We start from the raw sequence: 137,500 nt of genomic DNA on the forward strand, positions 1-137,500 counted from the left end.
AAGCTAGGCTGAGAAACAAACTACTTATACGTCTATAGGATAGTGGGAAGTATACAAGGTGAGGTGTGAAAAAAACTAAAGTGGGAGAGAAGACGAAAGAAAGAAGGAGAAAAGATGTGAGAGTTTCCAACGGTGTGCGCTACTACAAAAGGTGAGTGAAATGAAGGCGTGGAAGCAGGTGAATGTGATAGGGTGAGGAACTACGAGGTGTAGGTGTATGTGAATGAATAGGTGCGTGAATGCTAGGTGAAGAGTCTCAGTTTTGTGACATTTTCTTTCTGAATGCATAGATTAGGATTGTGTTTACGGATGAAAACAGCTTCTAATACCTTAAGTTAAAAAAATCGTCTCACAATACTGGTAGAAGCTAGGCTGAGAAACAAACTACTTATACGTCTATAGGATAGTGGGAAGTATACAAGGTGAGGTGTGAAAAAAACTAAAGTGGGAGAGAAGACGAAAGAAAGAAGGAGAAAAGATGTGAGAGTTTCCAATGGTGTGCGATACTACAAAAGGTGAGTGAAATGAAAGCATGGAAGCAGGTGAATGTGATAGGGTGAGGAACTATGAGGTGTAGGTGTATGCGAATGAATAGGTGCGTGAATGCTAGGTGAAGAGTCTCAGTTTTGTGACATTTTCTTTCTGAAAATGGTACAACTTACTAGCCTGTTTGACCTTTTTTGGGTGCACTCCTGTCACTCGAGTTGAACTCGAGTTGAACCTTGGTGTGAAAGTTGTCGCCTGCTGGCGTGGTGACCAGGTGATTTGGGCACCCAGGAGCACGTGACCACTTGTTCAACCATGTTCGATTGGGAATAAAGGAGGAACGCTGCATCGCAGCCTTTTCGGACCAAAACCAGTCGACTCAGCGTCCAAAAGACTACAACATATGGGCCAATCGCGGTCATCCGTGCTTTTATAAGAACGAAATGGCGCTTTTAGTGACATTTTGCATACAAATCCCTATCTAGTAGGGCGCAGTCACCCAGTTTCGGTGGAAGTGCGCGAGTTCGATTGGGATTCAAGTAGGAAGGGAGCGTCTCAGCTTTCTCGGACCAAGACCATTCGACTCAGCAGTCAGCACCCCGAAGACTACAACTGGTGAAATTTTAATGTTTGCCTTAACTTTTAAAGGGGAAGTTAAGGCAAAAATTAAAATTTCACCAGTTGTAGTCTTCGGGGTGCTGAGTCGAATGGTCGTGGTCCGAGGAAGCTGAGACGCTCCCTTCCTACTTGAATCCCAATCGAACTCGCGCACTTCCACCGAAACTGGGTGACTGCGCCCTACTAGATGGGGATTTGTATGCAAAATGTCACTAAAAGCGCCGTTTCGTTCTTATAAAAGCATGGATGACCGCGATTGGCCCATATGTTGTAGTCTTTTGGACGCTGAGTCGACTGGTTTTGGTCCGAAAAGGCTGCGATGCAGCGTTCCTCCTTTATTCCCAATCGAACATGGTTGAACAAGTGGTCACGTGCTCCTGGGTGACCAAATCAACTGGTCACCACGCCAGCAGGTGACAACTTTCACACCAAGGTTCAACTCGAGTTCAACTCGAGTGACAGGACTGCACCCAAAAAAGGTCAAAACAGGCTGTAAGTTGTACCCTGCAGGCACGGTGACCAGGTGACTGGTGTACGCAGGAGCACGTGACCGCTTGTTCGACCATGTTCGATTGGGAATTAGGGGCGAACGCTGCATCGCAGCCTTTTCGGACCAAAACCAGTCGACTCAGCGACCAAAAGACTATAACATATGGGCCAATCGCGGTCATCCGTGCTTTTATAAGAACGAAATGGCCCTTTTAGTGACATTTTGCATACAAATCCCCATCTAGTAGGGCGCAGTCACCCAGTTTCGGTGGAAGTGCGCGAGTTCGATTGGGATTCAAGTAGGAAGGGAGCGTCTCAGCTTTCTCGGACCAAGACCATTCGACTCAGCACCCCGAAGACTACAACTGGTGAAATTTTGATTTTTGCCTTAACTTCCCCTTTAAGCACATGATAATTTTCAAAGGTAACTCAAACTACAGGCGGCGAGGTGACAACAATTTTAAAATGGCAATGAACAGAATCAGCTGATCTTCGGGAGTCCACTCTAGCCCCAGACCGTGACAAGCTTGTGGCATCCACGTTCTTACGTGGTCTACCCCGCCTAGGTCGCTTTGCCGCTTTGCTTTGGCTGCTTCAGAAAGAATTTCAGTCGGCTTCAGTTTAAAATTGTACTCAGTTGCTTTCCGTTGCGTCCTAGGCCAGACCAGTTCCCTTCTTCGAGACCTCTTTGTACTTCGCTCTTCAGCAGCTAACACTTTGCAATGTGGGACCCGCCTTCACTCCTCCAATGGTCTTGTTTTACCCCGAGTTAATTCACGCTACAGTCTGTTGTCTCTCTCTTATTTGGCTGCAGACAGATGGAATAGTAAAAAAAAAGTAAATTATCGTATCCGTTCCCGAAGGGAACTCACGATGGCCGCTAACACCCGATAAACCCTCGATGGAATAGTGCTCCATCTGATATCCGCACTGCTGCATCGCCATCCCTATTTCGCCATGCATTACTTTCATGCATTACTTTCATTCTTAAGGTACCCCGTAAGAAGACCTTGAGTCTGTGGGGATTGCCCTATTAAAATATGAATAAATAATAATAATACAGAGTCAATATGCTTTGGTTCTGCAAGAGTGCTCAATGCCTGATTCAGGCAGAGCGGCGTACACAAAGGCACACAATGAAAACCTTGGCAAATTAATTCCGTTGTGACTCAGAGTTTCATGCATGAGTTTTACATGAAACTCTGAGTCACAACGGAATTAATTTGCCAAGGTTTTCATTGTGTGCCTTTGTGTAAATAATAATAATAATAATAATTCATAGGAAGTGTGAGTTACGAAGTCTGAAGAAAATGTTGAACGGCCTCTGCTGGGATGACGACTACACCATAGCTCAGTGGTTAGAGCATCGCTGGCTACAAGCGAAGGTCCCTGGTTCGAGTCCTGGTGGTGACAGTCAATTTTTTCTTCAGACTTTTCCCGTTTGTCTCTTTCCCTCAAACCAGTTAATAATAATAATAATAATAATTTTAGAATTGCGATCAACAGAACGAGCTGAACCGGCATTTTCACAAAGGCTTTTATTGTATTCAAAAAACGGGTGTATACGAAGTTCGTGCGATCATTAAACAAACCTACTATGCGGTACACTTCATACCCGTCTACACAACGATGCGTTCGTTCACGGTGTTGAAGGACGTCCTACCAACCCATCATTTAAGTCATGTAATCTACAACTTTGAATGCCGGAATTGTGCTAGCCGGTATGTTGGTAGGACTGTTCAGCACCTGAGCGAACGCATCAAGCAACACACTCCTTTACACATTATCCCACGTAGCGCACAACTGGAGCGTCCCACGCGGGGAAGACCCCGTAAACAACCACTACCTCCGCCAACACAGGACCTAGCGTCTCACTCGACAAGTCCACCATTGGCTCCCGTGGCCATGACCAAGTCACTCCCTCCACCAGCGGAGGTGGATGTGGCTTTGGCGACGCCACGTGTGTTGCATGCAGACACGTTTGCATCAGCATCGCTTGCTGCATCACCGGCAGAGACGACAACAATACCTACCTCAATATCAACGAGACCCAGAAGAACAACTGCTAATTACACCATGACCTATTTCAGTACGGAAGTACCGAACCAACGGAATACACAACAGGAACGTGAGACGAGGGATGGGAGGAGACGGGACCTGATTGCTCCGAGGCAGGAAGTCGTTGAGGAGGATTCGGCCAGTGAGTCCAGTGATTCCGGTGAGTGTGAGAGCGAGAATGATTGTGTGAGTAAGAGTGGGTGCGAGCGTGTGTTTTCTAGTAGGAAGTCATCAGTGTATAAGCATCTTGCATCTCGTCCTGATTGTTGTAAGGTTTATTCTGATTCTTCTTTTTCTGTTTTGTGCCGTGCTCGTCATGGTTATAAGTTGCAGTTGAGTGTGTTAGAAGCCGTTTGTCAACGTATTCATAAGCCTAATCTGTGTGTCCAGAAGGACAGCATTATTCGTTTGAAATTGTTTTAGTAGCAACTTGTTCTGTCGGTTTGGCTCTGGTTGGCCATGGTGTCATATCTTGTGTCACAGTATACTAGTAGTCCTTACAAGTTCGTTAAGTGCTTTCGCAGTTTTTCCTGTTATTACCTTAGTGCTAGGATTATCATTTTCATAGGTGTTGTTTCTTCTCACTCCATTTCTCTTTATTAGTATCTTTCTGGATTGTTTTTCATTAGTACAACGTAGCTTCCTGAGGAGTGTTGTGCGAAAACTAGTTCGAAGTACAATTTTTTGTTCATCATTTCTTCCACATCACATTTTTTCTTTCTTCCATGTTCTTCACTGCCTTCGTATACACCCGTTTTTTGAATACAATAAAAGCCTTTGTGAAAATGCCGGTTCAGCTCGTTCTGTTGATCGCAATTCTAAAACTATTGTCGCCTCGACGCCTATTTAAATAATAATAATAATAATAATAATAATAATAATAATAATAATAATAATAATAATAATAATAATAATAATAATAATAATAATAATAATAATAATAATAATAATAATAATAATAATAATAATAATAATAATAATAATAATAATAATAATAATAATAATAATAATAATAATAATAATAATAATAATAATAATAATAATAATAATAATAATAATAATAATAATAATAATAATAATAATAATAATAATAATAATATTTCCTGTTTCAGATCCCAGACAATGCGTCCTGAAACGGAAGGCTTTCTCATTGCTTGCCAGGATCAGGTGATTGCCACGAGAAACAATATGCGCCATATCCACAAGAGGCATGATGTCGTGGACCTCTGTCGTGTATGTGGTGCGCCCGGAGAAAATATGGACCACATCATCGCCTGCTGTCCAGCCCTGGCACGGACTGCATACATTGCCCGGCATAACTTTGTGGTCCAGGCCCTGCATCGTGCGCTGTGTAAGCAGCATGGGTTACCCAGCAGTAAGCAGCTGGTGCAGGTCACAAGTTCTGCCAGTTGCAAGCTGATGTGGGAGATTTCCATTCCCACAGATCGAGTAATAAAAGCGAACAGACCAGACCTGGTGCTGGTTCTGGATGATCGGGCACTGCTCTTGGACGTCAGTGTCCCATTGGACCACAGGGTCAATGAGAAGGTGCAGGAGAAGATCAGCAAATACCTGCCCTTGGCAGCAGAGCTGAGGAGGATCTGGAACAAAAAGATAACTATTGTTCCAGTTATCATTGGTGCTCTGGGTGGTGTGTCAGGAACGAGCCGCAGCCACATCTTAAGCCTTGGGCTCCACGCGTCCGTGATCCAGCGGCTGCAGCAATGTGCTATTCTGGGCACCCTGAGAATTGTGCGGTCGGTGACTGGTCATGGATGGGAGAGTGGCATGGTCGGAACGGTCGGTTGACCTTATGTTAGCCTGCCCGTAATGTCTCGTTGTGTCTCAGTCTGTGTGTTTTATGATTGTGGTGCATCATGTGCTGTGTGACGAGCCGAGAGGCGTGAATTTCTGCCATATGCCCCCAGTCATGTATTGTCTTTCTCTGCATATGCCGTTTTATCTCGTCTGAGTTTGTCTTGCTTGGAGTGTCCCATGTGCAGCATGCTTGGTGTTTACTACTTGAGTAGTTCTGTTATACATGACTGTGATTTTATGTGAGTATCGAAGTTGGTATACTTGAATTTTCTCTCATGAAGTTTATCAAAATTTGGTTCAGGATTTTCTTTTATCTTCATTGATTGGTGCTTCACCCTTGGGTCATATGGATCCCGGTGCTGTGCTTCATGCCTCCTTTCAAGCTTTCTTTTTCTGCTTTGGGAGTGAATAAAGTCGTCATAATAATAATAATAATAATAATAATAATAATAATAATAATAATAATAATAATAATACGAAGTAGTGGTTGCGACTTCGGCGATGATTTGTAAGAAAGGTTTGCTCCCCACACCGTGAGTCGTGAGTCAGTCAAGTGTAAGTAAAGTCGGCGGAATAGCGCGAGCTCCGGTGTGGGGAGCAAACCTTTCTTACAAATAATAATAATAATAATAATAATAAAAATAATGTGGAGGGGTACGAGGCGATTTGGCTTTTTTAACATGGTTGTAAAATGGCGTTTTGTCAGTCCCTTCTAGGCAAGCTACGTCCAAATAAATTATTGCAAGTGGGAGTGCTATCCTTCATGCCCGTTGTGTCCAAAAATGGGAATGATCCCATTTTAGAAAGTGTCTTGAATCATGTCCTACTTTCATAGTATTCTCAGGATTCAAATAATTGGTGTGTCATTCTTTTAACAAATTTGTAAAATGGCATCACAAACTGGGATATTTGGTCATCAATGTTCTGAAGTTGATAGATATCACTTCAAGGATTGCTAGTGGATGAAAATTAATCTGTCAACAGAGGAGTGAACTGCATTGTATGCTGCGAAAGCCGTGTTTTTGTATTTGTAACTAGTGGTTGTGTTATACGGTGGAATTGGGTAGATAGCATAGCATCACAGCCATGTTTTCGTTCTCACAGAGTGTATTCCGTGACCTACTGTTCTTCATTACTGTCTCTAGTGATGGCAAGACGGCCTGACGTCGTCCGAAGGCCCTGCGGAAGCAATTCACTGCCCTCCTCGTCCATTCAGGGGCTCATTTTACACATTTTACACAAAATGGCAAAGCACCCACCACTAGTTATACCGACGTGGCAGGGAGAATTAAATTATAATTATGCACCAATTTTCTGGTCAATGTTGATCTACGGTAAACTGGCTCTCATTTGCCACCACCCATGTTTCGATACAGCCATCCGGAGCAGAGAAACAGCCAGAAGAAAAGCAAATTTTACACATTTGTTAAAAATGCCAAATGTTTAAAAAAGCCAAATCACCTCGTACCTGTTGGTTGGTCAGGCTGGTGGTCCTACCAACGTACATGTACTACCCAAGCCCTTTATTTGAAAGAACCCGAAGTTAAACAGCAAAGGGATGCAAAGCAAAGCAATGGAGAAGGCGATTCCAAATCCATAATCAAAGAAACTAGTGAAATAACAAGAAAACACAATTGCAATAGGTACCTCCTCGAGCAAACTGCTGGTCGACGTGTACACCATCGACTAGCATACTAGCTGATGGCCTAACTCTTTCTTCTTTCTTTCTTTTTAACCCCCGGTGCGCGTTGTGTGCAAGGATACCGAGACCTTTGGTCGGAAGAGTTCACAACGCCCCACACACACAGCTACACTAGTGAGTACTACATGTACTAGTAGTAGTCAGCCCCGATCAATAGTTGTTTGTTCTGTCAAACCCTCAACTTCTGTGTTCTAGACGTTTCTTCGCTCTCCCCGCAACTTTGTTATCTTTCTTGCTATTGATTCTTGTCTCGAGCCGGGTTTGTGTTCTTTGTGAAAAATAAAAAAAAATAAAAAAAACTCCAAGCAACAATCCTCGAAGCAAGGATTACACAGAAGGTATTCGTGAACCGACGTAGTGTACTGGGCCAGCACAGTTACGGCACTCAAACCGATACTAGGGCCTTGCATGATTGACCGGCGGGTTCTTTACCTTTCCAAGGCAGGCAGAGGTAGTCTTTGTCTTTAAAGTTTAAGTTCTTCGTTTTTCGTTCTTCGTTTTTCAATTTGTTTACATGGTCGGCTGGGTAACCCCCCCCCCCCCTTTTTTTTAGGAAGATCGACCCAAGAAGGGCCAAGATCGACCCCTCAAGAAATCCAACTCCCCGCTCAGTTTTTGTCGCTGAGCAGATTCGCTTTGCTCTGTCCACCGAATCAGGTTCACCCTGTACCCTGTGAACAAGTTGCCTTGCCACCACCGGCACCACCAGCTCGAGCCCATCAGTATAGGATTTTGAATGCCTTATGATGAAAATGGAATGTAAAGGAATGATCATTGGCCTTTGAGCCACAGAATCACAGTCATTACATTTGTATTGCCAAAACACAAGGCCCCCAAACAAAACAAGCCATCCCTAGGAGTGTGCAAACTGCAGCACTTCCGCCGATACACACTCACGACGCTGCCGGCATAACAAATCCTTTACTTTCGAAATTATTATGGCTGCTTCCTTTCTTCCTTTCTTTTATAATTTCGGCCAATCGGCTACTATCACGTCGGCGTCTTAGGGGGGGGGGGGGGGGGGGTAGACAAGGGGAAGTAGCCATGTAGGGGCGTGAGCCAGCTTTTCGGCACAGGGAGTTGCAGCTCGCTCGACTTGACTCTACTGCCTGCCGCAGAGGACCCACACCTTGATCTGGTGAGCTGCGTCGTGGGGATTTTGCAGTCAGATGTGCGACTGCGGGGCCTCGAAAGCGCGACCTCTCGGGTCTCAGGCAAGTGCAGTACCCAATCATTGAATGTACTACATGTACCAAGGAGCCCTTCCTTTCTTTATGAAACGTTCTTCAGGATATCCATTCGTGAGAAAAACTGACTTTAGGAACTCCAGTTTCACAGCTACCTTAGGTGTGGACTCGGATACGAACAATAGGAGTGAAACATTACGTAGATCTACTGGCCGGTAAACTAGTGTTAGTTTTCTGTTACGGTAACCTGACTAGACCTTTCCGCAAGAACATCTACAAATTGTAGGAAGGATAGCGTGTTCTCTTGTTCATTCTCGCAAGTAAAATGGATGAGTTTTACTGCTCCATGGGCCTGATGGCATGCATGTGTAGACGAGGCTGGTGAATTTCCGGTGCGGCCATGGATCATGGGAATGGAGGCCTTCACCACACCGGATAACTCGCCTGCACGCTGGTGGCAATGTTGATTCAGTTGTGTGTATTTTCGCGAGTAAGTATCTAATATTGACTTCGTACTTGGTCAATATAGGAAATAAAATCCGAGTAAAAGACCGAGGCGAAGCCGAGGTCTTTTACGAGGTTTTTATTTCCTATACTGACCAAGTACGAAGTCAATATTAGAGAGGTTAGGATGCACGTTATTTCTGACGTGACGCGAAAGTTCAGCTCGCGTTATTTGGCTCGCACGTCGAAAAATCAACGCGAGTGACCAGCTGCTCACATCGAAATTTGGAGTTTTACGCCAAATTTGACGTGAAATTGCGCGTCACGTCGGAAATAACGTGCATCTTTTAAAACCTCTCTATTAGATTTATCACGACTAACCAATAGCCCTTTCCCAAATATGCCATAATTTTTCGCAACTTATTCTTTTCGCAACATTGTCAAAACAAGTGCTAGTTGCTGAAATCGTGTCCATATTTTCAGAAAAAGCTCAAAAGTTGCTAATATCACGACCTAGATTTGGAGAGTTGTTGTGCAAAAACCACCAAAATGGGAGCGGAAATAGCAGAAGTGCAGTGACAGCAAACTCGTACACCCCTTCATGCTGTGAACCACCACTTTCCACAGTGCCAGTAGCCTGTTGCATGTACATGTATCCTACATCATTCCAGTGCACGGAAAAGGGAATGCACATAATGTCATTATCGACTACCGTTGATCTACTGTTTCTCTCAAACGAGTCCGAAGGCAGGCGAGAAATGACCGAGTATGCATTTGTCTGACATGTAGTCGGTGACTTGACATTTTGACCCCATGCCATTCGCCATGCATGGGGCCAAGGTTGGGGAAAAGTTGCGAAATAGTTCGCGAAAATGAAGAAAGTTGCGAAAGTTGCGATATCTTCCTAAACAACGAAAAGTTGCGAAAAAAGTGGCGAGCGTCTTTGGGAAAGGCCTACTAACCAAAGCATGTGTTCAATCGCTAAAAAGGAGTCAAGTATAAGCAGTCAATACAGCCCTAAGGAGTGAAATATGCAGGAATATTTGACTGCTTGGGTACGAGGTGAGTTGCTATTTCTGGACATTGTACATTTCTGGACATTTCGAGTAAAATAATTTTTCGTCGCGTGTAGAGTCAAGTCAGTCAAGTTGATGAAGTTTTTTCTTGTTGTAGTTGACAGCTGGGCTGTTGTAGTTTCTCCTCATATCAGTGCCTTGTAGATAGCCTTTTCTTGGGAGGCATTTCAACGAGTTTTGTGGTACTATGTCGCATGAGAATTTTGAATTTTGAGTAAAATAAGAAATATTGTACGAATAGTTGGCTTCCCCATGTGCACTCCACTTCAGACGCTGTATAGTCTTGGACATGTTGGCTGGAAGTGTTTAAAATATTTTACTTTCATGTCCAGAATTCCATACACTTTAGGCCAACAAATTGGCCTGTCGAAAACATCCTGCTATAAAGTCTCTGGGATCACAGCATGAGCAATTGTCACATATTTGGAAAGATGAAAGATTAGGCCATACAATAGATACAAAAAGATATGAAAAATGTAAAACACACAGCCAGTGGGCCTCTAATATATTTTCATGTTCAGAAATTGCTATTCATCTCGTATAGCAAAAATCTAAGGGAGTCAATACTAAGGGAGTGATAACACTAACAGTTAGTACTCAAGCCGCTTCTGGATGTTGAGCACTGATCCGAGCAACCACTTCATTGCCGCGTAGGTCTACTACTAGTAGTACACTTTGCCACAGCCTTTGGCCTTGATTAGGCATGGGTGAGTAATGCTACTTGAAGTAGTTACATGTATTTGCTGCGATAATGCTAAAGGCAATGCTCATAATATGAGGATACAATGCCACTTATAATGCTCACACTACTCCATAATGCCAGTTTGAAAGTTGGAAAAGTCGATTTAAGAAGGTCGTCTTGGATCAAGGCCAAAGCGTAGAAGAAAAAAAAGCTTAAACAGCAGTGAGCATGTTGTCTGAAACAATCCACTGAGAAGGTTGATTTGCAACGTCAAGTCTCGGACGAAGCCGGACGGGTTCAGATGCACGATTTTTGGAACTGGACCTAGCCAGCTTCATGCATGACACCGTTGTCGACCGGCAATTATGCTTGTAATGCCAATTTTGCCTGCGAAATGGTGTTATAATGCCAGCATGATGCCACCTGGAAAAAAGGGGCTATAATGCCAGCCATAATGCTAGCATTACCCGCCCATGCCTAGCCTTGATCTCGATGCTGTTGTTGTTGTTGTTGTTGTTGTTGTTGTTGTTGTTGTTGTTGTTGTTGTTGTTGTTGTTGTTGTTGTTGTTGTTGTTGTTGTTGTTGTTGTTGTTGTTGTTGTTGTTGTTGTTGTTGTTGTTGTTGTTGTTGTTGTTGTTGTTGTTGTTGTTGTTGTTGTTGTTGTTGTTGTTGTTGTTGTTGTTGTTGTTGTTGTTGTTGTTGTTGTTGTTGTTGTTGTTGTTGTTGTTGTTCCAGGCACTCTTGTGTAATTTGGGGTGGCAATATTGTGTGTATTCTTTGGCTGTTGGCTTTCGATAAGGGTCAGTGCACGCTCTTGCAAGTGGCCGACTCAGGCAGTAATTGCACCAACGACGGCAGTGGTCGAGGGTCCTTGTGCTGAGCCTGCCACGCTGCTGCATTTGCTCTAGGCCTTGGCGGATAATGCTCGAAAAGGTGGCAGATTCTGCTTTTTTTGCACCGAAATTGGCAGAACCATACAAACCTTATGGCGGGCAATTCCTCGAATTCTGCTCCATTTCTTTATCCACATACCAAACCAGGGAGTAGTACAATACAGTATTGTACTACTCCCTGTACCAAACATGCATGAAACTTACCAGAAAAAGTACCGAATTCTGCCAATTTTTCTGCCGGCATTATCCGCCAAGGCCTAATTTGCTCCCACCTAGTTCCGGCCACCCCTCGGACATGTATCTGTTCACAAACGTCCTGTTCGAAGAGAGTCTCAATATTTGCCTTGATGTGTATTGGCTAGGCATTGGCGGATAATGCTCGAAAAGGTGGCAGATTCTGCTCGAAAAGCAGTGAAATTGGCAGAACCATACAAACCTTATGGCGGGCAATTCCTCGAATTCTGCTCCATTTCTTTTATCCACATACCAAACATGCATGAAACTTACCAGAAAAAGTACCGAATTCTGCCAATTTTTCTGCCGGCATTATCCGCAAAGGCCTAGTTTTGACGATGAAATTGAAACTCCGTGGATATCCGAGACTGCGGGAACTTTACGTATGTAGCTCATGACGACGGACTATTGGCATCGCAGTGTGGAATTTCCTTCAATGATACAGTCATGTCATGTCGTAGGCCATGGGGTTTCGGTTTGTTGACGATTCTTTCGCTCATTCGATTCTGCTAAAGTCAAGGTGAGGCCTCACCTTGACAATGTAAAAATTACATTATCATTAGCATGGTAGGTCTACATGTATCACTCACTGCTTTTGTTTTTTTAGGAATGAACTCCTTGAGCCTCTGTACGGGCAAATAACACATGTGAAGAAACAACACAATTACATAAAAGGAATCCGGCATCAGTAATGATTATACAGACTCCGAGTAGGATCACAGCAGTGCAGGTTCACTGGATGCGTGCCTCCACCACCACTACACTAGTACCTGACTATACCATTTGTATACAGTAGGGGACTCAGGCACGGCAGGAGCAAACCATGCTCCTTGAGCCACATCATGCAGATGTATCACCATGATCACTAGTCCATCGGCCAAATCTCAGAAAGGGCCTCTTTCGACGAAGGTGATGCACTGAAGCTCCAACTAAACGCCCTTTGGCACACTAGCTCATGAGACCCCATAGAATACGAATCCGATTGTTGGACGTTGCCAATCCAGTCCAGGATAGTCGAACTGGGTCGAATACCTTCTTCCGATTTTTGTAATTTCGTCCACCATTACATCTTTCTCATCGACTTTTTTTCGCTTGGCGAATGTTCTTGAGCCGCTGAGCAGAATCTACGCACGCTCGAACACTTGAAATGCCTGCATGTTGACGGTTCGCAAGATTCTAGCGAGCTTGGTGGAAATCTATTATTTATTTTGACATTTTTGGGGGAATCTGAATTAGAACGGTAGAAGCTCATTCGGAGAAGACGGCGTGTCGCCGCTGTCGGATTGTCGCTACTGTGTTTCAGACGTATTTGCTTGAACGTGCTATTGAGGATGGACAGAAGATGAAGTGACGGCTTTCTTGAACACGGACGTTGTGTCTACATTGTAGCTGAAACATCTTATATCTCATCTGGCGTCTAGAACGCAATTATTATGAGTTGTGAGTGCCAGCTGAGCTGAACACAAGCTGGACACCATTCGTCAGCTGGGAATTTGCATCGAAGCTCTTGATAGCCACGATAAGCATAATTATACAGAGGTAACCTTGTTTGACTCAATACGCATGCAGGTGTCCGTGACACCACTTGTGGCACTACAATGTAAATGGTGCAAAATTGATGCAACAGCGAATATGTACTTCGTACAATCACGAACAATTGTAAGGCAAGTGTTCATGCCTGTCCTAGAAGAATTTCAGCCTGGAAGTCTTGTTGTCATGGTCATAAATAATACAGGACTTGAGTTGGCTCTGGACATAAACACACTTGTGGTGAATACGGTCATTATTGCGAGAAAAATATTTGCCACTCTATGTTAACACCTGATGCCGCACTACACGCAATATTTCATGTACATGTATGTGAGACTCAATTGCATCCACAAGGCCGTAGATGCATGTAAGCACACAATGCTGTACAGTATAAGTAGTAGTCGACATGTGGTGCCTTCCTGCTGCACATGCACATGCGGCAAGTTGGCAACGACAAATGACCTATCTGCACCGCACAGCGTGAGCTTAGAAAGGAATATTGCACACATAGTGCTATTTGTGTTCCGATATCGTTAAGCCGGTATACATGTACTAGTATCCTTATACATGTACCTGGTCACTCGATAGGCGATGCCGACTGTACTAATCTTATCCATATTACCCGACAGGCTATAGCACACTGCGTCAGATCACTATGCAACAAAACAAGAGCTTTGGAGCGAATATACACTGAAGCAAAGTAGGTTTCAACGGTACAGCACTAGTCACGACGAGGGGAGTTACGAGGATGGTTAGGCCGTGACACATAGATGATGATTGTTAATGATTCATGCACGGTGGAAAATTACCACCAATGGCGATGATATTGCTTTCACAACAATGACATCAGTAGGAGCAGTGACACAACCTTACTGCTCCAAGTGGGATTTACAAGCGAGTGAAGGGAGAGCAGACTGGTCTAATAGCAGACCGGGTCTAAGCAAGGAAGTAATCGGCATCAGAGGTGAGCTTGCACACCAGAAAACAGATGATGATCACCAAACACAGAGAATTTGGCTATGTGTATGTTTGTGCCACTGTGTGTGCATGTGTGTATGCGCGCACATCTGTGTGTGAGAGAGAGGCAGACAGACAGATAGCATATGGTGGGAGGGATCAAGGTTTGACCTCAGAGTTAAATGCTGACGGTGTGGAATAGCAACAGTGCGAAATCGGGCAGGGTGGTTAATGGCCCACACTGGAGCCGAGTAGGAGCGCCAGTGGTTGAGGGCTAGCACAGGAGTAGCAGCAGCTCCAGCCTAGGAAGATCAGCTTCTGGATGAAAATCTCCCGGACTCAGTAGGTACCAAGCTTCACTAGCAGATTGCCGGCAGGGGTGCACGGCGAGCACCCGTACGTCCCTCAAGCCAACAGAGCCGCAGTACTTGGACACGATCCAGGTGCTTACCCGCCAACAATGCTGAGAAGGCACTGGAGCCATACAGGATCTTATGATCGAGCATGACCACAGACTTGAAATACAGGGTCCGGCGTTGAATACTGAGACAGCGACGTCTCCTCCACAGAACACCACTCAGCCCCACCATTGCATTATTTTCGCTTTTTCATGATTTTTACAATTGTGTTAGAGCACACAGCACTCGATGCAACATTTACCAGTGACTAAATAACTCCGCGTCTCCGACCATAACTGCAGCGTTCCCGTGAGCCTGTTGGATTTCCGTCAGCCTGTTGAGATTATCTTCATCTCGTCACATGTGAGCCTGTGTGTTTCATCCGTATCGTGGCACAATTACACAGACACGATTTCCAACTCAGGCCGGTTCCGTTGCTCGAAGGGTTGGCGGTAAGAATTGCTACGCCGTCTGTGGCTGCATGGGAACTTGGCGAGTCGTCGTCTTTCTCCATAAATCCTGATCGTCACGCGAACAACAGCCACTATTGCCTAAAAACTACGACACAACAGTATCAAGCTCGCCCCAGCAGAAGGACACGAATGACGAGCGCTAAGACGGAGAAAGAGAGACAGGGTTAGCGAGAGCTGACTAGTGCAGGTACGCTGTCATCTCCTGAGGTAGTGGGCGAAGCAGCGAAGTGAAACGAAGGAAGATAGAACTTATTAGAAGGCATACGGAGGCACCAAAACCTATTGCCTGTCACATACTAAGTGCCATTTAGGGTTGACAGCTGTCAGCTGACAGCCTCAAAAATTTGAAAATCTGCTCAAAAAACTCTCGATCAGAACTCTGCGCACTCTCAAATGGAGCGCACAGTAAAAAACTCGGCGACGAAGAACGCTTCGTATCGACGCCCTGGACTGAATTCGGCACGTCCAACAAACGGAATAGTGTTCTCTGATATATTCTCTACGTGCTGGGTATGGTCGCGTTTAGTTGGAAGCTCAGTGCATCACCACTTTCGATTTTGAGACTTGGCCGATGGACTACACTGTCATTGAGTGTCAAGTAAAATTTTAGTTTAGTGTCAGATCAGGGGAGTCGTAAATATACCAATACTTTCACGAATCTCTGGTACTACTACTACTACTAGCACTGGTAGATCTAGAGCCATATCCCATGGCTTTCATTCAATGCAGGATTTTGCTCTGCTTGTTTGCGTGGCTCTCGTGTTTAGGCATCGTGGAATGACCACACGCACAATCTTGCCACTTGAATATTATTAGCAAGAGTACATAGTTATCATGGTTATGTACTCTTGATATTAGTCATGAGGTATCCGGGGATTCCCACACTCTGTCTTATCTCTGGCAGTGTCGGAAGCCCACATCTAGCGCGCGAGATTAGTTGCCATTTCTCGCTACCCTCCTGTATCCATGGTATCTGTGGCTGTGCATGTGCGTTTGAGGCGTGTAGATCATAGCAAGAGTTTATGGTCTCTTGCCGTCAGTCTTGGTAATCATGGGTGTGTACCATCATGCCATTCAAGACCTACTACTACTACTAGTAGTACCTGTCCTTGGTGTACAGACATTACAACAACAATACAAGTATTTTGTCTTGTCTACTGCATGCATGATCCATGCAGCATGCTGATGACACTCGGTCGGTGACATCTGATCTGAGCTCCATACTGGACCATATGCATAGTAGCAAGAGTACATGAAAACCGTTTTCATGTACTCTTGATAGTAGACCTGTACGGTCTTCCGACCCGTGGTCTACACTGCTACACTACATTTTGAGCCTCGACATGTGACAGATATCTACTTGATCCACTGTGTGAGTTTCCATGGCCACTCGCGCCAGGGAAGTAAAAAAATCCGCGAGGAACGGAGTGTTTGAGAAATTTATCGCCGACGTCCACGCTGTGTGTCTTGTTCGCATCTGAAACTGTGCTTGCTGCTGGTGGCGGCACAGAAGTGCGAAGTAAAGTACACTTTCATTTCTTGTTTCGTACATCTAGCAGTTCAGTTCAGCTCATACCTTCGCTCTGCCGGTTCTTATTTTCTTCTTCTCGGACGACTGTGAACCACCGTCAATAATGCAGTCCGTACAGAGTCAGCTCGAAGGAGTATCTCTCTCCTCGCCCTCTGCTTCAACTAATGGATTATCAAATGGAGACCACAAGCCAGGGGTTCTCCAAGAGCCAGTGAAGCTCTTTGTCGGCCAGATACCGCGGTCCTACTTTGAGAAAGAACTTCAACCGATATTCTCCGAGTTTGGAACTATCGTGGACTTGAAAGTCCTCAAGGACCGGGTTACAGACCATCATAAAGGTGAGTAATTTTCAAATAATTGTAGAAATGGGAATTGGTTTCTTCACGGTGACTTTCTGCCTTGCCTTGAGTTGCATTGTTCTTTACATGCGACACAATTCGCCTTGTACCTTCCCTGTATGTGAGGTGTTGCTTGAAATAAATTTGAAAACCGTTCTTGAAATGTATTGGTTGTATGTTCTTGAAATGGACTGGTAGTACTTTTCATGTTTTCACTTGCCACGCAGGATGTTGCTTCCTAACATATGAGAACAAGGACAGCGCGGACAAGGCCATAAAGGCTCTCCATGACGTTCGCCAACTCCCTGGTGTAAGTTAGTCTACTTTTGGTCCTCTTTCGGAGTGTGTACCCAACCGGCCCAATGCATGCAGTACGAAGTCCGAGTCGGTGAAAAATGTTCCACGTGTGCTGTATTTTTTGATGTTATGTATAAGTGTACGGTGTTTAGTCAAAGCATTTTTCTCTGTACCTTTTCGTCATTCTTTGTCCTGTTTTGTTCTGTGTTCGGGTGCAGATGGCGCGCCCTTTGCAGGTGAAGCCAGCGGATAACAATGAAACAAAACCAGGTAAGGATTATTCTAATTTTTTGTTCCCTTCCTTCCAGGTGGGCCGTGCATGTGTTTTTTTACGGATTATGCCATAGACACACAGGTGCACGCCGTGCGTACTTTCGTGTATTGTAAGTCTTGCTGTGTTTTGCCGATTGCGAAACTGCTCCACTTCAGTCTTATGTCTGTCATAATGGACGCTTCAAGTGTCCGGTTTGGTCCGTGGCGTTGTCTTGTCCACTTTATTTCTACTCGTGAGATATGTGGGAAGAAGTTTTTTTCTTGTGTTGCGTGCGTACGCGACTTTCACTCCCCGTAGTACCTATACTTGATGTCCATACGCTGTTTGACTTGGTGACACGTGGTACTGCTTTCCACTTGTCATGTCCAAAGACATGTGCTCGTGATCAGTTGTAATAGTACAGTACTAGTGCACGTGGACTTGCTCCCCTGCCTTGGTCAGAGCCTATCCAAAAAAGACAATTGCGGTGTTGCTTTGCTGAATATTCATGGTGTCAATGTAATGCTGTTGCGTGCGATTCATAATAATATTAATATGGTTTTTGGTGTTTGTGTGTTCGTGTTGTACATTTTTCAGAGGAGCGAAAGCTTTTTATTGGCATGCTCTCTAAGAACAGCGTTGAGAAAGACGTGCGCGAGATACTTTGCCCGTATGGAACGGTCGAAGAGTGCAATGTGCTACGTGACGACAAGGGTGTCAGCAAGTCGTGTGCATTTGCACGCATGGGGTCCAAGGAGGAGTGCCTGTCTGCCATCAAGGGACTGCACAATGCCAGGACAATGGTGGTGAGGAATGATACCACACATCGTTGTGCCAGACTAGAATAGGCCCTCTGCGTACTGCATGGGCATGCATTAGTAGCCTTTGTTTTTCCTAACGTGTACAGGTGGAATCCGGACGAACGTCAAATGATTCTTGAGGAAAACTGTTACTTTTATATTCCCCGGACATCTTAATTATTCAAACATAAACCCACAACATAAAACGCACGTCAAAAACGCTTTCATTCTTACATGGAGTTGTGACATGCACCTTGGGTACCAATACCGGTATATGCATACTGAAAGTTGAGCAAAGGACCGTTCCCACGGTGTATGGGTCAAACCCAAGTTATATTGGAGCTCGCGCTTCCTGCTGACTGACTCGCAGCTGTTGTCTGGAGCACACAAGAAGCACCTTCCACGCGGCAAGCCTGCAAGAAAAGTGGCACTCCCTGCGCGCTACACATTGAAAGTATCTGCAGTCTTTCTCCACACACAAGTGTCACAGAAATGCTATGAAAGTATGCATGTCTTCACTTTACAGCCGCATTGATTGGGATTCCAGCCGCGTATCCTATTCGCTCATGCACATAAGAGCATGTGCCTGTGCAGCCATACAATGTAGCCTTGCATGTTCAATTTTCTTTCCAGAAATTTCCCCCAACAGCAGTGTATGTTTGTACATGTATGCCTGTTCCTCCAGGGTGCCTCCTCACCTATAGTCATCAAGTTTGCCGACTCTGAGCGCGAGCGTACCGCAAGAAGGCTGCACCGCAACATGATCAGCTTTGGCATGATGAACCCCTTGGCCCTAGCAGCCGTCAACGGCGGACATGGAGCTATGGCGGCCTATGCACATGTAAATTGGTTGCGTATGGATATCAGTGTTCTGTGTGTGTGTGTGTTCTGTGTGTGTGTGTGTGTGTGTGTGTGTGTGTGTGTGTGTGTGTGTGTGTGTGTGTGCGTGTGTGTGTGTGTGCGCGCGCGCATGCGTGTGCGTGTATGAGGGAGGTGCGTACCGCCACATTGCCAACTATGGCAGTGGGAGAAGGAAAGGAAAGCTAGGAGTTGAGTGTCCGTATGTCATCAAGTATAGACTTGCAATTGAGTGATCATACACTGCCTACGATATGGAGTGAACAAGAACCCATTGGCCAGTAATGTAGTTTGCTTCATACAGCATGTTTGCTAGAAGCAGTAGTTGGGACATGTGAGTTTAGAGATGAGGATTGTTTATTTTACTGGTTGATTTGCGTGATCACATTAGTAATGTTTGATCACTTACCTGCTTGACTTGTGTGTGTGTGTGTGTTTATTTGTGTGTGTGCCTGTGTGTGCCTGTGCCTGTGTGTGTGTGTGTGCCTGTGTGTGTGCGTGTGCCTGTGTGTGTGTTTGTGTGGGCTTGTGTGTCTTTCTTCCTGTGTTTTGTGTGTCTCTCCTTGTGCTTTTCTGGTTTTGTGCGTGGACGAACCTATTGTCTTGCTACGTTGTGTGCTTGGTGCTTTTGGTTCGGAGTAGCAGATTGCACAGTCGATGTTATTCCAACCCAACCCATTTTCAGGCGGACATGCGCAAGGTAATGCTAGAGTTTCTTGCAGGCCAGTGCCAGATGAGAGGAAAAGAGAGAGTTGTTATTGTTATTGCTATTTGGCTTTCCACTCTCGCTCCACGGAAACATCGTATGTGTGTGTGTGTGTGTCCTTGTGTGTGTGTGTGTGTGTGTGTGTCCTTGTGTGTGTGTCTCCACGTAAACATTGTGTGCCTGTGTGTATCTTTCTGGGTAACCGTGTGTGTTTGTGTCCGTGCATGTGTGTGGGTGGGTGTGTCCTTGTGTGTGGGTGTGTGTGCATGTGTGGGGCGTGTGTATCATGTGTGGTTTGTAGCACTTGGTGGACCGAGTAATGACCAGCTACTAGCGCAGTATTCTGGTGAGTCTCTCTATAAGGTGAAAATAGATAGGGTGAAATATTGCATCTCCGCCCTTTCAGACTTCCAATTAATGTTGCCTTTCTTCTTTGTTCAGAAATTAAGTAAAATCCTGATCCACATTTTCGCTTTTACCGGTCATCATGCGTGTTTCCACAGGTCTCTTCTAAGGGACCGTCCAAGGTTACCAATAATATTTCAAAACGAAAAATTGTCCAAGGTTACCAATAATATTTCAAAACGAAAAATTTTCGTTTGGGGTTGGGTGGGTTTGGAGTTTCATTTTGAATTTAATTATTGAATGCAAACGGAGACGCATATGGCCGATTGGTTTGCAGGCCTGCCTGCGAACATGAGGTCCCGAGTTAAGACCCGCGCTGGTAGCAGGGAGCGTGTAAAAAGACTGTTTACGCGTGTTGAACTGTGCCGACACCCACAGTCACCTGGGTACTCACAGCTTGGAGTGAGAATAACAAGGATGCAGTTTAAAGGGTTATGGTCTGTTACACGCCCGATTGGTTGAGAGACTAACCTCCTCTCCCCCGACTCACTAAATCTTTTCGTTTTGTTTCGGCCCCTAAGATCCTACGCGGAATCATTATTCTGTCTGAGGGAAAAACCGGAAAAATCTTTTTTTTTTATCCTACTGATATTTGACCAAAATGATGTGCCAATGCTGATTGTGTCTACCTGTGCGCCTGTGTACGGATGCCTGGGTGTGTGTGTGTGTGTGCGTGTGTGTGTGCACGTGTGTTGTGCAATTGCAGCACCAGGAGCAGGCGCTGGCGTAGTTCCTAACTTAGCACTGTACCAGAACTTACTGGCCCGACAGGGTATTCCCAACCCAACTGCCTTCCAACATCAGCAGGAAGGTGAGCAACATTCTCACACGCGCGCGCACACGCACACACATGCACATACACACACATACACACACAAAACACATGCACATACACACACATACACACACATACACACACACATACACACACAAAACACACACATACACACACAAAACACACACAAAAACACACAAACAGTTACCATGCTTGCACATGTAGCAGGTTTGGTATGGCCTGGTGTGTTGACTACACCCAGTATTAAGAGTAGTGATTGTTTGGTGCCTGGTACCTATAACGTCCCATGAGTATATAAGCCCCCAAGAGTGTGCAACTCCTGATACCCTTTCTATGGGGTTCGCCGACGGCAATTGGTGTAGCGTTGCAGTTGTACGTTTCCAGCCGGCTTTTAGCGAGCAGCAGAGTAATAATAAAAACACTCCCTGGCAGAAACTAACTGTGCGTTGCAGCATGATCATGGCAGGTTTTCGGATTGCGCGCACACTATCCTAGTTGTACGTAGTACAAAACGTACCTGAGACACGTGATGTGAGTTTTCGCCGTCGGAGGCCCCATATGTAGAGTTGCGCACTCTTGGTGGCTTATATACTCTTGGTCCCATGTATATACCATAGCCAGCACAGCTGCCGTAACTCTGGAGCAGCTGTTGTGAAGTTTCAAAGTGCAGGTCGTTGATAGGACGAAGGTGAAAGAAAGGGAGCAACAAGCTGCTGCACGTTTTAAACAAAAGAGTACGCAAGTGGAGGTCATCAGAAAAGTAAATACTGTTCGAAGAGGCTCTACATGAGGAGTACAATTTGCCTCGCAATGAGGAGGAAGAAAAATGAAGCACTCGTGGTTGGCACTCCTGCCAAACAACTTCAGAGGGAACTGTATCCTGGACCATTAGTTCTGCCGCTTTTCACTGCGGCACAGCAACAGCTACAGGGCTGAAGTTCACGTTCTCCGGACACCATCTCTTGCCTCTACTACTGCATGGCTTCACAGCGAGCTACATGGAGGTAGTGAGGTGCGTAGAAAACACCTCTACCGTTTGTTTTGAACGACCACAAAGCGCACGCTGACACCGGAAGCGTACGCCGTATGCGGCCACTGGATCAACTGAGGCGTGGGTTGTGCCAGTGTGTCCTGCGGCTGACAAGCTTCAGTGTAGTAGTGCTGTTCAACTACCAGTTTCTCGTAGCTTCTCGTTGGTGCGATACATCCTGTGCTGCAGTTACGCTGTTTCCTACGGTAACGTGATTCGGCCTAGTTCCCTGGACATGGACGTCTCTGTTGCTGTACAGGTGTACGAGTATGCATGCAAAATGGTTTACTTGCTTATAGAAACGCAAGCGCTGAATTCTGCAACTTGTGTAGCCCCCTCTTGGAGAAATTCACATGGCCAAGAATGCGCCTGCTTTGTGCAGTATACATGTACAAGTACGCCTGGGTCCTATTTACGGACCGGTGTTATTTGCGAATCGTAATCCGCACTTCATTTCTTGCTTTCTTCTTTTTGCTGCAGGACCTGACGGCTGTAACTTATTTATTTACCATATTCCCGCTGAATATCGCGACGCGGACCTCATGCAGCTGTTCTCCAATTTTGGTGTAATTCTCAGTGCCAAGGTCTTCATCGATAAGCAGACGAATCAGAGTAAATGCTTCGGTGAGCCCTGTGGTGTGTGTGTGTTGTACGTACCGTAGACTGACAAATGTACTGCGAGCCATGGTTGCGTGCATGTCATCTTGCATGTTGGCCGGTTGCGTGCTGTGTGGCGTATGCCTGAGCTCGGCGTGCAAGTGTGATTTTTACCGCGCATGCACTAGTACGCTGTCGTCAGCACATCTACCCAGTGTACATTGTACATGGCGTTCGCATGCGCACCTTAAGTCTGGGCCGTTGCTGTTGTTGCAAATTGCGCTGAACTTCATTCATTAGTCAAAGTTTGCTTCGAATTTCGATACACCAGTGATGGATTCCCTTGATGAGTTTGGCCTCGTTGTGATCCTCTCTACTAGAACTTTCCAGGGAGCTTACGAAGGTCACAACTGGTCAAGTAGAATCATTGTTATGATGGAAATCGAATGTGGAATCTCCATTTTTAAGTCATCATATCTGGGCCAATTTAGTCCTGGCCTTCAGGAAAACTTTTTCATTGAGCTCGGTACGAGCAAGCTGAGTCGAATGGCCGCTGAAAGCGAACTTTCTTGGATTTGCACAACTGCGCTACGACTTGGGGACAAATCGACTTGGCTCTTAAACTGGGTTCCAACCTTCTGAAAACTGTTGGTGCTTCAGCTGATCGTTTTCCTCGTTCTCGTTCTAGTAGCCAAAGACCATAGGAGGTATGCATCTATAATAAATATGGCCTTCACCTTTTTTTGCAGGGCAAGTTACCCCATACTTGTCAGGTACAACCTGTCATAGCACATTTATGAGTATGACCTCACAAAGTTCCTGACCTTTTATGTATCATGGTGTGTATGGTTGTAGTGGACTTGCTCCGCAAAACCTAATGGCGGGAAATTGATGCATACGTCCCGTTTGGAGAATGTATGCCAGAGTTACGGACTTTTATATGTGGTGTGTTCTCAGTACTTGCAGACGTCCATGCCAGAGTTACGGACGTTTATGTGTGTGTGTTCTCAGTACTTGCAGACGTCCATGCCAGAGTTACGGACGTTTATGTGTGTGTGTTCTCAGTACTTGAGTAAAAATGATCTGTTTTCGCTGGTCCTTAGTGCTTAGTGCTCTGGTGGCACTACCCTGCAGAAAGGGTTGACGGGTTTTAACTATTATTATTAAAATAATAATTATAGTCTCTGTAGTTTATACCAGGCCTTTTTTCTTTCTGGTTGCTTCCTTTCTACCATTTCTTGTTTTCTTTCTTGTAGGTTTTGTGAGTTTTGACAACCGTCAGTCTGCAACACTAGCTATTTCGTCAATGAACGGCTTCCCAATTGGCACCAAGCGCCTGAAAGTGTCCTTGAAGCAAGCAAGAGAGCGCAGATACTAGCTCCCGTCCTACGTGAGTGGCTATGGGTCTCGCTTGTATGCGTGTGTGCATTTGTCCTTTCCCGTTAGAGACGGGGCATGTTGGCAGGCGCCTGCGGTATCTGCGGACTCGGTGTTCTGCCACGGTTTTGTGTTTAGCCTTTAATTGTTATTTTCTCTTTTGGTTTGGCTAGGTAGTATACCTGGCATGTCAGTTGTGTTTAGCTCTCTCTTCATTTTACAACGGTTTTTTATTGCACATGATATCGGATTTGTCATTCTGTCATGCTGGATTTCTTCCCGTTCCCGTTGTGTTGTACCTTTTGGGGTGAGATGTTCGTCCTTATGATACTGTTACCCCTCCCCTCCCCATGGTTTCTTGAAGCTGTCGGTTTGTTTTAGTCTCCGCATGCCCCAAGTTTGTGTCGTTTTCGTTGTAAACTTGCCTCTCAGTACCTTTACTGTCCTGCTGTGAAAAGTCAGTGTGCGTTGTATTTGTGTACTTGCCTCATAGTCTTAGTACCTTTTCTGTCCTGCTGTGCAAAGTCAGTTGTCTTGTTTTCTCTGTGCGTAGTTTACGTGTACTTGTGTCTTAGTTTTAGTAGTACCTTTTCTGTCCTGCTGTGCAAAGTCAATTTGTTTATTTTCTCTGCGCGCGTGGTATACTTGTCTCTTAGTACCTTTACTTTCCTGCCGTGCAACTTCGGTTTGCTTTTCTTGAGTGATTTCACCCCCCCCCCCCCCCCCCCCCCACACACACACACACGCACACACACATATGTGTACCATTGTATCTTTGGGTGACTCCCCCTCTTCGCATGCTTTTGCCTAGTAGGCGCCTGTTCTACGCTTTCTTGCTAATCTGTTGTTGCAAGTCAATGCTTGAACCGGCTTCCCAGCAGTTTGTGTCCTGTTGTTATGCACAGCTGTGTGCTATTTAGCAAGACACACAGCTGTGCAAAATCCAGCACACTACAGTGTAGTGCTGCTCTTCAGGCACTCGTCAATGAGGACTTGTACAAGTGCCAATCTTGCATTGGCTTCATGGTTGTTGGTGTTGCCTGAGATATACATTCACACCTGTTGGAACTAGACCTGGCAAAGTCCAAGCATAGATCGTATGGAATGTAGCGCTTCTGATAGGCATTTGATTTACCAATGGATGTTTGTGTGTGTTGTGTTTTTGTATGTTCATCTGTAGTGTCGCCGAAGATTGCGCTGCGTAGTCCGGTAGTTCTCGCTTGGTCTGCGTCCTGTGACTCGGCGACAAAACGTGTAGTAGGTGTTGTGGTTGTGTTTTTTCTAGAGCGGGACCAAGGGCCCCCTCTCCTACCTTATAACCACCCCGCCATCCTATCCGATCGAGGTCTCTTAAAATCCAGTTTAAACGTATCCGCTACCTTATGATTTGCGCTGTGAGCCAAATTCGCTGGGCTCCTGAACGGTATCCAATTTTAAAATCTATATCCAAACTATTTATGAGAAGAAACAGATTGAGGAACCTAGGTGTGCTGAATGAATTATTTCATCGCTCCGTACTCCTTTTCACCTTTCTAGCCCCTTTTTAGCCTCCATCCCAACACATGGCAACTCAGCCGCCCCTAACGGGTTGTTCAGTAGTAGATGCTACTTGTTTGCAGTTGCAAGCAATGTCCACGTCTCATCGTCCCAATGGTGAATTAGCTACAGGCCTATGATGCTACAGTGACTACCTATCTTCCTCCTATTAGCACTCAATTGCTCACTGGCACACAACAAGCGCTTGGCTGGTGTGTTGGCAGCCAACACCGCCCGCCACTATGTTTACGGTTTCCAGGCTCAGGCATGGCCCCAAACATTGCCACCTCCTGTATCTCTCAGTGTGTTGTCCAACAAACCCGGGTAAGAGCCAGTCCCTTGCCAGACCCTCCCCTGATTTGTTTTACCTCTCTCTGTCCTTCTTCTCACTGTAGTTTGCTGTGCTACTTTTTTTACGTTTTCACCTATTCTCACCATATTCTTTTTAGTGAGTCGCTTCATATTTGCGTTGGATGGTTTTAGTCGGGCACCTTGAAACGTTAGTTACGTTCTTAGTGTGTTTTTAATCCGAAGTGGTAGTGTGATAGTGGTAGTGGTAAGTCATATTTTAGTTACTCTGCTTGTTTACTCTCCTGCACCATGCTCTGCACTATTTGCTCTTAGCTGTTTATTACTGGTCGCTCTCGTCGTTGTCGCTCTCATGCGCATGTGGTTTGTCCACCGTGTTTTAGAACCCCCTCCCCTCTCTCTCTTCTGTGTGTTCATGTCGTTGTTTCCGTGGCAATCACAATATCTTGGTGTGTGACGGAGTATTATCATTACAATTATTATCACCACTTTTCTACTACTCCGTTGTTATCCCAAGCTCCCTTTTCGACGGGGCTAACCCCCTCAAGCTGGTGCAGGTGAGGTGTGGCTTTTTTTGGATGTTCGCTTTATTTTTCCCTAGTGATGACGACTGTTGTGTTCTCTCGTGTTTGCCTTTATTTGCGCCTTGTTCATTCCTTTGCTGTAAGTTGGCCAGAGCTTTCTGGACCTTACTTTTTTTACTATCATCCCTGTGTTCTTTCACGTGTTGGTGTTTTGCCAGTGTTCCTCTTTTTTGCACAACATTGTGCCCTAGGTTCCTCTCCACACAACTAACCTTGTTTTCGGCCATCACAAAACTGCACACACCGTTATCTACTCTCAGCTATCAAGACTGTTTGATACTATATATATTTTCCCGTCTTGTGACAACTGAAATCGCTACAGAGAAGTCTGATCACCTTTGATTCAACATTCATTCAAAAAGACGATCACCTTTGAATAAGTATTCATCCGAAAAAATCTACTATCGTCTGCTTGTTGTTGTGTGGACTGCCTGTGCCCACTGGTGAAATTTGACCTCTTGAATGAAAAAGCATCTAAAATTAATATTAATAGTGTCCAAACACATCCGGCAGAAATGTATATAAGGGGCCGTCCAAGGTTACCAATAATATTTTCGGAACGAAGAGTTTTCGTTTGGGGTGTGGAGTTTCGTTTTGAAAATAATTATTGAATGCAGATGGAGAATGCCCAGTTACTTCTGGGTGTCGAAAATTGACATCAATATTTTACTGGAATTCGATGTACCTGCAGAAAAGGTCGGTGGGTGGGTGTGGGCTGAAAAATACTACACTTTTCGTTTCGTAAAAACAATCTGTAACCTCTAACTGCTGTCTACAATTGCTGAATGATTGTGTTCCAACAAATCCAACCTGCTCTTGGACACCCATGCTTGGTTGCTCGGGCTGTTTACAACAAAATTAATGCTACTGCCACAGTATCTGAATATCATTTCCAATTTACCAGGTGGTTGTCACTCGGCTAACACTGCTTGTCCATTAAAATTATATATGGTTGTGGAAAAATACTTTAATGATTCTGAATATTAATGTAGGCATATATTCTAGCCTCGATTAACCTTGCTGAAGAATATTAAATTTGGCATTGAAAATATCAAGAGTGGCTCTCAAGTAGAATAAGAATAATTCGTATCACTCAGTCCCGTGCATGAACGGTAGATAACCTGGTCGTGAATGTTACTCCGCTTGATCGTATTGCTTCTCTGTCAGTCTCTACCGCTGTCTCAGTGCTTATGATATGCATGGAGAGAAGTTTTAAAAAGTAATTATAATTACAAGCTGAGTCATAAACACATTATGGTGGATGGTGGGGCTGTGTCAGGCAGCTAAAAATGTACTCCAACAGCCCTTCTCAACTGAAAATAATTGGTATAATAAGAGCAGCGTGCAGCAATCAGTTTCAAAGAAGTGGCTGGCCAATATAGGACGGTTCGTCAACGTTCGTGCTCATAAAGTATGGAGGTGGAGAGAATCTATTCCACGGGCGCCAATGTATGTGCACATACACCCGGATACATTACCGCACACTCAAAACAATAATCAAGCGCGCGTGCACACACGACGCACGCACACACACAAAACACACACACAGACACACACGCATTCACTCAGTCACGCTCAGAAAGAGCATGAGCCACAGAAGCAGCTGGTCGCAGCCAATAGTGTGATATTCGTGTAGCGGGTGAGGCGCGTTTTCTTCCTCTTGATGCGTTGCTGGATGCACTCATCATCATTCATGTCGATCACAACTGGTTTAGACGTGCGTGGCTGACAACATTTCGGCAAATATTGTACGAACGGCGGTCGTCGTTCCGCTTTCACTTTGCTGTTGCACGTTCCCTGGCAGACATTGGTGTGCACATACTTCCTACAGCCGCCACGTCGAACAATGACGCTCATACGACTCAGTCTACAGCTTTCGCCGTCAAGATTACTCCGGTTTGTACTTTGGCTATGATGATGCTGCGATTGGACAACGGGCTCCCTGCCTCTCATGTTTACTGGCTGCTCGTCTTCTCGGCTCACCGCAATCTCGATGGGGTTCTCGGCGGCCTGTTCAGTCGACGGAGCGCTGGTCTCCGTGTTAGCAAGAGGTACGTGTACGTCGTGCTCTGCTAGTCGGCGTTGCTGTCTCTCGGGCACGACAGGCACGGGTGCCATGGCTGGTATTGAGCTAAGGACGGTGCTGGAAATGATGCGGTCGTGCAGCTGCGTCAGCACCGGTCTCACTCCCGTCTTCTTTGATCTGCGGGATTCCACCATGGCACCGTGCACCCGAGGCTGCTGCAGAGGAAACCCGCCAGCAATGCTGCTGTCGTCGGCGTTACGACTACTCCGGCTACCGTCACTGGACTGTGCTAGGTGTCCGCGTGTCGCCCCTGGCTCGGTCCGCTGGTTGAGATGTTGACGGAGGGGCGATGCGGTTGCAGTAGGGTGGAGCAACGCCACTATGCAGCATACTATGACACGCATGGTTACTGTGCTAGTAGTGGTACTGGTAGTAGTGCCACTGGCCCTGGCGCAGCACACACGGCGAGGGAGAGGAGCTTGAGCACGGCCACATGCTAACGCTGCCAAGCCGTCGCAGCTGTCCATCCTTATCACGGATAACTGTTACTTAGTGCCTGCAGAGAAACATGGACAAAGTTTCAATGACAACACCGATCAGCTAGCAGGTATATGGGTAGGACCAAACTTGGATCAATTCAGGTATTTTAGCTCAGATACTATAAGTAGTAGTCATAGTGCAAAGAAGCACAATTTTACAATGATTGGTGCAGAGTCGAGGGAGTGACCTCTTTATCAGTGTCCACATGTCAGGCATGATTATCCCAGGGTCTATTATCACACGGTCTTGCCAACTACATCATGATCGGCTGACATACATCTATGGACATGCATGAAGTGTGCTATGACCACCATTTTGGTTGCCACAACATCCATTTACTGGACCAGCAGCGGGGGGCAAGTTCCCGCCAGGGATGTACATTTACTGATCTTCTCACCCCATAAACAACACAGTTGGGTGTCGCTCGCAGGCAAACAACACCAGGGAAACACGTGTTGCGCTGCACGTGCCCTGGGCAGACGCAGATTCGCCTGGGCCTAGTAGCCACCCACACGCACACTGCCCCTGTGCTTATCACGTGCCCATTCTCCACCCATCAAAACCTGCAGTGCCCAAATAGGAGCAGGTCGACAGGCTCCGGACAGCTCAACACCACATCCTGTCAGCTGACCCAGTTCTGGAGCACTTTGACTGAACATACACTGTAATGGCCAGTGCAGATCTAGCAGCCTACAAAGACAGTCAGTGAGCAAGAGAGCCTGATGAATCGCTGAATCAGCAGCCTAAACTCGGCTAGCTTCTATAAGTATAATCATATGCTGTGGAAGGCATCACTGCTGTACACCTGACAGATTACATCCCCTATGGAGTGAGTAAATCCATGAGGACAACCACACTCCATCTGGCTGTTGACAGTGTAAGCACAGTCAGCACAGCATTGCCAGAACCGTTCACTGCCCAGTGCAATGCGAGGGGAGCTGCACCAAGCAGAGAGAAAGCCACCGACCATCTTGGCGTCGCAACGCGTAGAAAACGCAGCGCCAACTGGCCGGTAGCCCGCAGCAGTGTGGAGTGGTGTTGTGAGCCCTGGCCGGTGTTCGCGCCTAGGCTGGCGAGAGGTCGTGAAAATGAGACGACCACCCAGTGACGTTTACAGCAACCTGGTGGGTCTGGTGGGTCTGTGCATATCAGAACATTAGTAGCATTGTGCATGCTGTTTGATTGAGCAGTCCCTGACTACCTGATACCCTTCTTCACTCCCTCCGGGAGGTCAGAGCAGTAATTACTAGCTAAACTGATCATCCCAGGGTAGATACACTGGAGTAAGCATGTGGAGAATGTTGTCGGAAATACGGGCACTCCAGGAGGGCATCTTGGCAGCGAAGCACCAAGATGTATGCCACGGAATACGATTCACCCCGCCCAGGAGGCCCCATCGCAATGAATGGCCAGATGCACCACTTCCACGTGCATAGCTCAAACACGTACTCTATGAATGTACGCTTGTGTGAACAGAATCAGAATCAGACAATGTGGATGCCAGCTTGCCAACCAATGAGCTTTCAAAGCTCAAACGACCTCCACTGAACAACCATTGCTCCTGAATCTGCTCCTTACGACCCTGTTCACAGCATTCTATTCCTGGGTTGCTACGAAAGGGCTCTAGGGAATTCTTTCGAAAGCCAACACAACCAATTAAGTTAGTTTTCCCATAGTTCTGTCCCTGCTCTATCACAATGGTCATCTTGTCTCACCCACAGAACTCCTGCTGTCGGTACCGCAAAGTTCATGCACCATACTGCCAAGACCCAAAGCAAAAGTATCCCCCACAGCTCGCATCACCCCACAACATCTTTGTTGTCTCTCCCCCACAACATCTTTGTTGTCTCTCCCCCACAACTACCTGAATTCTAACCAGTTACTGTTTACGTTCCTCGAACAGTTGCGTTATAATGACTTTCACAACAACACGACTACAATGTCAGATACGGATCTTGAGTGCACACCGGCCAAGTATAGCTAACCAAGCTAAATTGTTACACATTTGTTTAACGCTCCACACAGCACCTTTTTTTTTACATACAACACTGTGTAGTATTGCATAGCGCCACACTGACTACACACAGGAAACCAGGGTAGACGCTGAGGGTCGCCAATCACCCCAATCACCCCAAGCAACACCCAACACCGAAGAGAGTCCGAGTTATTGTCGCGATTTCTTAGTTTTCGCGGACACATGACAAAACACAGGAAGGTCCCAGGAGTCTCTAGCCGTGCTGCTTTGGCCAATTACAGGCCATGCAACTGTTATCGGACGGTGTCAAGTCTGCTTAACGTGCGCCAGTCTAGTCTAGCCACAGGCATCGTACTTACCTAGTTTTACTTGAGCGATGTGCAGTGCTGCTGCCTCTGCCTCATCCAGCTAGGCTCAGAATCACTGTAGGATAGGCTGCAGTGGGAGTCTGCCTGATCTAGGTTCAAAGATGATAACAAACACCACAGTCTTACTCTCTTCAGTACAACGTTTGGAATGACCTCCAGATGAGAGTGGAAGTGTAGTTTTGTAGCCACTGGACCACACGACTAGCATGTCCATGCTCCAGCAAGCATAGCTGTAAGGGCTAGCTGAAGCCATGTTGCATGCACACCGACAGATACTCTGGCTGGCATCGTGGACAAGTGCATGCATGAGCAGGTAGAGTGTGCAGAGACCCCAAGAGAGAAGCAATGTGTCAAGCGTGGTCTCGCGCCTGACAGGTCAGCGCCGACCACACGTCAAGCGAGGAAGAGTCCGGCCGAGCGGAGCCCACTGCCAACAGCGCTGGAGTCTAGGCACCACACAGCGCACGCGAGCCAGGGGCTGCACAATACCACCAAGCTGGTCATGGCTACACTCTCCTGGATACTCGCAGCCCGTCCCTTCCAGCTCCTGAAAAGCCCCGTGGCACAGCGCATGGATAAATCTTCCCAGTATACTATTCTAATGCCTAGCCTTCCAAGTTTTCACTACTCGAATACTTTACTATGCCTTCTGGCACAAACCAAAGGGTTTCTTCTCGGAGATAGACCATCATCAAACACACGATAAGCAGAACACATTCCTCTATCTCTACAATGCCAATCCTGGGAGACCCCAGGTAGAGAATCCTCGGACCGGCACTCACTTGCTTGCATGGTTGCCGCGTCACCGAGATACCCGCCGCGGAAAGGCTCCTGCAGGGGCACAATCTTCTGGTGCGTAGCTATAGTAATCAACGTGGTTGCCGTGGCCGCAAGCAAGGTGGTGAAATACATGCAGAAGACGGCATGCCCATCTGTGCAAAACACAGAGAAGAGTGAATATAGTGAATGGTTAAAGAAGGGTCCACTGTCCAGTCTCGTGTACATGCAGGGGTAAAGGTGAACTGCTAGTGTAAGTGCATATCATTCTTTATATCCACTACTGTAGACAGTACTGCCTGGTACACATATCCATCTGTGTATGAACATATGTGTGTGTGTGTGTACGTATGTGTGTGTGTGTGTACGTGTGTACGTGTGTGTGTGTGTATATGTGTGTGTGTGGGGGGGGGGGGGCACACCATCGGCCAAAAATCCTGTCAACTAAGTCGACCATCATAAGTTACATGTTCGGGATGAAATCAACTAGCCAGAATCGACACAGTCGTGGAATAGTGGTTGCATCCAAGTGGAATGACACACACACACACACCCACACAGACACAGAGACACACACACACACACACTCGCACCGGTTCCGTCAGCATTACCCCGGAAAGCAGCTTCGCATTCAACTGAGCATCTGCGCAACCGCAATATTGACTTAGGAACACCAAATCTCCAAAATCTCCACGGGGGTCCGTTACGGAGATAGGACAATACATGACTAAGTCAAGCATGCACACCATATTACAACACCATCACCAGCATGACTGCATGTCTGTTTTGGTTCAACACTGAATCAGACAAGCATGGGAATGCGTCCGCGGGGAGAGAGCCGGAGGGACTGTGTGTGTATGAGCAGGCCTAATGTACCACTCACTGTACACACATGATCATGATCAGGTCACCTCGTCAGTCTGGCCTGTACTGATTGTGGCATATTGCAGTGCCTGTTACAGTGGAATACCGTCGTGTATACACTGCTCGCGTGACACCAGTGCATCGGTATGTCAGCTAGCGTGATCGGGCCTGTCAACACGTTCATCGAGCGCGTATTGAGCGTGGGAAAGACTGCAGGCATTTGCCCACCAGTCCGAAGTGGCTTGTCTAGGACAAGCCGACCACCCACCCGTCCACATACATGCAGCTTAACAAACACGGACGGTTTGGGACGGTTCTGTTACCAATGACGAAACCCTTTCTCAGCATGAGGCGCGTCGTGGTCGCAAAACGACACGATCTTGGCAGTGTAATAGCTTGCGGCTTGGCCCCCAGCGATACCCTGGGCGTCATGCGGGATGCACTCTCATGTCATCGGCGACAACTGAGAGGTGGCGAGCAGTGTGAATGGGCCTCCATGGAAAATACACTCTTGTTGCTGACAGGGTGGCGTGTATTGATTCAAGCAAGGTGCTCATCACAAGATGTTGCTGATTCATGCCATAACAACACTCAAACACTCCAATTGGTGGCCGCATGGCCTATTGACACAGGCCATAGGGTATCACAAGAAAACCAGCACAAGATTGTAGTATCAATCAACAGGTGAAACGACAGATGCTACACCCCTACCGCAATCAACACCGTGCCAATTCCAACCCCTTCCCGACTGAGATGTCATCCCAATACACCAGCCACACACACCAATACTGTTCCAAGCTCCAGCCCCTTATAACCACCGCCGCTGTCACTCCCTCAAAACAGACACACATCAACAACACAGTGTTGTGACGTCTAAACAAACACGCTGCCACGCGTGCACGGCCGTACACCTATCGCCCACCATCACTATACTCGGGAACACACGGTCATCCTGAACCTGTCTGCTAGGATCTTTTCTTCGCGTGAGCCCCACCGCAGTCACCACCTGTTTCCAGAAGTAGACCAAGCAGACGCAAAGTTTCTCTTCGCCACAACTCTCCTGACTCTGACACACCTACACATCACAAGCACATCCTACTGTATGATACTTGCACAAACCACTACAGCCCAAAACAGGGGAGCCACATCAGGTCTCCGACTTCTACAATGGGTCGCAGCAAGCTCACAGTCCAGCAAGCTTCGCAATATTGTTACCAGCGTCTTGCGCACCTCTTTGTCCTGGGCAATTTGGAGTATATACTTCGAAGTATAAGGTGAGGGTTTTTACCATTTAGAAATTCTGCTAATACTCTTCGTCAAGTATTTAATCCATATACAACACAGCATCAATGTACATACATTAGACACACGGGGGGGGATTTGAACACATACACAGAGACACACACACACACACACACACACACACACACACACATACACACACACAACGGTGCGCACATACATACTACATACACACGGGACATGCACGACCACACACACACACACATTCAGAGACACATATGTGCCAACAAACCTACAATCAAGCACACACACACACACACACACACACACACACACACACACACAGTCAAATCACCTCAAGGATGCAGAAATGAAGTAAAGACAAACGAATCGACTTTTGGAGATGTTCCACGTTCCTGCCATGATCTACTTCAACACCAGTACACTCAAATGTACACGCCTCCCTTCTCTTCTCCCACTACTGTCATCTCTGCTTTACGGAAGAACCAGAACTGTGGTTCCACACACGGATCACAGTCAAATGCAGCATGTCGCTTATCATCATCACCAGGTCCTCCAGTAGCTTTGACACTATTTTCCATGTCAATTGGGCATACAGTTGGCTGACAGTGAGCGGCTGCATAGTGATACTGAACTGCATAGCGACTGCAGCAGCGACAGAAATAGCAAAGAATGCAATGTAAGATAATGAGCCAGTTTAATGTAAGAACAGCAAAATTAATTGCAAGTCACGGTTACCTTCAAGAGCCCCATGTGAACAAGGGTGAGTGAGGTCGCAGTTCAATCCAAATCTTCCCCCGGACAACTACACTACCTGCATCAGGTCATCAAAAATAATGACGCTTATCACGACTGTGGCTGCACGATGCTCCCACTTCAACTGCAGAGGTCTCGGTGAGCACAGCAACAATTCTCAGTTTTGTTTGTTTGTATTCTTTATTTAGAGTGGGAAGTCCAAAACCGGCCCTAGCCTGATAACAATGGTCCCACTAGTGAGGGAATGCTGTATATCTGTGCATAAGTGAGGACAGAATGGTGTAAACACTGCAGCATATGCGCACTGAAGGACCTATTCCGGCAAACAGCATACGTTTGTGTATTGAGCCGGCACAGGCACGTGATCTACTACAGGCTTGCATACGTAGCATAATAGCAAAACGACGATCATTGTATCTCAATAATGAGTGGTTACTTGAAATTACATGGCCAGGCCATACAACATTGGAAAAACAGTCAGCAATTACCAAGAGATACAGAATCGGACTTTTTCAAATAGTGCACATGATCTAGAGTAATCAAGCTAACAGTACAGAGCACAATCACGTTAGTCACCTTACCCGGCTTCGCTCTTCATTATATCAGCAATTACAGAAGCGGCCATTGAAGAAGTACAGAATCCCCCTCAGGTGCAGCACCAACACTTTTCATGAGACTTAGCCACATAAGGATGAGAGGGGGGGCAACAGTTTGGGTGCTGTACCTGAGTGGATGTCCTGATTAACTGTCCACTGCTGTCGTAACTTGCACAGGTCCAGAAGGGAGAATGTCTTCCAACACCAAGGGACAGGCTAATGCTAGCAGCAATGCTCCAATGAACACAGCAGTCAAATGACGGAAAACAGTCAATGGTCAGCACAGATAACTGCCGGTGTTTCGCACGCGTATCTTCTCACTTACTCAACGTTAGATCTATTGGGAGGTGTGAAGTGTTTGAGGGCACCGTGGAACAGCAGTGCATCCCCTGGTTCCATTGGCAATGGTGTTACCTACGGCAGTACAGCATGACAAAAACACATCACACACGTAAGTTGCGCATGAGCACGGGTGCTAGTTATAGAAACAGTGAGGATAGCACATTCACCATAGATCAGTAAAACTGCACAGCATGACAAAACATCGCACATGCACTTATGTTGCGCATGAGCACTGGTGCTAGTTTTAGAACAGTGAGGATAGCACATTCACCATTGGTCATTAAAGTGCACAGCATGCAACTACATGTGAACTAAGACGTTGAAATATAAATTGTGAACTTTGTGGCACTATCACCTTCACCTTCCCAGTCGTCATGGTGCCATGGTTCCATGGTGCTTTTTAAAGTACAGGTATGCATGCAACTGCATGTGAACTAAGACTGTAAGAGGTGATAAACTGTGAACTTCGCGACATTTTCACATCCCCATGATGTAATGGTGACATGATGACATTTATTATTGTGATGTTTTACACTTATAGCCTCTTTTACAGTGTAATGATGTCATAATGGCATGATGTCATAGTGTCATGATGTCATGTTGCCGTGGTGTCTTCCCACTACATGGCTACTCTTACCTGCGTCTCATCGGGTATGTCGGCCAAGCTGTACAGGACGGCACCCTGCTCGGTCATGCCCTCCGACCCTTCCGGCATCCTGTGCAGTGCTATGCCATTGCCATGGGACTGACTCAGTACATGCATGCTGTGCAGATAGAGCAGGGACAATCAAGCCAGGCACGACACACTACGAAATCATTTCGCAATTACCGTGCAAGATCATGAGGATAAACATGCTATAGTTGTGTCAAACCTTGGAAAGGCCTGAGGAACATTAGTCTCTGGCGTCCTTGCAACACATTCGCATACACTTAGCAAGCCAGCCATGCTCCTATCTTCTCCAGGCGCGATACAAATTGAAATAGATGTACTTTCCGCATTGCATGCAGTTTCAACTATAAGGCCTCAAGTTCAGCGACGACAACTTGAATGACAAAATATACTTCACAGCTAACAGCAATGGGTACATGTAATCTGATTTTGGTTTCTGTGCCTGCTACCTAGTCAGTGAGCCAGTTGACATCAAACCAAGGATACTGCTATGCCAATGTCTATGCGTATGTCACTAACTGTATGGAGTGGTTCACGTCTATCCCATGACCATACAGACAGCCATGTCGGTTCCACCTCCACTCAACCCCTGCATCTATGGGTCACATGATATTGGCCATGTTGGTTCCACTGTCCACATGACATGATGACGTTCTGCACAAATTTAGTCACATGACCAAGATGTGAAACCATTCTATACCGTAACTTATATCACCATCATGTACTAAATAGTGAGAGTTCCCAGATTACCTAGAGTGCTCACCACCACAAGGATGAAGCATTACCACAAAGGCAGAAGAGAACTGACAGAGACAACCGGCTAGGTCATTGTTGTAACGCTGCGTTTCATGCACATAGCACAGCTAAGGCAATCCTCAGACAGCTGACCGCCACGCAGCGTTACAACAATTACCTAGCCGGTTGTCTCTGTTCTCTTCTGCCTTTGTGTCACCATCCTGTACTACATGCATGTGCACGACATGAATATTTCCCTTTCGTCTGCCAACTACAGTAAAACCTGGTTTTAGCGACCACCTGCTCTTAACGACCGTTTTTCCATGCACGGACAGCTCTACACTGAACCTGTTGGACCTGGTTCTAAAGACCACCTGGCTTTAACGACCGCTTTTGCTTGCACCGTGGGGTGGTCACTTAAACCAGGTTTTACCGTAGATAATAACCGCCACTGAAGCCGTCTCCTTCTGAATTGTATTTTCAAGGCACTAGTTTCGGGAGGGTATATCACCATGTTGTCAGTTCGAATCCCATGAACTCTGCTACCTTTTTTCCCTCCAAGTGCTCATATACCACACACTACATGCACACACACCTACCATCCATTCTGCACAAACGCCGGGTCTATTGCTATCCAGCAGCCCTGCGTAAAGCAACAAAAAGGATACCCGCACGCCCGGATCAATTTCATACACTTGTGCAGCGCCGTGTTGGAATTACAGTCGGGCGAATGCTTCCCCGAATTCTGAGAAAGAATAGTATGTGGTGCATGGATCAGTAAACAGAACATATTGAAGTGTCTGCTTGGATGACGACTAGTCCATAACTTAGTGGTAGAGCATCGGGTAGCGAGGGTCCCTGGTTCGAGTCCGACGGTCAGGTTTCCCCAGAAATTCCCCTTTGCATCATCTCAACTGACAAATGCGAGTAATGGATCAGTAACATGATGAGCATTATGTACATGGTGTACGGGTGAAACACAACTCAGTGATGCATCAATCCACAGAAGGCAGGGTACGTGCACATACCATGACGTCGATCGGTGTTAGGCGAAAATAGGCATTGTCCTGGTGCCAGCGCTTCTGAGCAGTTCCTACATATACCGTACAGTAAAATACACATGCACACACACACACATATATACACATACACACACACACACACACACACACACACACACACACACACACACACACACACACACACATACATACACATACACACACACACTTACACAGGAGTTAGCATTGACTCCTATTCCATGCAGAAATGTGCTCAGAGCTTGACAAAAGTTCCTAGGCATACCGTACAGTGAAACAAATACAGACACAGGATTTTGGCTCAACTCCTGTTCCATGCGCAAGTGTTCTTTTGGAAACGGAAATACGGCTGTGCCTGCCTGAGTCATAGTGCTCAATGTGGAGAACAGTGGCAAATTCGAATGGATATGCTGCATCTGAACCTACCAAGCAGCCCGGCTAGCTCAGTCGGTAGAGCATGAGACTCTTAATCTCAGGGTCGTGGGTTCGAGCCCCACGTTGGGCGCTAGTTTTTTTTATAAAAATATATTTTGGGGAATTGTGTGTTGCATCGCCGAAGTCACACTAACCTCTTCTTCACGAAAATATATTATTCTACATTATATGACTGCATTTGAAATACATTTTTCATGGAACATGCAAACTTCACCGCTAAATAATAATTGGCCGTGCCCTTCTTTCAGTTTTGAGACCCCATACCTGGCGGTTTGAGGAGAGCCATTGACTGAAGTAGTCGGATGTCCTTTCCAACGAGTTGCTGACATGCCTCGACAAGCTGCAGTAAACACAATTGATACAATCATGAAACAGAGGGAGTCAGGCCGGTATACATGGTATATGCACCTACCAGCCACCCTGTAATGCACTGGACACTTGCCTCTAAAGACAGGCGGTGGTCTTTGCATGCCGGGTCTACATGTATCGCATTTCCCTGAATATGAGTCGCACGTTTTCACACTAAACTTCAAGGGCAGAGAATGGAGAGCAACTTACAATCGAGTGTGGCATCCTGCCCACGTGACTATATTGAAACAGCATGGCTCAAACCTGAAAAGGGAGTGCGACTCATAATCAAGTGTGACTTATAATCGGGGAAATACGTTTACAGTCAACTTCGCTAATAACGACTGCGGATATAACGACAATTCGCGAATAACGACAGAATGTTCATGCCCAGAGCAAAGTCCCATCCAGCTGTGACACATATAATGAGACTTTGGGTATAACGACACTTCGCGAATAAGGACACTTTTCTGATGCCCTGCCGAGTGTCGTTATAAGCGAAGTTGACTGTAGTTGAAACATGGTCAGGGCCTTGAGATGACCGGTCTCTAAAGACTACAAGGATTACAGTGGTTGTTTCTAACAGGTGTTACTGTGATTGAATAAACATACCAGCATTACTAGTATACAGCCGCATATCAACCACTCAATAGCTGGCTTGAAAATACAAAGCAGTCTTCTTTGACCCAAATCTGTTCTGTAAATGTGGCATGCCAGTATCACCACAACTACCAGTACAATGCGGCACCACTGATAAATACGGAGCCATCCTTGGATTGGGTACGCCGGCACTGCTACGATCGTTTCAGGCAATGACAACCCACTATGTAAGATGCGGTGTGCTGGGCACTTCACCCGACCAGGAATGGATATGCAGTCAGACCTCGCACATCCGTTTTCCACTAAAATATCCGGATAGGCGAGGGAACCGGATAATCGAACACGCATACTGTATGCATGACATATGCTGTAAATCGGTAACCAACAATTTTCTTCCGGATGGTGAGGGATCCGGATAAAGAGGACCGAATAAGAGAGGTCTGACTGAACCCGTGTAAGAGAGGGCCTCAGGAGTTACCAGTATGCTAAAATGTAACTAAATGAGTCGACAACCCTGTACTCCCTCCAGCACAAAGTGATGTCACGCTGAGTAAGTACAGATATGACATCAAACCTTTTTGTGGCGCGCTTGTCTCTCAAAGAAGCTACTTGTAGTGGTCATGCGGTACAGCTTGCGCACTGCTCGGTAGCGCGACTCCGGGACAAGATCACCTCTCTGCACTGCAGGGTCTCGCTGCACCACTTCCTTCCATGCCGGACCCTCCTTGCCGCTCGACTCGAAGTCGTCGTACCAATCATCAATCATACGCCGCATTTCTTCTCGTGTTTCCGCCACCTACGGGTACACATTATGAAATACATAATAGCAACAGCGGGTTAATTCATTGAATTATTTCTAACTTCAGTCCATTCAGACAAAGGTGGAGATTGAAGATTTGAAAATCTAGCCAAGCTGAATTTAAGATGATAAACGTGGTTTCTATTCATGTGGGCTTTGGATGTGCTGCTCAGTACAGTAAAGTTAGTTGTAATGCATAAACCCTCTTCTTGTACAAGTACATATTATGCGAACACTGGGCTGCGAAGTGGTGCCAGGCACAAACTTGAGTGACACGACTGGATTTCACTCTAGTTGAGCAGCACCGTATTTTCTGACCTCTACGTTATAAACTCGTGTGAGCGAGGAGAACTGCATGCCCTTTTTGAAAAGTTTGCCAAGAATATTGGAAAATTATTCCAGGATTTCATGAGTGAAGAAAGATAACCCGATCTCTATAAGGAGTCTGCTGTAAAGGAGTAGTGGTAGCGACAGACTCCGCTACAAATTAACTACCACATGATGTCATCATCACCATTATAGTGAGCAGAGGAATACCCTTCAAGGTTTCATTCATTCACTCATTCATTCATTTCCAGGAATAATTCTCAAAGAACTGAAGATCACTCTACTGCAAGTCACCTTACTTCGTTCGGCGTTAGCAAACCACGCACGACAATGTACCCATTGTCCTTGTACTCAGCAAGCTGGGCGTCCGTTAGTAGCAGCGACATCTTTACCGCTCTCCTGTAAACGTTGCCTAATTCTGATCATGAGGAGCAGCTGCAAGCAGGTTTACCTCAGGACAGGCTCTGGCCGGTTTGAGCTCTTACCATGCTTACTGGTCTTAGTCGTACTGCAATGCTGAAGCTAGTTTCTGGCTTGCCGCTTGTATTTCCTTGACGGGACACCAACGCCGGACCAAGTGGAGTCTGGACTAGCCATGCATGCGAACTGCAGGAAGTATGATCATTATCATACTCATAGAACCCACAAAACTGTGGCACATGTGTGGCTCTGGTCTGGCCAGATGCAGTACACCTGGCTCCTGCTGATCTGAAATGCATGCAGCATCACTCAAGTGAGTTTGCGCCTTGAACCATTTTCGCAGCCCAGTGTTCGCAGGTCTAGGGCTGCGCAACGCCCGGCGCGCACCTGAGTGACGCGACTGGACTATTTCATTGAGGGCAGTGCACTAGGCCTATTACTATTAGTAATGAGTATTAGTAATACTGAGTACGAGTATTACTATTAGCCAATCTATGTGAGTCAATACTACTAGTAGTACTACTACGCCCTGTTTACAAAAAACAAAATGCAGCACTGCTGGTTTGCCAGTAGTCTTGGCAAAAAAAGGTATGTGAATTGTGACACGCTCATGCAAACACTTCCTTTTGAATATGCCATTGTCTCTTAGCATAACCAGGTACATTGTAGCAGGGGGGAATGAAAACTCTTTCACGACTCCATGCATGCATACTAGCGAAGTGTCTCTCACAACTGTCGTCGATATGATGTAGACAATCATAGAGTTCTGGCAGGACTTTATGGTTCAAGGCGCAAACTCACTTGAGTGATGTAGACAATCATAGAGTTCTGGCAGGACTTTATCATAAGTTTATGGCTGAATCAAGGCCGAGTGCATACGGCCAAGGGCGCAGGCCAAGGCGCGTAGCGCCGAGGCCTGCGCCCGCGGCCGTGCGCACGAGGCCTTGATGAAGGCGGAAAGTCCTGCCAGAAACTCTATGATCGTGTTTCAGGTTTCCACTTACATCCTTTGAGCCGCGTAGACGGTATAACTATAAGTTAATAAGCGCGATACCACATAGCCGGGTGGAGGTTGGGGACGTGGTGGCTAGACCTGTTTCCTTTTTTCTTTGCTCAATGCTCAAGAACAAGTAGGTTGGTCGGGGACGTGGTGGCTACACTATCAGTATCACTCCTTTGGTGACACGCGATGATCTTATCAATTTTCGCTTACATCAGTACATGAAGGCTTCGTGCGTAGATCTACTGACTACTGTGCTACGCGCCTTGGCCAGCGCCCGGGCCTTGGGCCTGCCTGGCCGTACGCTCATCGGAGTCATGGTCATGTTTTCACTGGCATTCTTTGAAACTGTATATAAGCGCGATACCACCTAGGGGTGGAGGTCGGGGACGTGGTGGACGGATCTCTTGCCATTTTTTTTAGAAGAAGTAGTTGCAGCCAAAGCTCATGCGTACGGCCGCGGGCGCAGGCCTCGGCGCTACGCGCCTTGGCCTGCGCCCTTGGCCTTGATTCATGGTCAGGTTTCACTTGCGAACTGTATATGCGCGACACCACCTAGCTGTCCTAGGGCCCAGTAGGGGTGGAGGTCGGGGACTGATGACTAGCACTGATGACTACAGTCCATTCAGAAATAAATGAACTTCTAGCTTTTGGCCATAAATGGGTCAAACGTTGAGTTTTTTTAGAATTTTTTTCTGCAATCCCATATGGAATCCTCTTCCAATTATGTTTCTGAAGTTTTTTTGTCCAAAAAGCAAGCCATAGCAAGAATAGGATTTCGGCCAGGTTTTGCCCCAAAAGCACTGAATTGGGAAAAACCATCAAAATCCAGGCCGTTTGACCCCGCCTGCAACAGTGCATTCTGCGGTTCGAACCCCAGTTCAGGCACCCTTTTTGGACCCTTTTTCAAATTTCAAAGTTCGCAGCACTGCACTGTGTACGATGAAATCACGAAAAATCGCCAAATACGGGAGCTCGCCAGAGCCAGGACCCATCTTTTTATGAATGGACTGTACAGTCCATTCATAAAAAGATGGGCTCTGGCTCTGGCGAGCTCCCGTATTTGGCGATTTTTCGTGATTTCATCGTACACAGTGCAGTGCTGCGAAATTTGAAATTTGAAAAAGGGTCCAAAAAGGGTACCTGAACTGGGGTTCGAACCGCACAATGCACTGTTGCAGACGGGGTCAAACGGCCTGGATTTTTATGGTTTTTCCCAATTCAATGCTTTGGGGGCAAAACCTGGCCGAAATCCTATTCTTGTTATGGCTTGCTTTTTGGAGAAAAAAACTTCAGAAACATAATTGGAAGAGGATTCCATAGAGGATTGCAGAAAAAAATTCTAAAAAAACTCAACGTTTGACCCATTTATGGCCAAAAGCTAGAAGTTCATTTTTTTCTGAATGGACTGTAGCACTGATGACTAGCACTGATGACTATACGTGCATGATGCTATCGTCACATTGTCACCATGATTGCAGGAGAATGATACTGATTGCCTGCCTTCCGTTCAAGCTTGCCCGAAGCAGAAATGACTATGTAGCCAAATCTTGTCCGAATCTAAATTTTCGCCCAGATCACCATTATCAAGAAGCGGCACCGTGGAATGCACGGAAGGCCGTTTATCAAGAAATTCAACAACATTGTGTCATAAATTGAGCTACAACAGGTCTTCAGATCTAGAATTTCGTTACAGAAAACTGATCACATAATAATAATTATCATGAAGTATACAAGTATGTATCAGCTGTGTGAACACACTTCAAGTATGCCCTGGCAAATGATTTGCAATAAAGCAATAAAGATCTGGATGGGTCAAGTAATGATGCAGTAACCACAGTTGCAAGGAATTGTTTCTCAAGTAATAAAAAGGTATTTACTATTGGACTTGTGCAGACAGAAGGATAAAGAGACAGACAGACAGACAGACACACATACACAAACAGATACACACGCACACACACACACACACACACACACACACACACACACACACACACACACACACACACACAGATACACACACACACACATACACACACACACAGATACACACACACACACACACAGATACACACACACACACACACACACACACACACACACACACACACACACACACACACACAGTGACCCATGCACACATGCAATAACACATACTTGTGCACTAAGGCATCATTGTGTACCGTGCCTTACTGCCTTTTCCAAATCGCGAACGAGCGAGGTTCAAAATGTCAGTAACAACACCAGCGGCGGATCCAGCGATCTCTACAGTGGTGTTCCAGTCAAAAAAGAAGCGCTGATACATGTACATGGACACGCATATGGTGGCAGTAGTTCCTTTACGAAATTTAGGGGGTTCAGCGGAACCCTGGAACCCCTCCTAGTAAAGTCTAATACTGAATACCTACACAATGAATGTATGATGTCATGCAGTATCAGCAGTGGTGTAAGTACATTTCATACATACACTCCTCCCTGCTCTTCTCCCACTACTGTCATCTCCGCTTTACGGAAGAACCAGAACTGTGGTTCCACACACGGATCACAGTCAAATGCAGCATGTCGCTTATCATCATCACCAGATCCTCCAGTAGCTTGGACGCTATTTTCCATGTCAATTGGGCACACAGTTGGCTGACAATGAGCAGCTGCATAGTGATACTGAACTGCATAGCGACTACAGCAACGACAGAAATAGCAAAGACCCAAACGCACGCATCCACACACACGCATGCACGTACCCACATATGCAAACACACCCTGCTCACTTCAAAGGCTTGTGGAGGAGACTGGCTCTACATTTGCTCCAGCCAACTAAAGCTAGGGAAACACCTGACAACTGGAACTGTGGAAGTTTGGATTAGTACGGGCAGTAAAAATATGTAGCGTCCCACAGACACAATAAATCCTCCCTTTACGTCCAGACTCATACACGAGACGTATATACCGAATGTCTGAGGTAATGAGATACTACTTCGAAGTATCTCATACATGCTGTACGTCTCGTGTATGAATCTATGCACATCATACTATCAGGTGCATACGTGTTGCTGTGAATACACGTGAAGTGCTCAGGCTTGAGAGCGTAAGGTGGTCGGTCGGCTTTGGTGTGGCGGAACAAAATCCATCGAATAGCATTACCGAGTACATCAAAAACACTTGTTCTTACTGTGTGTGTGTGCATAGAGTCACCATTGCGAATATAACGACCCTTGATTGTGCATGAGCAATGTGCCGTTTTCCCAAGTAGGTGATATTCATGAGGCTGGACGTATGCAGCCAAATGGCCACTAGGTTTGAAGATTATGTCGGTGTTTGTGAGTTGGTATCATAGCCAGGGTAGTTATAGCCAGGGTTGCTATAGCCAGGGTTGTTATCCACGAGGTTAGTATTGATGAGGTTGGTGAGTTGGTATCATAGCCAGGGTTGCTATCCACGAGGTTAGTATTGATGAGGTGGACTGCAACTTACTCGCAGTTGGATTTGTTTGGCGGTGTGAAGTGCTTCAATGCTCCGTGGAATAGCAGAGCATCTCCAGGCTCCATGGGCAATGCTGTCACCTATTACACCATCAAGACAAGGAGAAGAACCAAATCATGTATGGTTTCGAAACCAGTTACACACTCTGTATAATCCGTCACAGTCCAGCCGTGAAAGACTATTGAAAGCCATATATAGTGAAAACATGATTGCAGCAGAGAACCACACCACGATCGGCGCTCCGACACAATGTGTCGGAGCGCCGAAAATGTATGTCATACATTTTTAAGCAGGCTAATATAATGAAGTTGAGATGTTCGGTTGTCTTGGTAACCACCTATTCAAATTGCTATTATAATCATTTGTATTACTACGAAGTAGCAATATTATTAAGTGTTTCCTTACTCAAGAAAGACTCTTCACATTCATTCATTTCTTTCATCTAATTTTATTGATTTTCCAAAGGCAAATAGATGCCTATCACGGGAATCTCAACATGCAGCCACAGCGCCTGGCACCCGCTCATACCTCAGCACTTTCAGGAGCATCTGCAAGGCTGTACAGCATACCACCTTGATCTTCACGTGCCCACTCGGGAACCTTGTGCTGCGCAACACCAGCGTGATGAGACTTGCTGACAACATGCATGCTGCAGAGACATTGACACAGCAACAATGGCCGCACGGCTCAAGGCAACGCAACGAGACATAGAGATGTGACAAAGAAGGTCTACTTTTATTCGTAGAATGTTCACCCAGTAAAATTCAGACGCACCGGTGTTTTGCCCAGCCATCGAACATGTTGCTACATATACGTTCACAGTGTTTGCTCTGTGCCAATCATGCTTGCGATCGATATGAGGCAAGGTCTAGGGTACATGACATGTACATTGAGGTGGTTTGTGAGTTAAAAGTCTCGAATCACTTCCCACCATAGTCTTTCTGTCCAAAACAGGTAATGCATGTAGGAACGCTTTGGCACCTTACCATCCATTTTCCAGAAAAGTCCGATCAATGGCAATCCAGCAACCCTGCAAAGGAAATTGAAACACAAAGTAAGTCCCCAAGTCACCTGCACCACATCACGTGCACCGCGGCAGAGGGTGAGCAGATGCATCACAGGGCAGTGGCGTGTGGTACAACCGGGTCCGGGGGTGTCCCGGGGAAACAATCCCACAGCAGGCACATTGTAGCTCTCTTTTATTGCTTTTTCGGATGAAGTGTTTGGCGGACCATCCTGGACGAGAAATGGTACGAACATGGTCGTACCGTGTGCGACGCCCCTGGTAAGTAACAGAAACTTACCATGATGTCGAGCGGAGTCAGGCGGAAGTACGCGTTGTCCTGGTGCCAGCGCTTCTCCGCCGTGCCTGAGCAGTTGCACAAGATGGCAATGGGAAAAGAAAGTTCTGCATAGACCCACAGGACATGGCTGCAGCTGCTCCCCTTTCCTTAGGTCTGTTCAGTGAAATCCAACAACAGGTTATCTGTTTAATGCAGGGTCTCGGTCAGTGTTAAAGGGTACCGTTCACGATTTTTATAGAAATGTGAATGGTACTATTCGACTGTTCAATAATGCAACAATCTCTTATCCTCTTCTCCTCCATGCGCTCACAGCTGACACATTGCAACCCTCCATAGCCATTACACACACCGAAATATCCAAACAACACACATGTATTGATGAGGGGTGCACAGAAAAACGCACAGTATCTTGAATACCTAAGGCTGGGCTAGTATTTACATTCTTCAGAGCAGCAATGGCTGGAAGGTCTTACCAGGTGGTTTGAGCAAAGCCATTGATTGAAGTAGTCGGATATCATTGCCAATGAGCTTCTGGCATGCATCAACAAGCTACAGGAAAGGAGACATCAAATTCAATACACAGTGTAGCTGACTGTTTTTTAATAACTTCATTGTAGCCTTGTCATACTTTCAGTACAGACAACTCGCAACACACGAATAGTCCTTGGCTACGCCACGTACAGTAAACTGTCCAATTTTTTCACCCAGGAGAGCATCATCAGGGATATAGGATGACGATGTCCTCCTGGGTGAACATTTGGACAATTTACAGTACGTGGTGTAGACAAGGACTGTTCGTGTGTTGCGAGTTGGGTGTACTGAATAAAGGTGTAGCTGGCATTCACAAAAACAGCACACACAACACACAACGCCAGTGTCAGCCTTCCCGCAAGTTCACTATGCAGACGTCTATCATAAAATTAATGAGGGCTGTCTTTGATTGATTTGATGCCCGGACAACTATAGAACTTGCTGAATTTTGTCCTACAATATAAATGCAGATTCACTCTCTGGAATTTGTAGATGCAACTTTCCCAGGTTAAACGTCACACGTTTTGCTTCATAACAAGGCCCACATCCCACATTGGACCGTAGAAGCTCTAGTTGGCTATGCGTGTTGTGCCGAGTATGCATCCAGGGGCTTCCCAATCGTGCAGTTATCGTATTGCATATAGCAGAGCATACAAATACTTGTGTGCATCCGTCTTTGAAGTTGCTATATTGTCACTAGTAACGCATACAGTTTGTTGCAGTTTGTTGCTACATGTATTTATTATCTTTCTATAGGAATCCCCCAAGATTTACGGTCCTAACTGATATCTTCATGGGCTACATGAAGTTATTAGTACACCTTTGCATGGTATTATAATTTATATAAATCTAGAAAGTCAGGCGTTGGTTCAAAGGTCGCCCACCGTATAAGGGATACTGTAGTGCTAGCTTGCCAGGTGTAGATTTCTTCTTACCTTCTCATGTTTGGCTTGCCGGACGAAGAATTCCTCCTTCCGCGCTGCCATTCGATACAGTCTTCTTACAGCTCGATATCGACTGCCTGGTGTTAGCTCTCCCCTCTTCACCGCTGGGTCTCGGTTGACGATCTCCTCCCATGCTGAGCCCTCCTCACCCGTCTGCTCAAAATTGTCATACCACTTGTCGATAATTCTCTTCATTTCATCCCTGGTTTGGCAAACCTTGGACAGCACAAAAGTCACCGCACGTCATGGGTGACGCAGAATGGAAGGCGCTCACATAAACACCAACGACAGTCCTGCAAAGTGTAAGGGCAACGATCGTTCAGTGCGACGGTAACATGGTAACCATGGATCGATTCTTATCTTGCCCAGGATGCCGCGCGCTCGATGACTACTAATAATACTAGTACTATGACTATGTCCAGCCCGGGCCGGCTGGGGACTGGGGCCCACGTAATGGTGTTTCAACCCCCGTCTCCGTCATCTGAAACTGCGCATTTCAGAACTGACTTACCTCCTCCGCTGTGAGCAATCCGCGTATGACGATGTAGCCATTTTCGTTGTACTCCTTTACTTGCGCTTCAGTGAAAAACGACATTATTTTTTGCTCTCTCCTATTTTGACTTTCCAACTCTTCTCCCAAGTACACGCCAGGACGTGGAGCTGGCGGCAGCAGGTCAGACTAATGTACTCAGGACAAGACGAGATGGTCACGTTCTGGCTAAGTGAAAACTCTTTCATCTCGGAAAAAACTGTACGATGGAAGTAGCTTTACCTGCAGCTGGTTGGAATGTGCGTTTGAAATGAAAATGTATGGCAGCTCTTTCACTTGTCTTTTCAGGAGAAGAAAGCTAGAGCGATGGAATGCTGTCAGTTAGTGGAGTCACGAAGGCCGCAATCCAATCAACGCACTCAGTGGCCACGCATCAGGGAGTCGAACTAGCTCCTCAGACCTGTCCACGCATCAGCCAAGACCAAAACGGCACTGTCGCTAGAGCAACGAAGGACAACACGAAAAAATGCATTTAGTGGACAGGAGATGTGACGAGATGCTGTCAACATGGTTACTCTACTTCTCTCTGTCTCTTTATTTTTATTTTGTGGGTGACCGTGAAGACGACTCACTCGCGCTGCTACTTCTGTAGTAAACGTAAACATGGTAAAGTCTAGCTCGCAATCTTTAGGAACTACCGTCTGATGGCATAGTGTTTTCAATGTTTTAGCGCTCTTCAGTCCAGATGTGAGGTCAAGATGCCGGGGAAAAAGTCGAGCAAGGGCAAGGGAAAGAAGTCGTCGAAAGGGAAGGGCAAGAAAGGAAAGAAGGGGAAAGGAAAGAGCGATGCTACGCCCGTGAAGCGGACACCTGAAGGCTTTCTCGCACCGGCTCCTGGCACTGCTGGTGCGGAGTCGCTGGGACTCTATCGAGCCTACATCAGCAGTTGTAAAGAAGTGCACAGTGAGGCTATGGATAGCGTTCTGGCGCCGCTCAGAGAGGCTGTCGAAGGAGGCAAAACCATAAATCGAGTAAGTGAAACGTGAACATGCTATGCTTGTTCTCGCATTTGTGGTCTGCTGCTGAGTGAGGACGAACATTCGCAATTGAAATATTTATTGGGAATTCTCATGTTGAGCAGAAACTCGGACATTTCCAGCAAGCCATGCCTACTTCTTTCTACAGGATTTAGAGAAGAGGTGAAATAATTCTGTAGGCCGCAATGTTGGCAATGGTCAACGAATGGGTTTTTGTTGTAGTTTAGCAGTGTTGTGTTTGATTGGAATGTATCCCTGAGTGGTCTACATTATCTTTGCTGTGCGTACAGAATGTCGTACAGTCATGGCGCACTAGAGTGCTCTTTACGCTTTGGCACACTGACTGATTCACCCATTCATTGTGCATGTGCAGTTTGTTTTCCAAGATGAGAGTGTGGCTGGCAGTATGACACTGCCGGGAAACACCACCGGAGGAGACAGCGATGACGAAGACAATTCGCCGGGTACAGCGCGCAAGTCGGCAGCAACACCATCCAGGGCAGCTGCACTAGGTAGCGACAGTGAGGATGGCAGCAGTGAGGACGATGACGACGATGAAGACGACGATCCCGGATTCGAGTCGGCAATACCGAGGCGCGAGAAGGCGCTGTGGCCGTTTTTGCTGGCTCTGGAGCGTTCCGGCTGCAAGGATATCGAGCATATTCATGCATGGTTCTGTGACCTTACTGACCAAGCTATTGCCATACTGGTAAGCCATTGTCATAACTGCTCAATCAATTCTTTCCTTGTGAGACTGGGAATATTTGCCTACTGGTAACCATACGACTTGGCTGATAATAGAGAAATTGTGTGTTGCTCCCCATGTGGGAGCTCACACGTTTCTGCCGACTTGACACTTAACTGACAGATGACTGCCATCCGGAGCAGATGCAAAGTTCATTCCATCTTCCACTCGTCAAACCTGTAACAAAGTACCACTCCCCCATCAATACGGAATGTTTCGGATGATTCACCCCTCTTCAGGTGAGCTTCAGTAGGCTACTGGTATTTGTGCTGTGGGAGCAATACAATCTATAGCGCTCCAGCAGCCCAAATATCACTTGGAATACAAGCTTGCCATAACGCTTGATTTCCAGTGCAACAAACACCTCGCGGACTCCAGAAAGCAGCACAAGTCGGTGTGATCCATGGAGGTGAATAGTAGGCGTTGAGGATTGTTGGCCATTCAGATTGTTATTGCCTCCAAACACACTCATTGCGATGTACAGTGGATGGCCAATAGTCATCAGCGCATGCTGTGGACCTCAATAGGTGACACTGACTCACCCTGCTGTTGGGAGTTTGTTAGTTGTTTTTATCGCGCTGCAAATAAAGCGTCACTGTAAGTTTGTGTCTCTAGTGATGTTCGAATGACTGGAGTGCGATAAGATGTAGTGCTCCTGGAGCGCAAATCTCATCAACCTACTGAAGATTAAGGGTGAATTCCTCGAAACACTGTGTATTGAGTGCTTTCTCGCAGGCTTGTGGAGTCGAAGGTTTGACGGGTGTCTTATGCACTCTGCATGGTAGTCGTGAGTCGGTCAAGTGCCAAGTCAACAGGAAAAGTGTAAGGTCCAACCTTAATAGCAACGCGCAATTCCTCAATTGACGCCGAAGTTGCTACCTCTATTTCGTACTATTTGTTACATGAAAAGTCAAATGTTCCGTTGATTCAATTACGGTTATTCCTGTTCTTTGAGTCAGGTTGGTCTGTATAAATTTCTGGAGGTGAGCAAGCAAGTTACAGCAGAACTTCCTCTCATCCCAATTTTTAGCTTCCTGTACATTCATGTTCGCCTTTGAGTGTGAAAGTTTCCGTTTTTGCACCCTGTGGTACGCATCCCGCCCCTTTGGTGTTTTGCCACAGGGAAGACACGTCAACAAGTTTCTTGACCACCCAGAGCCGCTGAACAAACTGAAGACTCTGGACTTGGCGCACTGCACCATAAGCGCATGGTCTGCAAGCTTTCTCAGTCGGTAAGTCGCTGCATCCAGCATGTCCAATGACCAGGGGCGTCGGACCCGGTACGGTCACTACAGTATGGACCGTACCACTTTTTGCCCAAGTCACGCCGCGAGTCAATAAAATACACTGATCTGGGCTCTAATTTTCCAAAAATGTCGGTTTACTAACCCCTCCCCCACGAGCAAATTGTACTTCAGATGGCTGACCGTACCACACTGAAATACCTTCCGCCGCCCCTGCGGCAATGGCCAATGGGGAAAGATTATTATGCCAATAGCAAGCCTCGTTACCATTGCGAGTATGCTACCCAATCCTAACCCACATACTAGGAAGCCATTCCAGGCTAACCCTCTGATACAATGACCTCCTGTCTTTAGAGGGGACCCCACAAACCAGAATCAAAGGGTATCATTTCATGTCATCTGACCCTGGACAAGGGTAGTATGTGTACGCACGACTACGCAGTGACCACGTTTCAAGGGTCCCCATGGCTTAAGGATTTCAGAATCTAGTGAATGAAGGTCAAACTCATCATGGGAATGAGTGAATTCTCCAGGTTCCGGACATCAACGAGAAAGTTTTCACGCGTGTAATACTTTTTTTCTTTTCTTTTTTCTTTCGTATCAGGTCAATTCCTTTGACACACTTGAAGGCACTATGCTTGGACTATGTACCGTGAGTACTTGTAGCATGAATATACCAGCACTGGCCAAACCCGTGTCTGGTGATATTTACTGTGCATGTTAGTGGGGCAAGGTCCGGACGGGATTCTGGACTTGTGTGTCCTGTAAACTGGCCGTACAAGTCGATATCAAAATCAACCTACCTGCTGCTCAAGTGCTGTACTTACTAGTATCTATTCTTGGAAAGGTATTCAACCTTTTATTTTGAGAAAAGAAATACAGGCTAGTTCACTGTTTAGGCACTACATACTCTAGGCCAAAGATAAAATGAACACCCATCAGGAGGTTTTCGTGCAAACCCTACCTGTGAATCTCAGTTAGTACACGTGCACACATGTCTGTCCTATCCGGACTCCAAGTTTCAAGCACCTCAATCTAACGGGCACACTATGGGTGAGTTTTATGGAAATATTACCACGAGCACTTTTGCCAATTGTTATGGACATGGCGATGTGCTATGCCAGGTCTCTGGCCTTTCCGCATTGAAACATGTGAATCGTATTTACGGACATAGCAATGTTGTGGGCAGTGCTCGGTTCTGGACCTCCTGGAAAGGGGAGAGATGACTGTTTTGTTGTTGATATGCACTTGTTTTGCATGTTAGTACCGACTACTACATGATGTCATAGTATGATTTGGTTGGAGGCATACGTATGCACACGTGTAAACAAGAAACCATTACTATAGTGGTGCTGCGGCCTTTGGGAAAGCTGTATTCACCAATGTGTGTCATACTTGGTCACATTGTTCGCCACCGTCCGTTACCTCGTACTGACTTGAAAAGTTATGGCACCAAAGGCATCTTCAGTTAGAAGTGTATTTTGTAGCATCTGGAGCTTGTCGCGTGTCTATAGTAAAGGTTGAGACCGTAGATTAATGTCCAATAAAGACTTAAATGAAAAGTTGAAAACCAATCCAAGGCCAGGATTTGTATTTCAGGTCTTTATAAGCCATATATCCAAAGGCAAGGCCTATTTTACTTTCTAATTAAAAAATTTACGGTTCGAGTGAGACTTGGCCAAAGGCCCAGTTTTCCGCATCCGCAGGAATGCCACCACCCTCTTGGATCAAGGCGCAGATGCAGCTCCTAAGCGGTGGGAGGTGAGTAGATCAGACCCACTACAAAGTGGTCAAGGACCGAAAATCCCATTCACTGCATCCATGTTTCCCTCGTGCCAGGCCACGAATTCCCAATTAACTGTGGGTCGCAGCACGGCTGGAAAAAATCTTTCCGCTTCGCAGGCAGGCATAGTGGGTTTGGTGTAAGACCATGATTGAGAAACAGAGAGTACCAGATTCAAGTCCTGCTTGGAAGCGGAAGGATGTTTTCTAATTTCCACCTAATAGAGACCCTTTTCTGAATAGAGCATGGTTAAAGCGCCTCCTGATACTTGCTACCGGACACGGTGATATTGGTGTTGGTCTGATTGCAATACTGTGTCCATCGTATTTTAGATTTGGACTGGAAGGCTGTGGGGCTCTTAGCGCTAGCCTTCGCGGTAACTTTACTCTGGAGAGCTTGAGCATGGACAGCTGTGGACTGAGAGCAAATTGCGGACGGCTTCTCGGACAAATGCTACCATACTCGGCACTCAAGTAAGGCTCAGAGTATTACAGTTTATTCAGTAAGGTGCTCACAGTTTTCCCAATTTTCAGCCAGATCTTTGAGTAGCGACCAGTAAAGCGGGTGTATAATGGTTCCGTATTGAGTACAACTCCCGGATGAGCTCTTCAACACGTCCGAATCCCCAGTCATGTTGAGCCTGGCTTGGGATGCCTACACGAGTTGGCGTGTTGTGGCCGGTTCGTCATTACTTAGCCAGGCCATCAAACAATTTCTTGCACATATCAAGCTAGGTTGCACGAGTCACAGAGTACCACGCGTCTGGATTGTTGCAACTAAAAGTTTCATGCCAGATGGCATGCCAAATGTAAATCTTCAGACAATCTGGCATGAAACTTTTAGTTACAACAATCCAGACGTGTGGTACTCTGTGACTCGTGTGTTACTGCTCTGCTTCTGCATTGAGCACTCTATCGAACCGGAGGACTCCGCTCTCTCAAGCTAGGTTGTATTGACTATTGCTCACCTTGTTTGTTCAAGGGATACTTGAAGTCATTCTGGCACGCTTGTCTGATTACCAACTCGGACTTTAATGTGTCGGTACTTTCGTGTCTGCAGAGACCTATCATTGGAAGGCAACAGTTTGGAGTGCGAAGGTATTCTCTTCTTGTTACAGCCGTTCATGTGTCGCGTAAACGAGTACCTGGCCTACACAAAGGCGAAGAGAGAGTTGGAAGATGCCGTTTCCGCACACCGCTTGGAGCAAGAAACTCGGCGGCAGGGAGTGTTCCGGTCCCCATCACACGGCCAACCTGAGCAGAGCGAAGAGCCACCGGCTGAGTGTGAGCTTGCGTTGCAGCGCTTCTCGTTCAAGGTGAGACGTGTAGTCTGCTATTGATGGTCAATGCGCACTATTTGTGAGAAAATCTGTGTGTGGGCTAGAGAGGTATCTGCTGGTACAAGTTCATTTCTATGTATGCCACTATTATAAGGGGCCGTCCAAGGTTACCAATTGTTTCTTTCAAAAAGAAAATACCAAAACCGTTTTCGAAAAAAAAAACAATTGGTAACCCTGGACAGCCAGTCGCTTTGAACAAAAGTATCTAAATATTTCATTGGCTAACCTGACTAGAGTCATTATGGATGTGTACGACCAGCGATTGGTTTCCGACAACTAGTAGCCTGTGGATTGCTCTTCCTCAGGGGTATCTTGGGAGAATGAAGTTGAAGACACCACTGCAGCTGTACTTATGGTTGATAAATATGCGCCAGGCGCGAACTGATGGTGGTGGTGGTGGTGAGAAGGAGAGCTCTATGCCAGAACTTTGCAGCCTAGAAAGCGTGTGTGGGCAGGCGTGTGTTTACCGCCATATTGCCAGGTGTGTCTTTACCACCATATGTATCAACCATCAGGGGTATCTTGATTGAATAATACGGAATTGTGGAGACATGCCGCTTCATGGACGTTTCAATTCATGTTTTGCCAATTTTACTTGCATTGTAGGTACCACCGCCCCCAATGCCTATGCTCAGTCGTATCGTGATTTCCGGCAACTCGGCAGACTGCTACGGCAAAGCTGGCAAACAGGGACCCGCTATCATGATGGAAGTCGTAACAATGTTAGTGAGATGGATTGGATGTGTTACTGTGTTGTGTTTTGTATGGGTTCAACAGCCAGAGCGGGCTGCACGTGGCCAAGTCAGAATTATAGGCGCTTCATTGGATATGATTTGTCAGGGGTTTCCATGCTGTGTTGCTGCCCTTATGGAGCACCTCTACGCATGCTTCAGCTCTGCCTGACAGTATCAGGCATGTCTGCATGTCAGTGCTCCGGTTGCAAATGCTCTTCTTCTGATGCATTGGAAGCACCCTGGACACCGTATGCACGCTATGAGCGTATGTAACCAACCTACACACTCACCAATTACGACTTGAATGGAATTAAAAAATCAGGTAGGTTGATTTCCCGAATGTTAATCAACATGAACTGTTGTTACAGTAAGCCTTGGGTTTACCCCCCCCCCCCCCCTCTGTTAGTCTCTTAGGCAAGCTGACCTTTTTTTGCCATGTGCTCTTACAGGATGGTGGAAGGCTGGGAGCCTCTTGCGGAGCTTCATTTCCACAACAATCGCTTTGGCGACTATCCCGCCTTTCAACTCCTGGAAGGTCTGGAGAGGCGCAAGCAAGGTTAGCAGAACAATACACACTGGTAACGAGTTTAATGATTGAGCCTCTTCATGCTCACGTGTGATTGTAACTGGCACGTATTCTTGCCGAAATGTGGTGTTGCAATAATGAATAGAGGGTTCTTGTCAGAAAAGTGGAAAACCAGATGCAGTAAGTAAATATTTTGCTTTCTCTTCCTGTTAAGTGGCCGAACGAAAGAAATTGGATGTAGATATTCATCACAGTGGAAACAGGTGTGCGAACCACATATGGACTACAGTGGAGATCGGATATAACGACCTTGCATATAACGACAGATTGAGTTTAGCGACACAGTTCTGTTGCCCAAGTCGTTTAGTAAGTCCTTTGTGAAGATCGGGTTTAGTGACAGATCGAATATGGTGACATTTTGTTCTCTCCCGAAGGAGCGTGTCGTTATATCCAATCTCCACTGTAGTACCTTTAACACCCCCACGGAGAGCCACAATCCAGCCCTGTAGAGACTTCCCGTGTTACACTTCCGCAACCGCATCCCTTTGTCTTGCTTCGAACTGCAGCTGGTCACAAGGACATTTACGTGACAGTGACTCCGTACATCCAGATTGACACCTTGAAAGCCATCAAGAGGTTGTCAGCCAAGCCACCGGGCGGCAAGAAGAAGAAAAAGAAGGGCAGAGGCAAGGCCAAAGGCAAAGCCAAAGGCAAGAAAAAGAAGAAGAAGGTAGGGACATGTTCTGTACTGGACCCTCTATGGTGCCCCATAGCGAGGGGGGGGGGGGGGGAGCGTCGGAAGGTATTCGACATAGGTGCGGCGATGAAAAGGCGGGGTAGATTTGGAAAACTGGCACCTGCTGCACCCGTTCCGACGCCCCTGTTCTTAGCAAAGGTGATGACTGTTGTCTTGCTTCAACACCCTTTATATATACGCCTGATATTTTGCTCCTTGCTCATGTTATGAAGCTCTGAATAGTGCAGAAGCATGGTTGTCTTTAGGATTATACTCTGGGGTGTGTTGCACATTTCTAACTTTTCTATCTACCAAGTGGTCTTTATACTGCAAGAAAATTGACTTTTCTCTCCATAGTAAAGACTGTAGAGACCAATGTTTGTATTTGAAGTTGGAGCATTTCTCTTTACGCAACTGGCTGTGTTGGAGTTTATAGACATTTCAAAGAGTATCTCGCACTTCAATTACAACGAGTTCTTCACATGCCGTTAAGAGTTAGTTTTAAATTTCCCTGCAGGTGAAGCTATTTCCCTGCAGGAATGGATGGTGTGTGCAACTGTGAAATAAGACTACTGTGAAGTGACTAATGCTGTGAATGTTAGAGTGGGAAATCCAGCGTGTGCAGTGATTGGTCCAATGTATCAATGTATCTGTGCACTATTTTAAAAAGAAGCGTTGGGAAGTTTTCCATCTGGTAAAACCTTTGCTTGGGATTTCCAGAAGATGTGGGGATCCCCCCCCCCCCCCCCCCCACACACACACTCTTTGTGTACCCACACACATCTGCAGATTGACGAAATAGACAGTTCGAGTAGCTTTGCCATGTGTCTTACCGGTATCTTGGCAGTTAATGCCGGTGTACACAATTGTGATTGTTGTCCATACCTTAACTGTTTGGTCCATGATTTTGCTGTGCCTTTGTATTCGCTGCACAGAAATAGTCTTGAGCACATCCTGGCAGAGTGGCAACTCCATAATAGCGAGCGGTAGTAGCATGAAGCACAAGTTGTTCTACTGGCATCTCATCATGGCGGCTTTCTGAAACCATGTGAGCGGCTTGATAACTTGGTAAACTGAGCTTGACACTGATCCATCCATATGGCGTCATCCAACACCCCCAAGCGAGGCGTTAACGTTCCTGTCATATGGATAAGTAGAAAGCGGATTCTGCAATGAAGTAAGGTGTTGGCTTTCCAGGTGTGTGTGTGTGTGGAGACTGTGGACATGTACCAGAATAAGACCATGGAGGCCCTATCAGTGGGCAAACTGGAAGGCTAAAGTGACCTGATTCTACCTCTCACCCTGAGATTGATTGCGATTGCATTGCGATATTCGTACAGCAATGACCAGCCAAGTATACCTGTCTATTTTTATTTTTTTAAGTGTGGTACGCAGACAGCAATGACACAGCCAAGTTGACCTGTCCATGATTGCATGGCGTACAAACACGTTCCTGTAGTGACCCTTTGTTTTATTCCTTTTTGAGTTGACCTTGAGCTGAGCCTTGAACAGACATACGCACGCCAGGGTCACATACCATTGGGCGACTTGAATGATGATAATATGCTGGGCTAGAAGATGATTAAATTCCATACCCAAGAATGCAAGAAACTGAATTGCTTCTAATACTGCATCACTATATAGTCCATTTCACAGTAATCATAAATCATAAATCAATTATTACCCACTTTCTAGACAATAAAATAGTTATTGTATATGTACGCTGCCGTGCTATGAACAATTCAAGTTTTTACCGGAATGGTTAATCCACCCCATTGCGAACACCTCTTTCTTGTACACTCCGTTACCAGCACTCAGCTGCATGACGTACAAAAAAGGCATTCTTATCCACCCAGTCCCTGGGAAATCGTGAACTCCTGCTCCTGGGCCAGGGGGCTATATGCGAGTGAAGTATCTGTAGTGAATCTGGAAGCATATGTGTAAGATAGTACTGGGCACATGGCAACGCGACCGACTTAGATTTTGATACTGGCATAGAGTGCTTTCGCACCGTCATTTGACTAGTGTTATGTACTTGAAGTAGAAAGTGATCATGGCCTGTGGACAATAGAGCCTACATGGCTGATATCATGTGACCGAGAGATGCACTGCTCGGCTGCTTGGTGTTGGAACCAACATGGCTGCTCTGTATTGCAATGTGGCAGATGTGAAACACTCTATCCTGGAAACTGCATTGGAGGTCTAAATTGGCACTTTAAGAACAAGTCTATACTGACCTTGAACGAAACACTATACCGTGCAGGTGGTCAGCATGGAACTTTTTCCCCGTGTGTTTCGGTTGATTGCCCCGGGGCTTACTTCATGCTAAATATGCATACGTGGGGTGTTGTTTTTCTTCCTGCCTTATGGTCAGCTGTTGACCAGGTGTGTATGCAGCATGCATTTCATGACTGAGAGACATTCTCATGGTCTAGTGCACGGAAAGCAGCGTTACCGGCGTGTCAGCTTTTATCAGTGACGACCACTATGTAGCTGCTAGCCAGATGTGCAAAGCCTTGTGCATTCGTGCCGTGGGGATCAAACCTGTCAGATTGGTGTGTGTGTGTGTGTGTGTGTGTGTGTGTGTGTGTGTGTATGTGTGTGTGTGTGTGTGCGTGTGTGTATGTGTGTGTGTGTGTGTATGTGTGTGTGTTTGGGGTAGATGCACATGTGTGTATTATATGAATACATGTAGACTTGTTTTCTTTCTTCTGCCTGACAAGTGCTGACATTGTTCTGAGACACCATGTGATTTGGAGCACCCTGTTTGTTATGATTTACTGAAGTGTTCCTGCATGTTGGCAAAAGCCCCGCTGCAAACACTGTGTGCTAAAGTGATATCCTTCAGGTAGCCACATTGCAAGTTTGTGTGACTGGTGCTTTCCGAAGATACAGACTGTTCATGCAATGGCTGCTTTTACAATTGCTGTGTTGGGTCTTGCCCTGATCGGAGAGATGGTGTCTTGTCAGGGTCCCGGTCATGAGGATCACGTCTGTCAGACCAACGCCACAACAAAAGTGAGTATATACGTATGTCACGGTTTGCGAGCATGTAACGGCCGCTGAAAACGCACGCGCGCACACACAAAAAATAACACACTCACAATCACACACTCACACATTCTTGCCTTCACTCACGCACGCACACACACACACACACACACACACACACACACACACACACACACACATACCCTTCACACAGACGCAAACACAACCACACAAACTCTCACACACGCGCGCGCACACACGCGCGCGCACACACACACACACAAACACACAAAATACCCCCCCCCCCCCACACACACATGTACTGCGGCCACACACTGTCCAGCTATCTTGCCTATGAACAGTGAACCAGTGCCTGACGGTGATGCATCGTTATATAAGTCAAGTCATTAGTTTGGACTAACTGAAGCTTCGTCACCATGGCATTATTAAAGAGTGGACTGGCAGATCCTAATTTTTCATCATGTGGTCAACATGTGCTAGCCTAGTAAAGTAACAAGGTTAGTTAGTGGCGGTCAATTCATCAGCCTTGCAAGCTGTTGAATGGTATAATCCCAGCACAAGTTGCTATGTCTAACATAGCTGTTCGCTATCATCGCTTCCGCGATGGGCATGTCTGAGGTCTGAGGTGTGTGTGTGTGAGCCCGCACCCGCGTTTGTGTACGTGTGTGTGTATGTGTGCATGTGTGCACATCCATGCCTATGTGATTGTGTACATATGCTTGTGATGATGCTCAACTCTTTCAGGTGCGCCTGTCAGATGCTATGCCGCGTACACCAGGCAATTTTTCATTGCACATCGAGTACCCCGGTGTTCCAATCCTTGACCTCTGCACTCATTCGAACTGCACGCTGCTGCTGAGGGTATGCCTAGGACCATCGCTGGGGAACATTAGTCTACATAGAGCCAAGGGCTTCATGAGGTGGTGCAGAGTTGGAGCAACACCCCTGGTGAGACAGCTGGAGATCAATGTCACGAAATCAGAAATGATCAACCTCGACCACATCAGGATTGACCTTCCTGTCATATTCCAGGGCCGAAAGAAAAAAGTCCGGGTAAGAGAAAAGTCCATGTTCCTGAGGGGGGGGGGGGGGTGGTGCTGTACTCAGTTGGGCTATGTATGCTGCTGGGGGAGATGGTGCAGTCTTGTGCAATATGATGCAGTACTGCACCGGGGAACCGTACACATACAAGCATCAGGTATATTACACATACCAGGTATGTATAGGGCTCCCTGGTCCTGCACACTATGATGCTGTCTTGCGCAATATGATGCTGCAGTGTTGTGATAGGTATCAGCTAGGTGGCTGATTATGTTTGTGCTGCTTTGTTAAGAGTTTCTTACCACATGGGTCGTGACATGTTGGCCAATTGTTCCCATTCCGGGTGCTGTCTTACAGTTTTTCTTGGCAGTGTTTGATATCAGCGAGTACAAGGCACAGCAGAGCTTGCAGCCCAGAACCGGCGATGGAACCTCCGGGAAGCTGCTGCGCCTGCAAATCATGTCCCCGCCCATCTCCCCCGTACTCGGTGGCGGGAGCGGCTTTGCAGGTGTTGGAGAGGGACACGACCATAGCTGTCTGAGGGCATGCTGCACTGCGGGTGCCACCGTCAACGACAAGGAGTGCCGCTGTTTTGTGTATGGACGTGGCAAGCTGTCACATTGTCTGCATTACCGCTGGAAATACAGTGGACAAGCACTGAACACTGCACCGTCGCAAAACAGCAACAGCAGTCCAATGCCGACGGGCAAAAATAGTGAGTATTTAACTTATAACGCGGTCAGGCCAGTCGGAAATCATGTTCTGTGATTGCCCGCATAAGAGGCTTTAATAAAATAGAGACTACACTCTACAAACAAATTTAACTTATAACCAGTGTACAGTTTATACCGTTTCAGTGAGATTGACTTTTTTTTAAACTGAGGTGCTCCCAAGGTCATATGAGCATCCTGAAAAAGTACTAGACTTATTTTTAAGTTTTCACAGGCTTGAGCGAAAGATAATACATCTCACTGAAACATTCTCATCATGCATGCTGTGATTATAAAAAAATATAGCTAGGCTCGTGTATGTTGTGCTTTGAAAGTATAGCTCGGCTCAATATGAAATCTGATCTCATGCCGAGAATAGGCTCAAGGGGTAAGCACCTTGCAGCAGTGTGCGACGCAGTGTTGGCAGGTCTGGGACTGCACTGCGGCTTACCGGCACAATCGGATGTCATTGAGCAGCTAGCTCGGTGACTGCACATACTCTGAATGGCCAAAGAAGTGCCATACATTGCACTGTCCCCACAGAAACTCATGGGAAATATTATTGAACTACTCAAATATTGCGTAATCAACGAGAGAGCTTGGAAGTTCAGGGCCCTACGCTATGCTTTTTTGCCTTGATGACCTAGACAAAAAAAGCATAGGGATGTTATAAATTCTTGTAAACTTTTACGAGTTAAGAGTAACTCTCCATCACTGTAACTGGATACTATAAACAGTCAGAAAGTGCAACTACGAACTAGGCACAAAACTGACAAGAGTACTGAGACATTCGACGTCCTGACACCTAGCTTCAACACATCTTTATTTATGGCTCAACATCCGAGTTATAAATTTTTCCTTTTTTTTAAGACATAACCTGGGATTCGAACCCGCACTATCGCCCTGCATGCATCCCCCGATACACTTCGCATACATACTAATTCTTCCAAGTAATAATAGTTGCTTCACGTTATGATCTTGCATTTGAAAGCCCTATTTCAAGTATTTGAATATGCATTGTGGCCAGCCGTCTTTGATGGTACGGTACGGTACGGGACAGGTACGGTCGAGGGTAATACGACATCGTCTACCGCCTTGATGACCTAGGCAAAAAAAGCATAGAGATGTTATAAATTTTTCAATTCTCCTATTTTTATCAGGCATAACCTGGGATTCGAACCCACACTATCGCCCTACATACATTCCCCCATACACTTCGCATTCATACTCATTCTTCCAAGTTGCTTCACGTTATGATCTTGCGTTTGAAAGCCCTATTTGAATATTGCGGCCAGCTGTATGTGGCCAGCTGTGTTTGATGGTACGGTACGGTACGGGACAGATACGGGATAGCGCCAGGCGTGACACAAACAAACAAATACCAAATTAAAGCTGTGTGGACCCTGGCTAGCGCCAGACGTTACTGAAGTAACGTCTTCTGCATAGCTACGGCAATACTGTAAAAGCCATTATTCTAACGAGGCGCATATATAACGATTTCCCAAGATTGACTAGCTTACGTGTACCAAAGGTAACGATTCTCACTCATTCTCAACGCTCAATAGGACAGTATATGTATCGATTTCTGTATAACGATTTCTATTTTAACGACAGATTTCTCAGGCCTCGTTAACTCGTTAGAGTTAGCACTTCGTTATATATATATGGCTTTTACAGTAATGTATATTTATGGGGAAATGCGGCACGGGCAGTTGAAGTGCACAAGCAATTTCACCCCCAGAAGTCATAGCAGTCCCCACCTTGGCCTAAATATTGAAACATGTTGCTGTCTGTAGCGACCAGGGAGTAGTGGTGAAACAAATGTCAAAACCTAGTAGCCGAATATTCTTTGGCTTTTAACGAACGAACGAGCGAATTTTCTTTTGGTAACACAGATGACATCGCATGCCCTCTTCTCAGTCATTTGATAGTATGACAAACGGTAGTGCCACGTAAAATGCACTGCCACATAAGGCTACTTCGAAGTTCATACATGTCATGTGCAACATTGGCAGTCCAGTATGCACATACATGTGCAAACATGCAGTACAAAGTTACAGGCAGGCTGTACGCACTGCACTGCATGTTTGACGTTCATGTATGTAAATGCACTGCATTCCAATTTCCAAGTGACTTCACGAATACTCGAATGTGAGAATATTGCGAATGTGACAAACCGAACAAATGTTTGAATATTCGAATATTTGTTTGACCACTACCAGGGAGTATTACAATTAGTAGGTAAAACGTTTACTACGTAGAACTATGGTCTGATATAAAGGGGAAGTATACCCTAAAATCAAATTTTCACTAGTTGTAGTCTTCGGGGTGCTGAGTCGAATGGTCTTGGTCCGAGGAAGCTGAGACGCTTCCTTCCTCCTTTATTCCCAATCGAACTTGCGCACTGCCACCGAAACTGGGTGACTGCGCCCTACTAGATGGGGATTTGTATGCAAAATGTCACTAAAGGCGCTGTTTCCTTCTTATAAAAGCACGGATGACTGCGATTGGTCCATATGTTGTAGTCTTGTGGACGCTGAGTCGACCAGTTTTGGTCCGAAAAGGCTGCAATGCAGCATTCGGCCCCTATTCCCATTCGAACACGGGTGTGTAAGCGGACACATGCTCGTGCGTACACCAGTCGCCTGGTCACCGTGCCTGCAGGCTACAATTTTCACACCAAGGTTCAACTCAAAGGTTCAAGGGTTCAACTCGAGTGACAGGAACGCTGTCACGACCGAGTGCAAGCTGTGCCTTTTGACAACTGCGGTCTATTTGGCAAACGCTATTCCGGAAAGCTGCATGGAAACAAGTACACTAGGCTCCTAGGGTTGTGGATGGACGGCAGTCTCTGGTGTTTATTCCCATGTTCTTGCTGCTACTGTTCCTTAGACCCACTTGCATATTGCATGGTTTTGAGAACAACGTCAGGGAAGAATTGCATCAAGTAATTAGTTATAAAAGACATTGGATGATGTGCTGGTTGTTCACCAGAGCATTGCACATGCACTACACGTACACATGCTTTCTTTCCTTTTCTTTATGAATCATCCCGTACTTGAAGTAGACACATGCACTGACACTACTATTCAGGAATCAACCAAGTGAAGTTTGTTATTGGTATCCCCGATCGATGATTTTGTGTTTGTTCTGCTTCCATGACACGATTTGTCAACGTGCATTAGTCGTGTCGCGCCCTGGTCACGGATGTGGTCAATTACATGTATGTGTGCGTGTGTGCGTGCGCGTGCACGTGTGTGTGTGTGTGTGTGCGTGTGCGTGTGCATGCGTGTTTCTCCCTCTGCAGCTATTGCAAGTCAGTCATGCTTGTTCACAAACTTTGCTCAGAAAATTGCGCGGCCTATAAATCTGCGCAACATGAAGCCGCAGTTCGAACAGAGACTCAACTGCACCATCTACTGTGGTCAGTCACTACAAGTTGTTGCCTTGTGATTTATGAGGGTGGCGCACCAGCAGCTCTCATTGTATTATTTTGTGTCTTGCTTTCACCACATTCTTTAGGTGTTGATCAGCTTACTTCAAAGCAGCTATTTAGACCTGCTAACTTCAATTTTCAAGTGGTATCGAGATCTCATTGCAGGTTGGGTTGCCAATAGGGAGGTAGCCTGCCCTTGACATGTCATGCTAAGCTGGGCAGGCTATGTAAGCACGGTTGACTGTGCATACTACCAGCACAGGAATGATAGTCGAACCAACGAGTTTAGAACCGAACATGCATGGTTAGCATGCTTGCCGGAAAATCTGCGTCGAGGCGGGTTCTCAATTCTGGGCGGGATATTCGGAGATGTTTAAAAAGACCATTAACGTAATCAGGACGTACTTCAATGCTCACAATTCTGCCTACTTTCTGTCGTTTTTCCTATACTGTACACTCTCAGCTGTGCCTGGTGTTTGGTCAGAGTGGATGCCATGGACTCAACACCCACTTGCTAGTACTTGGATGGTTCGAACTCGCCGGTGCTTCAAAGTGCCAGCGGACGAGTATAGTCCCCTTAAAGTGTTGGACCGTGTGGAGCCAGTGGTACAGTGCAACGGCAGTCCGGTACAGTTTCAAGACAAAGACAGGCCTGAGAAGAAATTCGGTAAGCCAAGGATCAGGAGCGTGCAAGAGAGAATGCTGTAGAATCTCACCATCATCTTACTTTTACAGACCTTGCCAAAGTGAGATCATGTTTCCCGGTCTTGCAAAACCTCCCGTACGTGCTCAAGCACAAAATACATCAGACCATATCAGTAGTCCCGGTTGGGTGTCTGATACTCCACTGTCAAACAAACCTCTACAGAATGGAGATGATTTTCTTGCACACACGTGTACATGTACTGTCTTTGTGCTCCAAAAACACAATAATTATTCTGCTACCTCTTCATTCAGATTTGTTTCTCTTTCCCTCGCCCTGTGTAGGTTATCGCCTCTTGTAATTTGTAATATTTTTTGCATTGTTTTTGCTTACTGCCATGGCTGGCTATGCCCCCCCCTCCCCCCCCCCCCCCCTCCCTCCATATTGGCCTATATTCCCTGGCCACGGGAAGGTGAAATCAATAAATGAAATTAATTACACGCAGAGATACACACACGTACATGCACGTGCACACACACACATACACACACACACACACACACATCCACATACGTGCACACGCGCGCACATGCACACACATGCACATACACACACTAATGCTACTACTATAGCATGACTGTGACAGGGCTCCCTGTCACAAGGGAGTGACGTGGCTCTATGGGACACACACGCACACACACACATGCGCACGCACACACACACACACACACACACACACTCACGCGCGCGTGCGCGCACACACACACACACACACCTGTTCTGTCCTGTCCTGAACATTGCCATAAAACGGTCACATGTCCCCTCATATGAGGGGCCGACAGACATGGGGTAGGTCGTTAAATACGGTACGCAGCACGCTCCGCAGTCTAGCGGCCAACGAGAGTTTGGGTATACTTTGCGGAGCTGTGGAGTTGGAAACCCCTCTTTGATCGGCAGCATCTGCCACATGCGCTGCAATGAGCCTGGCAGCAGGGTAGTGTTAGCTGAGTCCTCGCCGGCACTGGTACTGCCGCAACCGAGTTGGGCGCAGACAAAGGAGGGTCCGCCACTGTGCCTGTAGAACGATCGTCGTCGGGTCGACACTTATGGACAGCATGGACAGCAAGGCCTCCGGCGCTCCTGAACCATCTCTTACACGCCGGGCATTTCCTGCTCCCAATCTGATCTGCGATCGACTTGCTATGCTCCTCTTTGCACTTGTGTCAGGCCATACCACTCTTCGACAGTGACCGGCCACAGACCGCGCATGATGTTCGTGGTTGCGGGCGTGGTCCAGATGAAGTAACGCTGGAGTATGCCCCTCGCCATTCACTGCACTCCTGTGCCAGGTCAAACCATTCCTGATCGCCCAGGTCGAGGCATCGACCATCCGCTCCCACGGCGTCACGCCACCTCTTCCGAGGGCCACAGGCAGGACGGGTCGGCAAGAGGGCGCCAAACAGCAGCTGACGCGGAGTACGCTCCTCCTCCATACTGCACAGATGACCAAGCCACTCCATTCGGCGATGCAGGAGCCGGGTCGGTAGATCGTCTTGTCTGGCAGAGTTCCAGATTGCCAGAACCTCGGTGTTAGTCGTGCGGGATGTCCAGATGTCAAGTTGAGTGATGCCCAGGATCGAACGAATACATCTCGTATGGAATGTCGAGAGGGCGGCTACATCCCGGCTCAGCGGCACCCAGCACTCAGAGCAGTAGAGCAGCAGGGATACAACACATGCCTCATACACCTGGCACTTAGTGGCAACTGATAGGTTGCGGTCCATGAACACCGTACGACGCAACGCCCCGAAGGCCCTCGATGCTCCAGCAATGCGTGACTTGATATCATGAGCCGATCGACCATGTGTACGTACGATGGAGCCGAGATACCTGAAGTCAGCCACGCTCTCAACAATATCACCCACTACCATCTAAGGCAAGCGGTCATGTGCTGTGGGTCCGTAGCCGACCGGCATAACCTTGGTCTTGGCGAGATTCACCTTCAGGCCAAATGCGCCAGCAACACGTACAAAGGCAGCCAGAGCCTGTTGTGCACCCTCATGGGAGGTAGCAACCAGTGCAGAGTCGTCAGCAAACTGGCAGTCGTTGTGCCGTTTTACAACGTCCGTACGTGACCTGCGGAATAGTAGCCGACCACCAGCATTCGTCGCCACTGGAAGCCCGAAATCCAGAATGTCTGCAATCGCCTTGTACCATTGCTGGAACACAGCCCACATGTAGATATTAAACAAGACTGGTGCCATGCAGCATCCTTGACGCAAACCATTGTTTACATCAATAGGGTCAACGTCAGCTCCCGCCAGTACCAATGATGCCTTCATGTTGTCGTGAAAAGCTTGGATAATGCGGACAAGTCTATCGGGGACACCAGCTCTTCCCAAGACGAACCATAGACTTTCACGACACACACACACAGTGACACTGCAATAGCTGGAACCAGGCAATGGATTTTGTAGCACTTTAATAGATCCATCTAAATGGGGCTGCATAAAATCTTCATGTCCTTGTTACAGTTGTTGCGTATAATTAATTTTAATATGTACAAGTAAAGCCTCCTTGGAAGGAAATGTTAAAATATACTGTAAATATACAAAATTTCGGCGCTGCAAAATTTCGGCACTTCACGATTTTTGACATTTCGGTGGCGATTTATTTTCAGCGTGGGGTAGAGGGCATGGTATAGTGGACAGATGCTGTGAAAATTTTCATCGGCGTTTTAATTCGGGCGTTTTGGGTCGGTGCCGAATATAACCGAAATTAAATAGCTGCCGAAAATTTGTATATTTACAGTGACTACAGCATAGCTTACAGGTAGAGCAGCTCTGACCTATGAACATGCCCCGTACAGTTTACAGGTAGAGCAGCTCTGACCTATGCACATGCCCCGTACAGTTTACAGGTAGAGCAGCTCTGACCTATGAACATGCCCCGTACAGTTTACAGGTAGAGCAGCTCTGACCTATGCACATGCCCCGTACAGTTTACAGGTAGAGCAGCTCTGACCTATGCACATGCCCCGTACAGTTTACAGGTAGAGCAGCTCTGACCTATGCACATGCCCCGTACAGTTTACAGGTAGAGCAGCTCTGACCTATGAACATGCCCCGTACAGTTTACAGGTAGAGCAGCTCTGACCTATGCACATGCCCCGTACAGTTTACAGGTAGAGCAGCTCTGACCTATGAACATGCCCCGTACAGTTTACAGGTAGAGCAGCTCTGACCTATGCACATGCCCCGTACAGTTTACAGGTAGAGCAGCTCTGACCTATGCACATGCCCCGTACAGTTTACAGGTAGAGCAGCTCTGACCTATGCACATGCCCCGTACAGTTTACAGGTAGAGCAGCTCTGACCTATGAACATGCCCCGTACAGTTTACAGGTAGAGCAGCTCTGACCTATGCACATGCCCCGTACAGTTTACAGGTAGAGCAGCTCTGACCTATGCACATGCCCCGTACAGTTTACAGGTAGAGCAGCTCTGACCTATGCACATGCCCCGTACAGTTTACAGGTAGAGCAGCTCTGACCTATGAACATGCCCCGTACAGTTTACAGGTAGAGCAGCTCTGACCTATGCACATGCCCCGTACAGTTTACAGGTAGAGCAGCTCTGACCTATGAACATGCCCCGTACAGTTTACAGGTAGAGCAGCTCTGACCTATGCACATGCCCCGTACAGTTTACAGGTAGAGCAGCTCTGACCTATGCACATACAGTTCTCCATTATAAGCCCTGCGCTTAAATTGGAGACTACGCTTGTATATCTTCGAAGCCCTCTTGGAGCGCGCTTATAATAGAGGCTGGGCTTCTACAAGAGACTGCGCTTGTGATGGAGATAATACGGTAGTTCATATTTATATTTGATATGAGTTGATGTTCTGTCTCTGGATTGTGGTTTTGAATGTTTCTTTCAATGCAGTTCCTGAGCAAAGTTGGCAATGTGAAGGACATGCAGGAGCTATCCCGGACAATCGGGATTGGCTTGATCTAAGTGTTTGTCGCATTTCCCGACGTGTCTGCGTCAGCAGCTATGTGGAGGAGAATCCTATTGACGATGTTGCCCTGCTGAATTCAAGCAAAGCGGCTGAATTCGGTCTACCCAACTGCACTGTGGGAGAAGGTAGGCATTAAAAAGATTAACTCAATGTCATTCTACGCAACACAGGTGTGGTTGATGGCGAATAATTAATTTAATGACTACTTGTAGAGTAAGAGAGAGAGAGAGAGAGAGAGAGAGAGAGAGAGAGAGAGAGAGAGAGAGAGAGAGAGAGAGAGAGAGAGAGAGAGAGAGAGAGAGAGAGAGAGAGAGAGAGAGAGAGAGAGAGAGAGAGAGAGGGAGGGAGGGAGGGAGGGAGGGAGGGAGGGAGGGAGGGAGGGAGGGAGGGAGGGAGGGAGGGAGGGAGGGAGGGAGGGAGGGAGGGAGGGAGGGAGGGAGGGAGGGAGGGAGAGAGGGAGAGAGGGAGGGAGGGGAGAGAGGGGAGAGAGGGAGGGAGGGGAGAGAGGGAGGGAGGGGAGAGAGAGAGAGGGGGGAGAGAGGAGGAGGAGATAGATTGACAAATATTGATAGAGGGAGAGGGAGGAAGGAAGGGAGGGGGAGGGGAGGGAGTGGGAGAGAGAGAGAGAGAGCATTTGTGTTAGCGTAGCAAGGCATGGTTCTTCTTTCCGCCCTTCCTACAAGGCTACATCTGTAAAATAATGACAATGTTCGAGGTAACATTTCTAGCTTGGATGTGACCCAGCTTTTGTTCTTGTTATTGACCTATTATGTACCTGCTCTTGTATGCTGGTGCAGTTGAAGGGTGCAACATGGAATCAAAGTGTGAAAATCAAAGAAGCAAGCAACTCCCGCATGGCGGAGGCACTAGACGACCAACAGTAGCACCCTCCGGAGGAGTAAAACCTGTTATCTTCATCAGCTGCGGCATAGTAGGGTTTGTGTGCCTAGCCGGTCTGCTAATCTTGGCCATCTGCCTGTATCGACGCCAGCAGCACAGGCACGCAGAACTTGCTGGTGCCCAGGAGCGCTTGCTTGACAACGTCAAATCCCTGAGTCGCACGCTATCAACCCCACAGGCACAACCACCCGCTACTGCACCACCGAGGAAGGGAATCTTAAGCCGTGGCAAGACCACGCGCTTTGGCAGTGAGTTCTACTCATCATCATCGCCGCCTTCAGGCCGCAGCACCAAGGTTGACTCTCAGTGGACCCAGAGGAGAAAGAAGGCCAGCTTCATTTCATCGGAGGACGTGGACCTTAGCACTGAGTATCAACCAGGGGATACATTGCTGACGGTGGCGGGATGTTTGGCCGCACCACAGCCATCTCATGGCCAACCTGCTGGCAAGACACTGCCGCCGGGTCTGGCTAAGCAGTCGACTGCAGATGAACACGGCAATGGAACTAGCACCGACGGTGTCATCGCAGAATCGCCTGGAAACTCTCGCTCTCTCTCGGCCGGCCGTCCCGGTAACCAGCGCGAGTTGCCACTTCAAGGATACTCTGCATACAGTCCACCGGGCATTGCTGCCAAAGCCTCTCTACGGGTACCACCCGCTACTAGGCCAGTGGAGGACAAAGATATTGGCGGCGGCAGTGGTGATAGTGGCAATGATCTCCTAAGCCCCCTTGTTTGCCGGTCAGCGCTTACTCTGACTCCAACACACGCCAATCCAAAGTCTGTGTCCGCTGATCATGGCCTGTACCACGAGCATGGCAAACGCCGGAAGCCAGGCGCAGCGGCGGTGGAGAAGCAGTTTGTCTGCAGCGAGAGCGCCATCTCTAAACAGCATGCACAAAAAGCCGGGAAACGATCGCCCAGAGAGGACCTGTATGCACATGTCATGGAGTCGCAGCGTCATTCGTCGGCGGCTCTGCGCCAGTCGAATATCATCATGATGTGAGATATGCAGAGGTTGCTCGACTTCTATTTTTTCGTGGGTCGGTGTTGTGATGGTCATGCCTGTTCGAAAGGTGCTGTGCGTGCAACTTGTGCCTCTGGCTGTATTTTTCCTGGCTCCAGTGCTCCTTCCAGTGGCCACACTACTGAGTACACGCTCGTCACAAGTCTCGTGCTACTGGTGAGAGTTGCATGGCAGTTCTGCAGCAGAAAATTCCCTGTAGCAGTTATAATGCACCTACGCCGATGGCAATTGACCGTCATTCTGTGCACTGATGTGCGTATCTGAGATAATATCACTATTCTTGTACTTTCCTGAAAAAATAATGCCGTTCAATGCCAAGATGGTCACCACCTCCATTGCTATCACTGCTCTCTATCTTATCAGCTAGTACGTTGTTACTTACTTCCCGTGTTCGCAATGCTCCCTGGCTTCATCACTACAGATCAGCAGTGTTTGGACAGCCGCGGCAGGACGTTTTATACATCATCCCTCATTAGTGATCACACTCTGTGTATTGTATTCTTTGAAATACATCTAAAGCTTATCCCGATCCTGGTCAGATTTCCACCTTGCATAATTTCATAGTATTGAAATTAATATTTCCATTAACTTTGGCTTCTAGCAATAAACCTATTGATTCACTCCTTTCCGTCCAACCCGCAATCCGTGTTTTCATGCTGTCTTTGAGCAGTCTTGCATCTGATCTTGTCTGACGCTGTGCCAAAGACGTGTGTCGTCACAGAGAGACGCAATGCATCTGGTGTGGCCAGTGGCCACCATACATGTGTGGGTGGGTGTGTGGATGGGTGGGTGTGTAGGTGGGTGTGTGGGTTGGTGTGCATGTGCACGCAGAAATGGGCCCTACGTATGTATCACGTGTCCAAGTGGTATTGTGGGAGGCCAAGAGGCGTAGGTCCATTGTGAGCAAGTGGTCATGTGACGGTCTTCACGACATGTACAGTGCATACATTAGGCCCAGACAGATCCTGCCGGCAATTCTTTCGGCGAAATATCGAAGAATTGAAAGAGCGGAAATTGCCGGCAAAATCGGAGCAAAGTATCGAGATGTTGGGTAAAATCGATGCCTGATACTTGGATTTCCTTGTTTCTTACCCGTTCAGCAGGATACACTGCCCAGGACGAGATAATGTCACCGAAATATCACCGGGATTCACTGTGGATCGACATGATTTTGAAAGAACTCTGGGACACGTGCGTGGAAACCCATGTTGAGAAACCGATCCTTCCATATCTATGAAACGTTGTACGGGAAGTGGATAAAGTACACGTTTTCCGGAGCAAAATGGAGCAAGAATAATATCGAGTTTCGTGTGCCAGGCTCGGCAAAATATCGAAGATTTCGCAGCAACATTTTGCAGCAAAATATCGAGGCGAGCAGAGCAGAATCTTTCTGTGCCTAGCATGCAGTGAGTGTGTGTACTGTATGTTAGCATCACATGTACTAGTAATGAAGTGACAAGACGCTTTCCCGCAGTATCTCGAAGTTTTCCCAGTTACAAACTAACCACATCTGATCAAGATGCTTATGAAGTGGCTAGTGAACGGGCGTATATCACGGTCCTTGTGCCCCGGCTCACCAAGCCATCGTACAAATCCCGATAATGTTCTACATAGTTATGAAAACAAACCAATGACTTGTGCCTGTAAGCTCTCTTGTTTCATATGCATGCCGTGGGAGCTTGCCGGCCGGCTTCGTTCGCCTAATATCACATGACCGACACCGGATATGATGAAGGCGACCAATAGGCATAGGCCGGGGTGCCAGCATTGAGAGTGACCTGTGAGGTGGCAGAGAATTTTCCCGGGACATCTTGTTGATGCTCGTACGATAAATTCATTTGATTTTATTATCAAATGAACCAGGGAAAGTTGGATTGCTTCAGCTTACTTGTGAAAGTGATACTCGAATTCTTGAATCAAATTGAAATCTGATCAACGGTTGATGCAGTTGTAATATCAAGGCGGTGAATAGAATAACACTGAGAGTAGCCCGTGCTCATACAGTCATGACGTCATGCCAGTGGACAGGACCAAAAGAAAATATTAATTTGGTCTCAAAGTGGTCTTCAATCCGATATAAAGTGCAATCAGAAGTTTAGAAAGAATAGCTTGGGAAATTTCATTTGATCTTTGACTTGAACTTTTGTTGAAGGATATAGAATGTCATGAATGTGTTGATATAGAACGTGTAGAAATTAGGACAACTGAAAAAAGTTCATCATATTTTGAGAGATTTGAATAGAGTGTTCTTGTCTGTACTGCAATGTGCATGACCGCGTTAGAAGGCATTGCACACTGTGTAGATATTCAATTGTTACCATGGTTACCCGGTGCAGCACCTGGTGACGCCATTTAGCCGGGTGTTGGGTGGTGACAGTGTTCAGCAATCCAGATCGGAATCATTGATCGTGATCGGCACATCGGGTAGCGATGCATGTGAGCTAGTGTTGAAGTCCATCTCCAGGTCAAAGTCATCGAAGGCGCCGCCATACGAGCTGAAGCACTCGCCGGTGTCAAAGTGCACATGATCCAGGCGATCGGCATCGTACTGGCCACTGCCTTGCGCCATCGCATGCCCACCTTGCCGCTCTCCCGCATCGCCGTGGTCCAGCGTATCCATCAGCCGCTTGACGTACCGGATTGCAAAGCGAAGCGTCTTGATCTTGCTGAGCTTCGTGTCGGGCGGAACGAACGGCATGGCCCGCTTCAAGTTCAGGAAAGCATCATTGAGGCTTACAACACGCTTCCTTTCACGAATGCTTGCCTGCACATGGCATAACAATGAAAATTGATGCAAAAGCGAACACGTTTAGAATTGCAACACTGGAACTTTGGATGTATATTGTCTTCTGTATGCGATATTAGCGTTCCATAGAAAGGAAGTCCCACTTAGATCTGCGCAAAAGCAGAGTATATCACCCAGAGCGTTCAAAACTGCACAAGGAGTGCAAGGACGTGCAATACCGTTCCTCTCTTCGTGTTTGTTGTCAAGGTGCGGTGCAAACTGACATCGCAGGCCGTGAAGCCACAGTCGTAGATTGCAGCTACCATGACTCATCACCTTTGAATCAAGTCAACAATGAAGCCCACTTCCTAAAACTTTACTTGTCGGTTGTCCCCTCTGATCTATGTGACTAATCTTTGTTTCACATAACTTCATACCAACCGCTTGTTGTATGACTCGCAATTAGAGCATCGCAAATGGAGCACTCTTAATCTGATGCTACTGGAGCCGATCTAAAATACAACTAGTATCCAGATTTACTTATTACTGCTTTCTGATGAGCGCTTAGTATGTGAAACTCAGAGTTAAAACACTTTTCCCGTCCTCTTTTTGTTTTAAAATACAGTATTATTCAGCAGACTTCGTTGCGATCAGTTCAGCCATAACTAGGAGCTCCGGCGAAGAGGCCCGTTTGAGATTCAGTAACTACAGAACGCCCATAGCTGTGGACAGCGACGTTTCGTCATATTTGGCTTTATCAGCACACTTCAGAGGTCTGAATACAGAATCACCTGCCTGACGTGTATGGTAGAACTCTACATAACAGCACGTGCACACGGGCAGGTACTGTTGCTGCCATATTGCTCAATGCACTGCATCCACAGCTACCTGGTCACATATTGTGGTGGGCAAAAATTAATGGGACACATTGCTGTCTGCTGATCGCTCTTTGCTGGTGTGAAACACGGAGTTACAATTAAGAACACGTTCCGTTTTATCCACAGTGCGTAACAAGGTGGTGTAGCCATGCGCAAAGATATCTGCAACTTAATTTTGGCTCGATCTTTTTTCAAATTTCCTGGATTTGTACCATACAAAAAACCTATGAGGTAGCACTGGCAATATGCTTTTTTAGGTCAGTGAGCCGTTTGCCAGTAAGGCCGGTGAAATTGAGACAACCTGGTGCTCGCACTCCGGACGGTGATTCATGGTTCTCTCTCAGAGTACTATGATTCTTGGCAGGAACCGTGGATGGGATATAATTATGGCAAACAAGCATCAGAGTGTGTCGGACTGCAGAACATGCAGCCAGTCAACAAATCACACCACCCCATGCCCTGCGATGCAAACACTACAGTTTGAGTACGACCAGCACATCACATACAATGACATTATACAGTAAACCTGTCAAGGAGACCACCTGTTCAAAGAGACCACTGCAGTCAAATAACTCTGGATAAGGAGACCACCTGTTCAAAGAGACCACTGCAGCCAGGAGCAAGGCATGCTATTTCCAGTCAAATGACCCTGGATAAGGAGACCACCTGTTCAAAGAGACCACTGCAGCCAGGACCAAGGCATGCTATTTCCAGTCAAATGACCCTGGATAAGGAGACCACCTGTTCAAAGAGACCACTGCAGCCAGGACCAAGGCATGCTATTTCCAGTCAAATGACCCTGGATAAGGAGACCACCTGTTCAAAGAGACCACTGCAGCCAGGAGCAAGGCATGCTATTTCCAGTCAAATGACCCTGGATAAGGAGACCACCTGGCAACAGAGACCACATTTTGAAGGTCTCTTGAGCGGTTGTCTTAGACAGGTTTCACTCTACGGGTACATCAACATTGTGGCGCAAATCCAACAGTATACGGCCATACCTTGTTCCTGCGTCGTTCAGCCTTGGACATGCTGCCAGAGTCGCGACCGCCCGGCCTTGAGCCGCCCGACGACTTGTGATGTCGCCTGTTGCCGGAGCGCGTCGTTGGCTGCGTAGTGCTGTGTGCGGCAGCTGCGATGGACGATCCCATGGATGCCTTCATGGTGTTGGTGCTTGTGACCGTGCTGCTTGTTGCTGCAGGTGTCTGTGGCAAGAGACCGGTCATTCCTGTCATAATTGATGCACTGGTAGCACAGATGCTGCTGCTGTTTGCTGGGCCCGAGCCCGGTACCGGAACACCGCCGCCAGTGGTGGCCGTAGCAGGGGGTAGCGCGGCGGTGGGCGGCATTGTGACCGGAGTGTGCGGCATGCTGTGCGGACTGGGGAAGGACGGGTGAAACGGGTGCGCGTGACCTCCGGCCTGGAACAGAGGAAGGCTGGTCATGTCGGGCGGGTTCGGCGACCAGAATTGCGACACGTCTTCCATGTTGAATGGCTGATGAGGGAACTGAGGACTGCTGACAAAGCGCGGCGCACCAAACGACATAGCGGCGGCGGCAGCAGCGGCGGCTGCACTTGGCGGACTGCGTTGCAAGTACGGGCTGACGATGTAGGAGTGCGGTGCCGTCTCCATTGACCTTACGGTGGGTATTGCGCCGGGGAAGTAAGGTGCTTGCGTGTGGCTACCCAGCCTGGACTGTGATGCGTGATTGACTAGCGATGTGTGATGGCCACTGGACACTGTACACCCCACTGGCTGTATCTGACTCTGTATGGCAAGGGATGCACGCAGTTTAGCTGCACGGCTGCGTGTGAACGGTTCACTGCCCTGGCCAATAGTAGACGTGCTAGGCTGGAAGAATGTGTACGTCGACGGAATCTTCACTGAGCTGGCTGCGGCGGCCGCCAGTGCTGCATTCGAGAGGTTCTGCGGCACGATGCCTGTGGCTGCTGCGGGGAAACTGCTTGTAATGTGCGCTGCCATGTTTTGTGTAGGTGCTGCCGGCATTGCTGCACTGACTGACTTTGTTCCTGCGCCATCTTCAGCCGATATTCCTTTCAGCTTGTCTCTCGTGTCTTCGTTTGACTTGCTCATTTCAGCGTTCCTCGCGTTGTCATTTGTGGCGTCGATTGTTGTGTCCGCATTTCCTGCACTTTCTTCGCTTCTCTTGTTGCGATTGCGTAACGAGTACTTGCGGCACTCGGCCGATTGTGACTCATCCGGCACGGCCGTACAACTGGCTGCGTCGGCGTCCGGATCCACTTCTTGGTCGTTGCCGTCGTCGACAATTTCATCGTCCGCCACATCATCATCATCCTCAGTTGGAGCTCGGCTCATGGAGCTTTCCGTGCCGGACAGGACTGACGTGTTGTCAGAGTCCAGGCCTAGGCCTGCACTGCTCGCCCCCGCGTCCGACATCTCACTCTCATCGCTCTCTCTTAGTAGATTGACGTCCGAGCACGACATGACCGTCCTCTGGAGTCGACGGACGGCAAACTATGCCACTGGCAACGACCTTCGCAGTTTAGTGTCCCTCTCCGAAATTCATCTCTTCGTGGTCTGCTATATAAGGTAAGGGATAGAGAGCAGACTGTCTTCTGGTGGCTTGGCCAAGCCGGTATGGACAGGCCTGTTCCCATCTCCATTTCCATGATCACGGTATGATGGCAGGATCGCTGGATAAATTCCTCCGACTCGAGTCGTGTCAGCATGGAGCCCTCCACCTATCAGATCACGCAGCAGCCGAGGATGACCTCACAGCTCAGTCGAATCATAATACCATCCGGAAGGACTTTAGGTGTCTACCGCTCGTCATGCACGGCGCGAGACCAAATCGAACTCGAAAGCGACGATTTGGCCCACAACTTGAGCCATCCGCGCGCTCGCTGGGTTCCTGTGCTCGCCACGCAGCATGGCAAAGAAAACAGATGTGCGCAGCGCATGCGCAACCGTACTTGATCACTGAGACGGCTTCCGCAAGCGTGGTTTCAGCTTGCGCTATGCTAGGGTGAGCTGCATGCAAATATTACTATTAGTTAGTTCATACAATCTATACAGTCAGGGTAGTCAGGAGGAAATTGGTCAGGGCATACAAAAGACGCCGGATTCCGCCAAGGACATAACGTCACGTGTACACACGTTTTCCCTGTGGTATACATCATGCAATGGACACCATCACGTTACACTTTCCTGCTCAGTTGGCCCGGGCCTCGGGGATCGTCATTTTGCTTCCGCTCTGGCTCGACCAGTATGGGCAGCTGCAGACCAGGCTTGGCCGCGCCTGGCTTCTGGACGTTCTGCTGAAAAATGCGCGACGCATCTCTAGACTCTAAGCTCACAACGCGCCAGTACCTTGCTATGCTGCCTGTTGCATGGCTACCTATCACATATCACAGCATGGTTAGTAGCAGCGCAATGTGGCAGGGCCAGGCTGCGCACATGTGACCTCTCGTTCTATACTGTAGGCGTGGCTTGCGCAGCTGCATCAACTGCGCTGCACGCGCACACGTGTCGGGAACACGCAGGTCGCGGGAATTCCCGATCAGATGCTCGGTCCGGCCTGGCCTGAGCCTGAGGACGTAGTTTAGCCTGGGTGCGTGCAGGGTAGAGTATATGATGCAAAGACAAGTGTGTGTGCGTGTGTGTTCGTGTGTGTGTGTGTGTGTGTGTGTGTGTGTGTATGTGTGTGTGTGTGTGTGTGTGTGTGTGTGTGTGTGTGTGTGTGTGTGTGTGTGTGTGTGTGTGTGTGTGTGTGTGTGTGTGTGTGTGTGTGTGTGTGTGTGTGTGTGTGTGTGTGTGTGTGTGTGTGTGTGTGTGTGTGTGTGTGTGTGTGTGTGTGTGTGTGTGTGTGTGTGTGTGTGTGTGTGTGTGTGTGTGTGTGTGTGTGTGTGTGTGTGTGTGTGTGTGTGTGTGTGTGTGTGTGTGTGTGTGTGTGTGTGTGTGTGTGTGTGTGTGTGTGTGTGTGTGTGTGTGTGTGTGTGTGTGTGTGTGTGTGTGTGTGTGTGTGTGTGTGTGTGTGTGTGTGTGTGTGTGTGTGTATTAGCCTGCCTCGCCAAGACCGATGAGAGAACACCGCATGATACTAGCGTATCGAATACAAACTCAATGTAGACCATGCCGTGATGGGGCGCTGTCCGAGCTCAAGTCCACGCAGAAAGACAAGCGACTATGCTCTTCTACTATACAGTATGATGTACAGTATATCCCGAAATCGCGGTTGCGCGTACAAAGCCTCTGTCCGTCTCAGACTCCGAGGGTTTCTCAGACAGGTCAGTGTGAATACTGGAGACTGAATGTGATGGTAAAAAGAGGTAGCCCGGGCCCAGCTGGGGCCTGGGTCGTACCTGCATTAGAACGTCATGGCAGCTTGAAAAACACCAGCAGTGCTTCGCCTGAACGCCAGTCCTACACCACCCGTCAGGATTTGGGCGCGCATTTCCGCTGCCCCTCGCTTTCCCTTGCCTGCAGACGTTCGGAAAGTTTCCGCAGGACAACTTCTAGCACGAAGCAGTGGTTAACGGCTGTGCACTGTGATTTAGTTTCCTCCCTACTCATCCGCGGACTTGTTTGAACTGTGAAAGACTCGCGCCCTTGCAAGACCCAACGGCGAACCAAAAAATCATGGATGGTTATGCTGGGAATCTGGTTTCGCCGTTTCCATCCCGCAACAGCCCAATGGTGTCTGCAAATAGCCCTGCAACTGACAGTAGTACCCGCATCGCTTGCAGAACCAATAATATTTCGCTGGGGCAGACTCTTTGCGTCACAAATATCTGGCAGACGACGTGTCCCGCTGGCGCACAGAACACCAATGACAACTATCGGTTTCCTGATCCAGTCACTCCTGCCAAGACAACAAGCCTCGGCAGCAGTAACCAGAACTCGGCGTCGTCCTTCACACGGCTAAACCACCCGACTCAGTCCTTGCTGGAAACTGGCGGAGATGTTCAGCCTTCCAGCAGCACGGGTAGATGTGCAATCTCCTCGGAACACAATGATCTTGCGGAGTGCTGGCTGCATGGCATTCTACACTCCCCTGAGTCCCAGTGTCCATCACTTCCCGTTCTGACACCAGATGAGGTGGAAAGAACCCTCGACTCGACACTCTTGGCTGAAAGGTCGTTACCGAAAGCGCAAGCTGTTCAGGAGGCGGGCCAAGGCGCGTCCAACACGTGGCAAATGGGTATGATACTTGGCGAATCGGCGTCAAGGGCGATGGCTAATGATATACTGCCAACACAGCTGATGGCAGTGCACCCGCCGTCAGGGCCTACCCATGTCGCATCCGCAGCGCCTATGGTACGCCCTCCCTGCAAGGCCTACCCATCGATGGGAAACACGCTTACGAGTTCAGTGTCCGTCAATGGCACAGCCAGCACAGTTTCAGTGCAACAGCTTCAACATTACCAGACGACTATTCCGATGGCGATCCCCCAAAATGGTCTACACCGTCCACAACGCCCACGCCAACAACAGCAGCCTAAGCATCGTACTACAAAGCCCCGCCGTCCCGCCAGAGGTACTGTCATCAATCCTGCATCGTGCACTTCGTTCAACTCACAAGCGGCGCGCATGGAAAAGCTTCATCAGCAGAAGGCAAACGCACGTCGGCGAGAACACGATCGCGTCCGAAAAACAAGCCAGGCGTTTGAGCAGCTCAAGTTGTGTCTGATCCGTAGCGATCCGATTGCCAAGACGTACATGCGCTGTTTCAACATAGTCAGTAAGATCAATATTCTGAAAGCGGCCACTGCCCACATAGCTGAACTCACAAGTCAACTACAGGAGGAGGAGGATACCAGGAATGGCAATGCCAACAGAAGTGTCCATGGCGACGATGTCGTACAAGAGGCGGACCACCACCACCACCAACAACAACACCAGCAAGAGCAGGCTGGTGACCAAGCATCCACCGAGCTGCTCCAAGCATCCGATTGTCACGCTTTAGCGCAGACTGAAATCTCGCACCCAAGCACAACTAGTATAGTATACACTACAGGCGGTCTAGCTGCAGAGTCTGGCAGTATTGCCACTGCCACTGGAGAACAAGATGCACCCAATAACCGTCATGACCCCAGTACAGCAACTAACTCGACTATGGTCCTGCATTGCTCCGCCGCTACCATTTGAACTGGAAGCACAACACACACAGGAGGAATAGAACGGAATGGCTAGCAACTGATTGAGTCCAGTGTAGCTCGTGCGAGCTCGTGGTCTAACAATACTCATTAGTGCAAGTGCATGTAGCTGTCGGCTAGGGTAATGATTCAAGGACAAGTACATGTAATAGTTTTTGGAACAACAGTAGTGTGCCTGTACTTGCCAGCATACCGGTGGTAGTATGCTCACAATTCCTGGACCTGTGGCCCAAAATGTGCGAAACCATGTCCTAGAGTTACTGGCAGCATCGGGTATGACATACAGCAGAGCTGTAGTGTAGAGGAGTAGCGTAGGAAACACTATTATGTAGAGCGTGTAGAGAGGAGTAGTGGTGAGTGTGCGTTGTTTTTGAGTGAGTAGTCAAGCCGATACCGCCGTATAGATAGAACAGAAGTAATAGAAATAGAATACATTTACGACATAACCGTTTTAAAGCCGTGTTCCGATAAAACCTCATAGTCATAGTCTTAGATGCTTCTTCAATTTCTTCTTCATCAAACCTTAACTTCACGTATAATGTAATACTAATGTGATTCCAGGGTATACAAGTTACAACTGGTATACATGTCATGTATAACATAGTCATCAGTGCAGCACGATATTGGGCATCATTCAATGCCCGTTTGGTTTGCGATGTAAAATAAAACTTCAAACAAACAAACAAACACCATGGTAATGCATACGCAAGTACAAAGTGAACATGTGCCTGACTGTGCCGTCACGGTAGAATGACTATGATCTGGAGTATAGCTGGTGAGCCACATTTCATGTACAAGAGGCTCGTATAAGCCATTGGTGTTCACTTACCACCTCCCCCCCCCCCTCCCCCCCCCCCCACACACACACATACACACTACATGTGTATGTTGTTTGGCTTTATTTAAAGTGGAGTTCCAAAACAGGCCTGTGTATTTGGGCTTGATTGATTTTATTTGGATTCGCGAGACCAAACGAGCAGGAGTGCTCAATAACAGGGTAGCGAATGGTTGAGTTGTGCTATGTGACAATGTAGTGTGTGCGTAGGGTGGTGGTGGTGGGGGGAGGGGGGGGGGGGGCGGTTCTGCGGGAGCCCAATATAAGGCTTGATCGATATGAGCTGTTTGAGTGGATGTGAGGGATGCAGGCTTGAGCCGGCTGGCCTTGATACAGAACAGTACAGCGGACATGTACTCCGTCATTCCCTCACTAGTGGGACCATTGTTATTAGGCTAGGGCCTGTTTTGGACATCCCACTCTAAATAAAGAATACAAACAAACAACCTCCAGGGGACATAAAATTGGTAGTTTAGTTCATACCAAAGGTCATAATAATATTATCAAGAGTCCTAGGCATAACTCAACGGGGTGTTGCCACACACAGCACTCTACTAGTACTCACTCGAGCGCGGCAGTGCCGGCACTACTTTGAAAGTCTTTGTTCATGAGGCCGGATCTCTCTGGCCAGAATGGTAGTTTATTTGTGCACATGGCCACTTTCGACATAACGCAAACCGCAAGCACGACGCATCCGTGTATACCACCAAACATCCGTGTATACCACCAAACATAAGGCACAGGAAACAGCACTCGTCAGCTAGCAGCAGACTGTCAGCTCAACTAGCGCCGGGAAGAGCGCCGCTTCATACGCCTGCACGGAAAACAGTGAGCTGTGCGCCCATCTGTTGCCTTGGCCACATCACCAAGGACTTTGAAGGTATTGCCACATCTGCCCAGGCACCCCGGAACTACTAGTACTACGAGCGACTCGTACATGTGTAGCAGGCTGTAGCCTGGATAGGCACACGTGGTACAGTGCGTCCTCCCCCTTGCATTGTTGTTATTACATTTAAAAAAATTGTTTTTACTAGTATAGTAGCAAACACAGCCCTACTAATAATCAGGGGAAGAGGACAACTGAAATGACAATGGACAACAAAGCAAAGGGGAGTACGGGGCGATGTGCCGATGTGGTTGGCGACGCTCATGCATGCTGTCAACCGATCAACATGTTAGGTGTGTAGCCTGTCAGTGGAGGTTCTGCTTCCTGCAGCTGCTGGGAGTCACAGTCTGCTTCCTGCAGCTAGTACTCTCTACTGGGCGTGCCGGAATAGTGCTGCTCAACGACTACAGACCCTACATACATGTACATGTACAGTGCTGGTAACTGAAATCCGACCCCCTGAGCGGTGCGCCTACACCATAAAGACCCAACACGGGAGTGTAAAACTACGAAATAGAGACCGCTAGAATGTGAACGCACCGCTCAGGGGTCGCATTTCAGTTGCCAGCATTGTCTGTACATGTGCATCACTGCATGTACATGCACGGGTACTAGTATGCATGGTAGTTGTCGAAAAACCACAAGAACTGACCCGGTGACCGTGCCCTAACCATGCTAACCGCAAGTATTCGTTGCAAGGAGATCTATGCAGAGTATGCAAGCAGCGTTCATGCGAAGGCAGACGCACACGTCGTTCACACTACATACACGTGTGTCATTTGAGGAGCTGGTGGAGTGCACCTATGTAGTTCCTGTTGCACTGTCGAAGACTCGGAATAAAAAATGATGAAAATACAGTGAAACCTGTCCAAGACGACCACTGACTCCAGGGACCTTCAAAATGTGGTCTCCTTATCCAGGGTCATTTGACTGGAAATAGCATCCCTTGATCCTGGTTTCAGTGGTCCTCTTGGACAGGTGGTCGCCTTATCCGAGTGGTTGCCTTGACAGGTTTTACTGTATGCGGGAATATGCATGTTTTAGATACCGGTAATAATAATAATAATAATAATAATACGTGCAACTACTCCCTTATCTGGACATTCTTCCCATCCGAACCTCCTGGAGACAGCCCTTGCCCCGGAGTGCGGGATAACCGGTGCTCTACTGTACATGCATACAGCACTGCGTATACCTGTACACAACTGCATCACCAACACGCTATAAGGTTTTGATTTTTTGTTCACAGAGAGAGAGAGAGGCCACAGGAAGATTTCAAGGAATAGAAATGATCATGTAGGTGACTTGAGAAAGTGGTCCTACTGTGCTCGTACATAGTTGGGCCCATACGACTGCATGCCGGTATGCATTGCGAATGGCGACTTCAGAGAATCATCTTGAAGCCAAAAGGCAGACAGCAAGCCAGATACTCCGGTGATAACAACATACACGCACACATGAACGCATACGTGTGTCTACGCTCCATACCATGCTCCACATACACACTATAGGCATACGCCCGCACACCACACACCAACAGCACCAAAGCAGAAGTTGATTTGTTACACCTGTTCAAAGATGCTGTGAAATCCCAGAGAAGAGAGCACAAGAACATAAACCATGCATGATTCCAGGCTGCATATTCACAAACTATTCAACTGCACCCAAGCGCACACACACATGGCTCACATTCGATCCACGACGACTCTATATGCTATAATCATAAACTTCGACCATTCAAAGACATAGAAGCGGCGGAGAGAGATGAGTCAGGCCCACACTACAGAGTGCTTGAAAGCATCCACGCTTCAGCAAACTAAAAATCACATCTCATTGTCTGATATCATTGCTGCAATGTGCTCAACACAGGCAATGCAGCAGAAAGGAGAAAACAACAGAAATACTGCAATGAGCTAGTACTCCCGTGGAGAATAAAATAATTTGAAAGCGCCCGACAATCACACACCGGCACATTGACAGGGTGTTGGCGCACCGAGAGACATCAACAATAAGTACGAGGTATTCAAGGGAAACAGCACCTAGCAGAAAACAACACCAGACAAGGCTAAGAACAAGCAGCACATGCCGCCGCACAACAACATAAAGACGGGTACTTGACAAGTATAAAACTTTGGAATAAACTAAAGATAAAAAGTCATGATCAATAACATCATACCTCACTGACCTAAAGCGCAGTGCTGCGGACTATTTCTTTTTCTTCTCCTCTTCATCGACAAGGGCGTAGGATGGAAACGACGTGGCAAACATCAGCCGGAAGCCGAGCAGGACGAACGCAATGATGGCCGGTACCATCTTCCCGTCCTTCTGGGCGACGTGCGCGTGTATTGCCCCGACCATGATCACCAGGAGAATGATGTTACTAAGCAGCCTGCACGCACCACCGCACACACAAACAAACAGGCATTAGACGTCAGTAGCCATGGGGTAACCATGACAACAGGTCGAGGTCATTGGCGGGGGGGGGGGGGGCTCATACAACACGAATAGTAGCTATGTTGTTTGGTTGACAGTATGTTGAAAGGCGGAGGATGCACTGTGTTGAAAACAGTGCTCCTTAGTACAACCCTCCACGGTTAGCCGTAGTAAGGACTATTTAAAGGAGCACTGTTTTTCAACACCGTGTATCTTCTCACCTTGTAACATGTTTCCAACCAAGCAACGCCTATCTAATACATGTACATGTACTAGCAAGTACAGCAGTCATCAGTACTACAAGTGTGTCTTACCTACCACCACACACAGAGTGCAGTGAAATATCACGCTAAACTGTTTCTACTCCGAAGGTTCATGCAGTGATGGTCTCCTGACGATCTCCATCAGTGCACGAGGCTAAGGAGTAGAAACAGTTTGGTCTGATATGTACTCTACTAGACCATGTGCATGTGTACAGGTGTGTGTGTGTGTGTGTGTGTGTGTGTGTGTGTGTGTGTGTGTGTGTGCGTGCGCGCATGTGTGTGTGTGTGTGTGCGCGCATGTGTGTGTGCGTGTGTGTGTGTGTGTGTGTGTGTGTGTGTATGTGTGTGTGTGTGTGTGTGTGTGTGTGTGTGTGTGTGTGTGTGTGTGTGTGTGTGTGTGCGCGCATGCAGCCAGTGCATGCCGGAGTATGTGGTGTGATGTGTGTGCGGGAAAAAATTATAATAATAAAAAGACCAAAAAGTAGGGATTCACTGGCCAGAAAAAGGCCACTTCATAGCTGTGTGGTGTAGACCAGGGTAAATAGTGGCGGTCAATTATTCAGCCCTGCAAGCTGTTGAATGGTGCAATCCCAGCACAAGCTGCTATGGCTTCTGCTGTAGCATCGCTATCATCGCCTCCGGCGATGGGCGTCCAATGGTCCAATGGTGTGCGCATGTGTGTGTGTGTGTGTGTGTGTGTGTGTGTGTGTGTGTGTGTGTGTGTGTGTGTGTGTGTGTGTGTGTGTGTATGTGTGTGTGTGTTGGCAATCAAACAAGTCGCAACATAACTTAGTTACAACACAAGGTTAACAAAAGGGACGCCAGTTCCCATGGTGGCCAAATATTCTCGCATTGAGTGCATCAAGCGTTCCTGTATTAATCAAGGAGGGTTGAGAAACGTCAGATGAAAAAACCCCAGAGCGGTTTCGCACACTTTTTGCAGGTCTTCCATATTGAGTTAAAGTACTGTACGTAAGGCTGGGGTAACTCAGACTCAAAGCCAAATAGCAAGCAGCGGGAAGCTAGTCTTGGAAGAGAGCGACATCAGTTGGTGTTTCGTAAGAGACCACAAGGCCAACTGTACTTCAACTTCCAAGTACATCTAAAAGCAATATCAGACGAAAACAATCATGGTTCGCGTAGACACTCGGATAGACCCAGTTTTCAGCATCCATAGGAGCGCCACCACCCTCAAGCCCCGTGTCAAGGATCAGGGCGCAGATGCAGCTCCTAAAGCGGTGGGAGGTGAGTAGGTCAGACCCATCACCAAAGTGGTCAACCATCAAAGGATGTAAGAAAGATCAGCAGAACATCTTACTTGATTGCTGACGGCCCGATGATGAGCAAAATACCAAGGCACAGCTCCGTGGCACCAATGGCAAACATATACGTGTCAGGTTCGAGATTCACACCGACAAGGTTGAGAGGTGAGACCTCGGCATGGCCAGGGAAACTAGATTTCTGTGGACAAAAACAAAAGAGGAAAGAAATATGCATGTAGGAGATACACGCAGTTCAGGCAAAGGCAGACGGATTGCTCAGCGCCGAGAACTGGGATCCGGTTCAGGTGCGGCAAGGCAAGTGCTGGTGAAAGAACTGCTTCACAGCACCTGGTTTCCACGACCCTATCACCCCGCATAATTCTGGACGAAAGCAGGGTGGTTTTGAGATTCGTTTTTTTCTTCAGAAACACAGCCCATCCCAGAGAGTGCAGCGCATACCTACTTTGAAGTGCAGTTGCGCTTGGCGAAATCCGACCAAAAGTGCTTCTTCTGGCACCCTCAACTTGTACGGGCATCGATGCACTGGAAGTGCGTATGGTAAAGTGTGTATTCATAGAACCATGCGGTGCATAGATTTGAACCTTATGGTTTATAAAAATTATTTTGGCACTGTCAATCGGGCTTTAAGCCTCTCCGGGGCGAGCTGTTCATCAATGGTAAGATTAGCTTTTCGATAAAGGACAGATCGAGCAATTTTTAAATCAGAAAACAAGGAGTTTTTGAACTGGATTAAGGCTGATTCTGTGTGAGGAAATGCTAAAGGAGGTCACACAGTCTGGTGTTTTGGAAGAATGTAGATGGAAGCCAGGAATAAAAGTAGATTTTGACGCTGAAGTTCTAAAATCATTATTCTCAAAACAATCTTTTCATCTAATGTTCTGTTGCAGTCTATTGAAATCAGCTGTGATACTATCTAGACTAGTCAAGCGAGTAGTGTAACGGAAGCTAGAGCCGTAACCCAATAAACGAAGATCTGCTAATGTCTTTTCGGTTTTCGGCGGGCAATAGCCTTTTGTTTCCTGTTGCTCACTGTCACTGTCAGGTTTTTTGGCAAATTCTTCTTCTTTGGCATATTCTTCATAGGGGTGTTGGTATTCTTAATAGTAGTCAATTGACACTGCCAAAATTTGTATAAACCATAAGGTTCAAATCCCACCACATGGTTCTATCAATACACACTTTACCATACGCACACTTGCAATGCACCCTGCAAAATACTCTCTTGCAATACTAATAGACCATTCAGTCCGCAGTTGCTACTTGACCTCATGTATATTTTCTCGCACCCTACTCGCGACTACATTTCTAGGATAATACTTACATCCATGTGGTTCATTCCTACAGGTCAAGAATATAGTATATAGTCAACTTCGCTAATAACGACTGCGGATATAACGGCAATTCGCGAATAACGACAGCATTTCCATGCCCAGAGCAAAGTCCCTTCCAACTGTGATACATATAAAGAGACTTCGGAAATAACGACACTTCGCGAATAAGGACACTTTTTGATGCCGCGCCGAATGCCGTTATAAGCGATGTTGACTGTACAATAAGATTACAACATGGATGCAGCTAATGGGATTTCGGTCTTTGACCACTTGGTGGTGGGTCTGATCTACTCACCTCCCACCGTTTAGGCGCTGCATCTGCGCCTTTGATCCTAGAGGGTGGTGGCGTTCCCACGGTGGATGCGGAAAACTCGGCTTCCAGCCGAGTCTCACGCGAACCGTGAAATTTTTATTTATTTATAAGATTACAACAATACACAATTTATATTTTTTACCCCAAGCTTCTCTTGGTGCTACAAGCGTTTTAGCACCAGCTTGTATAGTAAATTTGACCACAAATTATTATTATTATTATTATTATTCACACATATCCGCCGGATGAGTACGCGTGGCCCATGCACCATGGGGACCCACGAATACAAACCAGCATATGTTCCCTCAGCAATACAAGCAAGCAAGCACGCAAAGATAAATGAGAGCCCAGGCAGCGAAAACAAAACGAAGAGAGATGAGGACATAGGCAACGAAAACAATTCCAAAGCATAGCCAGGGATTGAATGTGTGCATCTGGGTACGACAGTTAACACGGCTAGTGCAGCCGTACAGAGCGCAGCAGCATGTAAATACAAAAGCGCCACAGCAGCAGCAGCCAAGAGTGTGCAAACACTAAAAAAGAAGATCAGTCCAGTTTTTTCATGGACTGACCACAAATGGTCCACTATAAATTGTGTTCTTTTGATTCACACTCCTCACTCTGATGATCCTCTTTTGGTGAAACTGGTTAGTCTTAACAAAATGTAATCTGTGCCTCGTTTGTTACTGTGTCGGTTGATTGCATGTATAATTCAATTCCGATACCCTAGCACCACCCTCAGTAATACACTATGCCTCCCAACACTCTTGGTATTTCCCATCATCCCGCGAAACGTCGCCGCTCCGATGCTACTGATACTGATGGTCAGTTCGACGCCTCAGACGGCCCACCAACAACAGACGTTGACACCGCTAATGATGCCCACAACCATTCAACTGCCGATGATGCTGCCGATGATGCTGAAGAGCTTACTTTCATCATTTCAGGAGCATCGCCACTACCTGCTGTCGAAGTCGAACGGTACGTTAATGCTATTGTGAACCGTCTATTCACGAGCCGCGAAGTCCTAGCTGACGAAAGTAAGAAAGTAACTTCCTGGCAAGTAGCTTTTGATTCGGAAACGTTTCCAGATTTCTTAAGAAAGAAATTCAACAAGCTTTCAACAGCCTCAGCATTAATCGAGTCTTGTGAATTTGCTCAAGCCCAAATTGATTTACAGAAGAAGAACAAAGAACACGCTGAAGAACTCCTTGATATGGCCCATTGTGACTTTGACCTACTCGTTGATACACTTGCAGATAATACTGATACTGGCGACATGTCCCAGCTGACAGTAGATCCATTCAGATATCTGGTTACAGTGAAAACATCCAACAACATTACTTGGGACATTGTCCAGACGCTTATTAAGCAGAAGAAAGCAACAGTTCCAGAGGAAATGCAGGATGTCACCACTTTGCCACCCACTACTGAAGAGATTGGTAAACCCATTAAGAAGGAAGTTACCAATGCTCTAAAGCAAGCTACTATTAAGAATACCAAGACCCCTGAACACGAGCAGAGTTCCGCGGCCGATGTCGATGTCGATGTCGATGTCGACTCGCTGTCCCAGCTGTCGATGCTCACACAGCTGGTGACGCAAATGGCACAAGTGCAAATCAATCAGGCCACACGGCGATTCTCCCAGAAAGTGCCACTTGCTAAGCTGCGCCCTGGGGACAACGTAGAGGCATTCCTTACCAGTTTGGAACGGTCAATGCAGGCGTATAGAGCGCCTCTGGACGATTGGGTCTATTTACTAAGCCCCCAACCGGCTGACAAGGCCTTGCTGGCACACACGGAACTTGCCTCCACCAAGGCTGACAGCTACGACCGCGTAAAGGAGGCCATTCTCCGTCGCTATGCAGTTACCCCTGAAACGAGCCGCCATAAATTCCGGGGTACCATGCTGCAGAACTTTCTTCGCACAATCTCTGGAAAACACGTGATCCATCAGGTTGTGAGGTAGTCGCTTTCAAGCCATCCTTCATGCTTTACAGATCTAAAAAAAAAAGGTGCAGCATCCATTTGTACACTCGACTCCACTTACAATGAAGTCACAGATAGCGAATTTCGCGATACAGTCAGACCTCGCTTAACCGCACACATCCGTTTTCCACAAAAATATCCGGATAGGCGAGGGAGCCGGAGAATCAAACACACATACTGTATGTATGCATGACATATGCTGTAAATCGGTACCCAATGGTTTTCGTTGGGATGGCGAGGGATCCGGATAAAAGAGGACTGAATAAGCGAGGTCTGACTGTATAGCGAACCGTTGTCCGTGTCCCAGCTCAAACCCACAGTACGAGTATAAGTGCATGTCTGTTATAACAAACTTCGTCTATAAAGAACTAATTATCCTGCACAATGTCGTTCGTTATATCAGGAGTCGACTGTACTAATTTTCTTCTGACAGGCTTGTACACATCTTGCACGGCCTTCATCACTGTGCGCCCGGGGGGGGGGGGGGGGGGTCTATTGCAAGAGTACATGTATAGAGTTAGAAGTAGGGAGCGTAATGGCCTGGTCAGACCGTGGCAAAACAAACCGATTCTGGGAGTCTAATTCAAATATCCATAGTGACTTGGCGCTACAACGGAAAAACTCAAGGTTTGATGCTGATGCCGACAAGGAAGAATCAGACTCGCTTTTCCGCTCCAATCGGAGGCCAGGGCCCCAAAAAAAAGAAAAACAAGTTGCATGAATTAAACACCAGACGCTGAGGAAATGTCAGGATCAATGAATATGAATCTATGTTTGGAACATTACTCAATGCTCGTCTTGAATACTGACCTTGTGTCATGCACAGCATAAAATAGTGTGATCGCGATCACAATCCTGAATGATGTTCTCTTGGCGTCAGGCGCCCGCCTTTTGTCGTAGTCTGACCAGGCCCGAACGGAAGAGTGAAATCCCAGGGGAACGCACATTTTTCTTCTCCCTGAAGGTTCATCTGCCCAATTCTAATTCCTACTACGGTAGCGTCTTGTATAAAAGCCGGTCTCATTTAGAAGCCTGTTTCGAATACAAGCCTTATTTTTCTAGATGCACTGTCGGCACATAAGCCTGGTTTTAGTGTTGACATACATAGAAATACCTGTATTGTATAGAAGCCTGTCAGTGTCTCATATACCGTACTGGCAATATATGTTGCCGCGTAACGCGTAACGCAGGGGGGTGCGGCGTAACGCGCGACAAATTTTCGTTGCGTTCGTAACGCGCGTCCGGCGGGGTGCGGCGATCTTTTCATTGAAGTTTGCACTGCAAAGGCTGAAAACTGTGAAAGCACGTGTACCGCGTGGCAAAAAAAAAGGACTGCGGCAATATAGAAACCTGTGTAACGGCTCCTGTGCGACTTTGCATGTAACGCCCTGCGTGCGGTAAACATGTGCCAATGTAACGCTTCATGGCCTCACTGCGACCATATATATTGCCAGTACGGTAGAAGCCTGCAAAATTTCCCCCAACAAGTCATATAAGCCGCGGCTTTTATACACGACTTTACGGTATTCTAATTGTGTTTCTGTTGTGTGCCTACAGTGCATGTGGTGACTGATTCTTGATGGATGTCATCAGAAAACGTTTGAGTTGTACCAATTGTTGCCTGTGTCTGCGTATCATTTCTACACAGTGTATTACAAAAACAAAAATAAATAAATAAGTTTCATACCATTTCATTGTGGACTTCAGGAGAAAGCGCAGGATAGACCTTCACCAATCCAACAAGGCTGTAAAACAAGCCAAGAACAATGTTGAGGACGGTCACCGTCAACTGCGCACACCGCTGCATGGTTCACGGAAAGCCTGATTCGTAGAGAGAATTAGGCATAGACAATTGTTTGCACAAAATATCCACTGATTGATCATCGATCACCTGATGATCACCAATCTGTACTGTAGAATTTTACTACGTAGACCTACTAGTACTAGTAACTGGATAAAACCCATCACAGTGCTGATACCTTCGTCTACGGCCATACCACGTTGAAAATACCGGTTCTCGTCCGATCACCGAAGTCAAGCAACGTCGGGCGAGGTTAGTACTTGGATGGGTGACCGCCTGGGAATACCTCGTGCTGTAGACTTTTTTTTCTTCTTTCTCCTTTTTTTGCTGAGGATGTCGTGCCATTCGCATATTCCCCGGCGCGGCATGTGTGCATGGGCCACATGCGAAAATATACCCTTGTGTCGAGTATCGTATGTCAACAGTTCTCTGAGTGAGTATTTCTCTTGCAAACACTGTACAGTCACTGCAGTTGTAGATTTATTTCGGGAAGCCAGAGCTGACAGGTTGATACCAACCGTTCCACCTGATACAGCTATCAATAGCTACCCTATCTGCAAAGTGTAGAAAGAAGGATCCCTTTTGCAACAAAAGTAAGTAGTTCGAAGCAAAAATACATAAACAAACAGTTCTGTCCGCAGATTGAGTAAAATTTATTGTATTGTTTTTCTCCAAAAGTGGGCAGAATACGTGTACATGTACACCGGGGAGCGGTACCCAAATCACTGGTTGGGTATGACTCCTTGGTATGCATAGTAAACAAACGTTCAGTTTGTCATCATCTTTTAGCATTGGAAAAGCCTAAAAAGGTAACATAATCAATTTTAAGAAAATGGGAGAAACTTGAAATTCATTCCTGACTGATTGTACTTGTATTGAAATTGTGCCAGGAGTCATCTTTTTATGGACTCTTGATTGTACACACTGTACGTACGTAACATGAACAGTAGTCATGTACAGGCCTATTGTGAAGCAGGGAGTCTTGAAAGCCAGGGGCTTTCATATCTCCCGGCTGCGGCGGGGTTATCATGGTTATCATTATACTCTTGATGATAATGATATTTACAATGTCAGGACTATCTTTAATTGTACATGGATTCCTCAGTAAAGCGTTCCATATGAAATTTACAGCTTTTAAAACACGTTTGCAGGCATCTCGCCTACACTCAGTAGAGCACTGCATTTCACACACAATCCGGTAATTTTGTCAATGTTTCGGTCTCTGCGACCATCGTCGGGAATTTGAGTGTAGGCGAGTTGCCTGCAAATGCGTTATGAATAATGAACCTGCGTGAGGTGTCCTTCAGAATTTTGAATTTACAACTTCCTTAGGAAATATTGCACAGCCAAAGACATTGCAACCATTCGGACCTAGGACACCCAGTTTATAATTCTTATTCAAACTGAGACACCACGCAGGCATCATGGCTGCTACATAGCTGAGTATTCCTGACTTTCCTGTATATATGTGTACATGGTGTTCTCGCTTTCTATTAGAAGTTGAAAGGGTCTCAAAGCTGCTCTAACGAATATTACGGAGGATTAGCCAGTCCGTGCGCCAAGCCCTTGAGTAGCCTGTTTTTTATTTGCAACCGCGGGAAAAATCGAGGTGCAAAAAGATGACGACGACACAATTGTTTTGTTGGGAATTTGCAACCTTATTTGGATCTGAACTGGCGTGTGCTGGAGGAATCCTTGTTCATAACTTGGTTTGCTGCTGAGGTATGTCCCTTTGTCACCTATGTCACTTTAGCTGAGGTTCGTTGCGCCCAACTGTAGACCATGAAGACCTGTGTTTGCACTACATATTTTTTCGTCGTAATCGTACCATCAACTTGCTTGTCGTGCTGGAGTGGATAGCATATAGCGGACACTCTCGGCTTATGCTCTAAGCCAAAGGTAGATATATTTGGGTTTGGATTCCCAAAGCACATCCCAATCAGGCTATGCAAAATGGAGCGGCCCACAATTTCGTGGAGGTATGTCGAATTGTGTGGAATTTTGCACTAAAGTAATTGTGCTTGAACAAGGACGTTTTGGCTGCTTATTTTCCTTGGGCACCTCTACATTGCAAACTAGTCCCCTTGCTGTTTTGTCTTCGACATCTATACGGAATTTCTATGTAAGTCGTGTGATTGGGGCCCAGATTTTAATCAAAATCCAGCAGTATTCCTGGCTGCTGATCTAGTTTGCTAAAGTTCTGGCTGAAGGTAGTCTGTGGAACAGTTTCTTTTGTATGTACCATGGTAGGACGTTCATTACATAATTATAGATGGAGTACATAGTCAAAGAAACTTTTTATATAGTTTAGCACAACTGCACAGAAGTGCAGGTCCTGAAAGAAAAGCAAGTGCTGGAGACGCAGGGTCCGCAGCATGTGCGAATGCATTGTGAGAGCATGTGTCTTCGAATTCAGCATCACACACATATACACACTCACACACGCGCGCATGCGTGCACACACACACACACACACACATACAAACACGTATCACACACACACACACACGCACACACACCATTGGACCATTGGACGCCCATCGCCGGAGGCGATGATAAAGATGCTACAGCAGAAGCCATAGAAGCACACACACACACACACACACACAGACACGCGCGCGTCATCTGGCGCGGGCTGGGTGTTGCATGCTGAACATTCTGTACTTGCAGCCTTATCTTGATCATATGTGATAGTTGTGTCACAGATTTTTGCCGTATTTTCTGGATTCTCTGTGCTTTCTGTAGATGGTCTTGCGCGCTCGTCATCAACAGCACTAGGTCCAGTGGGCCAATCAGGCTGAATGGCATCATCCAGCTGTGACTGGGGTGTAGGTAAGTGTCTCTGCGTGCTCTGGTGGTCGACTTGTGGCTTCTGGCCTTCAATCATTGTTCTTGCACGGGACCTCAGCCTGCCTCGCATACCCTGTGGTTCACTTGTGTCGGCAGGCTGTGATGCACAGTGGAATCCTTGATGTGGCACTCGGTCTATGTTGTTGCACGCGACGATATTGCCACTGATGGGCTTTGGTGTGATGCTCTGAATAGATGTACATGTACCATGAAAGCCTCTTGATTGGTCTCCGTAGTACATTCGCCTGCCTGGCTCGTTTTTGTCGATATTATCCACTGTTGCAATGGAGAACTTTGCGTGAGGTATCTCACTGTTCATTCCGAGCTCTGATTTCTTATCCATGATGGTCTTTTGATATCGCTTGTAGGAGTCGCCACCTGCTGTTGCGCCGACTCGAGCTAGTACTCGCATGAGCTCGCTGGAATTGCTATGTGCATCCACAAATGTCCGAAAGAACAAGCTGGAAAGGGTAAGTGCATGCTGGTGTGCTTGCATGCATCATGCATGATAGAACAAACAAGCACCGGATCATCTTTGCACGGTGGTTGGATGCTTGACTTCCTTCTGACTCCGATTGGCCGTACATCATCAGCCAAATGTTTCCCCACAACTCACTGTCCACACTATCCACCACTGCGTCCAGCTTCATTTCCGACAGTGAAGTTAGGTCGTTATGCTCTTTGTGCTTGAATTCTTGTGCTTGACTTTTGATTTATGAGTGCATTGCAGCCGACAGCTCTGATACGAAGGATGATGGGCCACTGGGTTGGCTTGTGTGCTGTGTGTGCTGGGTTTCATTTTGTGCTCTGTGTTTCAGGGTCTGGGATCGTGCAACGGCGAGGGAATTGTATAAGCACAGAACTGTGTCACACCCTGTACGATACAGGAGCGTACCTCGTTTCTTACTGGTACCATATGACCCATGACTGAGATGAGCGCCAAGCTTCGAAATAAGGCTGGACAGTAGCCACCGGTTGTTGCAGTCGCTGGATGGTGAAGAAATCAGCAGCCGTTGCCAGAAGAAGAGAACGGTTCTCGAGGAATGCAAGACAGACAAATCTTGCTGTTGCCAGCAATGCAGACTCCTCGGGTGAGGTGCATTGGTGCATTTCGTCTGTTATGCTCTGCACCAGGCTCTCCAGCTTGAAGTCAGTAGTCTGACTGTCCACCATATCCAGTTGGCCTTTATAACAGGCTAGGCAAAAAGCACTATCCGCGGTGACCGTAAGACCACGCTCAGTGTGCAGCTGACGCTGAACTGCTCCGACGTTCGGACATTTACGCTTAACACCCCTTATTTGTGCGCCACACATGGTGCATGTGGGCCTGTTGCTGTCATGTAGCTGCATGTTATGCCGGTTGCAGAGACCCGCTGGCTGATCGTTTGCGTTTACTTTCACGTTAAGCTTCTCGGCCAGCTCTACTGCTTGTAATGAAACTGTGACATGCCGTGGCAAATCACAACCATCTACTGAGCAGTCTGGTATTGTTGCGGGTGTTGGTGCCGGTGCTGCAACATGCTGTGCAGGCATGCACGTTGTCAGTGACAGGCGCTAGGCATTGGCTCTGCTGAATGATTTATGAGCCTTTTCATGCATTTCTTGCAGATACATGCATTTCGTGGTATTGTAGGGTGATGTGCATATTCCCAGCATTGCGTGGTATCGGGGTGGGCATATCTGCCATCAAGGGGAACATCTTGGCAGGCTACACATGGTCCGCATTGCCTGTCAGGATGCAGTTTCGAGCCCCGGCTTTGGCGGCCCATTTGGACTTGGTCACAGTGCGGACACTCGTGGTTTCTTCCTGGCCTATAGCAACACCATCTGTCCGCCCATTCGCGTAGTTTTATCAGAGATAGAGCCTTGCAAAATAAGACGGCCCACAATCTCCTGCGACGTATTTACGAAATGGGAAATTGAGAAGAGAAACAAAAAGGCACCGGAACGACTTGAGATGTCGAATATCGAGGTGCACTTTCGAAAAATGTGCTCATCGCTCACCCTTATAACACCATAACGGCGCAAAAGCAATCGATATAGGAGGATAAGCCTGTATTCTCGAGGTAACCAATAGTCGAAAATTGAGAATAATTCGGTATGTCACTAAATTCGTCTTCAAATTTCCCGCGGTTGCAAATAAAAGTGCAACTTTTAGACGACTTTTTTGAACTTGGCGCACGGACTGTAGCAAGACGAAATTCGCGTTCGCGTTCGCAAACATTTTTCAGTTCGCGAACTGGATTGCGTACTTTCGCATTTTTCGTTCGGAAAAGTAGTCGGAACACGAATCGCGGATTCGTGTCAGGGCAGTCATAAATTTACCACGCTGTAGTGTCTGTACGCAATGTACGTCGTGTCAACGTCATGCAAGTGCGAATTCTGTTTGGTAATCCTTCTCATAACGCGAATTCCGTCACTGAGTTCGACTTTCCTTGGAGAGCGAACGCGAACGCAAATTTCGTCTTGCTAATCCTCCGTAATATTGAGCGCTACTTCGGAAGTGAAAAAATCCAATATGTGAATAAAATTAAATTGTGATAACACTCATAACAGCATCCTAAATTTATTCTCGTGAGAATGGAGGACGAAAATTGATAATCCTATTGTCCTAATCTAATGATGGTTGAATCTCACCGAAACCAAGTTGAAGAAACATATTGCTAGCATGTATATGAAGCAGATCCTAGAGAATTCTCAAGTTTTGACAAAACGGCAGTGCATCTTTTAAAGCTAATTTAAGACAAGTTTCGAATCAAGAAATCACATAGCTGATGAATGACTTGCTGTTCATAGTATAGATCTGCCCTAAGAGTTGTTGTAATTGCACGTAGCCTGGCACACGTAGTGGAAGCCGTTGGGTAATACTCATAATAGAGTCCTGTGCTAGAATATTGTTGCTTGCGGTCGTAGTGGATGATCAAACCAGTGTGACGGGGCCACAGACAGCACGGTGTACATCTCCTGGTTCAGTGTCAATACTAGCCGCCCATGTGTGGTGGCACACTTCTGAGATGCACTGTGCACATGCCATGCTTGGCACACTTCTGAGATGCACTGTGCGCATGCCATGTGATGTTGTCCTCGGTGCAACCTTCATGTATTGGTGTGTTCATCATTGCTACTCTTACTCCTCGTCGACACTGTAAAACCCTGCCTCGCTGTGCCGTTCACCATGCCCTTCTTCACTGTCGCTTGACGCGACAGCCTCTGCCTCTGCTTGGCAGCCTGCTGCCATACTAACATGGTCACATGCAAGCGCATAGTCCGCATCTGAGAGTGCGGCGGAGCTGCTTCGCTGACACGATTCCTTTGAGATATCGCACACTGCCTCCACGCAGATGGCATCGCAGGACTTGTGCACAACGGAGCATTCCACGCTACTAGACTCCATCTAAATACAATACAAAAATGGAAAGCAGGACTTTAGTGCCATTCACAATTGTAGCAGAGATTCGGTGTGGCCAGCCTTGAGGGACAAACGCAGGCTATACCAAAGTCTGTCAACAAGCACACTAACTATTGTATGCGTGTGACTCCCATCACTTATAGGGCTTCGAAGTGATGATGTCATGCAAATTTAAATGTGACATTGTGCCTCCAAGAGAGGGTTGGGGAGGGGGGGGGGCTATTATCCCAATAGAGTACAGGGGAAGACCTGTACTGATCAGCTTGCTCAGTGCAATGTTGTCCGCTTACGTGTGGTTGGTGTAGTGCTGGGTTGGATGCACTCATAGGCCTGACCAAGCTCTGCATTAGCCTACTCGATACGATTATCTGCGGTGTTGTGTCCTCCGGGTCGCTAGCGCTGTCAGCGTCATCTCCGTCGTCGTCGCTGCGGGCACTCCTGCTCTCACTGGCTGTGTCGTGTTCTGATGTGATCTCCTCGAACGCGTCTTCCACTGGAACATAGCCAGTCTGCGACCGCGGTGCTTCCGTGCCTGGTATAGTCTGCAAGTAACCATCATAGGGATCCTGTCGGAAATATGCGCACACGCACATTGACACGCACATTGACACGCACATTGACACGCACACGCACACACACACACACACACACACACACACACACACACACACACACACACACACACACACACACACACATGCACACACGTGCATATTAACATGTATGAAGCACTCTATACAAAGTATGCTCTAGGTTAGGCAATCCACCCACAAGGAAACAGTTTCTCACAGCTACACTGACAATAACCTTAAACTTGCATACACAAAATGGCTTTGGGTGATAATAAGCTAGGTCTATGAACTACTAGTATTGCGGAGCTAGATTTCACAATGTAAGTTAGCTGGTATTGTGCCGTTGCTACTGTTCGCTGTACTGTGTAACGCCATTCGAAGCATATCTGCTTTGCACGTTCCTCGTCATACAACAGGGATGGCAACAACGAGCTGACTGACTCTGAGAGCTTACATGGGGAATATTCTCGAATTTGTCTTGAATTTCTTCATACGTGCATCGCTGCTCCGGCTCAGTACGCCAGCAATTCTCCATAACAGCGAACCTGCAAGGGTGGACAAGTACAGACACAGAGAAAACAAGGAATTGGAACGCAGGAGATGTGGCAGAGGAGGTGGCATTTCGTCTCCTGGATGAATGTTACAACTGCCACAGTGAGCGTGAAGGCAGTGTTAACGATACATCTGAAGCAAAAACAAGACTCAAAGTCTGGAATCAGCGTGTGATGTTGTCTGGTCACAAGGAACATCTACCACTACTGTGAATTGACGGACCAAATGAAGAAAGTTGATATTGTCATAGAATTTGCAGCAAAGAGACCACTGATGTTTGGTCTTGCTTTGGTGATGGTGTAAGGTGTTCCGTGTTATGAAATGGCTGCAGTGGAGCTTGCGTATTCTGTATCTCAATCTGTTTCTCAATCTGTATGTAGGCTTTTGTAGTCAGAGTGTGACAGTAGGCAGTTATTGGCGAGGACTTACACGGCTTCGCTGCAGTGCCGCGGACACGGTAGACGGTTTCCTTGCAGAAGATGCTGGAGGATATCACCATTGGCGTGGCTCTCATACGGGTCTTTCCCTGCACAAGGCGGGACAGAGCATTGCATAAAGCCATCCAGTCATTTGCTGACGACCTGAGATAGACTTGTGCCCTCGAGCTGCTGCTATATGCAAGCTAAACGTATCTTGTGCCTAAGCCATGCTGCTCCACTAACTCAAACTGTTCTCGGGTGCAACACTGTGCAAAAGAGGAAGTGTTGTCGCATGTGTTATGAACTTCAATCTTCATTCCTACTGGCTTCAACCTGAGGACATCAATTATTATTGAGTAATAATTACCCGCTGTAAGTTATATAGGGCTCCTTCACCCCCCCCCCCCACACACACACATATACACGCTCTATAATGTAGCCCTCCCCGTCCATCAATAGAACGAGCACAGAATACAGGTCCTTATAGACGAGGGCCTTTCGAAAGAAAAAGTGTGTAGATGGTATGAATTCTGAAATAACAGGTCTCAGGAGACATGTGTGGTGTTGTGATCAGGTACGTGTTTAGCATCCAAAAATCGCGAGTCAAAAGATGCACCACGTTTGCATCTCAATTAACACACACACACCACACACGCGCACACACACACACACACGCACACACACACGTCATGCACAGTCCAAAAAACCAATCCTAGTGCCGCACGAGCCTTGGCGCTGCTTTCGGCTCATGAGTCAGATTTCTTTGGCAACAACTGTACTTGGTACTGAGTGGTTAGTATAAGTAAGATGGTGCGGACTCACCTAGAGTACACATTTCCCAGATCACTACACCAAATGACCAGCTGAGCAAAAGCAGAGAGACAGAGGGCAAAGTTATGTGAATGGTCTAACCGTATATCCGCAATCACCTGCGCGACCCCCCGAAATGGAATCATAGCTACTCCAAATATGTAAAAGCAAATCATATATGACCGCTGTGAAGCAAGCTGCAAATGTGTTTTTTGATCCCACAAAATGAATGATGTTTGCTTCAGGGATGATAAAAAACCTGACTGTTGCTACCCCACCCCTAAAGAAACACAGGTTCATTCACATAGCAACAGCAGTTGCGAAAGAGAACCGATAGCCAATACTGATGAGGAATTCTTTTAGTGCATTCAGGCTTTTCAGAGGCACAGACACACGTTGGCACAAATTCTTCCACTTACATATCATTTTGGACGCAAAGCGTGGGTGGGCTGATCAGACGCTCAATAGGCGCGTATCGAACAGGCGTGGATGGTGGCCGCCGATCGATCGTGGCCGACCAGGAGTGACCGAAATCGCAGATCTTCAGCACACCGCCCTGCCCTATCAGTATATTCCTTGATGCCAGATCACCATGAACCACCTGGAGGATGAAAACATAGGCGTTCAGAGAGAGAGAGAGGACATTAACCATGTATCCACTATGTGCTGACATAATTATAGAGTCCTCAATGTGCACAGCTAAAGCAGGATAACAAAGCAGCACCTAGGGTACCCTGTAAAAAGACTCCCAGTCTGTGGGGATTACCCTGGTAAAATAATAAATACCACTACAAGACTACTAGAGTGGAGGTGACTGAAAGTATGCAAGCAGCCTGCACCTGCACCTGTTCTTTGGAAACGCTCATCAAGCGCATGTACCGATGAGGGCGTACTCACCCCTTTGTTGCGCACAAACTTCATGCCCTCCGCCAGCTGATTGACAAAGTCGTAAAGCATGTATGGCGTGAGGTGTTCCCGCTGTTCCTGCACCGTATCAATGCTAGTCACCGATGGAGGCCGCGATGATTCGGTAACTGTCAAGCTGCTCGGTGTGGCGGATCGGAACGGCAGTTCGCGTCCACCGATGCACAAACAGTCGATGTAACCATGACAGTGGTGCTTCTTCGTCACAACCCTGGACTTGAGGTAGTCGAGCAGAGTGCCGTGTGGTGCGTACTCCAAGACAAGCCGACCGTTGAACTCCGAATCTGAAGTGTACAAACAGCAAACATGCAGGTGGCTTGGCACACTTCAATGCTACCAGTTTCGGCCTCTTTTGTATCTGCTGCGCCGAAACAGCCAAAGTAGTATTGCTTGTGGATTGAGTAGGTGCTTGGCATATAATTTAAGCTCATACAGAATCTGTTTGTCCACAAAACTGTTTCTACACAGCAGCAGGAGCAGTGCATTTCGATTACCCCATTGCCAGTTTCCTTTCTGCGAATGTTATGCCACCAGCAGTATGAAACTTGTAGTGATTCTCACACTGGGAGAATGATGTGAAACCTTTGATTCGGTATCTTTCCATGTTTAATTTGTTCTAGTACCCCCCCCCCCTCCCTCCCTCCCTCCCCCTCTCTGCCCCACCCTCCCCCTCTCTCCTTCTTTCCATTGCACAAGGTACATGTACGTGATAGTCAGTCATACCGTGCTGCATCAGGCTGCTATATTTGACTATCATCTTGATGACGTTCCTGTGCCCAGCGTCGTTCTCCTGTAGCAGCAGCATGACTTCGTAGTAGGTGCGGTGCGGGTCGGGCCGCGGCGAAACAGGTGTCCGTGCCGACGTCGTGGACATTGGAGACATTGGAGACGTAGCCAGCGCGAGCGACTTTGGCCGTGGTGCCACTGGCGGTGGGGCTGACGGTGTTGTCGGCGTTCGTCCGTGTGCCGGGGAAAACGGGCCGAAAAACCCACCGCTTCCCCAGTCAGGATCATCTGCAAGGATGCATGCATGGACCCATCAGAAGATGGCAGAGTGAACGATACGAACGAAAGTCCCGTGGAACAAAAAAATGTTAATCTCAATTCAGAGCTCCATGCTAGCAATAATCTGAAGCTGAAGCTCTGCAAGTCATCCATCGAGCACTCTCGGATCAGCAGTCAAGGTTCTTCTATGAATGTGTACAATACAATACAATACAATACACTCAAGCTATTATGCATCGTAAGGTAATAGCCATGTCTCGTTCAATTGTTATTCTGTGTTAGGAATGCTTATTCCCAGTAATGTGACGATGCAAATTACTTGCCTGAGAAGGGGAAATCCCTGTGTACACGCAACTTCAGTAGGAAATTTGATTTGTTACCATATCTATTTTCGTTGAAGTTCTCTTTTGTTTGGCTTTCCGATCTCAATGAAAACAGGGAAGTTGTATGGATACATGAGTATTAATTTATTGAAACATGGTACCGGTAGGTTGTATGAGCGAACCTACCGATGGACATGAATGGGTGAGAACACACATCAGTGCACATTGTATTCCTGAACACAATACACATTAGACTCGGGTGGAGAGCCCAGGATTAATTTATAAGAGGAAAAGAGGAAAAGAGGATAATATAGCGTGACTTGTAGCTCTCTGGTCCTCTTTTCTTCTTACAATCCACAATGAGAGTCTGAACACAAGACAGGATGATGTCCGTACCTTTAGAGACGACGAGTACAGCCGGCTCTTCCAGCATCACCTTGCCATTCACCATTGTCTTGATGATCACGTAGAAGACACGCGATGTTGATCCGATGCTCAGCTCCTTGAGGTGATTCATGCTGAACACGGATTGGTAGGACTTCAGGTACGGAGTAATGCGCCGCCAGTTGTACCAGACAACGTACACAAGTATCAACACCACTGGAATGCCGGCACCCAGGCCGATTGCGGTGGACTTGGAGATGTTCTGCCAGGACATTAGGCTTTCTGGCTCTGCAAGCAAAGCATGTAGTGTGCGAAGAGCATGGCTATTACTTGAAGTAGTCTCAATGAACACCAGATGAATTGAAATACGTATCAGTTGTTCTTCTGTGCTTCACATTTGATGTGATCTCCAGTGTTAGTTTGGCAGCTGAGGATCACATCCATGATCACTGGGCTGAGCAGCCACTGGTGCCCTGCAACTCACCTCACACTACACCCACCAGTACCACCCATGCTGCTCTTGTACAGGGTAGAGTTCTCTTACCAACACTGTAGAAAGACAGGTTCAGTGCCAAACTGTGACCAATGTGCACAGGGAATTTCTCAAAGTTCATCATCAAAGGGAGAAATACTAGAAGGTGGCATATTGCCGTTGGGTTATCCGTTATGGGCCATTCACACGGCGTGCAAACTCAATTTTATCGTACCGTTTCCAAGAACATTAACTCGCATACGATAAACTTGGACACGCGCATGCAACTGTTTGTTGAACTTGGCCGGGCCCTTGTGCTCACGATTATACTTTGCACGCGAGCAAAAGTGTCGGTTGTTGAAAGTGCACGCTGCAAATGTAGTGTGTGAACTATTATCCTCCAAAGGAGAATTCGAAATTTAAAATTTCCCGGCATTTTCAGGAGGTCACTATGGATACATTGACGCGTGCAACGTTTTCCCAGCACATTGTGAACTGGATCACGGTTTGCAAGTGATATCTTGGTCACACGCGTGCAAGTGTTTGCACATCATGTGAATAGCCTATACATCAGTAATATTAGAATGCTTTGCCTTACCGTGGACTTTTTCTGTGGGGTGATAGGCAATCTTTGTTCTCCTGTGTCGGAATCCATCAGTGTCCAGCCAGGACACCGAGCAGGTGACGTTACGCGAGAGCGCCAGGAGCACGTTGAGCTGTGTGGTGGACACGAACAGCGTGCTGGACCAGCGCAGGCCTGCACTCACCACCTCACTGGCCGTGCTCCTCCAGCGCCACTGCACGTCACCACTATCTGCTGCTGGCAGTCGTGCATCCAAGTAGCAGTGCATGACGAGACCATCGTCGGTGTGGTTCAGCCGCACGCCTAGAGTGATGTTTGGATCCGACGAAGGCTCTGCAGGAATGTGCATAACACCAGCAAGGCACAGTCACTCAACTACTATGAGAGAGCGTCAGGGAATTACTGTATTGCCTCGATTGTAAGTCGCAACCCCATTTATTGTGTTGATACATTCACTTAAGTGGTGATCATGCTCGATTGTAAGTCGCACGCCCTTTGTTGGTCCTGAAGTTGAGGGTAAAAGGGTAAGACTTATATTCGGGGAAGTACGGTACACACTGATGATTAGTGTGTTATTGTTTGACTGTTATTTGAGGTCACATCCCTAACTGGCTGCTATGTTTTTTTACATGTGCGCAACAAAGTCACGAAAGAAAATATAATATAATTATATTTTTCTTTCGTGACTTTGTTGCGCACATGTATATTGGTCAATGGCATCCTTTGTGAATGCACTATTATGCTATGTTGTTTTCCTCCTTTTTTGGCGGCCATCAAGCAACAGCTTCAATGGCAATTCAATTTAATTCGGTAAGAAAACCCGCGTTCATGCAGTGTACAAAATGCTTGCGTACGAGACTGCCCCACTGTACAACCAGTGCTGTGGAAAATGATCGATAGCAGATTCACTCCAAAGCAGCGTACACATACTCACCCTCCTCTGTAGGTACGAAAGCCACGGCCTCAGCGTCTCTCATTCTGTCATTCCAGTCTCTCCACTGAGATCGGCACAGCACGCTGCCCTGGGCCTCGCGAAGGTCATACACTTGTTTGTGCGAGAGCTGGAGCAGTGACGACAACCCGTGGCTGGTCAGGAGGGGTTGCTCGCTAGGTTCTTCAAGTGCACTGCTTCCATTCGTGAACCATTTCCAAGTGACTGGCCAGTAGACTTCATGACTCAACTCACATCGAATTGATCTGCTGGATAGCCGGTCAACACCAATAGAAACGTTCTCGTGAACTATGAATGTTTCTACACAGTAGCAAACAAACAAACAAACAGAGAGGTTGGACACAGCTGATAATATGCCGGAGAAGCACCAATCGACATGGATCATTTTTCAAAACATTATTTTAAGAATTCATTTCCCGAACTCGAGCATATTGTACGGAAAAAGAAAAGCATAATTGTACGTGGATGTCGCTGTCTTCTCACCTGTTTCGAGTGCGATCACCACCTGACTAGGCCCGTTGCCGAGAACACGATTGAGAATGCTAAATGTGTAGTTGCCAGCCAGGTGATCACCATCAGACGGTGTTCCCAGCGGTGAGACGAGCTTTCCCGTCACCGTTGCTGTATACAGGACACTCTTGCTCACGGTGTACTCCAGAAGGATCGTTGAGTAGTTATCCAGGCGAACGCTGATATTGGACTGTGAGTCTGGGTGAAGACGATATGTGGAGTCGATTCCATCGCCGATTGGCAGTGTATTTGGCAGCGTCACTTGAACCTCGGGCAGGGGAAAGCCTGTTATGGCCACATCAGCTAGGATCACTGTGGTGTTGGACTCCACTAGAAGCTGTTGCTTGTTGCTGGTAATTGTCTGCGGGTCTGTGAACAGAAGGGAATGGCATGCAAACCAGGAGTAAGAAATGCAGGCAGAAGAGAACGTTTCATTTACAACACTCCACTTGTCCAGCCTAGTACCAACGTCTTAGCAATCCGGTCACTTGACAGCCATTGTTCTGAAGGGGTGCTCTTTATCAGTTAGCTGGCATTACATGCCTTCTCAGAGCGGCCGTCAGATTTGCCATGTCGCGATGCCTTTCTCTAGACCTTAATATCTGGGCTGAGCAATGAACTTCTACCCATTGTAATGTGCTGGTGACTGTACTTACAGAGTTGAATAAGCTTCACTGACGCTTGGAAGAGGGTGCCGTGCTGTCGCACACGGCAGGCGTACGTGGAGCCGTTGATGCCATCCTCAGGGCCTTGCACGGACACGACAGCGGACTGTGCCAGGCAGTCGGTACATGTTGTGTTACGTACTGCTGCCAGTTCCCGCTGGGTCAGATACTCCTTGATGGGAGTATTCTCCCGCCATAGTTCAATGTCTGTGGCATTGCCAGCGCGCATGTTGCAAAGCAGCACGGCTGAACTGCCAACGTTGGGTGGAACGAAATATGTTCGCACACCGCCAACCTCTCGTTGGAGCACCTTTGCTGCCGGTAAGAACACTTTCATGTCTGGTCTCGAAACTGAACAGGTGCGTACGCATGCAATAACACACAAACACACGAACACACACACACACACACACACATGCACACACACACACGCACACACACACAAACAAAGGCGTGCGTGAATGTCAACACGGAGATCAAAGTCCATACATTAAGTGATTAGACAGGGGCGGTGGGAAGAGAGTCCAAGGTTTCACTCATTGGAGGTTGGGCAGTGCTCCAACGAGAGTTTTTTTGGAATCTCTCATGAATTACTAGTAAGCGCAATTTAGAGTTCGCATCAGTACTCCGGAACGAATCAAGCAAAACCGGACGTGCTGACACAGGAGATTGTGGATTTTGGTGCATGAGTACGAGTACAGGGTGTGGCATAGTCAGGCCACAGAATGAAGGCAGCACGCCACACACTGCCCCTTAGACACAGCGGCACACTAGCAGCACGCCACACACTGCCCCATAGACACAACTGCATGCTCTTCTTTATAAGCTCCTCGGTTCTGACTGCGGCTGGAGGATACGGTAAGTGAGATCGTGAAACCAGCACGGGGGAAAAACAGTCTCTAAGGTATACGTATAGTTCTACTTACCAACACGAACTTCAACAACTGTATCATGTCTATCCCAAAAGCTTTTTGTTAGGCTGATGAAAATTCTGTAGCGTCCAGAGTCTGCGTCTGTTGTTGACTTAGTTATTGTATGTGCAACCAACAGAACATTTGTTGCTGAGCTTTTCTCATAGTAGTTTCCATAACTTGAATCGAAGTCATTGCCATCGCCGATTAACTTGTCGATTTCAATGCCGTACATGCGTCCTGGTTGGACGTAGAACTTGGCTCTGAGTACCAGTGGAGCGTTCTTCACGGCATTAACCTGTGCAGTGTCCATAGCATCCATGGTATTCCCGTGCGTCCGTGACATTCTCCACACTCCTAGACCAGAGCAAAACAGAACACACACTTTAATACTTGCTTTAAACAATGAACCATTGTCTATATTATTATTGACGCTTTGACAATGATATGACCACTCAGTTGAATAATGGTAATGGTTTGCAAATACAGGTACTCAGACTCAGACGCATTCCAATCACCAGATCGCTCGCTGTGATGACCGCTCAGTTTTGTTGCTGGCGCAGCAGTGCCTCCGTGACACCATGTTCACATGCACGCACACACGTGCGTGTGTATGTATGTGCATGATTGTGCGTGCAAGAATTAGTTGGTTTGTTTAGCGCCTCTCTCGGTGTCTCGGTGTCTCTCACCAACTAGCAGTATACAGTATCCGGTGCATCTTTTCATTTTTGTTTTGTTTGTCATTCTCCGCCTGACCGCCACAAGTGAATACTGTGGGTCACGTCTCAACACAGCTGACCCGGACTTGAAAGTGCAACTATTATATTTACATTCACAACACCATACTCCATAAGGGGCCGTCCAAGGTTACCAATAGTATTTTCAAAACGAAAAGTTTTCGTTTGGGGGTGGGTGGGTTTGAAGGAGTTTCGTTTTAAAAATAATTATTGAATCCAGATGGAGAATGCCCAGTTACTTCTGGATGTCGAAAATTGACATCAATATTTTATTGGAATTCGTTTTACCTGCAGAAAAGATAGGTGGGTGGGTGGGTGCTGAAAAATACTAAAACTTTTCGTTTTGCAAAACCTATTGGTAACCCCGGACGGCCCCTAACGAGGAAGTTTGTTTTGGATAGATGTTCCATACCCTCCAGACAGCCGTTCCGTTCATTAAGAGCTCCTCAGTGGAGTTAGACAACGAATGGATAGTAGATACAGGAATGAGTATATTTATAGGGCCGAGTTTGTCGCTGCTTCTGAGTTATTTATTCCATTAGGAAATTAGAGGCCACAGAGTCCAAATTTGAAATTGAAATTTATTGTATTATTGTATGTATTCCACACATACCTTCTGGAACACTGTACGGCAACATGCTGATGACAGCAGCACTGGCCGTGGCCTTGCCATAGTCCACGGAGCACTGCAACGTGCCTATGCGTACCGGTACCGAACACAGGACCCTTCTGGTTGGCAGTGTGTCGGTCGCTGGATCCCCGGAGCCTGCCAGGGTGCCATTGCAGCTCTCGGGTATCTCCGCCGCTGCTGCACGGCTGCAGTTCTGTGTTGTCCCGTCCAGGGTGGCGATCACGCTGTAGCCGTGCCCTGACACCACGCTACAGAACACCGACCCGCGAGTGTCGGGGCGCACTAGCAGCACTCCATGACTGGGTAGCCATGCGGTGTGTTGGTGTGGGGAAACGATGACACTCATCCTCGGCCGGTGAACTGTAGGGGGGGGGGGGGGTAATCACAGGAAAAAACTCGGATAGGTTCAACAATTAGTTTAGATATTAAACTTTAATTATTCTGCACATCATTCATTGCATGTTATATTGATCATACTGAACCACCTTGTTTATATCTCCAATAGAAAATGAAAGCATGCCTGCCGATCTGCTTCACTGTATCACTTCACATGCAGGTGTTAAACTTGATGACAAACACGGATTGCTGATGCAGGTCTCACATGCTCTCTTGGTTGCGCCCGGTAAGGACACATGAGATCATTCTGCTTGAGTGTGTGTTGCGCTGCAGACTGCAGGAGGTGTTGTCTTTGAGGTTTTGCACGTGTTAACAAAGTTGACAGTCGTATGCCACTGAAATTGTACAAGTATGTTATGGGGATGCTCAGTGAGAGCGTTGAAACCCAAACAAACAAAATTGATTGTATTAAATACAATCAATTTTGTTTGTTTGGGTTTCAAATTCAAACGCTCTCACTGAATAATAATAAATTGTATTATCCTCCACTGCTGCTTACCGACGCGGACTGGCATAATTCTCTCATGGGCCTCTGCGTCGACGAACGCATCGTTCTCTGTTGTTTTGTCGGAGCGAGCGATTTGCCATTTGCAGACGTACAACTTTGTCTGCAGACGGGCTGGTATGGTGGCGCCGACAATGACTTTGTTAGTGTTCTTATCGATGAGGCCGTACGAGGGTCGGGCGAGATTCTCGCCATCCTGCGACTCCATGAGTATTGTGTACGCGTGCGGCCTCTTGTCCCACGGCAGCTTGCAGGTGAAAGTCATGTTGTCACCTTTGAATGCAACCACACTGTAGTACTCAGAAGACAGCGTCCAGTTACCTGGGCAACAACAGCAACAGTGACCAATTAGCTTCTTTTCTTGGGTTTTTAATTATTTTTGAAAATGCTGGTATGATGTTCAATCAGCACGGAGTACCGAGCAGAACCGATGATGGATAGCATGGCGGTGAGCAATGTACCTAATGTTTTGTAGGACACGGGTACGATGGAGGTGTGCGAAGAACAGAGAGTGGTTCAGAACGTGGGTAGCATGAAGGTGTGCAAAGAATGGAGTGCAGAGCATGGGCAGGACAGAGGGGAGGAGGGCAAGGTACATGTACATATTGCAATGCAGGACACAGGTGGGGGGGGGGGAGAGGTGGGCTACAATGCACAGAATAGGGTGCTGGACATCATGGGTGGGGTAGAGGGTGTAATGCACTCAACAGGTAAGATGTGTGCTACTCATCATGCCAATGTATATAGGCAATGCGACGGCTTTGGAGCCTGATAGCTGGCAGATCGAGCACCAGTATTTCAAGGGATGCAAGTATTGCACAAGTAAGTGTAACATGTTCTTTACGGAAATGGCTCACCTTCTTGAAATACAAAAAGTTAAGAATAGTACATAAAAACCAGTTTTGTGTGGGTGAGTTATCGGTGTGACCGTGACAACAACTGCACAGTCATGCGCTACATAGTTATTGATGAGACTTTCCAGACCGGCAAGTGATATGATCAAAAGACACCTACATTTGTTCATGGCAAACAGCCAGTACTCACGCACATGCCGCAGTGAGTCATCACACACACACACACACACACACACACACACACACACACACACACACACACACACACACACACACACACACACACACACACACACACTTGTACTTGTTGCTCACTGCCAAAACTGGTCACGTGGGTCTCCCCGGGAGAGGGGAGAGAGACTCAAGAGGAATCTTGGAAAAATGACTCAATTGGCTATTGAACCGCCCAACGACTGACACCCCCTGAAATCCCCAAAACTCTGGGTGGACTTGAAGATGATCCCACTTATGGGCTCACCACACCTCAGCAAGTGGGTGAGGACAAGGTGCAGAAAAAGGATTGACGGCATCAGGGTATCCGTCCCGGGATCCAACTGCAGTTACCCCTGCCCCCAGTGAAGGTAATACTTGCAACTAGTGTGGGTGGCTAAATCAGAGTGGATCTGATATAAGCTTCACTAGCACCGTTGATTACACAAGAGTTAATCTAGCCAGAAGCAGTCCATGGTTAACAGGTATGTATACTTCAAACAGAAAGTATATGAACCCTGGAACCAACAAAGACACACGCACACACACACACACACACACACACACATATATACACACACACACACACACACACACACATGTAAGGGGACATCTAGACCAAGCATGGGACATTGACTGCCAATGAACACCTGAAAGGCAGTCCGATGCTCGTTAAGAAACCTATAGCAGAACTCACTGTGTGCCATCTTCACATGTAATACATCTGTACCATTGGAATGGGCTGTTTCATGATCTGGAGAAAGAAACCAGAAAGAAGCGTAAGCAGCTCTGCATGCGATTTGAGCATTTTACCCCAAAGTGTAAGTGAACAGAAGGCTGCTATTCACACAATGCTTGGTACAGTTACTGCCTCAGAAACCCCAATCCTGCAGACAGCTAACTGTCTCCGCCAATGAAGCTTGGTCAGTGTAGCTACGCTCCGTAGAGAACAAGAGCTGACCGCCATTCCGGGAGGAACCTCGGACAGAAGCTAAGCTCACCAGTGCGGTAACACTCATCTTGCTCGAATGATTATGGAGGCCAAAGCATGAAGCAATTCCATGCAAAGAATATGCAAAGAATATTCGATTTTATGCTACACCACTTGGTGGTGGGTCTGATCTACTCACCTCCCACCGTTTAGGCGCTGCATCTGCGCCTTTGATCCTAGAGGGTGGTGGCGTTCCCACGGCGGATGCGGAAAACTCGGCTGAACCGTGAAATTTAATTTTATGCTACACAGTACCTAGTTTGGAACTAAAAAGAGAAAGTATTCAGCTCCAGACCTTGCCTACACCTGCTCAAGCCTGGAGCCTGAAGATTGGATTTCATGAAGTGCATTGTTTACAGTCAACTTTGCATACAACGACACTCGGCGGGGCATCAGAAAAGTGTCCTTATTCGCGAAGTGTTCTTACACCCGCAGTCTCATTATATGCTTTACAGTTGGATGGGACTTTGCTCTGGGCACGGAAATTCTGTCGTTATTCGCGAATTGTCGTGATATCCGCAATCGCTATTAGCGAAGTCGACTGTATAATGTCAAAAGCATGTTCACAGCCTTGAGCCATTCACACATGTTTCTTTGCGCAAACTACACATAACAATAGCCATGATTGTGGTTATATTGAAGCAGCCGTAGTGCCACAGACATTACCACACAAATTGATGGAACATGTCAACGTGTTTGGATTTGTAGGTGTGTTATTCCAAAATCGATATTTTATTGTGGTTATATTTTCGCTTCGTTCTCTACTCACTTGAACCATGCACGGCTGTGATAGTTCATGTGTGAGTACGATCATGGGCCTGCAATAGAGCTACAGCTGTACTTGATGTATGCAAGTAAACTTGTCGATACGGTTCAAAAACTCAATGTTGGCACCCTTCAGTGTGTTCCCAACTCACGGCTTCAGGAATGGCTTCTAGCAGGGAAAGGCACCAGGAAACCGCTGAAAACGTCACAAAGGAATGGGAAGAGAGGTGCACTGGAGCTGTTGTTACTAGCCATGTTGTTATCTTTTGAGTGTGTTTACCAAGCTGTTGTTCAGTCACAGGACAAAGGATTTATTCCTAGTCTATATTTCTTCACCTGTGTATGAGTAGTAAGCACACACGCATTTTAGAGGCTTATTCATAGCTGGGGCAAAATGAGTGTTGGCTGGACGAAGAGTACAATGGTACCCTGCACTGTGTTTGGTTGTGTATGCTTGGCAGCACGAGCTATTTGTGGATAATATGGGCACAATCAGGGCACAAACACTCCCTGACTCATCACTGTCATCTGCCACTAAGCCAACAACTATTACTTTTTGTATGTGCATCCACAAAACACACTCATTACCATCACTAGACAGAAACACACACACACAAAAAGGGTCACTACACACGAACAGAGAGAGAGTGTGTGTGTCCGCAGATGGTTCAGTGTGCCCCCTCTTGAGCTGTCAGCTGGCCACTTCATATCCACTTCCAGGATATCAGAGAAAGCGCACCCAGCCACCAGAGCGTGAAAAGTGCGCCAAAGTCAAGGTCACTCAAGCGTGTTACTTGACAGAAGAAGAAGACCAGGACGAATCTTGAAGCTCAAGAGGGGAGATTGCTCTTCCCCGAATTCAAGTGCTTCATGCAATCAAGACTGCCTATCGTTGAACACATAGCTGTTCATTCAACCTCCAAAGTGAGAGTACACACCGGGCTGGTGGCTACGAACATGTTACCTATCCGTCCTTAGTTCCACTTGTTAGTCGAATACCAAAGCACTTCAACTTACTCATTCATGTCCAAGAGCCGTACTCCACCACTTCCAGACCATCTGAAAATTCGAAAACCTTCTCCATCCGTAACACACACGGGTCATGCTGAAACTATCAGGGAATAGTCCGTCTTGTTTGTATTGAAGTGTCGTATTTTGCTCTGGTTATGACAACATCATGGCCATACTTTCAACAGCACTAAAACATCTTTTGATGCGGTGCTAAATTCGACAGTTGTCGCCTGTGTTCTGAACCTAAGGTTCGAGTCCCTGGAAGTGTGATACTCCGCTCTAGGGTGATTTCTACGCCTTCCGACTACATGTAGTTGCATGGTACATTGAGCCATGATATTCACGCTAACACATGGGCAAAATCAAAATCATAATCGTCCGACAACTCACCTTCGCCTTGGTTGTCGTTTCGCGGAGCTAGCGACCAAGCCTGTCCAGCAAGCAGCAATACTGCAAGAAAGACGAACTGCCATCGAAGAGGTCGAGCCCCAATCATTGTCTCTTGCGGTTCTGGCAGGGCTCTATTCTCTAGACGTGTCCAACAAGTCGGTTCAACCTCGCTGCGCTGAAGTGCGGGCAACAAGGAGACATGCAGAACCTCCGCCGGCCTTGCACGCCCGTCTGCAACAGTCAACAGCGCGAAAGCGGAAAACGCGCCAAAGGCGGTATAGCAGACAGGTCGGATTCGCGTTACAGCCCCCGCACTCACTCGGCCAGCACCGTCTCCGAACGATAGCCCCGCGGGAGTTTCAGGTCATCGGAAATGCGGACCGGCGAGTGGATCAAGGAGGTGTTACCGATCACGGGGTGAACCGTCACCTTGTCGTCTACCGCGTCTCGACCAAGTCAACCATCCGAAGTTTTGTCACCTGCAGAAGTAGAGCAGCGAGCTCTGCTCTTTCATGAATCCACTCTTACTCCTAGCCAACCAGTACGCTTTCCCGATACTGTAAACTGCAGCTTGACCGCTGCCTAGCGCTTCCCTGTCATATCAGATTCTGACGGTGTAAGTGGTTTGTGCGTGCATTTACAGCATACTGTATGCGAACGTGTCTACTGGCAAGCCAACGTAGAGTGCCAAGCAAAGGCTATGACAAACCACTCTGCCTGAGCACAATACCACGGTCGCATTATTGATTGCTACTTGCTTCATGCCATCCGGTCATCCACCACATTCATCAACGCTATACTATAGCAGGGCACGCACACGACAAGTGAAATTAATGATACTTCCAAGGGCATGCATGTCTACGTGCACACATCTACATGTACATGTAACTAGTGTAAGTAATAATAAATCATGTGCTCCTTGTGTTTTTTCGGTATCAGCCTCTTGTCCGGGCAAATGTGCTGCTTGTGTTGAGGTAAGTGTCTATGCGTACAATACTGCACGATTGTATTATGTACATGATGTTGCCCGCTGTCTTCTTCCAATTCCACCTTCTTGTGGCGGGAGGGCATCAAGGCAAAGGCTAGCAGTGCCACATGCACCACAGTTGGTGAATTGCTACTGGATAACGGATTCCCGGCCGCGCAGACGTGAACAGACGGAACGTCGCCCAAATACGGGTGCAGGTGTCAGGAAGCATACCCATATCCATGACGGTCGTTGTCTGTCCAGACGACATTGCATAGCCATTCTAGCTTGGCCCTGCGCCGCTGTAGATCTACATCAGTACATTGTAGTGCTGCATAGACAGGTGCTCTCTCTCTCTCTCTCATGCAGCACAGTTGGATTCAGAGACATCATTCACAATTCTCTCGCTGATTAATGCCTCTACGATCACCTTGTGATTATGAGTTATACATACATACATACATACATACGTACATACATACATAGATTGGGTAGACAGGTGTTCATGTATCCTCAGACTGCGTAGACTAGCTCAACGTTGCAACGCTGGTGTATGGGTGAATAGAGCCAGCGACCGGTTGCCGTGTCCGCATTGTGGTGTAGTCACACCTGCTGATTGACCTGCAGACCTACCAAGTACCATGTTATGTGCTTCAGTTGAATACCATGGCTATTTCACTGGGATTGAAGTAACGGACACACATAATTGAACAAACGTTTCGGAGGCAGCAACTTTAAGATGGCAATCAAGAGTACTAACTGTGCGGTAGCCATGCTTTATTGCCATAGTAACAAACAGGCGAGAGCAATAATTATATCGAATGCAATCATTGCACTGTTACGACAAAGAAAGCGTTTCCAGCACCGTGTTCCGAATAACTATCTGATCACGTGATCAGGCGAGTATCTCCGTTTAAACTATGTAAACAAGCGTTTTTCTGAGACAACAACTTTAATATATTACTGCTCTAGCCTGTGTTGTTACTATTGCAATACAGCACGGTTACCGCCCAGTTAGTACTCTTGATTGACACACAAAATACATATAATATTAACTGGTTTGAGGGAAAGGGACAAACATGTAAGTATTATTATTCAGAGCACAACAGAGGTAACGTGTAAGTATACCATTGCTGTACCTAGGGTAGGTGTCTGTATTATGTATTTTGAGGCAAAGGGAGGGGGGGGGGGGGGCGACTTACACTCCAGTGCGGCTTAATTAGTACTCCGAAAGATACGGTGGCAACGCAGTTCGGTGTCCCAATGTAACTGTAATAGTATACTGGTATACTGGGCCAGCATAATCATTGTCATGCATATGCATGCTGTAAGCGCACTTGAGAATCGCGCAGTGTGAAAGGAAGAAACTGGCAAATGGGCCAGCCCATTCTCAAAATACACAACATGGTCGCGCCTTGGACCAGCAACTCCTTTGAAAATTACACGTACTGGAATGCCTTTCCAAACGGGGCGAATAAAAACAAAGCATCGAGGCTGGGAATGCTGCTTTCCGAATCATTATTTCGAAAACAATTCAATGCCGTTGAGGGAGAGGACTACACTGAGATGATAAACAATCATCTTGATCGGTATCTCTGTGAGTTGCAGAAACCCTGAAGAGACGAATAATTTGCAGATACATGTACCGGTACGTACTACCTCTTGAAGCAGCGTTGGCGATCACTATAGTCTACAGTGGACGTCAGATACTGGTAAATCATACATGTACATGTATGTGTCTTTTCTGGCAACGGTTGGACACTGTGAAGTATGCTGTGGTGGTAATGGATATTGTTTGTGATATTGCCGCACATGCTGCTACACCTGATGGTTCAAGAATACATGAGCATGCTTGTACATGTACATGTATGTGTTCCCGTGTGTGGTAACTTGTTATTGTAACGTAATTATCAACTACTTGTAGTACAGTCTGTCCTCTTCACCACTGTCTTCACACTTATGAATGTTCCACAGCATTATTATTCCATACTCACAATTCACACACAAACACAGCTCCTCATTGCTCTACCTCCCTTTCTCTCCGCACGTACCGTGGTGTCATCAGATTTCCTACTCTCTCAGATTTCCTACTCCTTTACTCCCTAAAATTATAATATACACACCTACACCTCACCGAAGGATGCACCCAGTGTGCTGAAAGTGCTCCGAATGCCGCAGAGGCAGAGCCTGCACCTGATAAAGTTCTGGTTCTAGTGGACACGTTTCTCACCACTTCCACCCCCCCCCCCCCCCCCGGCCGTACTTCACGGTCTACCTGTACCAGTCAGTACCTTGCTGTTTGCATTTACAGTAAAACCTGTGGCTAACGACCACCCCTTGGGGCTAGAGAAAGCGGTCTTCAGTGGCAGGTGGTCCTTAGTTAGAGGTTTGCACCGCAAAACCATAATTATAATGAATGTGAGACCGTCCATGCCTGTCGAAGTGGTCTGTAGTACTACTACCAGGCTGGTCGCTAGTCACGGTGGTCGGTAGTACCAGGCTGGTCGCTAGTCACGGTGGTCGGTAGTACCAGGCTGGTCGCTAGTCACGGTGGTCGGTAGTACCAGGCTGGTCGCTAGTCACGGTGGTCGGTAGTACCAGGCTGGTCGCTAGTCACGGTGGTCGGTAGTACCAGGCTGGTCGCTAGTCACGGTGGTCGGTAGTACCAGGCTGGTCGCTAGTCACGGTGGTCGGTAGTACCAGGCTGGTCGCTAGTCACGGTGGTCTTTAGTTACAGGTTTTACTGTAGTTTGATTGTTCACCCTTCATTAATTATTGCTTGGTGAAAGAGGAAAGTGTTTTTGCGGCAAAGATACCATAATCATACTGGTTTAATGTTCAATCTGAGTATTAAAGTGTAAATGGCTGCGTTAAAGAACATGTACATGTATGCGGAGAAAACGAACCGTCCATGCAATTACAGGTATGAGATTTCTCAGCACACGGATTTACTGGCGCCGAAGAGCAGGTCCGACTGCCCATGCCAGGGCGCCCACCACTGCTGAAGGTCTCACACGCCACCAATATATCGGTTGGGACTGGCACATCCATCCGTGCAGATAGCAGGACGTGCGTGAGTGACTTTATCATGCTGATACATTTTGGTGTAGTTCAATGCATGTCGTACAGCAGTGCATCCATTGCTGTGTACATGTGGTATCGGAAAGGACTGGGAGGAGTGTAACATGGTGGGTCCATGGTGGAGCAAGGTGGAGCGCTGCAGGGTGGAGCAGCTAAGACGAGATGAGTTTCATTTTTTGTTCATACTTGATAATACCTTTATTTACATGTACCGGTGCGTTCTACAAGACGTTGTGCTCAAATATGGTCGGTGTGACCTGTGGGGAAGGGGGTCCGGCCGACCTGCTGGGACGACTGTCCGGCTAATGATGCAACTGCGGCCTGTTCAAATTGAAACATAACACAGTACTATAGCGAACGACTCTCAATGCATGGAACGATCAAAGTGCGAGGGAAATGGCCGAAGGTACTCGTGTTGAGCTACATGTAGGGACCGGCGGATTCTGCTCGAAAAGCAGTGAAATTGGCAGAAACATACAAACCTTATGGCGGGCAATTCCTCGAATTCTGCTCAATTTCTTTATCCACATACCAAACATAACATGCATGAAACTTACCAGAAAAAGTACCGAATTCTGCCAACTTTTCTGCCGGCAGAATCCGCCGGACCCAAGCGACATGTACATGGGTCCCATCTACAGTAGATACGTTGATGTGTGATAATCCGATTCAGCGTCGCAATAACAATTACAAACCGAACAAAGACGTGACGTATTGTTTGAACAAACCCATTTTGAGTAACAAAGACGTGACTGGTTGTAATCTTTCACAAAGCTACCCAATGGCAAGGAATCGTACGCGTGCATGGTTCTTGTTTGTATTCAGTATTTTGATTCGCAAATTCAAACGGGCATAGAACCCAATAACAAGAAAGTGAATATGAAAATTATAATGAGAATGAGAATTTACTATACTTAGATCTTCAGCGTAGAGTCAGCGGTACATCAGAGGGAGATCGGGTACAACAGAAAGAGTTCTGGTTGGTTATTTCAATTCGCACAATAAACGGTAACTAGGCCCAGTGGTATAAAGGCGAGTGGATAAGCCACATTTTAGAAAAGAGAGGACAGGAATTATGAAAGAAGAAGTATCTGACAGAGGAATCAAGCATGGTTGGTCCCAACCTTGGAGCACTGTCTCGAGCACTGAACTAGTCCTGATTAATTAAAGTGGGAACGCATGACCTGTCATTGTACAGTAGGTGCAAGTACCGGTAGTAATAATATTACTAATAATTATACAGTCGTAGTCACGTGGTTTGCTTCACTGTCCGAAGAGTGCTCAATACCCATGTGCAGTAGGGCAGAGCCTTGTAGTAGTACACAAGAGAGACAGTTATGTACATGAACACCATGCAGAAGGGGAGACTAGTGCATGGTGAACCCCCGCCACTTAGCGCTGATAGACCGTTTCGTGTGAATTGCTACTGTCATGTACACCTACTTATTAAATCGAAGTAAAATGTTTGTACTGATGTAGGCACAACACAACGTAGCTGTGTCTTTTTGTGGAACGATAGGGGGAGAAATGGCCTCCGTACCTGCCTCCAGTGCGCTCAATCATTGATCCCATTGAAATACTCGTTATGATTGTGGTGTGCGTTGATTGGCGCTGCATTCATGCAACCTTTTCGCCTGTCTATTCCTGGAGTGGATGCGTGTATGTGTACATGTACGTGCGTGCCTTCCGCGAGTACAACGTACAGTCATGCACGCATGGGTTATTAATTTTTTTTTATTTGGAGGACTCAAAGGCTGGCCGCCAATAAACCCACATTGCTTTAGCCATCCTGAATGAGGTACGAGTGGTTGTTGACCAAGATTCAAAACATGCGTACGCATCCAAAGACTATACAGATGATGGTGTGTTGCGGCTCCGAGGTTCACGACATTCATCAGAGGCAACTGATGAGTGTTGTTGTTGTTGTTGTTGTTGTTGTTGTTGTTGTTGTTGTTGTTGTTGTTGTTGTTGTTGTTGTTGTTGTTGTTGTTGTTGTTGTTGTTGTTGTTGTTGTTGTTGTTGTTGTTGTTGTTGTTGTTGTTGTTGTTGTTGTTGTTGTTGTTGTTGTTGTTGTTGTTGTTGTTGTTGTTGTTGTTGTTGTTGTTGTTGTTGTTGTTGTTGTTGTTGTTGTTGTTGTTGTTGTTGTTGTTGTTGTTGTTGTTGTTGTTGTTGTTGTTGTTGTTGTTGTTGTTGTTGTTGTTGTTGTTGTTGTTGTTGTTGTTGTTGTTGTTGTTGTTGTTGTTGTTGTTGTTGTTGTTGTTGTTGTTGTTGTTGTTGTTGTTGTTGTTGTTGTTGTTGTTGTTGTTGTTGTTGTTGTTGTTGTTGTTGTTGTTGTTGTTGTTGTTGTTGTTGTTGTTGTTGTTGTTGTTGTTGTTGTTGTTGTTGTTGTTGTTGTTGTTGTTGTTGTTGTTGTTGTTGTTGTTGTTGTTGTTGTTGTTGTTGTTGTTGTTGTTGTTGTTGTTGTTGTTGTTGTTGTTGTTGTTGTTGTTGTTGTTGTTGTTGTAGAAGTTTATTTAACGTCGCACCACAAACAGGCGATTTCGCCTCCTTTGATACATGTGGACGACAGAAGGAATGAGAGAGAGAGAGGGGGGGACAGGAGTACGGAGAGAGGAAGGGTAGAAATAAATAAGCAATCAACCTCAGGGCTACACCAAAGCAAAAACGGAATGGGAACATACTATATTATAGCAATAAAAACTGCTTTATGGCAGTTTTCTAAAAAAGGTTATTGTGTTCTAGTCCATGGACCGGACCCCGTGTAAAAAGTAAGAAATTAACGAAATGTGATAGCCGAAAATTAAAATTTCACACAAAACCTCACAATAATCACAACACTTGAAATGCTGCTTTCAACACTAAACTTGTACTGCACCAACAATTGGCAATATGCATGCATAGGAAAGAGGATCACGAGGGGAAAAGGTCTTCTATATGTAGCTTTTCATTCATTGGAAGTATGCTTCCACCTTGCGTTCGATGGACTTCTCGTGTGCTCTGGATGGCAGTCGTGAGTCAGTCAAGTGTCAAGTAAAGTCGGCGGAATAGCGCGAGCTCCGGTGTGGGGAGCAAACCATTCTTACAAATCATCGCCGAAGTCGCTACCACTACTTCGTACTGTTGTGCCCAGCGCGGGCTTGCGACTAGTTGGTTTGGAGGTGACAGCGTTGCGAATGACCGAGGGTCCTCGACGTCTGTCTCACCGTCCAGGAGCGACACTGACTCACGCTGCTATCTGGTGTTCACGAGGTGTTTGTCGCGCTGGAAGCGGAGCGTCTCTGTAAGTTTGTATCCCTGGTGATGTTTGTGCCTGGAGAGCACTATATAAGTGGTGCTCTTCAGGCACAATCTTCCTCAGCCTACTCAAGCTCAACTGATGAGGGGTGAATTCCCCGAAACACTGTGTATTGAGCAGGGAGTGGTGCTTTCTTGCAGGTTTGCCTAATTCTGTGGTTGGTTTTCCAACTCATTGGGTTGTAGTTTCCATCATGAGTTTGATTCCATCGTGAGTTATAATAATAATAATAATACGAAGTAGTGGTAGCGACTTCGGCGATGATTTGTAAGAATGGTTTGCTCCCCACACCGGAGCTCGCGCTATTCCGCCGACTTTACTTGACACTTGACTGACTCACGACTGCCATCCAGAGCACACGAGAAGTCCATCGAACCTTCGACTCGATATTGGGAATAGAGTCAGACACAACAACAACCGAAATCAGTACACCAAAAATCTGTCCTACAAAAAACAAAGGAACAAGAAAAACAAGAAAGACGAAGTACAAAGAATCCCCCAAAAAATTATTATAATAATAATAATTTAAAAATTCGACGAGGAGACAATAATTTTATTATGGCAATAAGTAGGACGAGCTGAAGCGACATGTGGACTACTTTATTAACAATGTAAGCGAACATTGTTAAACATTGTTAATAAAGTAGTCCACGTGTCGCTTCAGCTCGTCCTACTTATTGCCATATTTAAATAATAATAATAATAATTAGTCCATCAGCCAGTGGTGCCAACTGCCAAAGTGAGTCCCCTGTTGCACTTACAAATCGAACACCTGGAACTGACATCAATCGACAGCAAAAGCATCACTGAATCCGACCTGCCTACTTTCCTTGGCGAAACTCTTGCACTCCTTTTACAGTGCGCCTTGGAAGTTCGACAAATTTCTTCTTCTTCATCAGCCATTACGAGGTTTTCCATCCGTTTTATCAGGACATCCAATGCGTCTTCAGTGAAAAACGTGGAGGTTTGTCAACGTTTGGTGTGGTTTTCCGTGGCGATCGACCTAAAATCGCGAAATAAATCGCCGTCGATTTGAGCAGAGGTGAGTTGGCTTGGAGCACGTACAGATTCAAAAAATATGTGTACATGCGCACCGGGAAGAAGATGAAGATGCTCACCATTTTCAAATAACTAATTCAAAAAACTACATGACTATTGTCAAGAGTGGACTCTTGCTATTGTAGTTACTTGTTTGCAACTACAATGGTATCAAGTAGATAATCAAGCGAGGTACAGAGGGATTAATGGCTGATCAAAGCCCAAGGGACCAGCCCGAGGGCTTTGATCAGTCATCAAGCCCGACTGTACCTCGCTTGAATATGCTTCAGACGATCCCCAACAATTTTTTGGATTTTGAATTCAATCGCTTTATTCTTTGGGTGATCTCGAGTGTGGTAGATAGTACTTCGAAGTAGTACAACTGTAACTGTACTACTACCTGGTTGCAACATGTTCAAAGCAGCCTTGCCTTTATTTCAACTGTTTGCTGTCAGCATCCAGAGCCATGGCGTTTGCTAGTTGGTCGTAATGGAGAAGAGAACTGCAGGGCATTCACTCGATGTACAACATCCATCGCCGCAGATTCCTTACTTTTAGCTCTCCACGTTCCTTATTTTTCCAGGGATCAGGACCTTCCCGGGGTGATTCCATTCAGGGTGGAAGCGTAGATCACTTTTGCCAAACAGTAAAAACTACGCTTCAAACCTGCTTTACATGACTCGGGGTGCACACTTCGGAAACCCGAAGGTGGATGATGTTCAATACTACAATTGTAGCTCATTGTAATCTTCCTGAAGGTATGTTTTCGGATGCTCAATTTAAATAGAACAGTGAAAGAGATGTGTAATGGAACAACACTCTACAAGTAGGCGAACAACAATTTTATTGTAATTTGAATCCAGGCACGCGTGTAATACGGAAACTGCAATGGTTTACACTGCAAATCTTCTCGATTTGCAAGATTTTCCCGTAATTCACAAAAATCTGAAAGTTCATTCCTGAAACAATAAACGCGCATGGCACTGATTGGAGATTGGGTTTAGGTCACAACAATGGCTGTCGATGAAATGCCAAAAATGGTCACTTTGTCGGCTTCCCCCTGCAGAGCGTGCAAGTCGTTTACTCTTTTTATTTGCGGATTCGGTGTACAGGGTACCTAAACTCCCCATTGAGGCCAAAATCAAGTATTCGATTTCTAAGTGCAACAGGGTGCTTGAATTTGACGACTTCTGAGTTCTTGGCTAATGGGGGGGGGGGGGGGGGGGTGCATGGCCCTCTGATCGCAATGACCTTTTACTCTTTTTTTTAAGCAGCACAACAACATGCACCTCCGGAGCTCCCAGCTCTAGCCGCAGTTTGGAGCTTTCTGGAGTCCACCGCTGGTTCACTGCCGCGGTTCTTTGGAGAGCCAGAGTACTTTTCGCGCCACTTCTTGGCATCCATAAAATGTAGCCTCACTGGAGGCCACGGGCCCGGGGCCATGGTGGAGGCTGAAAAGAACCCTGCCTATCTCTTAATTTGCTAAATCCTATATATAGGATTTTGGTCATATTTTTCAACTCAAAATGGGTGTGGCACGAGCATAGGGAAACGTATGTGACCAATTCTTCCTTGCTAGGTCTTAGTAGATATCGAGAGTTGAATAAGATAACTTTTTCAAACACTAACATCTCAGGCTCATCTCCTTGCCCAATATTACTAAGGCCTGTGCCCTATTTTTCGAATCCTATATATAGGATTTGAGATTTTATTGGACCTTGTTTTATCCTTAAAACTGGTAGTTTCATGACGGTATGTGCGATATGTCGTCATGAAACCACCCCGTGCCACACCTGCAATGTTCTTCTGCACATTCACTGCTTCAGTCCTTTCCATGACAGCAGCTGAACAATTATGCTCAAATTTCAAATTATTGCTGAAAATGGGTATTCATCAGAGATATTAATATCGCCCTATGAATCTAAAATGTAAACATTCATGCCTCAAACATATTTACAACTTCCATGAAAACCAGTATGCCGTTATTATTGGTCGTGATGTAGGCCTTGGCGGATAATGCTCGAAAAGGTGGCAGATTCTGCTCGAAAAGCAGTGAAATTGGCAGAACCATACAAACCTTATGGCGGGCAATTCCTCGAAATCTGCTCCATTTCTTTATCCACATACCAAACATGCATGAAACTTACCAGAAAAAGTACCGAATTCTGCCAATTTTTCTGCCGGCATTATCCGCCAAGGCCTATCGTGATGCCCAATAACAACGGCATAAAACGCACATATTTTCAAATCCTATATATAGGATTTTGGATCAGCAAATTATTATTATTATTATTATTTATTAAATTTTTAATAGGGCATTCCCACAGGCCTACCAGGCCCTTCTTACGGGGTACCCTAAATTAAGAGATTATTATTATTATTATTATTATTTTTTCTTATTTTGTTAGGGATTTCCCAACAGGCAATGTTGCCTTTTTACTGGGAACCCTAAATGAGACTTTGTGTGAGCGCGAAACAAAGCAGGCGACTCGGATAATCTTGCTATAATCAATGCGCAATACAGTGCAGGTTGCTCACCAAGTAACTTTTAGTTGTTCATACGAGCTGGTATCTGGTTGAGGTCCGCATGCGCAAAAATGCAAAAAAGTTAGTGGCAGTCGAAATGGAGCACATTTTCCTTTGTAGAGTCTACAAGTCATGTACTGTAGATCTCCCAGAAATGCAGCGCATGCAGTGACCTCAGTCCTGCTATGATTGTAGATCTACCCTGAGTGCGAATGAGGACGTCTGCGAATCCGTATACGCATTCACCGTGCGAGTGTTCAGCAATACAGCAATGTCAGCATGGTGAAACTCCCCCCGGGTCTCTGGACAGTGTGGATGTCGAAGGCATGCAGCGCATGTCCGTCGTATATAGTGCCCGTAGCGTATCGTCACACGTGTACCCGTGTACCAGGAGACCCTTGCAAGCCTTTCTGTCCAAACTTGGATCGTTGACCTTTGCTCCCAGCGCGTACTGTCTCGGAGTCAGTATGCTGGAAGTGTCGAGGAAGGCGCATAAGGTCATCTTGCAACAGTTGAACTGTTGTACTGCCTAGCGTCAACGCTTATTTCCACTGTTGTTCTGGAGTTTGGATGCTTCACTTGTTCTGTGCTGCTTCGAATAATTAGCTTCACTCTGCAAGACAGTCATTTACAGGTACTGCTGCAGCGGATAGTATCTCGCAGGCTTTGACCAGTTGGTGGACGTTGCTACTTCTAGTGCTAGTATCCACTATTTTGCAACAGTAGCTGTTGATAGCTGATTGATCAAACGGTCGGGAGGTCGTCTCGGAGTTGGAAGACCCCTTGATCTAGTGTTGCGGTGATCGCATTGCTTGCTGTTCGAAAACATGTTTGAAGCGCTGTCCCTACATACCATTTTCCTGGCGGGTAAACGTGTCAGTACCAGGGCAACCCGTTCGGCTTGCGAAATTTGCAACAGCTCGGACAGTGAGAGAAGCGTCACGTCAAACTGTGACACAGACTGCACCGCACCATGTCCACGCCACCCTGAAACGCTGAGCTTTCTGCGCAGGACCAGCTCGGAGCAACGACTTGAGCCAGCACAGGTTTCATCCTGTGACAGAGTTTTATATCAGAGGCAGCAGTGCAGCTCCAGTGAATCCTCAACATGCTCCAGCAGCAGCTCTGCGACAAGCTGTCCCAGCTCGGCCTCTGGTTCGTCAAGATCGTCACTTGTCAGTAACAGCATTCGGCTTCACATCATGCAGAATAGCTGCAGTCCCGGCACGCGCAAACTGCACAAGGCGCTGAGCGGAGGAGGTGAGCGAGGGGAGAGGGAGCGCCACTCTGTCGACTCACCCATGTCGGTCACAAGATGTATTAGCTTCATTGCGGGGGAGGCATCACCACTCTGTATTGACTTGAGCAAGCAGCAAGAACATGACCTGGGCAGTGAAGAAGATGATGATAATGACGAGCATGGGGACTCACTAGAAGACCAACATGGCGGTGGCATTGGCAGCCTTATCGCATCGCGTTTGACTCATTGCCGTGCACCGCGGCCCCGTGCTGCCTCGATGCACCAGGACGAGCGCCATCCCCGGCTGGACGCCGACTTGCCGAACGTGGCGTTCAACACGTACATGCCCAGACCTCGCCGCTCTTACTCCGTGTCGCACGTCTCGTCACTGTGCCCTGTGGCCGAACAAGGCTTGGAGTGAACGGTTCAACCGATGCACACCTCGATCTGCTTGGGCAAGCCGCAATAGGTGCTGGCCTCTTGGTAGCAGCAGTCTGGCTGAACAACATGTAGCATATCAACGAAGTAAATCATCTCTGCAATTGGAAAGGCCAAGGAGAGACACAATCCAATGACATCCAGCGGGGAATTCCCCTGCCAGCGTGCATCCCCAACACTATCTACCACCGCGGCTTGGTTTGCTGATCGCATTCCAGAAGCAGTGCATTATGAACAGTTTGCCGTGTTACTGCCTTTGCCGCGTTAACTGATTGTAGCCAGGAGATACCTGAACCTGTCAGTGTGGATACAAGCCTGATTTGTGTGCTCCCGCGGTGTGTCATGCATCCATTCATCATTTAATTGCCATCCATGGAAACCATGACAACGCAATAATAAGACGGCATAGGCATACTGTTTGCTGGCAGGGAATTTCCGGATTGACTCTCTTCCAGGTGTACCCAGCGCGCTTTGACAAAATGCTTTGCAGTTATATCCTACTGAACAGGACACCAGTAGTTCCAGTACTAATTGCAAAATGTCCAACTAGTTCTGCTCGTGTGTGTGTGTGACGTGTGTGTGTGTGTGTGTGGGTGTGTGTGTGAGAGAGAGAGTGAGAAAGAGAGAGAGTTAGAGAGAGAGAGAGAAAGCACGCAAGCGTGGACGTACACAACGGATTTGTCAAATTCCCCGACGTTGCTTCATTTTTCAAATATCTATGCGGATGTATATACCCTATCTCCTTATTCCTCACATCAGCACCTCCCTTACTTGGGCCCTGCTCACTATAACCCTAAGCCGAGCAGCTCCATGATATGAATGACTGCCTCCTGTAATAAGTCGTCTCTAGTACGTATTATTATTTTTATCACCACTGCAGCACTTCTCCACTATTTTATGACCTTATTTAATCCTGATTAATCCAGAAATGCTGCTAATACTAGGACAGGCTTCTAACGTTGCACCTACATTGTACTTGAAGTAGGAAATGCTGCTATTTTTACTTGAAACTATTTTGCAATGTCACCGGACTCACCACACAGATGACTTGCCATGAGTCGTTTCACTACCTTTACTACACTACATTGGAACTAGTTTTATGGTTTCAGGTCGATACTATTTTGAACTTTTTTTGTGTCTATCTGTGGCGGAATGTGTGTGTGTGTGTGTGTGTGTGTGTGTGCGTGTGTGTGTGTGTGTGCGTGTATGCGCGTGCGTGTGTATGTGTGTGTGTATACAGTCCATTCATGAAAGATGGCTCTGGCAAGCTCCCGTATTTGGCGATTTTTCTTGATTTTATCGTACACAGTGCAGTGGCGCAAAATTTGAAATTGGATAAAGGGTCCAAAAGAGGTACCTGAACTGGGGTTCGAGCCGCGCAGTGCACTGTTGCAGGCGGGGTCAAACCGCCTGGAGTTTGATGGTTTTTCCCAATTCAGGGCTTTTGGGACAAACCTGGCTGAAATCCTATTCTTGTCAGGGCTTGCTTTTTGAAGAAACAGAAATGAAATAGACTTCCATGTTGAGAAACATAACACTACTGTATAATTGTAGCAGATGATATGCCAAATAAAGGGCCGTCCATAATTATCGATCTTTAGGCCTCGGTCACACTACGGCAGTTTGAAGCTGGACGCAGCGTCAAGCCGCAGCACTTGACGCAGCGCAGACGCGGGGTCACACAGTGTTTTTTTTTTTTGCAGCTCATGACCATGATGACTGCCGCGGCCGGCCTAACCGCATTTGTCTACGTCACAAAATCACCAGGGAAACTCAATGACGACACGGATTCCCACGGAAACCGGCCTTTTGCTTATCATACAAAAAAATTGTCGGACAAAGTTTTCAAATTTGTCATTGATTTTTGATTACAAGAAGACGAAAGGTCCACGCGTGCACGATCGTTGTTGTTTCTTTCCGAATTGGAAGCCATTTTCAGTTGTAGTGTCATGGATCAGGCAAGAAAAGTCCGCATCGCAGCTGTGTTTCTCCTGACTTCGTCATACTGGTTGTCCTTTTGGGGGCTCTTGACAACAACACAACACTCACAAGTCAACAGGCTCCAGTTGGCCGATGACCCACTCGAACAACTGGTCCTTTCTCGACATCATTTTCTTCTCAGAAAACGCCTCGCTCTGCCGCCAGGTTCGCGTACGGACTCCTCTCGAAAAAAAGAGGGAACAAAACAAACCTTGAAGAGACGAATGTCGAATGAATGCTCAACTCGAACATCTGTCTTGAAACTAATTTTACTTGAAAGACACTGTTTTCCCGCCAAGCGTCACTCCCACCAGCGGCAACGCAGTCGATTTCCCCACGTCAGACGCAGCAGCGTCTGACGCTCAAACTACCCGCGGTTGCGTCAGTTGCCATGGAAAAGCTCATGATTCTGACGCTGACGCAGCATTTTTGCCGTAGTACAGTGTGACCGAGCGTTGCCATGCAAAACAAAATGGAGAGCGTCGAAGGGGTTGAGCAGGATCAAATCAGGGAGTCGTAAAATACCGGTATTTTACGACTCCCTGGATCAAATCCATGTGCGCAGGTCAAGCTGCGGACCTGCGGTTCGAAGACGAGGACGGACTGATCAGTGTGATGGTGGACCAAGTGATCCAACACTGAGCTGAAGACGAGGTTGGCGAGCTACTGCCTTGTACTGTCAGTAGGCACCATGGCAAAGGAAGATAGAGTGTGATGGAGTGTGAGAAGATTACAAGTAGTCAACATGGCAAGATCAGCGAGAGCAGCACTTGAAAAACCAGGAAAAATCTAAACTACATACGTGGAAATTTTTAAATAATCGAGAGCAGCAGAAAGCAAAAATACAAACATAAAAAATATACACAACAGAACAACAAGGACAATCAAGGCTTGTTTGCTGCTACTTTAAGGGGGCACATCACCCAAAAATTCGCTGAAAAATCGAATTTGTAAATTCATATTGAGTGCTACGTCAGTTGAAAGAGCATGAATAGCTGCAAATTCTCTGAAAACTGTGTCCCTATCTGACCAGCCGTTCAAGAGTTATGGCCGAAAATGTGCCCTTGCAAGGAAAGATTTTTTTGTTGCATGCTGTCATTTGTTGGCAGCACTGTATTTGAATGTGAGCAGACCGTGCGCAACTTGTCGTATTATGGAAACACGCGAAAGTGTGCAGAATTTTGCCCCAAGTCCAAAAAAGTCCAAAAAATCACGTTAAAAAACCACGTATTGGGCTGCACGGCGGCGGGCGAAGCCCGCCGCCGTGCAGCAGGACTTTTGCCAGCACTCTCGTGACGTTGCAGATATGTGGCTTGATTATTGTAGTTGACGTTGATTTAGTGACTTTGGCAAGTTTGAGTCGTGTCAAGAAGTCAGGTAGGATTCAGTACTAGGCAGTAGTGAAACGTGAGTGGCAGTCTTTGCCGGTTTCTGAGGGCATCCTGGATTTGGTGTGCAGCGCTGTGGAAATGGCTTGCTGTGGAGGTCCCAGCACTGGATGTTGTATCAAAGGTACGACCTCGTAGCACGTGCTAAACCTAAAAAAAATCAAAAATTGACTTGGGCCTGTGGGAGTCCGCGAGAGAACGCCCACTCGTTCCGTTGTGACAGATTCCAGGGCCACGTTGAGGGGCCCTACCCCACCACCCATGGCTGCTTCTGGACTTGTTTTAGGTTTGGGTCCCGCGCACGGACAGAATGGGCACGAAAATGTGAAAAAAATGTAAATGCATTTGTTTGGCTCCTGGGTGGCTCGCACACCGTGGCACTATGCCGGAAATTTGAGTTTTTCCGGCCTGGAAAGCCTGTCAGTGAGGCGCAAGAACTTGTAAATCATGTCCTGAGGGCCAGCATAGTGGCAGGAGTGTGTGGTCAAAATTTCACTGAAATCCACTGAGAAACACCAAAGTTACGGTCAATTGAATGCCATATGAAATATTTGGGTGATGTGCCCCCTTAAATCTAACAAAAACTCAATTTGTATTCAAATATGCACTCCCAAACATGAAGAGCCGAAAATCCATTTTCGGAAAACCATGCACTTTCGCCACCACACTTCCGAAAGTTCGACTACTTTTTCGACTGCTGCCGCCACATTCCGAAAATAATTCCGAAATTCGGAATGCAAAACCTCTCTAATGAGACATCAAGGCGTTCTGGCTGTCAAGTCAATCTACCTTTTAATGTTACTTCCGACGTAGGTTACTAGGCTGGTTCGATAGCTGTCCTTCTTCTTTTGGCATAAAAGAAAGGACAACATGTTACGAGTTATGACTTGTAACTGTCCACCAACGTAACCAGATCATACATGTATACATGGTACAGTCAGCGACTGGGACAAAATGGCACAAAACTGACAAGGAGTACTGAGACATTCAACGACCTGACACCTGGCTCCAACACTTCTCCGAGGCGCAAACCAACAACCTTCCAGCTTGGAAGGCTCAGGTTCGGAAAGTTCCAAGAGGAGAAGGAAAGCGCGGTGAAGAAGAGCACGAGCTACGTCCCACGGCAACAAGGAATGCCGAAATTTACTGGATGATGACAAAGAGGGGAAGGTAAGTCTCGTCTCTGGTCTCGTCATCATCCAGTAACAATCCACATTCTTTGCTCCGTTGAGACTGTAGCTTGTGCTCATTTTCGTTGCGCTTAACTTCCCCTCTTTGGTCTCTCCATAACCTTGAACCTTCCGAGTTGGAAGGCTGTCGGTTAGCGCTACGGAGATATGTTGAAGCTAGGTGTCAGGACGTCGAATGTCTCAGTACTCTGTCAGTTTTGTGCCTAGTTGTGGCACTTTCTGACTGTATATAGTATCTAGTTTCAGTGGTGGAGAGTTACTTTTAACTCGTTTCCATAATTATGTCCTTTTTCCTTTCTCCAACACTTCTCCAAGGCGTCGAGTTGTAGTAAGGCCGGTATGTCCAATAGTCCTACTAGTCAAGTTCGTCATCATCCAGTAACTTTCGGCGTTCTTTGTTGCCGTGGCGCGTAGCTCATGCTCTTCTTCGTTGCGCTTTTCTTTTTTCCTTTCCACGTGAGTATTTTCGCTCCTGCTCTTGTAGTAGTTAAGCACTCTCATGTGGGGTAGTGCCTTTGCTGTTTGCATTACGCAGAGCTCACTGACTTGTCAGTTTGAGCACTCTGGCAAGGTACGTTCGGGCCTGATTGGAAATTTTTATTTTCATTGCTATCAGGTTCGGTCTCATTTCCTCTGTGCTGCGCTGGTGAGTTCACAAAGAACGAAACAGCATGCTGTCCGCAGATTGAGTATTATTATTATTAAAATTTTGAAAAGGGCAATCCCCACAGGCCTAAGGCCTTTTTACAGGGTACCCTATGTGGTCACGTACAGATTTGCGGAATAGTGAAAACGAGGAGCAAGTGCGAATGTCAGCTGAGAGAGAATTCCAGCGGTCAGAAGCCAGAAAGCTCAAAGCGAATAAGCCATAACGATTGCGTGCTTTAGCCAGTTTAGGCAGAGCAAGTGAATCTATGGTCGTATGGGCTGGGAACGTGTACGGGCAGGTGTGTGTGTTGTGGCGGAACGAAGGCAGACATTGATTTCTATGTGCTTGTGAGCAGATGACTTACTTTAGTGTGACTTTTAGTTTTAGTTTTAGTGCAAGCAATCAACTGGGTACTCACTACTCGGAGTGAGGGTAACATGGATGCAGCTAACGAGGTTCTTTTCTCTTCGTCGTTTTTTTAAGCCTATCTGTGTCGTGGTGGCATGCAACAGGTGGTTAAAACGCACCGGAAGCTTGGTAGATCTACAGTGTCACTGCCACTTGTGGACCATTCTTTGCTCAAACGTCAAAGGCTAAGGCAAGGGTTAGGTTACACGTATGTCTAAGAAGCAAGTCTATGCATGGCCGCGGTATCACTACCGAATGGTTATTTGAATCCTACAGCTAAATGCATGGTGTTTCATCCGGTTTGCGGAAAGGAAATCTATCCACTGTATGCCAGCCGTGCGCGGCTACTGTCTGTAGACGGCTTTCTACGACACCGCAGATTGCATCATGCGTTGGCCATCTTTACAATGATTGTCAGCTGTAGAGATATCTAACCGAATCACAGCAAAGCAGAGGCGCCTACACGCCACCCTTTTCTGCTTTGCATGAGTTGAGATCACCAGTGGTCAACGGGTCCGGCCAGTTCAACGATCCGCGAACTCGTCTGCGCTGCTCGCCGATTCTCAGTACCGTTTTTGAGACCAGATGCAGGCGCTCCCAACTAATTTTGCACGCTGCTTACCATTGTTTGACCCCGATGGTCGATGTCGCTCAGAATCTCAGACTCGGAATCCCTGGGCGCGCATGGGATGCATGGGAGCGTTTTGGGACCAGACGTTCACACGTACATGCCGATCTACGTGGCATGCGGTTCATGTTGACCCTGATCCCGAACTAACTTAGAAGGTGCAACACAGCGTGGATTGAGAAATCCAGAACGTCTGGTTTCGTTTGCGACACACCAAGGGCCGGCAAGGTGCACTAAATTAGTTGGCTTTTTGCTTTAGGCCCGACAGTGCCGAGCGAGAGAGCGTTGTGCGCAAGATCAGCGTTCCTGTGGTGAGCAAGCGAGTTACGCTATATTCTCGCGTGGAAATGAAAATGTCGACGCTCCCCTGGGCGCTTGTCGTCCTTCACTTCTGCCTGCACTTTGCCACCGCGAGCGACCACGTGGCCGACGAGCAGGATGCAAGCGGCGCATCTCAACCCGTCTCGACGGTAGAGCGGACATCTGCGACCTCAGCAATGACGACCACCATCAGCATCTCGACAAAGAGCCCGCTGACAACCACAGCCGTGGTAAGTTAATTTAAAAAAAGTCTTTGGTCCAAAGTTTGGAGTCCTCCATGCCATGCTATGGTACATGGTGCCACGAATTCACACTCCTTGATACGCATTGGGATTAGTGATACTCAATCTTTGATATTTGATACTTGATATTTTCATATTTGGCCAAAGTAAGCAACAATAGCAAATAAAAATAAACCACTTGGGCTACAGAACATGTCTATGTGCTGCTGCCTTTGGCACTCATCACGTGGCTGAAGCATGCAGGTGGATGCAGAATTCCTTTTCTTTGTTTCTATATCCATACAAAATAGTACTCTATGTTTGTGTGGCGGAGACCTCACTTTAGACGTGAACCCTTCATTTCCGATGACGTCCATGCATGTGTGCGTACTGCTCCTCCTTCTCAGGCCACATTCCCTACGCCGGGAGTTCAAAGATCTTCTGCAAATTCTAGAACATCTGCTGCAAGGACTACAACAGAGCATGGCATTGCCAAGCAGACTACTTTTCCAACAGATCATCCGTCAACGGTAGTCACAACAAGTACGCCGACTTCACGATCAAAATCTCCTGCTGATGTTAGTAACGGTACTTCTCCAGTCCATACTACCCCGGTCCATACTACCCCGGTCCATACTACCCCGGTCCATACTGCTCCGGTCCATACTGCCCCGGCCCATACTACCCCAGTCCATACTGCCCCGGGCCGTACAGCTCCAGTCCATACTGCCCCGGGTCATACTGCTGCAAGCCAAAATTCAACAACACCTAATTTGAGTACACATCCGACCCATACAAGATTCAATTCTCCAAGCAGTCATACTGATTTCCATAGTGATGGCAGCAAAGAGCCGACAACAACTACACCGAGTACCACAAGTATGCCAAGAGATTTCAGCATTGCTGGCTTCACGTTTGAGCAGATAAATGTTGCCACACCGCTAGCCTGCATTGTGGAACGGCAAGATGGCAACGAGACGATGTGCACGATTGCGATGAGTATCTGTCAGTCGCCTGCGGTATCGGCTTGGAACCCAACTTGCGGTATAGAGGCACTTCTAAATGACTGCCTGCACAGGAGCATGGCATGGCGAGGCACTATACTGTTTGAGGCACCAGCCAATGAGCGATCGAAGAGCAGGAGGGTGCCAGTCAACCTAGAAAGGTCACCTCAGAACATCTCAGGAACTAATCCAGTGGTAAGCGCTAGAAGATTTATATATTCATTACTTTGAGGGGAAGTTGCAAACGGGAAAAATCTGAAGAATATTTGTTACGCATTGCAGTTGGGAGAATGAAGTTGAAGACACCATTGCAGCTGTACTTATGGTTGATAAATATGGTGGTAAAGACACACCCATCTTCTATGTGCCATGCGCTACTTGATGTACCAGCCTGCTATGCCGGATACCGCCAACCATGCATCGACCAGGCGCCAGGCGCGAACTGATGGTGGTGGTGGTGAGAAGGAGAGCTCTGTGCTAGAACTTTGCAGCCTAGAGAGCGTGTGTGGGCAGGCGTGTGTTCACCGCCATATTGCCGGGTGTGTCTTTACCACCGTATTTATCAAGCATTGCAGTTGATCTAGTTTAGCATACATTGCCATAGTCTACCTGAGATAAAATATGTGCTACGTAACTGCATGGTAAATCCAATGTGGCATAATCTGCTCTTGAGCTGCCCACATGACTCGGTCGAGTGAGCTAAATACGCTATACAAGACTTCTTATGGCCATGTATCCTGATTTCTAACTAATTCACAGCTACTGCCGAGCATGGTTAAAGAGGCCATCATACTGGATGTACTAAAACTGGATAGATACTGGATAGATACTAGTACAGCGGATTGCAGTTGAGCACTCCAGGTGCGATGGGATAATCTGCATGTGTTCATATCAAGACTATCTAATCTGCTGATCATTTTTACAGTTGCCATATAAGGACGGACTGTATGCTGCTGCTGCTATTCTTGCACAAACTGAAATCAGGTGTTCGTCTTCAGCCAATGCACCAACACGGTCACACTCTCTGACGGCAAGGATAACTTTGAGCAATGCGTCGATCAACTTCACCACAGCAAGCCGGTCAACATGCTACAATTGTCCGAGGACCCGGTGTGGGAAGACTGCTCGTCTCCGCAAGGCCAGGCACAAAGCCGGTGCTTTGTCGACGATTTCAAGTTCATGGAACGCGGCGGCGAGGGCATTGTCCTGGAGGTGAAGAAAGGCGAAGAGAGATACCTCGGTTTCTTGAACTTGACCCACGTCAACACATCAATAAGCAACGGGACTGAACAGGACGCTGTAGAGGTTGTGATGGAAGACACTCCCTGCACTGGTATGTACAAGACATGTACAAGACATGTAATAGTTATAGCACCACGCGGTCAGATGTCCTATGCCATTCTAAGTCACGTGCAGACCATTGTTTGCTTCCATGTACACTGCAATAACATCATAGTCTAAAGTATTCTTGATTCACCATCATATTGCTACTTTGTAATGTACTCCCATGCTACACCACTAGAGGCTGGGCTTGCTTTCAAGTAACATCCAACTGGAAAAGCATCTGATCAGGATTGTGTGAAATTTGGAGTCAGCATTAGTATAATATCATGGCTCTAGTCTTATCCATGCGAGTAATCGGTGGTAGAGATACTCGCTGAATTGTTTGCAAACCCAGATTGACCGGCCATAGGGCCAGTGTTAGCGTCATGAGGCACTGGGAGACTATCCAACACTTGAATTGATCAGGACAATATAAACATAAAAATTAATCTAAAAAAAGTTATTAACACGGTCTAGGTTGTTACTCACAGTTTCATGGCACGAAGACAATGATAAGATAGCTCCCAATTGCAAGATTACAACCGTTGTTAGCCAATTTGTGTAACTAAGTTACTGATATCTACACAAGGGCTAACTCTGTTGCTACTACCTATCTGCCAGCATGGTCCCCTTGATAATCTCATCCAGTTTGGCTTGCCATACCATCGTTCTCCTCCACGCTCTGTGTTTGTTGCACTGTATTTGCAGAGAGTGCCATGACAATGGCATCATCTAACGCGGCGCTTATTGCTGCATCTTGCGTCGGTGCCGTGGCTCTCGTTCTCATCGCCGTGGGTCTGACCTGCCGCTTCCGCAAGCGCTGCCGGAGGCGCCACTTGCTGCGCCGCTACATGATGCACACAACCTCGCCCGGTGACTTCGCGGAGGCCGGCACGGAGCAGTACTTGGACCTGGACCCTGTGACCGGCGACACCGACACAACGGATGTTCTGGACATGCTTTCATCCGGAGACAAGTACCAGCGACTACTCTGATAAACATGTAGCTGCTGTGGACTGTGGACACATAACGAAATTGCCTAGGTAGTTTTAAGGGATACTAATCCT

General features: G+C 47.0%; 9 protein-coding genes, 1 long non-coding RNA gene and 2 other non-coding genes across 17 annotated transcripts in view; 7 read left to right on the forward strand and 5 right to left on the reverse strand.

The window, feature by feature from the left end:
* Positions 1-16,493: 16,493 nt before the first annotated feature.
* On the forward strand, positions 16,494-26,863 carry LOC135817429 (CUGBP Elav-like family member 3-B). Of its 2 annotated transcripts, none has more exons than XM_065330612.1 (11): positions 16,494-16,914; positions 17,142-17,224; positions 17,430-17,481; positions 18,062-18,270; positions 18,950-19,105; positions 19,765-19,822; positions 20,130-20,174; positions 20,940-21,044; positions 22,540-22,683; positions 23,913-24,046; positions 25,214-26,863. In XM_065330612.1, the coding sequence occupies exons 1-10, from the start codon at positions 16,680-16,682 to the stop codon at positions 24,032-24,034; spliced, it is 1,209 nt and encodes a 402-aa protein (XP_065186684.1). In that variant the 5' UTR covers positions 16,494-16,679; the 3' UTR covers positions 24,035-24,046; positions 25,214-26,863. The 2 variants fall into 2 exon arrangements, with proteins under 2 accessions (XP_065186684.1, XP_065186686.1); XM_065330614.1 differs by having other exon boundaries at positions 19,768-19,822.
* A 479-nt stretch (positions 26,864-27,342) lies between these two features.
* On the reverse strand, positions 27,343-41,489 carry LOC135817433 (phytanoyl-CoA dioxygenase domain-containing protein 1-like). Of its 5 annotated transcripts, XM_065330621.1 has the most exons (10): positions 41,223-41,485; positions 40,372-40,593; positions 39,114-39,189; positions 38,403-38,467; positions 37,974-38,017; positions 36,607-36,733; positions 35,953-36,041; positions 34,610-34,920; positions 32,154-32,303; positions 27,343-29,044 (listed from the first exon to the last, which is right to left on the reverse strand). In XM_065330621.1, the coding sequence occupies exons 1-8, from the start codon at positions 41,307-41,309 to the stop codon at positions 34,701-34,703; spliced, it is 930 nt and encodes a 309-aa protein (XP_065186693.1). In that variant the 5' UTR covers positions 41,310-41,485; the 3' UTR covers positions 27,343-29,044; positions 32,154-32,303; positions 34,610-34,700. The 5 variants fall into 5 exon arrangements, with proteins under 5 accessions (XP_065186693.1, XP_065186692.1, XP_065186691.1 ...); XM_065330620.1 differs by having other exon boundaries at positions 32,154-34,920; XM_065330622.1 differs by lacking the exons at positions 27,343-29,044; positions 32,154-32,303 and having other exon boundaries at positions 34,866-34,920; positions 35,756-36,041; positions 41,223-41,489.
* Trnak-cuu (transfer RNA lysine (anticodon CUU)) lies at positions 38,847-38,919 on the forward strand. Its single transcript has one exon. It is a non-coding gene; the product is annotated as a tRNA-Lys (tRNA).
* Positions 41,490-43,908: 2,419 nt separating the features above from the next.
* On the reverse strand, positions 43,909-49,410 carry LOC135817435 (phytanoyl-CoA dioxygenase, peroxisomal-like). The gene is made up of 8 exons (XM_065330623.1): positions 49,117-49,410; positions 48,597-48,821; positions 47,604-47,679; positions 47,131-47,195; positions 46,813-46,856; positions 46,355-46,475; positions 45,818-45,906; positions 43,909-45,023 (listed from the first exon to the last, which is right to left on the reverse strand). The coding sequence occupies exons 1-8, from the start codon at positions 49,198-49,200 to the stop codon at positions 44,804-44,806; spliced, it is 924 nt and encodes a 307-aa protein (XP_065186695.1). The 5' UTR covers positions 49,201-49,410; the 3' UTR covers positions 43,909-44,803.
* A 170-nt stretch (positions 49,411-49,580) lies between these two features.
* Positions 49,581-58,297, forward strand: LOC135817432 (uncharacterized). Its single transcript, XM_065330617.1, has 10 exons — positions 49,581-50,126; positions 50,506-50,841; positions 52,000-52,109; positions 52,726-52,773; positions 54,237-54,377; positions 54,964-55,219; positions 55,850-55,965; positions 56,427-56,533; positions 57,070-57,233; positions 58,175-58,297. The coding sequence occupies exons 1-10, from the start codon at positions 49,854-49,856 to the stop codon at positions 58,178-58,180; spliced, it is 1,557 nt and encodes a 518-aa protein (XP_065186689.1). The 5' UTR covers positions 49,581-49,853; the 3' UTR covers positions 58,181-58,297.
* Positions 58,298-59,979: 1,682 nt separating this feature from the next.
* LOC135817431 (uncharacterized) lies at positions 59,980-72,711 on the forward strand. Its single transcript, XM_065330616.1, has 7 exons — positions 59,980-60,257; positions 60,996-61,304; positions 61,650-62,007; positions 65,310-65,426; positions 65,902-66,105; positions 70,027-70,227; positions 70,900-72,711. The coding sequence occupies exons 1-7, from the start codon at positions 60,147-60,149 to the stop codon at positions 72,006-72,008; spliced, it is 2,409 nt and encodes an 802-aa protein (XP_065186688.1). The 5' UTR covers positions 59,980-60,146; the 3' UTR covers positions 72,009-72,711.
* A 1,147-nt stretch (positions 72,712-73,858) lies between these two features.
* LOC135817436 (mucin-5AC-like) lies at positions 73,859-78,247 on the reverse strand. The gene is made up of 2 exons (XM_065330624.1): positions 76,634-78,247; positions 73,859-74,793 (listed from the first exon to the last, which is right to left on the reverse strand). Exons 1-2 carry the CDS (start codon positions 78,098-78,100, stop codon positions 74,410-74,412), a joined length of 1,851 nt encoding a protein of 616 aa, XP_065186696.1. The 5' UTR covers positions 78,101-78,247; the 3' UTR covers positions 73,859-74,409.
* Positions 78,248-85,046: 6,799 nt separating this feature from the next.
* On the reverse strand, positions 85,047-93,023 carry LOC135817437 (transmembrane protein 35B-like). The gene is made up of 3 exons (XM_065330625.1): positions 92,792-93,023; positions 87,507-87,649; positions 85,047-85,881 (listed from the first exon to the last, which is right to left on the reverse strand). Exons 1-3 carry the CDS (start codon positions 92,909-92,911, stop codon positions 85,698-85,700), a joined length of 447 nt encoding a protein of 148 aa, XP_065186697.1. The 5' UTR covers positions 92,912-93,023; the 3' UTR covers positions 85,047-85,697.
* Positions 93,024-93,087: 64 nt separating this feature from the next.
* Positions 93,088-93,206, forward strand: LOC135818632 (5S ribosomal RNA). Its single transcript, XR_010553733.1, has one exon. It is a non-coding gene; the product is annotated as a 5S ribosomal RNA (ribosomal RNA).
* Positions 93,207-94,453: 1,247 nt separating this feature from the next.
* On the forward strand, positions 94,454-97,227 carry LOC135817439 (uncharacterized). Its single transcript, XR_010553546.1, has 4 exons — positions 94,454-94,884; positions 95,651-95,737; positions 96,124-96,225; positions 96,574-97,227. It is a non-coding gene; the product is annotated as an uncharacterized LOC135817439 (long non-coding RNA).
* Positions 97,228-98,251: 1,024 nt separating this feature from the next.
* Positions 98,252-115,459, reverse strand: LOC135817438 (uncharacterized). The gene is made up of 18 exons (XM_065330627.1): positions 114,737-115,459; positions 112,277-112,333; positions 110,510-110,836; positions 109,597-109,974; positions 108,262-108,603; positions 107,327-107,686; positions 106,644-107,039; positions 106,143-106,460; positions 105,224-105,541; positions 104,166-104,441; positions 103,165-103,455; positions 102,415-102,725; positions 101,937-102,118; positions 101,530-101,570; positions 100,718-100,814; positions 100,191-100,281; positions 99,455-99,730; positions 98,252-99,149 (listed from the first exon to the last, which is right to left on the reverse strand). Exons 1-18 carry the CDS (start codon positions 114,840-114,842, stop codon positions 98,883-98,885), a joined length of 4,434 nt encoding a protein of 1,477 aa, XP_065186699.1. The 5' UTR covers positions 114,843-115,459; the 3' UTR covers positions 98,252-98,882.
* An 18,034-nt stretch (positions 115,460-133,493) lies between these two features.
* Positions 133,494-137,500, forward strand: part of LOC135817440 (uncharacterized) — a 4,374-nt gene continuing 367 nt past the window's right edge. The window contains exons 1-4 of the mRNA XM_065330628.1: positions 133,494-134,115; positions 134,514-135,305; positions 136,095-136,443; positions 137,142-137,500. The exon at positions 137,142-137,500 is cut by the window's right edge and continues 367 nt beyond it. Coding sequence (XP_065186700.1) covers positions 133,912-134,115; positions 134,514-135,305; positions 136,095-136,443; positions 137,142-137,428 — 1,632 coding nt within the window. The 5' untranslated portion in view covers positions 133,494-133,911 and the 3' untranslated portion in view covers positions 137,429-137,500. The remainder of the gene's footprint in view (positions 134,116-134,513; positions 135,306-136,094; positions 136,444-137,141) is intronic.

This window comes from Sycon ciliatum, chromosome 5 (genome assembly GCF_964019385.1).
Source record: "Sycon ciliatum chromosome 5, ocSycCili1.1, whole genome shotgun sequence".
Taxonomy (NCBI): Eukaryota; Metazoa; Porifera; class Calcarea; order Leucosolenida; family Sycettidae; genus Sycon; species Sycon ciliatum.

What these genes read in the sequence shown, in the direction of transcription:
- LOC135817429 (XM_065330612.1), top strand. Translation starts at nt 16,680, where the DNA reads ATGCAGTCCGTACAGAGTCAGCTCGAAGGAGTATCTCTCTCCTCGCCC. An exon ending in GGTTACAGACCATCATAAAG is followed by an intron (nt 16,915 to 17,141) that starts GTGAGTAATTTT and finishes CTTGCCACGCAG; the next exon opens with GATGTTGCTTCCTAACATAT. An exon ending in CTTCCAACATCAGCAGGAAG is followed by an intron (nt 21,045 to 22,539) that starts GTGAGCAACATT and finishes TTTTTGCTGCAG; the next exon opens with GACCTGACGGCTGTAACTTA.
- LOC135817433 (XM_065330619.1), bottom strand. Translation starts at nt 29,015, where the DNA reads ATGGACAGCTGCGACGGCTTGGCAGCGTTAGCATGTGGCCGTGCTCAA.
- LOC135817435 (XM_065330623.1), bottom strand. Translation starts at nt 49,200, where the DNA reads ATGTCGTTTTTCACTGAAGCGCAAGTAAAGGAGTACAACGAAAATGGC. An exon ending in GGCAAGCCAAACATGAGAAG is followed by an intron (nt 47,680 to 48,596) that starts GTAAGAAGAAAT and finishes CCTTTCCTGTAG; the next exon opens with CTTGTTGATGCATGCCAGAA. An exon ending in CCAAACAAATCCAACTGCGA is followed by an intron (nt 45,024 to 45,817) that starts GTAAGTTGCAGT and finishes TCGTTGCTGTAG; the next exon opens with TCGCTATGCAGTTCAGTATC.
- LOC135817432 (XM_065330617.1), top strand. Translation starts at nt 49,854, where the DNA reads ATGCCGGGGAAAAAGTCGAGCAAGGGCAAGGGAAAGAAGTCGTCGAAA. An exon ending in GAGGCAAAACCATAAATCGA is followed by an intron (nt 50,127 to 50,505) that starts GTAAGTGAAACG and finishes GTGCATGTGCAG; the next exon opens with TTTGTTTTCCAAGATGAGAG. An exon ending in TCTGGAGAGGCGCAAGCAAG is followed by an intron (nt 56,534 to 57,069) that starts GTTAGCAGAACA and finishes TTCGAACTGCAG; the next exon opens with CTGGTCACAAGGACATTTAC.
- LOC135817431 (XM_065330616.1), top strand. Translation starts at nt 60,147, where the DNA reads ATGGCTGCTTTTACAATTGCTGTGTTGGGTCTTGCCCTGATCGGAGAG. An exon ending in AGACCAACGCCACAACAAAA is followed by an intron (nt 60,258 to 60,995) that starts GTGAGTATATAC and finishes CAACTCTTTCAG; the next exon opens with GTGCGCCTGTCAGATGCTAT. An exon ending in CAGGCCTGAGAAGAAATTCG is followed by an intron (nt 66,106 to 70,026) that starts GTAAGCCAAGGA and finishes CTTTCAATGCAG; the next exon opens with TTCCTGAGCAAAGTTGGCAA.
- LOC135817436 (XM_065330624.1), bottom strand. Translation starts at nt 78,100, where the DNA reads ATGTCGTGCTCGGACGTCAATCTACTAAGAGAGAGCGATGAGAGTGAG. An exon ending in CTGAACGACGCAGGAACAAG is followed by an intron (nt 74,794 to 76,633) that starts GTATGGCCGTAT and finishes TGCCATGTGCAG; the next exon opens with GCAAGCATTCGTGAAAGGAA.
- LOC135817437 (XM_065330625.1), bottom strand. Translation starts at nt 92,911, where the DNA reads ATGCAGCGGTGTGCGCAGTTGACGGTGACCGTCCTCAACATTGTTCTT. An exon ending in CTGAAGTCCACAATGAAATG is followed by an intron (nt 87,650 to 92,791) that starts GTATGAAACTTA and finishes TTTTGTCCACAG; the next exon opens with AAATCTAGTTTCCCTGGCCA. An exon ending in ATCGGGCCGTCAGCAATCAA is followed by an intron (nt 85,882 to 87,506) that starts GTAAGATGTTCT and finishes TGGTGCGTGCAG; the next exon opens with GCTGCTTAGTAACATCATTC.
- LOC135817438 (XM_065330627.1), bottom strand. Translation starts at nt 114,842, where the DNA reads ATGATTGGGGCTCGACCTCTTCGATGGCAGTTCGTCTTTCTTGCAGTA. An exon ending in TTTCGTACCTACAGAGGAGG is followed by an intron (nt 105,542 to 106,142) that starts GTGAGTATGTGT and finishes ACATTCCTGCAG; the next exon opens with AGCCTTCGTCGGATCCAAAC. An exon ending in CCCCACAGAAAAAGTCCACG is followed by an intron (nt 104,442 to 105,223) that starts GTAAGGCAAAGC and finishes CTTTGCTTGCAG; the next exon opens with AGCCAGAAAGCCTAATGTCC.